This window comes from Triturus cristatus, chromosome 7, assembly GCF_964204655.1.
Source record: "Triturus cristatus chromosome 7, aTriCri1.1, whole genome shotgun sequence".
Classification (NCBI taxonomy): domain Eukaryota; kingdom Metazoa; phylum Chordata; class Amphibia; order Caudata; family Salamandridae; genus Triturus; species Triturus cristatus.
Genome location: NC_140590.1, coordinates 1,584,367,679 through 1,584,511,857, shown reverse-complemented (window position 1 = coordinate 1,584,511,857; position 144,179 = coordinate 1,584,367,679). Strand labels below are relative to the sequence as shown.

At 45.3% G+C, this 144,179-nt stretch overlaps 1 protein-coding gene across 1 annotated transcript; it reads left to right on the top strand.

Moving 5' to 3' along the window:
* Positions 1-44,399: 44,399 nt before the first annotated feature.
* On the top strand, positions 44,400-134,864 carry LOC146812429 (retinol dehydrogenase 10-A-like). Its single transcript, XM_085614596.1, has 5 exons — positions 44,400-44,849; positions 80,928-81,026; positions 93,811-93,956; positions 126,942-127,073; positions 134,677-134,864. The coding sequence occupies exons 1-5, from the start codon at positions 44,400-44,402 to the stop codon at positions 134,768-134,770; spliced, it is 921 nt and encodes a 306-aa protein (XP_085470722.1). The 3' UTR covers positions 134,771-134,864.
* Positions 134,865-144,179: the final 9,315 nt, after the last annotated feature.

The following is a 144,179-nucleotide window of genomic DNA, read 5'->3' as shown; positions in this document are numbered from 1 at the left end:
TTGACAAAGGATACGCCTATCCCAATCCCTTGGTCAGATGAGTGTGATACTGCTTTTCAACAACTACGACAGGCCCTTTGTTCAGCACCAGTGTTAGGGACCCCTGATTATGCAAAACCCTTTTCGTTGTATGTGCATGAGAAAGATGGATGTGCATTGTCAGTTTTAGTGCAGATGCATGGCGATAAGCAGCGCCCATGTGCATATTTTTCGGCTGTACTTGATCCTGTCGCCCGAGCATTACCAGGGTGTTTTCGCTCGGTTGCGGCGACAGCTGTGTCAATACGCCAAAGCGAGGGAATTGTGTTATCTCATAAGCTGTTGGTATTAGTCCCCCATGCTGTTGATGCCCTGCTTAATCAAACAAAGACGCAGCATTTGACCAGTGCCCGTTTAACGGGATATGAGTTGATGCTTTTGGCTCCTCATATTACGTTGAAAAGGTGCGTAACGCTAAACCCGGCAACATTGCTGCCATACCCCGAAACCCAGCCTGAGGCACGGAAAGCGCATGATTGTATTCTCGTGACTGAGGAACAAACAAAGGGTCGTATTGATCTCCAGGATACGCCCTTTCCAGATGTAGATGGAGAACTGTGGGTGGATGGATCCTGTCTGAAACTACCAGATGGTACGGCTTCAGCAGCATATGCAATTACCACATTACAAACGATAGTGAAGACAGCACGCATACCACAGAAATCAGCTCAAGCAGCGGAACTGATAGCATTAACACGAGCATGTGAGCTCAGTACAGGATTATGTGTGAATGTTTATACAGATAGCCGCTATGCCTTCGGAGTAGCGCATGACTTCGGCCTACTCTGGAAGGAGAGAGGGTTTTTAACGTCACATGGAGTACAGATAATGCATGGAGAGTTAGTTCATAATCTTTTAACTGCATTGACATACCCAAAGAAAATTGCCATTGTTAAGTGTAGCGCCCATAGGAAAGTGGTTGATAAAGTTGGAGAAGGGAATGCGTTAGCGGATCGAGTAGCACGGGAGACTGCGATGCAGCCCGGTACTACTGCCATGTATGTAGTGAAGTCACAAGTGGAGAGATGGCATGATACGAAGGAGGAAGTGCGAGAAATGCAAAGGACCGCTTCTGACAAAGAGCGGGAACAATGGGCTAGCGAGGGAGAACTGGATGACGAGGGTTGCTGGAGAAATAAGCAGATGGATAGATGGAAATTACCCACGGCCTTTGTACAACCTATGGTTCAGATGGCACATGGGCTAGCACATGTTGGAGCTTCCGCAATTGTGAAATTGCTTACCCAAGTCTGGGAGCATCCAGAGATTGCTAGCACGGCAAAGAGGGTGGTGCAGACCTGTATGATCTGCCTGAGGTACAACCCAGGAAAGGGGACTCGAACTCCAGCAGGAGGATTTGTGACACCCACTGCACCCTTTGAGGTTTTGCAGATGGATTACATCCAGCTTGAGCGCTGTAATAATTTGAAGTATGTTCTAGTAGTGGTCTGCGCTTTCAGCAAATGGGTTGAAGCGTACCCTACGAAAGACAATACTGCAATGACTACTGCGAAGTTGCTGCTGAAAGAGTTCTTCCCTCGATATGGCGTCTGTAGACTTCTGTGGAGTGATAACGGCCCTCACTTTGTAGCGGATGTTATAAAGTATGTCTTGAAGGGCCTAGGCATCACTCAGAAGTTCCACGCCGTGTTTCACCCTCAGTCTGCAGGCCTAGTTGAGAAGTATAATGGTACACTGAAGCTTAAGATCGCCAAAATTCAAGCTTCGACGTCTTTGACTTGGCCAGACGCTCTGCCACTGGCGTTATTGTCAATTAGATCAGTACCGCACTCTCGAACTGGCCTTACGCCATACGAGATCGTTTTTGGACGCCCAATGAATATTTGGGGTCCACTAAGACCTAAGGCTGTGTATGATGTACCTTGTGTAATGATGAGCGATTATCTGGCACAGTTAACGGATAACTTGGTTTCTATCCATCAACAGGTCCGAGAGGCGCTCCCTGATCGGTCTACCGGCGAAGGACATGGTCTCCGGCCTGGTGACCATGTCATGGTGAAAGTCTTCGACAGAACGAACAGCTTGGAGCCGAGATGGGTGGGCCCTGAGCAGGTCCTCCTCGCAACGAGGACGGCTGTGCGAGTCTCCAACAGAAAGAATTGGATCCACTCTCTGCACTGTAGGAAGGTGCCGCCCGGATTGGTGGAACCTGCCGTGCTGACCGATCAACGAGACATTTTGGCTGCAGAGACAGGCCGTGCTGCGGAGCCAAACGCCACTGAGGAGCTCTTTCCGGACCACGCGACTCCTGGAGGAAGGTGATATCATCTTCGACCAAGGAAGTGAGTTTTCCAGTAGCGGGACATACTGTCAGAACGGCCCTTGGGTTAGTGAAACGGAGAGCCGATGAGGCAAGGGGGGGGGATCAGCCCTGCATTAGTGTAGCGACACCCGTCTTGGCCCGCTGGTGAAGAAATCAACCGCTGCCCAAGGGGAAGAGTTCTGACAGACTTTTAGTTTCAGGAAGATATTGGGTTTTATTTTTACCTTGATATGGAGAAAAAGAAAATCCTTTGTGCATTAGGGTTCATGTTGACAGTAGCCATTGTTGGGATAACCACATGGTTCGTGGAGGATGTAACTCCCGCTCGGAAGATTCTTGTGTTGACAACTCCGGTGCCTGAGGAGCACTATTTTTATACATTACCGTATCAAGAGTTGAAGCATCGACAATCTTACCTGAATAACACTTTCATCCAGATGCTGCATCATACCCACGTTGCTACGAATGCTACGAACTGTTGGATATGTGGGATGATGCCAGCTCATCAGAAGAAAGGAGGAACGCCATTTATACCACTTCCTTTCTCTCATAACGGCTCTTGTAGAGCATGGTATACTTTGCTTTTTGCTACTCGGAAACCGACAGTGGGACGATTGCTTTTTAGACTTAATAAAGAATGCCATCAAGACAAGAATGGGTATCCACAAGCGAATGGGACAATTTGGGAGTGGGAAGAGTACCGACCAGACAATGAATCCATTCCCTACATCTTCACGAACACAAGAGACACTGTGGGAAGAGATAAATTTGTGATCCAAGTAGCACAAGCTCAAGCGGACCTGTGTGTCCAGAGTGTGGGTTTCATCCCTGTTGGTGTCAGTGATTGCATTACTGTTTTGAATATTGATGGGTTGAACAATAGTACCTTTTTAGCCTCCCATAATACGTACTTTGTGTGTGGAAATAAAGGTTATTACCGTCTGCCGGCTGGGTGGTCTGGGGTATGCTATGTATCATTTCTATTACCTCCTGTATTCTTAGCACCCGCATCTTATCATAAGGATTTGAAATTATTAAATAATGTGACTGTAAATAGGTATAAACGTACTTTATCAATTGATGATATAGATCAGACTGACACCAGTCTGCAACAGTATATTGATTTTAACTTAGGACTGTTTTTCTTTGTTGGAGCTGCCCTGAACAGTAGGAAGATCCGAAGATTAACAAGAGTGGTAGAAGCTGTGACAAATCAGACTGCTGCTGCTCTTGGGAATCTTACGGAGGAATTACAGATCACTAGAATTGTTGCATTGCAGAATCGTATGGTACTAGACGTTATGCTAGCTGACAGAGGAGGAGCATGTAAAATTATTGGAAGTAGCTGTTGTGTGTTTATTCCTGATCATACGCCATCAGTTTATAATGCCATCAATAAACTGCATAAAATTGCAGCTGAGATCCATACAGAAAACGGCACTTGGTCTTTTTCTGGATGGTTTTGGGCGTTAATTACCACCTGGGGATGGAAGGTTCTAACTGGTCTCTGCATTATTGTAGCGGTTCTGTTTTCATGCTGTATTTGTATCCAATGTGGTCCCTTGCTCTGCTCATTATGTGTATCATTCTGTATCCCTGATAAGAAAGCTATTGCCGATGTTGCCCACCAAAAACGTTTAGCTAAAGAAGTTGAAGGAATGATGACAATTGACATATATGACGATTATCCTAACAAGCCAGATGTCTTCAGTAAATGCTGAAAGGGTCGTCTGTTGTAAATTAAAACAACGATGTGATTAAGCATTTACTAAAGACATTAGTTCCTCTGTTATAGATCGTGTTTTCTCTGTTATGTTGACCGAAGCTTGGACTCCATTTTGTATTGTCATGCCTCCACGTGTTCCCCACGAGAAGAGTCCAACCTCTGTGTTAGTTGCTCTCGTAATCTGCCCAGTAACAGTCTGTAAATAGCTCCTTTGTCCATCTGGCGCATGCCCAGACTTGACCACATCTGTTATCAGTTAGCCTTGCTTGACCATGTTTTCGCGGGCTCAAGGAGTGCCTTAGCTCCGCCCACATATTGATTCAGTATCGAAAATGACCATAAATGGTAATGTTCTTCGTCTTCATGTTGTATCCACCCACTTATGAGCCCCTCTACTGTGTATAAAAGGGGACCATGTACGAAGGTTCTTTGTGCTACTCTATGCAATACTGAAGAGTGTTGTGTGGATTGTAGGACCACCCTTAAGGGTTAATAAATGCTGTCTTTGTACTTTGCAGTTTCCGTGCCAACTTCCTTATAGATTCCATTACAGGAGAGCGAACCCTTGTGTCCTGCGGGCCTAGCTGGGGCCTGTATTCATCACCCTGAGTGATGCTGTGGTGGCCCTGAGTAATGCTGTGGTGCTGCTGAGTGATGCTGTGGTGGCGCTGAGTGATGCTGTGGTGGCACTGAGTGATGTTGTGGAGGAGATGAGTGATGCTGTGGTGGTGCTGAGTGATGCTGTGGTGGTGCCGAGTGATGCTGTGGTGGCCCTGAATGATGCTGTGGTGGCGTAGAGTGATGCTGTGGTGGTGCTGAGTGATGCTGTGGTGGCGCTGAGTGATGCTGTGGTGGTGCTGAGTGATGCTGTGGTGGTGCTGAGTGATGCTGTGGTGGCGCTAAGTGATATTGTTGTGGCACTGAGTGATGCTGTGGTGGCGCTGAGTGATGCTGTGGTGTTGCTAAGTGATATTGTTGTGGCACTGAATGATTCGGTGGTGGCCCTGAGTGATGCTGTGGTGGTGCTGAGTGATGCTGTGGTGGTGCTGAGTGATGCTGTGGTGGCCCTGAATGATGCTGTGGTGGTGCTGAGTGATGCTGTGGTGTTGCTGAGTGATGCTGTGGTGGTGCTGAGTGATGCTGTGGGGTGCTGAGTGATGCTGTGGTGGGGACGGAACCTGAACCTCAGCCCACATTGCCACACAGCGCCACGCCACGCAGCAGTCTCCACTTGGCTTTTGGCTCGGGGGCAGAGTCCCTCTTACCTCCTTGAACTGCCGCTGGTAGTCTCCCTCGCCGCCTCTTGTCGCTCCGAGGCCGCTGTAGAGGTGGACTACAGCCCCCAGCAGCCATTCTCCGACCCGCCCACATCCAGCGGAAAGCGCGCCCGGATGCGCTACTTCAATCCAGGCTCCCCCGGTGGAGCGGGGGGACGGAACCTGAACCTCAGCCCACATTGCCACACAGCGCCACGCCACGCAGCAGTCTCCACTTGGCTTTTGGCTCGGGGGCAGAGTCCCTCTTACCTCCTTGAACTGCCGCTGGTAGTCTCCCTCGCCGCCTCTTGTCGCTCCGAGGCCGCTGTAGAGGTGGACTACAGCCCCCAGCAGCCATTCTCCGACCCGCCCACATCCGGCGGAAAGCGCGCCTGGAGGCGCTACTTCAATCCAGGCTCCCCCCGCGTCGCGGGACGCGCGCGGGCGGCGCCGGGCTGAGCCCAGGCAGAGGGCGGGCCGTCTGTGGCCGTCCGGGGCAGGAGGAGGCAGGGCTGGGCCCGGTCCCTTGCTGGCGAGTTGTAAGTATCCTGCTCTGAAGTTAATCTGCTGAAGTCTTCTGTTCGTTCACACCCCCTTGCCTGCATATGGAAGTGAGAGGTGCCAGGTGGACAACAGGAGTGGGATTGTTGTGAACTTGTACACCCCTAAGACATATAAGACACAAATACCTCCACCAAGTCACGAGAGCAAGCAAGTGGTGCAGACCTAATCATACCATGGTCAAACCCAAGATTCATCATACAAGGGCAGAGGGAGGGGTAAGAGGAACATTGGATGCCTTTATCACACGAGCGGAGTCACTCTTGACCCACAAGATTATGTTGACGGAGAAACGGCTCTCGCTGGACTCCTTAATAGCTAACAAACGGTCCTCACTGGGCAACATAGCCCTTTGCCCTACGCCTGGTGGAGGAACTTGTCCATCTCACCTGACGCAAGTACAACCACCTCAGCCTCAACCCCCTGACTTGCCGATAGTAGCAGACGGAAGTCCCCAGGGGGTCCCAGACTCAGCAGGCCTACTAACAACAGATTTGGATAATATAGGTAGGCCAAAGCCATTGCCCACCAGTAACAACATTCAGTTGGTAAATGATATCAACACCACGGGGGACGAAACATTAAGGGGGGCGACTAGCGCACAACTACTAACGCCTAATTCGGACCCTACACAGCCACCCAGTAGCGAAGTAATCACGCGCTCCAAAAGATCTCAACTTGGGATAGGGCAACTAGTGAGTGGCGGAAGCTGCGCCGCTAACCGTTCCAGCAAGCCTGGCCGCAGAGGGCAAACCAAGCCTAGCAAAGGAGGGAAGATAAACCCCGAGATTAAAGATTGCCCAGATTGCCAGAACATAAACAGGGCGGGCGAGCTGCAGGACATCATTTTAGCTTTTGGGGAAAAAATGGAACAGCTTATAGTTCAACACCTAGACCCAGTCTTGACTGCAATTTTAAATCTAGCGGAGAAGATAAGTAGGCTGGCAGACCCAGACAAAGGTCAGCCCTCTGGGGCTAACCCACTGAGGAGGAATATGGAGTCAGCAGTGGCAGACAGTGGGGAAAAGCTTGTAACGAACCCCGACGCCGAGGAGAGAGTTCATAGGAAAACACCACTGGACCAGGGGAATATAAGTAATAGACCCATTGGTGGCATGGTCCAGGACATCACACGAACCATTCCTAATGAGGTCTGTCGGGGACCAAACGAGCAAGCCTACGCGGAAAAAACCACCATGAATGCTGGCGTTCAGAGCACCCCAGGTCTCCAGACCCTGGATTTACCACCCGCTTCTAGCCCTTACTCGATTGTGCTGGTTGGAGTGCCTGGTCTTGGTAACGATAGAGAAGAAACGACCAACGCTCTGATTAACAAAGCTGCCCACTGGTTAATTAGTAATACATCTGCCAGAAGTTTGCAGCACAGGCACATCCTTATGGCTAGGAGGGTAGCATGGATTGGAAAGTCCGAGAAAAAATTTGCAGGTGACTGTGTGATCGTTAACTTTAGGCACCCTGAATTAGTTAGAGAACTGGTGGACAATCGACATAAGGAGGGAGGCACTGGGTCCTGCATTAGGTTGTTACCCCTACACTTTTTTTATAGAAACAAAGCTTCGGTTAGGGGCATGAATTGGCAGGGGCTAGGGGCAGCCCTGGTAAGAGGGGAGGAGGCGTATGGCCCTCTAAGGAATAGATTTGCCCCACTTACAAGCCTGTCTGCCCTGGATGAGCAAGATTGACTACCGACATGTGGAAATGGGGAGTACGAGATAGACTCAGACATCTCTAGCACTCATGTAGAAACATGACCTTTGGTGGTACCGGACCTGGTTTTGAGGGCCTCCGATCCTGACCAAGAAGCTGGGTTTGCAGGTGTGCTGGGAAGTGAAGAGGAAACCAGAACCCCTCCAGTTAATCGTATAACCAGGGGCACCACCTCAAGGTGCCTGCCCGGAGCACTCAAAGGTCTAGACCCAAACCATAATGAATTGAGGCTGATCTCCTGGAACACTGCAGGTCTGGCATCTAAGATTCAAAACCCGGACTGGCAAGACATTATCAAAAAATATCATGTTATTTGCCTACAGGAGACTTGGGAAACAAGTAATAATGCCTCATTTGTTGAAGGTTATAAATCATTTTTTGTTGCAGCCAGGAAATCAACTATGGGTCGTGCCATGGGGGGGTTAATTATGTATGTGGCACTGGCACTGAATGGGAGGTGGGTAGACCTGGGGTGGGACTCAAGTTGCCTACAAGGAGTGAAATTTAATTCTAAGGGATCAAAGATTATTTTTATAAATTTTTATAATGCAGGTCAATCTATGCTAAACTTGGTTGAGTTGGAAGAGAGGCTGACCAGTTTAAATGATTCAAGGGATGCAGTCTCTCAGTTAATTCTTATGGGGGATTTTAACTGTCATCAGTGCCCACACCTGAAATGGGAAGGCGGTACGTGGGATGCGTGTCCCTCCACGAAGGGCTGGCATCCGGAGCACTCCAGAGAGGGCCTGGCACTAAGCAGAATTCTGTGTAAGTTTGCCTTAACCCACACGATGGACTTGATGGGGCATGGGACATCTAATGTATTGACCCCGTCCTTTAAGGCGAGAGGAAGGGACTCAATTATAGATTTTATTTTTATATCCACCGTGTTAGAAAGTAGGGTAGCTCATTTTGAGATAATGCCAAGTGTGTTCAGCGACCATAACCCTTTGACTCTGTCAATAATGGACACACCTGGCTCCAAGAGGGCGGAGATTCCTACTGTGGGTGAATATAAGGCTGGGATCAGGGGAGAAGAATTAAATGGAGTAATATTGATGGTGTTGAACTCCATAGAGCCCTCCTAGACAACACCGACAATTACACCTGAAGGTGCCTAGATCCCAAGGTAGAGGGGTCTGAATTAATTGTAGCATTTGAGGGCACCGCCCAGCACATTGATAGTCTCCTGAGAAGCAAACACAAGCCTAAGGCTGACTCTTGTCCCAGGTGGTTCGACAAGAACTGCTCAAAGGCCCATAGGGACTTGAAGTTGGCACTAATCAAGGTCCCCAAGGACAAGGAGCATATAGCTGTATGCAGGAGTCGCTATAAAAAAGCGACCAAGCTGAGGAAAACAGCCTTACAAATTGAAGCCTGGGAATCCTTAAGAGAGGCTGCCGAGCTCAGAGATATGAGCAGCTTCTGGAGGATAATAAATGCCCCATGTTTTCAATCCCAAGATAAACCGCATATGGCGTCTCATATCCTACCAGAGGCGTGGGAAGCACACTATTCTAGTTTGTATAACCGTGGGGTTCCGGAGATGCAGCCCACATCAGTCAGTGGATGTCCCAGTTGTGACTGGATTCCCATTACAGTGGACGAGGTTCAATCGGGGATAGAAGGTCTAGTAATGAGGAAGGCGCCAGGACCAGACGGGATACCCCCGGATCTATTTAAAAGCCAGACAGACCTTTGGGCCCCCATTTTAACCAGGGTTTTCAACACAGCGATTGAAGTGGGCATGCCGAGATCTTGGTCTACGGCCGTTATTGTGCCCATATTCAAGAAGGGCAATAAAAATGACCCACAATGTTACCGCCCAATATCCCTAATAGATGTAACGGCGAAAGTTTTGGGAAGAGTCATTTTAAACCGCCTAATGATATGGGCTGACGAAAATAATATTATCACTGACGTCCAGTATGGCTTTCGAAAGGGGCGCTCCACAACTGATCAATGCCTCAATCTCTACCATCTGGTGGCAAAGTATACTGTGGCCAGGGAGGGGACAATGTATTTGGCATTCATGGATCTCTCCGCGGCCTTCGACTGTGTAAACAGAAGAAGGCTGTGGGAAATCCTGAGTGCCATGGGCGTGGATCCAGGATTGATCCATGCTCTGCGTATTCTCCACCAAAACACCACGGCGCGGGTCAGATACACAAATGAGGGTGACGTCACAGAGGATTTTCAGTGTAAGGGTGGGGTGAGGCAAGGATGCATCCTGGCGCCCTTCCTGTTTACGCTTTATATTAATGGATTAGATAAGGCGCTCGGAGCCCTGGAGGCAGATTGTCCATGCATTGGGAGAAGAGGAATACCCGTTCTCCTATATGCAGATGACGCGGTCCTCCTGGAGCGTACTGGAAGGAGCTTGCAGGCCCTCATTGGGGGATTTGTTAGCTTCATGGCAGACCTTGATCTGGTCCCTAACCTCACAAAATCCCACACAAGAACTGTGTTTTTACCATAGGCACCCACAAATTGGAGAAGGTAAAACAATTTAATTACCTGGGTATGGTTTTTGATAAAGACTTAAACTTTAAACCTCTTGTGAGTCATAAATGTACCCAACAACTTGGTGTGGAGGGCTCAATCATGAACTATGCACGCAGATTGGGCCGCTGGTCACCCCACGAAATAGTACAGTTATACAACCTAATCTGTTGTGCGAAAACCCTGTACGGAAGTGAGGTGTGGGGCTTTACATGTGACAGAAAAATTCAGCTGGAGGAAGATAAGTTTCTAAGAAGACTCTTGCAAGTCCCCCAAAGTATTCCCTCTTTCAGAGTCCATGAAGAGCTGGGGATCTCTTATATCAGCGAAAGGGCCTGCCTCAAACCCATCATTTGCTGGATCAAAATCTGGACAAACCCTGAGGCAAGCCTCAGCAGACAAATCCTGGAGGACTGCATGAATAGGGACAAGGGGATGCAAATACCCTGGCTCAAATACGTAAAGGATACACTAACCAGTTTGGGCCATGCTAATCTTTTCGACAAGCCTTCCACAATAGTTAATAGAGATAAGGGCACCATTAAGGCAGACTTCTTACGTCACTCAGCAAGTGTTAGAGAGGCAAGGGAAGGGCGGAAATGTACTGTAAAAGAACACCAGCTTTTAAAAACCTGTGTGGGTATGGAATTTTACCTGTCTAATATACATAACAGACAGGATAGATTCCTGATAACAAGATTTAGATTAAACCTCTTGCACCACATTTTATCAGTCCCAGCTGGTTACGTGAGTGGTGTTAGCAAAAAAGGGTGTTGCGGCTGCGATCAACGATCTCCGCAAGACACCATGCATTTTGTTCTTATATGTCCTTTTTATGCTCTCCCTAGAAAGCGTTTTCTAAAAAACATCTTGAAACGCTCAGAAATTAGACAAGCCAAAGTGGCCCTCTTATTTCTCAAACTCTCCGCTGATCCATTTGTATTATTTAGCACTGTGCACTTTTTGCGATTGGCAGTTAGTCTAAGAAACACTAGAGGTGAGAATTAACTTGTAGGATTGCTCCCTTGAATATATGATCTAAAAAGCTCCTGAAAGACTTAGTCATTACTAATTGTCAAGTGAAGATTTTAGATAATGAATTATAGCCTCTGATTGTCCTGTTTTTTTACTCTGTATATTTGATTGTGCTTTTTAAACAAAACAATTTTGATTTTAAGATGTGCATCTTTTATGGTTATTTTCAAATACCCGAATAAAGATATTTGAATTGAAAATTGAAATTGAGTGATGCTGTGCTGGTGCTGAGTGATGCTGTGGTGGCCCTGAATGATGCTGTGGTGGTGCTGAGTGATGCTGTGGTGGTGCTGAGTGATATTGTTGTGGCACTGAGTGATGCTGTAGTGACGCTGAGTGATGCTGTGGTGGCGCTGAGTGATGCTGTGGTGGCGCTGAGTGATATTGTTGTGGCACTGAGTGATGCAGTGATGGCCCTTAGTGATGCTGTGGTGGTGCTGAGTGATGCTGTGGTGGTGCTGAGTGATGCTGTGGTGGCCCTGAATGATGCTGTGGTGGTACTGAGTGATGCTGTGGTGGTGCTGAGTGATGCTGTGGTGGTGCTGAGTGATGCTGTGGTGGCCCTGAATGATGCTGTGGTGGTGCTGAGTGATGCTGTGGTGGTGCTGAGTGATATTGTTGTGGCACTGAGTGATGCAGTGGTGGCCCTGAGTGATGCTGTGGTGGTGCTGAGTGATGCTGTGGTGGTGCTGAGTGATATTGTTGTGGCACTGAGTGATACTGTGGTGATGCTGTGGTGGTGCTGAGTGATGCTGTGGTGGTGCTGAGTGATGCTGTGGTGGCCCTGAGTGATGCTGTGGTGGCCCTGAGTGATGCTGTGGTGCTGCTGAGTGATGCTGTGGTGGCGCTGAGTGATGCTGTGGTGGCACTGAGTGATGCTGTGGTGGTGCTAAGTGATATTGTTGTGGCACTGAGTGATGCTGTGGTGGCGCTGAGTGATGCTGTGGTGCTGCTGAGTGATGCTGTGGTGTTGCTAAGTGATATTGTTGTGGCACTGAATGATTCGGTGGTGGCCCTGAGTGATGCTGTAGTGGTGCTGAGTGATGCTGTGGTGGTGCTGAGTGATGCTGTGGTGGCCCTGAATGATGCTGTGGTGGTGCTGAGTGATGCTGTGGTGGTGCTGAGTGATGCTGTGGTGGTGCTGAGTGATGCTGTGGTGGTACTGAGTGATGCTGTGGTGGCGCTGAGCGATGCTGTGGTGGAGCTTGCGCGCTGCGTATGCGAGACCTAAAAAGGGACTTCCCTCACAAAGATAAGCAAACCAGCAAACATTTAGTGCTGCTCTACACTGAACACAAGCCTTTAAATATAATCAGAAAGGAAAAATAGTATCATCTTTCTTTTTTTTTTTTTAAACGGGACTCTCTCGCTAAAGTGATGTTGGGACGGAGTACATTCCACCTCAAAATCCTGCTTGCCAAGATGCTGGAGGTGATTAAAAGGTATGCGGCAGGGCAGCGCTGAAAGGACCACAATCACTGGACTCTGAAGACATTTGGAGCGCAGACAAAGCAAATACATCAGAGCCTCGGCTTGGAATGGCTGCTTTACGGGCTACATGCAGCCCACAGCCACATTGGTGCGGATGAACCCACTAGAAAGGGTGCAGAAGAAAGGGAAAATGATAAGCTGAAGAATGCAGGCGGCCCAGGGCCGAAACACACCATGCTACCAATTGTACACATAATGGGCTGCTTCACAAAGCGAATCCAGCCGTAAACATATGTTTATGAACATAAATGAATTCTTTACGCCTGGCAACATTCCACAAAACAATAACTACCAGGGCATATGATTGTACTACTGTTTAATTCACTGCCAGGAGTGAGTTGAATTGCGCTGTCAGGAACTCCACTGAAGAGTGGGGAATGAGCGATCAAGGACTGATGTGCCTTACAAGTTTATCATCTCCCACAAACCGGTGCATTTGAGGCCATTAACAGACTCCTCTACAACTCCTTCCCACCTTGGAAATGGTTGGAGTTTTACTCCAGCTCCAGGCTGGCGTAGATTTCTTTTGAAGATGTGCGGGGGAGCCGAGGACGAGGAAATGTTTTCCTCGTGGAGAAAAAAAAGCAATACGAAGAAATGTGCATTTTAACTTCGAGCTGCCTTTCCACAGTGTGCAATCGTACATTCTGTAAAATTACGCATTGGGGAAACAGCAGGCTTTAAAAAACAAGCATTGGCCGCGCGGAATGCATAGATGGGGGCTTCAGTGGGAGAGAGAGGCGGAGGGAGTTGTGTGCGCGGGCGCTGCGTGCTGCGCGCGAAAGCACTTAATGAGCCATGACGGCTCATAACTGTAAAACAAGGCTTAATGAAATACGAAAGGCAGATGGCGGCTGCGCGCGTTCACGCACACATGCATGCAAGCTTTAGGCCAGGAAAAGCTTGTGGGTAGCACTTTGAAAACCCCCTTACTAAAAGTCGAGCATGCAGCGCATGCGCTGTTCTAGGCTCGACCTAATGAGTCAACGATGACATACATGCAAATATACCCGATTCAGGTGGGAGACCTCCGATTTTTGAAGCAAAAATTGCTCCTTCCTGAAATTGCCTCTGCTTCCACAGAAGTCGAAAAAGGAAATCCATTCTCCCATGTTTTTTATTTTTTTAAATCTCACACTTTCTTCTAAAATGTTGGCATGTATGTGATGTGTTTGTTGTAAGGAAAATGTGTAAATTCTGCAAATATGAGATTGTGAATTAAACATGACAATGGTCTCTATCACTCCCCTATTTCCTTTGAGGCACGTTCCTCTGTATTCTCTCCATGAAAAACACTTGCATGCTTTTTCTTCCCAAATCTTTTTGAAAACCTCCATCTGCATATTTCACACCTCATCTCTTTCTTCTTTAGCACCCCATTTTCACTCACTCCTGCATGTACTTCCTTGCACCTATCACTTCTCCATCCCCATTACACACTTGGCATGTATGTTTTCACCCTGTCAATATTTAGATAGTGGCGCACCTCCTTCACACACTTTCCACAATTACAATGGGTACACATAGCTAATGCTCTGTGTGCTCTAGAGAGAGGCTAATGAATAGATGAGCATGTATTCTAAACTTGTTTATGACTAGTGCTCCCAGTTTTATGGTATTTTTTTTACATTTCCATCTGTATTTATCTCTCTGTATTTTGCTAATTGTTTCTATATATCCATATTTTTTTGGGGTTTGGTTAAAAAAAAAAAAGAATCTGAAGTTGGTATATTTCCACATTTAACCAATTAATATGCAGTCATGCTTGAATGGCTGCCAGGTTTTAGTGATATGAACACCCGCAGATGATAGATCAATGCACTTATATGAAAAAAAATGCAAATTTCAGTATCAACCTTGTGCATATCTGCTACTGTTTAACTCTCTTTACAAAAATGTCTATCTTTTTGAAACCCCTTACCTATTAATCCACACAGCTATTGGTCTGGCAGTCATTGCAGAGGGTATTTAGAATCACTCAATAAGCAGCCAATTTCCATTTTTGTCCACATTTACAAATAAATACAGACAAGAATATAAATATTTTACTGTCTGTATTTATTAGACCTGGCCCTTTTTGCAGGTTTATCTCCCAACCTTTTGCTCCCTATTTTTCTGACCCTGTTTTCGTTGGCTATAGGATTCTGGGTACTTTACCACTACTGATCACTGCTAAAGTGCATATGCACTCTGTGTAAATTGTGAATATGATTGGTTCTCCATGATTGGCCTATTTGATTCCCTAGTGAAGTGCACTGTGTTTGCCTAGGGCAGTGTTTCCCAAACTGGGGTCCGAGGACCCCCAGGGGTCCGTGGCACATTCCCAGGGGGTCCGCAGGCAGCAGTTCTAAAAGCACTGCAAAGTTCCTTGTAAAATTAGCAGTTTTCGAGCAACTATAAAAGTGTCAAGAAAATGCCAGTGATTAATGTACCTGCTGGAGAGAGATTAGAGTTTTTTCCAGTGGCAGCTTTGACTTATCTAATGTAACACAGAGGGTTAATATGCCTACTGCAAAGAACGTGTACAATGCATTTTAAAAAACAGTATTTTATGTGCATAGGTCAGTGGGTTACTGATTTTGTCACAGAGATTCTTTTGTCACTGTGCAATTCATAAGGGACAATCGTAATCTAGCACAGTGTCCTATAAACTGTCAAACAGCTGCTTGCAAACTGCATGGTAAAATTTAGCAACATATGTTTATTCCCAGTCTATTATTATACTGATACTGCTATGTTCCCACTTCCTGCACATGAACAATTTTGTAATGCCTTTTTGTCACTTCTATGTGTGCTGCCTAATGCAGCACACATGGAAGTTGCAAAACGTCATTTTTTATTAAAGATTGTTTATGTGCAGGAAGGGTCACCTTCCTCAACATAAACAATCAAAGGTGTTTTGCTTTTTCCGTTGGAAAAAGCAAAAACGAGGAAAAATATGGCATTTCTTCTTCTATCGCCAACTTAAGACCAGGTTTTTCATGGTCTTAATTTTGGTGCTGTCTCCTATTTAAGCTGACTTTGTAAATAGAGGGCAGCATCAAAATCAATTTGTGTTGGAGTGAAACTCCCACTGCCCACCTTTTTCATGCTAAGCATTGCGTGAAAGGGGGCCTTATTTACAAGGCAGGGTTAAGCCACAATAAGTGGCTTAACGCTGCCTTGTAAATAAGGCAAAGCCCCTATTGCCACAGGAACATCGCAAAATGTGACGTTCCCATGGCAATAGGGACTTGTAAATATGCCCCTAGAATCCTTAGTAATTTGAGTATTTGTTTTGTGTGCACACGTGCGTTTTTTTAATTCGAATTACTGTTTTAATGTTTGAAATTTAAATCCTACAAATTGCTTGGGGGTCCCCGGCTTCCAGTGGTGACTCAATGGGGGTCCTCAGAAGTCAAAAGTTTGGGAACCACTGGCCTAGGGCCTGTACATCAAATGCTACTAGTGGGATTGCAGCACTGGTTGTGCCACCCACATGAGTAGCCCTGTAAATGTGTCTAACACCTACCACTGTAGTGTGTGCGTGCAGTTGTTAACTGCCATGTTAACCTGACAAGTGCACCCACTTGCCAGGCCCCAACCTTACCTTTTCTTCCCGTTTTTTACATGTAAGGCACCCCTCAGGTAGGCCCAAGGTACCCCGTGGGCATGATGCAGTATATGTTAAAAGTGAGACATGTACTGGTGTGTTTTACATGTCCTGATAGTGAAATAAAAAGTGTATTTTGTTTTTCACCATTGAAAGTCTGTCTGTCCTATAGGTTAACATGGTAGCTGCACTGTAACATCTTACAAGTGTAACTTTCCATTGGGACAAGGTGGAGCAATGGAGTTTAGGCTCCCTGAACCCAGAATTTAATAACACATCTTTTAGTAAAGGTTTTTTTTAAAATTGTGTGTTGGAAAATTCCGCTTTTAGAAAGTGAGCATTTTCTTGTTAAACCATTCTGTGTGCCTCTGCCTGTTTGTATATTCACTGTCTAGTTTTGGAGTGACAGTAGTTTGGGATGTGCATTCACTCCAGACAGTCACAAGGGGGGTTGAAGTGTGTCCTGCCTTTCCTGGATGACTCATAGCTGTGCTGAATAGACCTGGTCTGCATTTAGAGGGGTGGGAGGAGTTTCACTAGCACCTGAATAGGCTGTGTCTCCTTTGCACAATGCTGTCCCCATCTCCTGTACTAAAACTGGGCCAGAGAAGTCACAGCTGGGTTTGACTGGACTCAGAGACCCTTGCCACAAAGAGAACAAAGAGACAATGGTGTATTTGTATTGGATCTTAAACACCAGATAATTAGATCACTTCTGGACTCAAGAGGAACCTCTACCAAGGAGAAGAGCTGGAAAGCTGTAAGGAGAAGTACTGCCCCTTTGCTGTGTTGGCCTGCAGTTGCTGCTTCTGCCAAAAGAAGACAAAGACTGGAACTTGCTGTGAACCTGCTTCAAGAAGAATCTACAAGGGCTTATGTGTGCTTGTCCTCTATTGTAAAGTCTCAAGGCCTCAAAGACTTCACCTGCAACCCACTGACCAGCACCTGGACTCCTCTGTGGACTCCTGTATTCAAAAGGGCAATTCCAGTTCCTGTACCCTGAGAAGTGCGTGGTTAGTGCTGCAAAGCAAGAAGAAGAACTCAGACGCTGTCAGTTATACCGTGACTGGCACCGAGGCCGGGGGCACAGCTTATGAAGTGCACGACGCATCGCCCCACCTGCACATGTAGTTATCGGCCTTCCTGACATCAAAGCTCGCACCGACGCCATCACCGCCAGCGCCAGTATCACATTATCGTGGAGCCGATAACCAATGAGGGTGACTTCACAAAAGAATTGACGTCGCATCTCCTCACAGGAACCGACTCCTCATCGCCGACGCCACCTAAATTACCCAGTCCTGGGTTCAACACCTCACCTCCTTATGGACTCGAAGCCTCGCCTACTCATGGACTCGACCCCTCGACTCCCCCCTGGTAAAAAGGAACCAGCTTTGCCTCAGCCCCAACATCTCACCTCCACGACGCCGTGCTTCGTTCGTTGACTTTGTTTCCAAGGTACTGTTGTTTGGAGGGGTTCATGTTACTCCGTGCTTGCGCACCTTGAGGTCGGCGTCGTACTTTGGATTTGTGTATGTCACAACATCATAATTGCCCCAGGTGGAGCTATTTTGTTACTACAGTTCTATTATTGAAGTAGCCATTTTAAAACTGATGTTTTGATATATGTATGTTGGATTTTTGTCGTATTGGTCGTATTTGCTGTAGAAAAAGACACTTTAATTTTTATAAAATGGTGTGGAGTCCATTTGTGGTGTTTTCACTGTGTTACTGTGTGTTTGGGTGCAAATACTTTACACATTGCCTTTAGGATACACCTGTCTGCTCAAAGCAAACTACCAAGGGGGTGAGCAGGGGGTATCTGAAGTGTCTGGTCACCTTAACCTGACAAGAAGGAAGGGTCCCTACTTGAACAAAGGTGCATACCTCTGCCAGTTAGAGACCCCCATTTCTAACAGTATGTATCTGTAAAAATCTGTGAAAATGGAAAACAGGGAGTCTTATTTATGACCCACTAACACATTGTGAGAAATTAACACTGCCTTCAGTCTCAGATCCAGAGCTTTTAATCGTGCCTCGTCATAAGCACCCACAACCTCAACTGACGCGGACACCTAGTGGCGGTTCAGTTCACAGAACGCACTATGCAAAAGTAATACATTATTTGAAAAACAACAACAGAAATACAACATCCTGGAAGGAGTACAAGATTAAATAAAACAAGCGAAATGTAACAGGGACTGCATTGCTGACCTGGATTAACTTAACGTCTTTTACTGTCATTGTTAAGAAATCAAGCAATGTTGATGCCTGTAAAATTAAGAACATGAAGATATGGCCTGATAGGGACCCATTTCAATGTCAGCTTTAAATTACTGCTGGGTCTGAGACCGGTATGTACTCCCTCCACTTAAAGGCCTGGCCCAAACTAGGGTAGTTTCGAAAATACAACAGTCGATGTCCCATATCGTCCTACCTGCCAATTAACCCTCATTTTACTCACAGTCACCGTTCCAGCAAACAAAATGCCTCCAGAGACTTCAATGTGGGTTCCCCTCTTTTCAAACTATAACATCCTGAAAAAAACATAATTTTCCATTAAGCTTGATGTATTATCCTCTTGAACATCTGATTTAACCCCAATTAGCACCTCAACACCTAGATAAATATATAAATCAAATGAAAGTAAAATACATGACCCTGTTGGGGCACACTAATACCACAACAATCAACAACTCAACATTTGGTTAGTTGGTTGTAGCTCATACATACTGCCTCATAATTCCCTTATACTGCTTGACACTCACATAAGACAGATCTGATGTGCGATTTGTTCATTGCCCGTTACTGTACCTACTCATAAATCAACCATGGCCAACTCATCTGTCTAGAAATAACTGAAGGGATCCACCACACACTGTCCATCTTCTCCTCCACCACCCACAGAGAAGATCAGATGGTGGAGCAGGCAGGCAGGAAGAAGGAAGGAAGGTTGCGAGCGGAGGTTGCCAGGCCTTGTGGCCTGGTGGAATCACCTACACTATTTCACTTTGGTTGTTTGGTGGGCAAGAAAATGTCCCTGACCACACTGGCTCTGGTGTGGAGTGGTGCGGTTGCCACACAGTATTGCTCACATCACATGCCCTATAGAAATGCAAAAGTATCTACCAAAATGATACAGCCCCTGAGTGTAGCTGGTAATTCTGGTTAAACCAACCAGAATAAAGGGATATAAAGCAATGCATTGGTTATTAGGCAATTATAGACAATAAAAGGATTTGGGCAAATGCAGCAAGCTCCAATATTAACACATTGAGTGTGAACAATGTTTGTGAGGTCTCTCTAGGAAGATACTTCATGACAAGAGGATTTTTGCAGTCTCTGGAGTTTAAATGTCTATTTTGGCAGATCACTGAAATAGCAATAATACAGTGTTCTACTGTTAATAACACCAATGCTCTGGTGAGGTCAATGCATCGAGACCACGTGTTAGACCTGTCAGCCTTAGGAAGGTCTTTCCCCAAACGTTTTTGCCTATTTACCTCCATCTTTCTGCTGAAAAACATTTTTGTTGGCCTTAGGACTATATGCTTGCTCACTCCCTAATCATGGTTAAACTAGTTTACACTTGACTGGCACATTTAATTTACCTATGAGTTCCTTGTAGAGTGGTATTCCATATACCCAGGGCCTGTAAATTAAATGCTACTAGGGGGGCTGCAGCACTTATTGTGCTAACCACTTAAGCAGCCCCTTAAAACATGTCCCAGGCCTGCCATTGCAGCCTGAATAGAGCTTTAAACTGCTAATTCAACCGGGCAATATAACCTCCTTGAGCCTTAAACTCCCATTTCATTGCATATGAGTCACCCCTAAGGTAGGCCCTAGGTAGCCCATGGGCTTGGTGCATTGTAATTAAAAGGTTGCACATGTACTTTTAAGTTTGATATGCTCTGGTAATGAAAAAGTCCTGAATTTGTTTTACACTACTGTGAGGCCTGAATGCCCCGTAGGATAACATTGCGTTGCCTTATTACATTTGATAAACGCTAAGATTTGTTTGCGACCAGGTAAGCATTTCATGTTTGGTATCTATGAACTTGTAATGAAAAATACTCTTTAATGGTAAAGTCGAATTATAAAGTACAATTTTGAAAATGTCACTTTTAGAAAGTGGGCATTTTCCTGCCCTTAGACAATTGGTGCCTTCAGCCTCCCCCGGGTTACATGGCTGGGTGTAACTGACAGTCAGACTTTACGAATCCCTCTCTGTCAGTCACACAATAGAGGGATAGGTATGCCTGAATGGGCCATCTGCTGGCAGGTTGAGCATAGGAGGACGGAGCTGGGCACAGCCCCACATGCAACATAATAGACTGTGCTCTGCATTCATACAAAGGGCTTATCACCTTCATATTGTCACAACAGCCAGCTTGGAGACAGGGCAGGGGAGTAAGGAAAGTACAAGCACTTTAAAAAGAAACCTCTAGAAACTTCTCCCATCTTCAAAGGAGGCATCAGATATAAAAATAAAGCCCCCAGATCCATTCTTCAGGTCACTTTCTGTACCTGCAGATGGACTCAGAGCAGACTGTCTGCTGCTGTGACCTGCTGTGTGCTCTGTAAGACTGCTTTGCTGTACCTGGAAGGACTGCTTTGCTGCCTGGAGCCTGACTTGAACCCTCAGAGGCCAGTTCTGTGGTTTGAGCCCTGCATCTTCACCTGAATCCAGGACTACCAGAGTAACTCCAAGGGCAAGTTTGCGGACCTCCTTTTCAGAGCCACAGGGGCATAAAAGGCTCCCACCATCTTGAACCCGCAACTGTACCCAGCCTGAGTGAATCCTGTACCAAGAAGAGGTGTTCCGTCAGTTCTGGACCCATGGTTGTTGTGCTAAAGGTGCCCTGATAGCCAAGATCCTAAACTTGAGACATAAAACATTTTTGGCTAAAATCTGCTCTGAGAACCGAGGAAAGAGTGAACAAAACTGAATGCCAATCCGTCCAAGGTGCAGGCCCGGTGGGCCTGACGTCTCAGTTGCTCCCACTATGTTCTTCGCTGCAACAGCAAATCCTGTTAATTGGTCCTTGATCAAAAAGGGTATCCAAACTCCTGAAATTGTCTTTGGCGACAGCCTCCTGCCTCGTCTCACTGGAAATTTTCAGCATCCCAAAAAGTCAGAACTTAGAAATCTTCACCGCGGCTCTGCCCAGAGGCTCCCCAATGATGACACTCCCTCCTTGGACACCGCCTGCAACCTTGCCCTGCTGAACTTTACCTTCTCAAGACATTTTTCTTGAAAATTCTTAGAATTCCGAACATAAGCACTCACTGGGCTTAATCCACCTCTTGTATCCAAACCATGCTCCATCGCGATAAGCTATATTTTTCAACTTTGGCCCAGTCTCATGTGACTAGATGTCTGCAGTTGGCACGTTGATCTTTTAGGCACTAGCATTTACTAAAACGTTTAAAAATTCATAACTTCGGTTCTACTAATTGGATTTTTGTAGTTTTAGTGTCAAATACTTTATTAAAATGTACTCTATTTTTCTAAAATGGTGAGAAAATGTTCTTGTGCTGTGTTTTTACTTTATTACTGTTTAAATATGGCCTGGATCTCCAGGTAGCTCTCAGAGCCTTTGAGGAGGTGCAGAGGGAGGAGCACTATCAGAGGATGAGGTGATGGTGGACCCAGTCCTGGGTCTTTATCTGCAAGAAAAGCCCAACTCAACCCCAGCAGATGACCAGGACTCCCGGGATGGAGCAGGGAGCCGCGTGTCTGCCAGGAGCCTGACCGCAGAGGAGCTGGAGTACAGAAAGGTAGAGTGAAAGCTTAGACTTCAGCTGGCCAAAATGAAACTGAAAGCAGAGGAGAGAAAGTCTGAGGCAGAAAGAGTCTAGGCTGAGGAAAAACGTTCGCTGGCACATGAGCTCTGGACTCATGGAGCTGGAGCTGAATCCAGGCAGATCCCAGAGTCCAACAACAATGGTGGCAGCACACCTGCAGTGTCTAATTGAGAGGTGAAGGTCCACAAACCAAATCATCTGGTGCCCAATTACGTGGTGATAGATGATACTGATAAATGATTTTCTGGCCATGAGGTAGCGCTGAGGGTGTACAAGACCCCAGAGGAGTCTTAGGGTAGTTTACAGAACTGCGCCAGCACCTAGTGGATAGCAAGCTGACTAACTCCAGGAAGCTTACTGAGAGGCCGACCTCTGGGACAGCACCAGCGTGTCCAAGAAGAAACCTGGGCTGAAAGAGTTCTCTCAAGACCTTGAAATAGTCCAAACAGGGCCCCCCAAAATATGTCTTGCTCGAGGCCCCCAAAATCTGACACTATGAAGAGAAATCTGGTTAGCTTAGATAGATAGATTAGTTCTTTATTTTGCGATTATTTAAAATCACTACAATGAAAGCCACTGATACATGTTTATATATAAACCAAATAACAAATACTTATGTTGGCCAAATGAGAGGCTTAAATCCTACACAAGTTGGAAATCACTAAATTGAAAAGAAGTGATTAAAAAACCCATAACACTTTTAGTAATGCAGAAATATAAAGTGTTAAATGTTAAAATACTTAAAAAGATCTAAAGTGAAATATTTGCCCCTAACTAGGCTTCAGAACTGGCCCCACGACAGAGCATATGATCTAGTCTAAAGGCACGTTTCCATGCTCAATACATGTGTACTGGATCCATAACGGAGCGTGTGATCTAGTCAAAAAGGCACTTATTCATGATCAATACATTTAAACAAGGCCTAAATTAAAGTGCAATTACTTCAGAAATTTCTCAAAACCATGGAGGGCAAATTTGGCGCAAACATTTTCGTTCTGTAGAGCAAAAACCTGTTGGGCCCATTAAAACAGTTGACCATTTAGAGTTTGTGGGGCTTTTAACAGACTATTGAGGGTACAGCATCTGGTGCACATGAGGGACATACCAGGGCCGCTTTCAGGATCTTGATTAATCGTGCTGCCAGCTGTGAGGACTCACTTCCAGGCGGCCGCGGGGAAAGTTCTAATGTGTAGACCATGACATATAGGGTGCAGACACAATATTCTTAGGTAGAGCAGCTTTTCACAAATGCAGAGGATATGGATTAGTGATTCCGCCTGCTTTGCGCAGAAGCGGCAACGTCTATCATGCTCATCAAAGTTCCTCCGGCCATACCAGTACAGTTTCAACTGAACTAGCCCCAATCAAAGCCTCAGTAGCTACTACTAAGCTGTAATGCAGGGAAAGATAAGTCGGCAGGGCCCCTGGCTCGTACAGCGAGGACGCCCATCTACCTTAGGCCAAGTTCTTGATGGTCAGAGTGTCCTTTTTTCCTTGAAATTATTTTTGCCCGCTTGGTTATTAGTCTGTTGACTATAGCGCTGGGAGACCACTCGACCAACTCTCTCGGGCCTATAGTGAATGCAATGCCAATTTAAGATACGTGTGCCAGTTAGTCAGGAGATTTCTTAATGTTTCCCAAATTATGCTTTTCAACGTGTTTTCTTATGCTTGTTTTGCTTTCACATAATAGATTTAAAACGTAGGCTTGAGTGACCAGTGCTGTGAGACCAAGCAAAACTCCTGTCGAATTTGGGCATGAGCCGGGCAATTGGAAAGAGAAAAGACTCTACGGTAACAGATGGATTGTGCCCTTTCTAGCCAATTTGCCATTCTTTCCCTAAATGTGTTTTGTTGGAAGCAGTTTGCAGCCCGTCACCTTTAGCAGGGGCTTAGATCAGGATTCTCCAGTGCCTTACGTGATTTGCGAAAGGCCATCCAGTGAGTTTAGAGCTGCCTGCAGCACGTGAATGTGAGGTGAAATGCGGCCCCTATGGTCCAGCCATACTCCCAGGTTTTTATATGCTTCCACGACTACAACAGTGCTCTCCTCAATGGTCCAAGTCCCTCTGATTTTTCAGTTTCGATGAAATTATCAGAACTTTTGTTTTTGTTACATTTATCTTCAAACTGTTGATTTTACAATAAGCTGAAAGTGCATTGACGAGTCTCTGCAACCCAATAGGCGTCATGTCGAGGAGCACAGTGTCATCTGTATATTATAACAACTGTACTCTGAGGCCTGCCAATTTTGGTGGAAAATTCCTCACCGTCTCCAGGTGGGTTGGCTGGTCGGTCAGATACAGGTCTAACAATAAAGGTGCCAATATACAGACTTGCTTTAGGTCCTTGTGTATCTTGATTTACGCCGTGGTGGCCCATCAGGCACTAACATTGATTTTGACCCAGACCCACGTGTCGGAATAGCACGCGGTGATGGCTTTTAGTGGGGTAGTCGGAATACCCCAGGCATTCAGATTTGACCAAAGCCTTGGTCTTAAAACGCTATTGTAGGTTGTTAGAAGTCTATAAAACCCAAAGTAGAGAGCCTTGCCCTTTGTGGCCACAGTTGCTTTGCTCAGGTGGGACAGGCAAATAAAATTGTCCCTTAATATGACAGCCCTTTTGAAATCCTGTTTGGCTGATCAGGATTAGATTAATGCCTTATGCACAGGATTGAAGCTCCCTGTTTAAAATGCTGGCAAAGCACTTCCCTTCTGTGACAAGGAGCCCAATTAGACAGTAATTCCTGGGGCATGACCGAGAGCCCTTTTGGTGTAACAGTACGAGTACTGAGCCCCTGCGTGACTCAGGGATAGTCGACCCCAATAGATACTGTTGAAATAGGGGGGCTAGAACCGTTGCCCATCTGGTTGGAGCCCATTTGTATCCTGCTGCCGTTATGCCACTTGGGTCTGGGGCGCCACTTGGGTGCAATGCCTTAATGGGCGTAGCTATTTGAACCAGGCTTATCAGTGTCAGGTCATCTATCACTGGGCTTGATGGCATTGGAAGCTGACCCATGATCTGGTCCGGTGCTTTGCTTGCATTTTTGTCCTCCACCTGTTCTCTGTACAGACTTGTGATATATGATTCCCACTCAGTGGAGACGACATTGCCACCCGTCACCTGGGGCTTTGGAGTTATGCTTTTGTTAATCCACCTCCAGAATTTACTTGGGTTCTTTGATTTGATGATCCTATGCGATTTGTAGCATTTTCTGGCAACCTCCTTCCTTCTTTGAGCGTGGAGGGCTTTTCTCTATTTTAGCCTTATCGTGGTGACATGGAGTCACAGCCATTGTTTTCTCTCTTGTTGTTGGTGAGGATCTTCAAGGCTTTGTTTAATTGTTGTTTATAAGGTGCCAATTTGGTTTTAACTACTTGTTGTGGTTGTGGGCAGGCCTGATTCCATGCTACTAGCTTTTTTTATTGGGATACCGTCTGCCTCCTTTAAATGGGTGGACAGGCACCCCCAAAGACTTGAATTGAGATGTTCATTGCCTGCATTCAGGATCATCTCTAAGGGCTTGTACACTTGAGTTCCATGCCTCTCTAGATTTTCCATATTCCACCTAACCCTATTACTGGGTTCAAGATCATCATGCTTTCCGATGAGACCCACGGTAGGAAAGTAGGATCTAATTTTATGGTTACCCCCACTTTTTGCCTGATGCTAAGCTGTTATTGACTAGTCTGACTGGGATCCTGCTAATCAGGACCCCAGTCTCTCTGCTTTCTCCCTTAAATTGTTGTGGTCAGTGCTTAGGTATATCCCATATTGGATACTGAGGTACCCTTCTCAGTCCCTAGTATATGGTACTAAGGTAACGAGGGCATAGGTACCCCAGCGGTCCCCCATGGGCTGAAGCATGCATTATGCCACCCATGGGAGACCATTCAAAATTCAACTACAGGCCTACCATTGCAGCCTGTGTAAGCTGGTGCTAGCACCACTTACGAAAGATATAGGTGTCCTATATCTACGTTCACTGCACTTAAAACCCACGTCACCCCTATAGCAGGCCTTATCAATCCTGAAGGCAGGGTGCTTGGTTCTAAGTGTGAGGGTGCCCCTGCATGAGCAGGGCACTCCTACAGCCTACGGAGTCCATTATCGCGGGCTGTAAGGGAAGCAGCCATATACACTACAGAGAGGCACTGTGTTACTACGCGATGACGATCTCAAAACTGTCTGCAACAAATTCTATTATGTTTGGTCTCAAACATGTTGGAATCATACCCCCACCCCATAAATGGTGTGGGAGGTATGATTCCAAGGCACGGAAGAGCCCTCCGTTAAGCTCTCAGTGCTCCAGGTACCAGTCTTCTAGACCCAGACCGCACAACATGGCTGCTGCCGACCAGAGACAAGATTCTGCCCTCCTGCTGCTGAGCCAAGCTCGAGCAGGGTAATGCAGAACAACAGGTACCCTGTCACAGGGAGGTGTGATCGCCTTCCAGACAGGATATAGGGTATTGGGGCCAGGTGGGTGTGCTTGCCAGCGCCCCTCAGTCTGCATGAGGGGCACATTTGGTGCCTCATTGCATAGTCCACTTCAAACCAGCCCTGGGAGTCGTTGGCTCCCGCTCTAGCGCAAAACTGGACAAAGGACATGGGCCATGGGAGAAACCTCCCCCCTGTCCCCGGAATCATCCCAACCCTTTCTTTAGGGTACTTAAGGGCGTAGGTCCCTAGATTTGCAGTGGGTCATGATTCAATACAGACACCACCTCAAGTCTACCATCTGGGCACTCTGGACTTCAATGGACTTCGTTTGGGCTCGACTTTGTCTCCCTTTCAGTCTGCTGCATCGTCTAGGACTGTGCACCATACAGCAACCTTCCAAGGCCTGTGGGCATCCAAGACACCGGAAGGAATCTCCCTTGAAGTGAAGGAGTCACTTTCCTGCATCTGCAGACACCACAACTAAGCTGACTGGTCTGCTGATGCTGAGCTCCTACGGACTCCGAAAGGTTCAACAACGCATGTGGTGGTTCTCCACAGCTCTTGAGGCCTACCCTGCCCTCTCACCAAGTTTGAGGCGAGTATCTTTCATGGGAGCCGCAGGAACTGAACCCTGTGCACTGCGTAGACTTGCCATTGCAAAGGATTGTTGGCTTCTGTCCACCAAGATCTTCGGGCTCCAAGTAGCCCCAACCTCATGCATCACCAATGACCAGAATCTTCATCCACATTGCATTGTTTGCACCGTGGCCTGCATCTTTGGGTGAGCTGCTCGAGGTCCTCTTACGACTACAGTGCCTCCAGCCTGTGGGTCCTGTTGAAGGTCACCTTTGTTTCTTTTGGGCTTCCCTGATTTCTCAGGGTCTGCCCCGACTCCCCTGCTTGTAGTGAGTCCCCTGGACTTTGCTGGTCCCGACATTGCACCTTGTTCGACTTGTACATTGTTTGCAGTTGCCAAGGCTTATTGATGCTCCAGACGGACACCGACCCCTCAACTCTCGACATGTGAGGTGGGACAGCTCATGCACAGCTCCTGGTCTTCCTCAGCATTGCCTGGTCTTCACAGCTGCAGAGTCAAGGTCACCATCAACTTTCCTGCAACTCCCAACATCGGTGGGCATTCATCTTCCAGGTCTCTGGTCCCTCCTGAGTGACATAGACTCTGTTCCCTCTGCTTGCAGGTGCTCTTCAACTTGCATCCAGCTTCGGATTCCACCGGAAACTTTCTCCTTCTCCATCAGCGGCATTTTCCTGAAGTCCTCCATTGGGTTAGATGGCGGTATCTGGCACCACTTCACACCTCTGCACCCGGCTTCCCTTGTGTAGGTAACGTGGGTACTAGGGTATCCACAGGTGGGGTGGCTCGCCAACCTTCTGTCTTCCGCTGGGTTTCTTCAGGGTCCACTGAGAAGGGTCCTTAATCTTTAGAATTGCAAACGCGACTAACATGTTGATTTGCACGAAGAACGTGGTTGTGTTCTCACACTGCACACGCCCTTGGGTGGTTCCTGGAGTCCCCAGCACTTCTACATCCTCTGAACATTGTCTTGACACAAGTCGTGGTTCTTATACCACTTTCTTAGTATATGGTTTGGTTCCCCCCCTGCGGTCCACTGTATATTCTGTGCTATTTGCTTGATTTCTATGCAAAGTATTGTGTGCATTGTGTATAACTCCAGGTAGGATATATTTGTTCATAATAGTGAGTGTTATATAATAAATACATATTTTTATAAGTACATTGTGTGGTTATTTTTAAATTAATTTATACCTATAAGATTGCATTCTGATACAACAAGCTGCTTTACAGTCCTTCTGGGCTAAACCTGAAGGCTGCTCTCCACAGCTAGCACTTAGAGAGCTTTCTAAGATTGTCTAAGACCTCTTAAATCACCATAAGGGTTGTCTGGACTGTTGCAGGGTGCCCACTTACATAAGTGGACATCATACACCAGGCCAGCCTCTCATACCCAGATCGATTGGGGTGGAATATTACGACTTCACAATTAGGAATGGCTTAGTCGCTAGCTGGGGTCATGGTGACTTCAAATTTGCCTATAAGTTGGAGGTTGACCAGAGACACCTACATATAGTCTACGATAGCCATCCTGAAACAAAATGTGAGTTTATAGGCAGCTGGAATATCCGGCACCACTCTGCCATTTATAATGCGGATGCCCAGTTGATATATTAACGCCGCAAGTAATTTGCCTTGCTTATCACACTTTTGATATTGCGCTTTGATTGGCTGTATGTCCCATATCTCACCGTTAAGGCCTGTCGAGCTGTTGTTCAAGTCATCATGCATTAGATTAGTGCTGAAATCCCCCATAATTATCCACACGTCATCCGGATTTGATAAGGTCCCACAAAAGTTGATTCTCTTCTTGACCTGGTAGGATGCAGATAAATCCTGCCTATGGCGAGAGATGGAATTGGCCATGTTTGCCCACTGCTGGTCAGATTAATTTTCAAAATGATGTAGTCCCACTTCCCTACATTGAGCACTATAGTTGTTGTCATTAAATCGTTCTTCACATAGATTGACACCCTACCGGAGACGTGCCTCCCAGCCTGTGAAGAGGTTGCAGGGGATTCATATACTGTGATATCTGGCCAGGGGGAAGAGTTAGGTTCCTGTGGTCTAACATTGTGGACACACGAGGACCCGTTAATGGCCGCGCCGTCTTGGCCATCGAGGAGTGGAGTGAGCAGTCTAGCGGTTGAAGCATACGTCACAAGGACGCCCGACTCCGGACCAATCCTGGACGGAGCTGCGCGGGCAAGTGCGACCTGTCGGGAAGAAGAGGACGTGGAGGAGAACGCTGGGGAGGGCGGAGACGGGTTGCTGAGACCCAGTTATGAGGGACAGCGTCTAGGAGGAAGAGAAGAAGACGGACCGGATCCTGGGGGCCCAAGAGAGGCAGAGAATGCCAAGACGACCCCCGCCACGACCCCAGAGGGCCATGGCTTCAGGCAAGTGCCGATCTTTCAGTATTTCTTTCGGCAGTGGTGGGAGGGAAAATCATGGGATACCCAAGTCCCCATTGACCCCCCAGCTTGACGTATTCCTGCTGCTGACATCCGAAAAACCAGATATCCTTCTGGTCACCGAAACATGGCTAACCGAGGACTCTGCCCCAGACATCTTGGCAGCACTCCCCTCTGACTATTACATCTTGCACGCTAACCGGTCCCCAGGAAAGAGTGGTGGTGGTGTAGCTGCTATCATACATAAAAACCTCCAGTTTATTACCCTCACTCTCCTTGTCCTCCCGGAAGTTGAGAACATTGTCCTCAAACTTGACACCAGCAATGGCTCTCTTGTCTTTGCGCTCATCTATCGCCCCCCTCAGGCAATGCCTACTTTCCCCCTATCACTGAGCGAACAAATGGCAAACCTCGTCACTAATTACCCTAATGTTTTACTCATAGGAGACCTGAATTACTGGTTTCAGGATGCCCGGGGCGGACCCCACGCCACAGAACTCTCTGAGTTGCTCTCAAACCTAAATATGATCCAACATGTACTAGCACCTACCCATGAAAAGGGACACATTCTGGACCAAATCTGGTCCTCCAAAATCATTCTATCAGTGCCCTCACTCTCACCATGCATCTGGTCAGACCATCATCTACTGAAATTCACGGCCTCCATAAACGCCAGGGTCAAAGTCCCCATGGCTGCAAGAGGGGTGACTAGAAAGTGAAGGACACTTAACGAATCAGATTTTGTTAACACGCTGGCCAACTCAGCTCCCACCTTCAACCCCGATGTCAACATCATGGAAAAGAACATATCGAATTGGCTACTGCTGGCCTCCAATACTCATGCTCCCCTCACCAAATTCTCCCGCGCCCGTCATTCGGACGCTCACAAATGGTTCTCTGTTGAGTTAAAAACACAAAAACTTAAGCTCCGCCAAAAAGAGAGGAAATGGAGGTCCAGATACTCTACAGAAGATACACTGCAGTTTGTACAGGCTCGAAAAGAGTATAAAAAAGTAATACTAGAAACTAAGGCGGCCTATTTCTCAGCCAGAATTCTCAGCTCTCAGAATAAGTCTAAAGAAATTTTCATGATAGTAAACGACCTCTGCAATGCTGAGAGAACACTTCCCAGTCAGTCTCCGACTCAAGAGCTATGTAACTCCCTGAATAATTACTTTCAGGATAAAATCTCCACCATCAAAGCTAGCATCTCTACTAGTACTCATATAGAACCCCTGACCAGCTGCCCTACTAACTCAGCAACTCTATCTCACTTTCCGATCATCTGCCCCCTGATATTTTCGGATCTAATGACCTGTGTCAAATCTGGGTCTCCAAACGACTGTTGCCCTCCCCACGTTATGAGGCTCACCCTTGCTAACCTCTCTCAGCATGTGCTTCCCTTCCTTAATCAATCTCTAGCGGAAGGCTCGGTCCCTACAGCCTTTAAGAACGCTATTGTGGTCCCTCTGTTGAAAAAGCCAGGGGCTGATCCTTTACATCTCTCGAGCTATCGCCCTATCTCTCTCCTGCCTTTCTTGGCTAAAATCTAAGAAACCCATGTGGCAGGCTGCCTTTCTGGCTTTATCGAACAAACGGACTCCCTAGAGCCTCGCCAAGCTGGCTTTCGGCCTGCTCACTCCACGGAGTCGGTGATCCTTGCAGCACTGGACACCGTGAGAGCTAACTCAGACAAGAACATCCCTCAGGCCCTTGTGCTCTTAGACCTGTCGACCGCTTTTGACATGGTCGATCACAAAATCTTGATTGACCGTGTCACGCAGGCCGGCATACAGGGCTCTGCATTCAATTGGATAAAGTCCTTTCTCGAAGACAGGACACAGGCGGTCCGCCTCGGTCCTTTTACGGCCCCCAATCTCTCCACCACTTGCAGGGTGCCACAGGGCTCGTCACTGTCTCCACTCCTCTTCAACCTCTATCTAAAACCTCTGATTCACTCACTAAAAGACAGAAAGGTAACGACTTTCAACTATGCTGACGATCTTCAGCTGGTGTTCACCTTGGACTCCGTCGACTTGTCCGCTGAATTTCAAGCCACCATGCTTCACATCCAGCGCTGGATGGACCTCAATCACCTCAAACAGAACCCGGGCAATACTGAACTAGTTCTGCCTGGGAAGAGTGAGACCCTGTGGGGCCACCATTATTGGCCTACCGAACTAGGCGCCCCCCCAACCCTTCACCCGCTGGGAAGAGTTTGGGGGTTACCATTAACTCTGACCTATCACTCAAAGGACAAGTCGGTGCAGTGGTCTCTTCTTGTTTCTTCCAACTGCGTAAAATTCGCAAGATCGCTCACCTGCTATCTCACTCAGCACTTATACAAGTGGTTATCGCCTTGGTCCTCTCACATCTCGACTTCTCTAACTCCATTTATCTTGGCCTGCCCCTGTTCCTACTTAACCGTCTCCAACTGGTGCAGAATCAGGCCGCAAGATTAATCTTTAAACAACCTAACTGGCAATCTGCTAGACCTTGGCTATCTAAACTTCACTGTCTCCCAATAGTCCAACGTACAGCATTTAAGACAGGCTGTCTGATCTTCAAAGCACTACATTGCAGGAGCCCTAAATTCATCAGCTGCATGATTTCTAAACATATCCCACGGCGTAACTTGCGCTCTGCCCATCTCCATCTACTAACTCTCCCCCTCTTCAAGCGCAAACGTCAAGGTGGCTGCAGGTTCTCCTACCTCGCCCCTAAATTCTGGAACACTCTGGGCCCGATTCACAGAACAAACTTAAGACAAAATCCTAAACTTAGTACCATTTTGGTATTCACAGAATGCACTTACTACTTCTGGTATTCACAGAATGAACTTACTACTTTTGCGATTCACAGAATAAACTTACTACTTTTGGTATTCACAGAATGGATTTACGACTACTAACTTTACGTCCGCACTCGGGCCGGAAATTCCGGCCCAGAGGCGGAGCTTCCGGCCCAGAGGTGGAGATTTTGGCCATGGCTAAATCTCCGCCACTGGCCGGAATCCCCACCTCCGGGCCGGAAGCTCCGCCTCCGGGCCGGAAGCCCCACCTCCGGGCCGGAAGCTCCGCCTCCGGGACGGAATTTCCGGCCCGAGTGCGGACGTAAAGTTAGTAGTCGTAAATCCATTCTGTGAATACCAAAAGTAGTAAGTGCCTTCTGTGAATACCAAAAGTAGTAAGTGCATTTTGTGAATACCAAAAGTAGTAAGTTTAGGATTTTGTCGTAAGTTAATTCTGTGAATCGGGCCCTCTACCTCTAGCAATCAGGAGTTGCGATAATCTGTTAGGTTTCAGAAAGGTACTCAAAACTTGGTTATTTAAGCAAGCTTATGCATAGTTCCTCACGCTGCCAACATTACTCAAGTCTAGCGCCATGAAACCTCTTGGTGTCCGTGCGCTCTTACAAGTTCCTTATAACATAACATAACATAACATAACATAACATAACAAGGGTAATGGAAAAGACTGCACGCTATAAAATCATAGACACAGCCCAAACTCCACTAAGCACCTGGGTGTGGTGACGGGATCAACTGAGGAACACAGCCACTGACAGAACATTATTTCTTTACCAAGGGCAAACGAACCAAGGAAAAGAAGCTGGGTGACTCCCGGAGGGAGAAGAAGCACAATAAAAGGGGGGAAGACTCGAGCAAGAAGACCTTACAGACTACCTCAAGCTTCAACTATTTAGTTTATCCTATATTATTTTATATGTACTGTGCTGCTATCCTGACTAAAGGGGCTACCTCGAATAAAGTAATCCTTTCGGCCATAAACGTTTGGTTGGGTGCTTTTAATTGCGTGATCGCAGTGCTCATGCTTCTTGGAGTGCGATAATGAAATGTCTCTGCAGCTCTTTAATGGTTTCGTTTTGGGCTGTTGAATCATTTAGACCTCTTATTTTCAGGCAGGGCCGCCTTTTCTGGATTGTAGTGTTCTGGGGCCCTGAGCTTGAAGCGGGAATTTAATGCACTTGGTAGACATGCCCAGTCCTTTAGTGCTGTTTCTTTGGCTATACAATGGTGACCACAGATGCACCACACAACAAAATTGGATCAGTAAGAACAATCATAAAGTCTATATCCAATAAAAAGATATTGCTTGTCGTTATTTATACTATAGATTTTGCCGGACGGGAAACAGCCTAAAGAACAGAGTTTTTCTATGTCCTCTTCAGCCCACAGAGGCTCTTGACTCCACCATTATTCAGTGGTGGGTACTCGTTTTATTGACTGTATCTTGCTGTGTCGCGTGTTGTGTGATATAATTGGGGGATTTTTCTGTCCAGATGAAGTGGTAACTTATTCGTCCAGATTGGCCATTCACATAATGTTCCCTAGCCCTCATGGGTAGATGCGTACTCTAATTTTGCTTCTGTGTCCTCTCTCCCTAGCTGCCTTTGTTCCTCCTGTAACCACTGCAAATGAATTATGTTTTTTATATCACGGGTAGCGAAGTGTGAAATATATGATTTCATTTGCGATAGACAATGATAAAAATGATAAAGATAAAAATGATGCTGGCCTTTGATAAACTGTGTCCCGGCTGGGACCTTTGGCCCTTTTTAGATTTTAACTAATGTTAAGGATTTATGTATTGCTTAAACAATGTAAAAAAATCATATCTGCCAAACTGTCTGTTGGTCTGTCTTTGTTGAGTATAATGTAAATAGGCATTGCTATTGTGATGTGACCTAGGGTTACTTTTTAGCTTTGTCGCTTTATGTATATGATGTCTTATATTTGTTGTAGGTGTTCTTATATATGTATGTTTATATGTTTGTTTCTAACAGCCCTGAAGAAGTCCTGTATTAGGACGAAACGCGTCGGCTGTACTGTATGTTTGAACTGGACTTTATTTTTTCTACGCAAAATGAAAATGGAATAAAGAGAAAAAACGGAGGAATCCCTTTTCTCTTTTTATTGGATATGGACTTTATGATTGTTCTTACTGATCCAATTTTGTTGTGTGGTGCACCTGTGCTTTTGGTTCAAACTATTGGGTTCCTGAGGGAACAAGCACTGTGACGGTGGGTGCTATTCGGTGTGCACACGGGCCCTTACAGGTACAGAAGGTATAATACTGTTGGAGTGATAATAGGTTAGGTGCTGGCAGTGAGAAGGTCCCACTGTTATTTCTAATTGTTTTTGTACTACTTGCCATAATTGTTAGTGACTCTTCCATAATTTCCAGGGGTTGCCTTCCACTTATGATGCCACTTTGAACTGAACCAGTGGGAGACGTGTTCCTATTTTTTCGTTTGATTTCATGGCCTATCACTTTGTTTGTGCATGCATCCGACTCCAGAAAGCAGGCAGTGTATTTGCTTACCAAAGGATCAACAAGCTTTCGGACCCATTTTTCAAGCTGCATCTTGCACTTTCTTACTACGTTTACAGGATTTGAGCTGTTAAAGATGATTTCAGTGTGCTCATTAGTCTTACCATTCCCTGGTGGCAGGTAGGCCACTCCATCCATATCAACAGAACAAATTTGTTCCAGGCCTGGGATATTAGCACAACATTTCAGGGAGTATCCTCTGTTGGGGATATCCCATGTTCCTTCTTGGTGGGGCTTACCCTGTGTTTCCCTTCAAGGATACTTAATGTGTTAGAAGTGGATGCCGGAGCTTTTGGGGGTTTGCGGTCCCCTCGGCTCTCTGTCATTCCTATCGGAGAGCCCTGTTTTACCGATGGTCCCGTTTGCGACATATGATGGTTAGGTGACTTTCCTGAGTCACCTGGACCTGCAGAAGGGGACTATGGGACTCCTTTACTTCAAATTGATTGGATGTACTGGATGGTGTGGAGGGTCCTTTTCCAGTGGCCACACTGATTCACTGGCTTTTTCTGGAGTCATGGCCTCATTTATTGTAGCTATGACCTCTGTGGCTCCCTTGGTAGCCTTCTTTTGGTTCTCTTCGGGGGCACCTGGATCACTGGCATCTGCATCTTGTCTGGTTTTGCACGCCTCTTTATCTTCTGTAATGGGTAGTTCAGCTTTCCCCTAATCCTCTTCTGATTCAGACAGTAGCCCTTGGTGTAAGGTTGATCTTCAATTATTGTTTCTTTTATGTAGTTTTTTCAGTCTTTTCTTATTTTGCCTTGACAGGGGCATGTTGAAATTGTCCAGGGACTTTGGATCATTGCTTGTGACTTTATTTTGTGGTTGCATAATCATCTGCGTGGGGCTGAGGCAGAGTTTTGCCTGTTGTGGGCTGATTTTTATTTTCGGTCGGTTTGTGGAAGTCAGAAAGAGAGTCTGTATGCACTTTTACTGCTCCCCATGTTTTCTGGGGTGCATCCTTATCCACCTGGATCGGCTCAACTTCTAGAGTAGTGGCATTCTTTGTGGGATCTTGTCTTCCTTGCCTTTGGTGACTCTGGTGTTGAGTCGGCCCATTTCTAATATCCTGGGTGATGGCTGACTTTTTCAGCTCATCGATCAAGGTAGTCATTGTTGCTGGCAATGTTGATAATTTTTCTATTACTGGCCTGCAAGCGCACAGATCTCGCTTTTGCTCCATTTGGACTGAATATTGAGCTCTGAAAATTAAATTATTTAAGAGATACAGTTTGCCATCAATCCTTGTGATTAAACTGGCAATCGTTTGCAGAATGGAGATTTGGACCTCAAGTTTGTCTGCATATAGTAGTGCAGCATTAGCCATGGCATCAAGTATTTTATTGATGCTTACAATTGCCGCCAATTGCAGCATGGTTGCTCTATCATGTTCCACCATGCTGGATGGTTGCACGGGCTCCTGATGGTAGATGAAGCATGAACTTGAGAAGTCAGAGCACCAACTGGACAGGGAGTACCTTTCTGGACCAGCCTCCTCTGGCAATGCCTCATGGGCTTGTGGTCTGGGCTACACTTCTAGTAATGCTAGCACTACTGACGGAGCACCAGCTTGGGACGCAAGTTTTGAGCTTTCCCTAGCGTTTTTTGGTTCATTGTTTGTAGATTGTTTTTTGCCCTGCAATCCTGCATTTACCCCACCCTATTCTCTTTTATCTTTTGTATTCATGACTTCTTCTGCACCTGCTATCCCTTTTTGTTGAACAGAGGGTGCAGAAGGGGGTTTTGGCTGAGGGTGCTTAAGAGTTCCACTCAAAACTCAGTGTGTGGGGGGGTTGGCTGGGTCCCCCATGGAGCTCCAGATTTCCTTCTCTGTGTTGAATTTTCCTTTTACCACTTGTATCTCAGGGCTATCGAGGTTGCTATTAGATTTACGATTGGGTATGTGGGCGGGTTGGATTTAGCACTTTTGACCCAGGTGTATTTGTTGGGACCATCGTTCGGCCCATAATAGCCAGTTTCCTGCTCCACAATTAGGTTTATCTGTACTAGGAAAGATAATTTAGGCTTGCTGTCCTGTAAAAAATATCAGCAAATGTAATTCTTGGGTTTTTCTTGGATAAAGTTGACCTTTTTGCTAGCTTCTTTGCTAGCCTGAGGGATGACCTCCTTACATATATCCAAACCCTGGTTCACTTCTTCCTTAGTCACTCCATGAGAATTTTTACACCCTCACTTACTAGAATACAGGAGTCTCTTTTTTGTGGCGGTTTGATGACTTGATGGACCTGGATTGAGGGCAACGTCACTGCATTTCCACATTTGTTGATATAGCTTGGCGCTTTATCCTCAGCAGCCAAGGGGTCCAGAGGACCAAGGGGGGCGTGGACCATAATACGCACCAAGTCCGGGCCCAGCACCTCCTCTGTGCACACGCTCACCTCTTACAGGGCCCCCCCTACTGGGGGGATCATGCTATGCATAAAACCAAATTCTCCCCCTCACCTCGCTTTTTCCGCTGGGGCCACCCTTTGCTGCCTTGAATCAGCCAGGCCTAGTCCCAGGAGACAGAAAGGCAGAAAGGAGGATGGGAAGATATTGGGGCCACCCCGGCAGAGTGGGTCTGGGAACTGGATGGCTGGTGGCAAGGAGCGGGGGGAAGGACCGTCGTCGATCGGCTGTTGAAGCTGCCCGGCCCGCTACCCACTCTGCACAAGGGGCTCAGAGGTCGAGACCCGACGCCGCTACTGCTGACAATCTGCTCCACTCCACCACACCACGCCACGCCACGTATATGCCAGAAACTCTAAAGCCAGAAACTTTGAAGCCAGATTCAAAGGAATTCTGTTAACTGCAATGTAGGCTCTTATTTATGCACCTGTTGGCTGAATGCACTGACTTCCACTAAAGACAAGATCACACTGGCTGCCTTCACACTGATTAAGCAACTTGTTAACTATGTTATCTATTGCTAAACAAAACGCTAAAGTGAATGATTAATGAATGGTGTCAAAGTTACCCATCAAGTTTTATTTACATTGTGTGTATCAATAAGCATTTTAGACCCAACTGTCAATAGTAAGTCCGAACTGGACACTTATTTTCCACTTCACCGTGAATAGGTATGGTATTTTCAGGAGACACTGTACATATTCTGGTAGGAACATGGCAGACCACCTGCCAACACACATGGTAGCACCATGTTTCACACGATATCAGCTCCATCCATGTGGTAACTTGATGAGGAGCCAAAAGCAGACAGTGGATCAAAAGGTGGGCTGGAAATACCTAAATAGAATGGTTTTCCAACTTGTGTGTGGAATCTCAGCACTGCCGATGTCCATTATGGGATTTAAAAACACTCCAGAACATTGGGGTCAGACTGAGAAGCTTTTGGTATTTGTTTTTTGGGGGTGGGGGGCGGTAGGGTAGACGTACATCACAAGCATTGCTTGGCACAAAGCCCCACTGTTCCAAAGTCACACCCTCCTCCTCCCACTTCGTGAAAAACCTTTATATATTGGAAGGTTTGACAAAGGCCCAGATTTACTTACATTTTGTGCTGATGTGGTGTCAGTCAAAATAGTACAAACTGGCCCAAAGTGTTGTTTTGGGATTTACTTTCCAGCACAAAATTTGACCTGCACTGCAAAGTAGCCCTAAAGTAAAGCAAAGTAGCACTTTTTGTATATAGGTTTTCCAATGCAGCCACCTATGGGTTGTGATGCAAATTCCTGTCTACTAACAATGGGAGACAAAGATTGCATTAATAAAATACACCTCCTCCATTGTTTAAATGTCTTCAAACTTCTCAAACTTTGGGTGTGTGCTGCTCTGTACAGCAGAGATACAGAGTTGAAAAAGTTGTAAAGTATGTCAAAGAATAGTCAGAATTCCAGATCCAGCACAACCCCAGAACGACTCTAAGCTGGACCCTCGCCTACAGACCTCCCGGACAACGCTTCCCATTCACAAACACCATCGCAGACAACATCGTGCCCCACACCCTCACCTCCATGGACACTGCTCGGAGACCTGGATTTCAACCTTGACAACATCAATGACCCCAAGTCCACTGCCCTCCTAGAGAACCTCGCCAACATTGGACTGAAGCAATTCGTCACCACCCCACGCACAAGGTGGGACATACTCTCGAACCCCATTTTCGCCAGAGGAAACAACATTCACTTCAGTCACACTACCCAACCTCTCTGGATGGACCAACTCTGCCTCCACTTCTCTTTCTCGAAACCCACCGCACACAAGCCAATGACACGCAGAAACTGGAGCAAGATCACTGAAGAGCACCACACCTTCTTCCTCAACCACACTCTATCCTCCACGACTGATGCCAACTCCGCAGCCAACGACCTCCAAAAATGGATCGCCGACTGCGCCAACACGCTTGCCCTCCTACGTAACTCCAACAGACCACAAAAGATGAAAGCCACCTGGTTCACCACTGACCTCCAAGACTCCAAGTGCTTGTGCCGATGACTGGAGAAAGCATGGAGGAACAGGAAATCCCTGGAAGCACACACGGCCTACAGGGCCACCATGACGGCACACCACCAACTCATCATGTCTACAAAGAGAAGCTTCATCCAGGACTGAATCCTCTCCAACTCCCACAACTCCAAGGAACTCTTCACCATCATACAAGAATTCACCAGCGAATCCTCTGACACCCTTCCCTCCCAGGGCCTTTGCAACAAACTAGGCTCCTTCTTCCACCACAAGATTAGAACACTCTACGACAACTTCAACTACCAAGACCAAGGGACCGACCCAACACCATCCACCACCAATGCCACCCAGCTGTCCCAGCCATCCCTCTTCACCTGGATCCCGGTCAGCACAGAAGACACTGCGAAGACTCTGATGAGCATCCACTCCGGAGCACCCACTGACTCCTGTCCGCCGCACCTCTACTACAGAGCTGCCTTCGCCATCGCACCAGAATTATGACGGACAATCAACTGCACCCTCAAAACAGGCACGTTCCCCGAAGACTGGAAAGGCGTCGAAGTCAAACCCCTCCTAAAGAAGCCCTCCACAGACCCTACAGACCTAAAGAACTACAGACTCATCTCTCTCCTACCCTTCCCCACCAAAGTCACAGAGAAAATCGTTTACACACAGCTAACGCACTTCATAGAATCCAACAACATCCTCAACTCATCTCAATCAGAATTCCACAGAAACCACAGCACTGAGACCGCCCTCCTAGCTGCCACAGACGACATCTGCACACTCCTCGATCAAGGCCACACTGCAGCCCTCATCCTACTAGATCGCTCAGCAGCCTTTGACACCATCTCCCACCGCACACTAGCTGCCAGACTCCACGACGCCGGCATTCAGGGAACTGCCCTGGACTGGATCCGCTCCTTCATCTCCGGTAGAACTCAGAGAATAAGACTTCCACCCTTCCTCTCCAAAGCCACAGAGATCAGATGGGGAGTCCCCAAGGATACTCCCTCTGCCCCACGCTCTTCAATATCTACATGGCCCCCCTCGCAACCATCGTCAGAAAACATAGACTCAGCTTAGTATCCTATGCCAACGGCACCCAGCCCATCCTCTCCATCACCAAGGAACCCAACATCCCCTGACACTTTTTCCAGGAAGGAAGGAAGGACGTCGCATCCTGGATAAGCAGCAGCTGCCTGAAGCTCAACTTGGAGAAAATGGAAGTCCTCATCCTCGGATCCACCCCCGTCACGTGGGACAACACCTGACCACTCCCGCAACCTCGGGATCATACTCGACTCCTTGCTCACCATGAACCGACAGATCAATGCCGTATCCTCCAAATGCTTCAACACCCTCCACATACTCCGCAATACCTTCAAATGGATCCCCCCCAATCCGGGAAGACCGTCACCCACGCACTCATCACCAGCAGACTGGACTACGGAAATGCCCTCTATGCAGGAATCAACAAATCTCTCCTTTCACAAACTCTAGACCATCCATAATGCCGCTGACAGACTTGTCCTCAGCATCCCACGACACAACTACATCACCCAGCACCCAACTGGCTCCCCGTTGAAAAAAGAGTGACCATCAAGCTGCTCACACACGCCTACAAAGCCCTCCACAAAACCGGACCCCAATACCACAACAAAAGCCCCCAAGAGAAACCTCCGCTCCGCTGACTTAGCCCTGGCTGAAAATCTCCCACATCCACAGAACCAGAACGGGAGGCAGATCCTTCTCCTACATCGTGGCCAAGACCTGGAACACACTCCCCCTCATTATCAGATGAAGCCCTACACTGCAAACCTTCAGGAAGGTCCTCAAGACCTGGCTCTTCGGATGACCTCGGAGCTGCCCGAAACCTCCCCCCCAGCGCTTTGAGGCCTTCACGGGTGAGTAGTGTGCTCTATAAACCCCTGATTGATTGATTGATTGATTGTATTTTGTATTGGAAGAGTACCTTGTAAACACAAAACTTATACTAAACATCAAGAAAACACCCTTGCCATACCTGCAAGTGTATGATTAGCGCAAAGCAGCCTAAAGTATGCCAGCGCTAGGAGACAGAGCAATAGCACCATATCTTAGTACATAGGATGCTGTCCTGCATGCTCCCTTCCACTCAACACAGCTCAGCAGAACCATATTGGTTGATATTCTGTGTGACATTTTAGTATGTTTTCCCATCACTTTGAAAAAAGACTTCCAAAAAAAGGCATCAAGATCTGAAATGCTACCTATCAAAGGGACAAAAGAGTAACAGACCTTCAGGAAGAAAACACCTATTTATAGTTTGGTCAATGCAGGACACCTGCCAGAAAGGGATTTGTGTCCCATTTGCCTTATTTACAGTGTAAAGAGTATCTCTCCATTCTAAATAGAGCAGATGGGACATCTACCACTTTCTGGCAGATGTTGTATCACTAGGCAGTGAAAGAAAAACAAATCATGAATTGGAATTAAACAGAACCTAGAATGTAAACATTCAAGGCTCCTAGACACTAATGATAATGATACAAGCACAAGATGACACTAAATGCCAAAGCAACAAGCACTGGCAAAGTCAATCAGCCTCGCATTTAAAAAAATAGTGCAGACCTGTTTGCTTTAACATTTCTTTTTGACTATGCTGTTCAGCATGAGCAAAAAGACTAAAATGCTTGGTTGTAGATGCTGAGCAATATTATACAAAAGTAAAGCTTGATGATGTCTATGCGCACATGCGTCATGCTGCTCCGTCAGTCCAGCAAAAGGGACAAGTGGGGTAGCAGCAATACCAACAAAAGACAGTGGGCGGCTCATCAACCCCCGACTGGTGGGGACACACTCCAGGGAGGACCCCCCCCTGCCCAATCACCGTACCTGGAGGGCCAGTCTTCACGAGCGGAGCAGCGCAGGCCCAAGGGAGTGCCCGGAAGCTTGGACTGGAGCTCCCAAGTCATGAGAGCATGGTGAGAGCCGCTTGTGCCTCTAACCATGCCAACAGTTGTGGGCTGTCCGACCAACGCGACTACTCCTGATCCACCATCTTGGCAGTAGCGGCTGGGGGTGGTGTGATCGAATAGAGAAAAAAAAAAAAAAATTACCTGAAACGGACGACAGCCGTCTCTCCTCCACCCTCTTCATCTTGCAGTTCCAGTACCGACCTGCAGCAGCAGTAGGAAGCACCTGGGCAGCAGGCTCTCCTAAGCCAATCACAATGCTGCAATGCAGCGTTGTGATTGGCTCCCAGTGAGTGGTCTGAGCGCCATGATTCAGCACTCAGACGGGTACAGGGAGGCTTTGCATGTTACTCACCAGGCTGTGTAATGCAGCCTGGTTGGGAACAGGCAAAGTGTGCAGGACTGCTTGGCCAGCCGGCCAAGCAGTCATGCAGACTTAGAGAGTGCGAACCACTCCTCCCCGCATTGGCGATGTGGAGAGCGCAAAGTAAGAGGTTTTATTTATTTCTTTAATATTACTTATCCTGTTGTCTGTCGAAATCCACCACCCCTACCCGCCCTGCCCCCGCCCCACACCACCGCCCCCACTGCTCTTACTTGTGCGAGCCTCTACTGATCATAGCAACGATGGAGTTGAGCTCAGGTTTATTTAGTGACTTTAGTGGTTCATCGTGACAAGAGATTTGATTATTACTTGAGCTGGGTACTTACCTCGCTCAACTAATAACCCAATTTATTACTCTTCTACCAAGACTGTTTTGCCCAAATGTTCTGCCAGAACTCTGCATTTGGAATGGATCGATGGTGCCACACTCTCCTCTCTTACTAGTACAAGGATCTCCTCCAGGACATTCCTGGTGCTTCTTGATGCCAAGTACACCAGCTTCTACATAAACAAATCATGATTTCATGTTTACGAGCAATGTGCCGCGCAAAACAGAAAAGTAAGCAGTAGCGGCTGGTGTTGTGGAAGAGTTCGGGGCGGGGGGGATAAAATAAATAATATAAATTTACCTGCAGCCTGCCGCGTTGCGCTCTTCTGCTCCTCTTCTCTCAGGCACATCTCCCAGACTCCACAGCGGCCAATCCTTACGCTGCTCTCCTATCATGAGAGCAGCATCAGTATTGGCTGCGCTCTGAATTTGTGCGCCCAGTGAGACTGGGAGCCTGTGCCTGCTAGACAGCTTCAGTGCACATGGCGGCTTGGCCAAACTGTCATGCGCACTGACAATAGTGCCCACCAGTCCTCTTGCAGCATGTCATCCCCATGACCCCACTCCCAAACTCTCAGCAGGAAAGGAAAAATAAAACAATAACAAAACTTGCTTATTGTCGTTTTATTTTTCCTTTTCATGCCGTTTTGAAGCAGATAGCAGGGAGGGAGCGTTGCTGTAAGTAAGGACATTTTCCTAATCATGGTTTGTACCACCTGATCGTCAGTCAATTGTGCACAGCCCTATGAATTCTCACAGCTTGAGCAAAGTCTAAGTCGAGTTTGTGGGCATGTTTATGGTTTGGGCAAATGATCTATTCACAATACCTGTTTAGTTCCCACAGTGTCCAAATCTGTCAACCGTCCTCCAAAAACAAAAGAAAATACATCAGATGGATCAGACAAGAATTCACCCACCTCGACTATATAAATAAAAAAGTGAAGTACCTTTACTAGCCAACAGACATATGTGAACAGGGACACAAAGGGTTAAAAAATTAGAAATGAGAGGAAAGACATAAAAACTTTCTGAAATGCACTAACAGTGGAAAATGAAGGAAAATAAGAAACTGTGGAACTTAAACAACTAGGCACCAGAAAAGTAAAGTAAATATAGAAACACTTGGAAAGAGAGTAGGAAAGAGAATGAGAGACAGAAAGAGTGTGAGAGCGAAAAGACAAAACGATCTAGTTAAGGCATTCCTGAATTGATGTGTTATTAAACAAGCACTTCTCTGTGCAAATGAACATTAGCCTGATCAACTGAATGCCTTGTGATCTAAGATAACACCCCGAGCTGCAACTCTAAAGCTTGTTTGTTCAACTGACCCCTCCTGCTTATTGGTGGTGCTTTTGGGAAGTGTAATCTTTTAATCCACTTTATATGGCTGCAGATGTACATGGGTTGAACTAACTTGTAATTTGCTCCCTTCCAACCTAGGAGTTTTGAGGAATATTCAATGCAATGAACGTCTTTTTAGATGCCCTGATACTTCTTGTTAGCGTTGTACGCCACATACTCTACTCTTTGTTCCAGTGGATTAGAAAACCTTCTGAGAAACTCGTAACCAATGAGATATGTTTGATAACTGGCACCGCCGGTGGGCTTGGGAGGCTCCTGGCTTTAGAATTTGCCAAGAGGGGAGCCACACTCGTCTTGTGGGACATCAACAGGGAAGGCAATGCCGCGACGGCCAAGCAAGCGAGACAGCTGGGCGTCAATGTACATGTTTATGCCTGCGACGTGAGCCGAAGGGAGACGGTCTACGAGACAGCAGAAAAAGTCAGGAGGGAGGTGGGAGATGTGACCATCCTCGTCAACAATGCCGGGGTGGTCGCGGGACAGCCGCTCCTTCAGTGTCCAGATGAACTGCTGGAGAGGACATTGAGGACCAACTGCCACGCGCACTTCTGGGTGAGTGCCACGCACCATGGGCAGCGGTCCGCGAGATATGCCCTTGGTTCTTTTTCCCACTTGAATCAACTTTAGCCATGTTGAAAATTTTCAGTGCATGTTTTTCCCAAACAAAATGGGTGTTTCAAATGTTGTTCATATTGAGAAGTGCATAGAACCAACATCTTAACTAACCTACCTTATGCAGTGCAATATTTTCTTATATCATGCCAGTGTATTCTAGCGGTGATCTGATGAGGAAACTCTAGTTATAAAAGGAATATTCAATATTAGTATTTATATTAAAATATGCATTTGTTGCTTTAGATTATTGAGGGCCAACCAGAAGATTCGTTTCCTGGATGGGTAGTTTAGGACTCCCAGAATACAGCTGTTGCTGTAGAGTGGCTGCTCGGAGGGTCCATGCGCCTTACAGTATATTTAGTTAATACATTCCATTATCTACCCACGGTGGTTTGTTTAATGTACTGTAGATAGGCTGCTGTAGTCAGCAGCCTAAATCAAAGGGTGTGAAAAGAGTCCAGTCCACTGAGCGAAAAATTGGCTCTAGCAGATGCACAGATGTATAAGTGGGTCAGTCGGGCAAGATCAACGAGCTGTTTATGAATCTATACCACGCGTCTCTGCAATGATGATGCTGGCATATTCAGTCAGGTATGCAAGATTACCAGGCCACTAGGCAGATTAAGGCTCCTGCATGTTGTGCTAACAGTTCTATGGAAAAATCCTTAAATGAGGAGGATATATCAGGATGATGGTGTGTGAAAAGAGGTAGAAATAACAGTGTGGCGTAGAAGGAACAGTATTCCATCTTAATATCGACTCTAGAATATCATGCTGGCAGAATATCACTTAGGGTACCAGCAACAAGGTGATGGATGGAATGCTTGAATTAATCTCACCCACTAACAATCGTAAGGGACCGCTTACCAATGCATCGTTTTTCACCCACCATGCCACCTCATTTCAGAGTGGGATGCAGCCTGAGTAATTACCAGTGTCTGAGATTTATTCAAGCATTACAACCATCACTTATTGTATACGTCACTCTGTTGCCCTAAGTGGGATGGGTATGCCCAGACATGGGTTCCATGCACACTGTGCCACTAGAATTAAACAATACCCTAATAAGGGCAAAACCGGTCCTGGATTGCTTGTGTTCCAGTTCATAGAGGCACCTGACCTGGCTGTTTAGGCTGGACTGTTATCATTGGAGCAGGGTCAAGACTGATTTGCATATGGTTGGGTCCAAGCTGAGGTGGCATGGTGTGCAGAATAACAATTGGCTGGGATGCAGCCAGAATAATTACCAGTGACAGGGATTCATTCAAGTGTTACATCTATCACTATTTACTATTTGTATACACCAGAATACCACTGGCAAAATATCGGGCAACAAAATATTGATACAGTTAGCATATGTAGGTAGGGATAGGCTTAATTTAGTTAAAAAAGGTACACACACGCACGCACGCGCACACACACACACTCACACACGTAGGTATGGATAGATTTACCCTTCCTAACTCCACATCTATCTACCATGAAAATATATATATATATTCATGGGAGGTAGATGTGGAGTTAAGAAGAGTTAATACTTACACATTATTAGAAAGCACAGAGGGGCATATTATCAAGAAACGGCGTTAAAATTATTGCTGCTTTAGCGACAAAAAACTGCTGCTAAAGCGGCGATAATGGGCTTGATAATATGCCGGTGAGAATTCCAATAGAAGTCCATGCTGACACCAGAACATGGGCTTCTATGGGAATTTTCTGCGGCATATTATTAAGCCCATTATTGCCGCTTTAGCTGCAGTTTTCTGCCGCCAAAGCGGCGATCATTTCAACGCCGTGCTTGATAATATGCCCCTCATTGTGGTTCTTACTAGCTGTATTTGTGTAGTTCCTATCTACCAACAGAATCAGTTCGAGTGACACCAGAGAGTTTCATGGTGAATGACATGCCAGTCATGAGCGATGAGCAAATCCGGGAGAAGAATGAAGCAAAATAAACTCTCCTGAAATAAAATACGTACGATTTAAAAGTTGTCTTTTGGAATTAAAAGGCCTTTAAACAAAATACTGCATTAAGGAAGCCTACAATAGATCTCATGAGCTTTATAAAATCATCCAGATGTTTATTATATTTTCCAGAATGCATTAGTGGCTCCTCCTTTCATCAGTAAACAGGCAGAGAGTAATAATTCACCGTAAAGCATGCACAACAACACAATGAATTTTATCTATGTACTTGAAATTTATTTGCATATTCCCAGATTGAACAGTAGTCGTTTTATCAGTCTAAGAGGGAAGATATTGAGCCAGCCTTGCTGTGGTTCAAACCTGCAGCCTTCAGCTTTTAGAGGGGGCGCCCAGCCCACTGAGCTATCTTGCCAGCTTTGCAATACAGGCTTTACCAAGGCACTGTGGAAAGTGGCAGCGTAGTACCCTCTCCCAAGGCAATTTGGAACCTGGCAATATCTGCTTTATGTGCTGAACTCCAACATCTTCGTTACAAAAAAGTGTTCAAACATGATCTTGCTTAAGTATTTTTGTAATGTAAATGGAAAAATGCAAATAAATACATTCCTAAAAAAAAAAAACATAATCTTGCTTAAACTAATGCCACAGGTTCCATGTGCCTTAAAATGTCCCATTTGCAACACATACTTGCACAAAATTCACTCAGAGAAAATGCTGTCCACCCACCTTTATATTTTAGTTTCTATCAGGTTTTGAACAATGTTCCCTGACCAAAGTGTCAAAGTTTGTACGACTGTCCAAGACAATTTAGGGGTTTATTTAAAAGCCCTTGCACCACCGGAGTGTCACTGTTATTGATGCACCGACAGCGCAATGGGCTTCCTCATATTTGCAAGGCCATATAGAGTCCCCCTAGGTGACTTTTTATGGGCTTGTAAATATGGTTCCCTTTCTTGCATAACTCTGCATGAAAGGGGCATTCCATGCATGTTGCTGCGGATTTTCCCACGCAACATCCATGGAACTAGACGCACTCCCAGATTTACAACAATAGCATCAGAATCCTACGCCTCCCCAGGGGAGGCATACTGAGACACAACGAGGAGAAATACTTATATTTCTCCTCATTTTTTCCTTTTTCTATGCGTGCTGCATTCTCCAGCACACATAGAAAGAGGAAAATGCCTTTAATTATTGTTTTTGTGCAGGAAGGTGTCCCTTCCTGCACAAAAACAAACATCCCCTCTGTGCAGGCACCCTTGTAAAATGGCGCAAGGCTGTCTGCGCTGGTGCACTGCTGCTCTTTGTGCGGATGCGCAAGGGTAGAAGGACAGGAATGCACTGTATCTTGTGGATATGGCGCATTCCTGCCCTTTTTATTTTGGCGCTGTAGTGAAGAAAGGGGTCTGCCTGCACACATTTCTATGTTAGCATAAACGTTTTAGAAGTTTAACGCAATCTTGCCACTTTGCCGCTTTTGCACACAATACTAAAGATAACTGTTATTATAAGTAAAACTGCTTGCTTGCATTTTCTTCACATGAGAAAGGTCTATTTTTCACATCCCTAGACTTACACCGCGACCTTAGTCTTAGCACTGTGTGCAGAAGCCTTCAATGTCAAGTAACAATGTATGCTGTTGAATTCAGGTTGATCGACCCACGCTCTAGACACAACAAGCACACAGCTGCAAATATCTGAAACTCGGGTGCCTTTAATATTGCATTGCATGCATGATACTGGCACTTGCAGAAAACCTTTCCAGACACAGAGAGCAGTGCTGATCCTGTGATATGATTCACCTAAGCTGATCTTGGAAGTATGGGGTTCCCCATTCAAACCTAGAGAACTTCTATTATTATAAAACTAGCTTCTAGCCAGGGGAGGGTGGTACACAAGGCGCTATAAGACCTGTTTCCACTATCAATATAATATGATTTCTCCCTTTGTGTTTTATGGAATTGTAACAATGCTGACTGTTTTATTTCTAATCATTTGCCAGTTTATGTTAGCCAAAATACTGCATCTTAGAGCACGTAGTTAAAATAAACATTTGAAACTTTTCCGTGTCTCTGATTACTCACTTTGTGGACTGATATGAGAATAAAAACGAAAGAGCGTTCTTGATTCCCACCATTCCTGAGAGTAACCTAAGTCGCTTGTTCTGGGTTGTCTAATCATTGGTAGCTTCGCTGCAGTACGGAGAATGAGTGAGACACTGATGCTAGTCGGATAGGGGTTCTGGGTACTGAGGTGAGTTTTTTGGTACACCACAATTCACTGAGGTCCTGGTTTCCTGCGCATAGTTCTGTGCATGAGCAGAATCCCTGCAACAGCGCACAGCAGCGCAGCAGGAAGGCTTGCTGCGCTATGCGTCAAAATATTATAAATGAGGCCCACAGTCCTTAAATCCTAAAAAGCTTATAAAAATGTAAGTGTCCATTGTGCAGACCTAATACTTTTCCCACATGTCTAGCTTTAAGAGACAAGGCCACACATCTGGCTGAGGTACAATAATGGAACTAGGCAGCAGTCCACCGAGATTATGCACAGCTAAGGATAAGGGGGGATATGTACAAGGAAGTGGAGGAGCGTGTCATTAGACTCCTTAGCTTAACGACACGCTCCGCCACTTCTGAAACGCAAGGCTGCACCATATTTGTGCAGCCTTGTGTTTCCCCCTGTGATGGCGCAAAGTTTAACAACTTTGAGCCAACGCAGACACCCTTGCACCAGAGTTCAAGGGTGTCTGTGTGCAGCGGAGGATTGGTTATGTGTAGGAAGGTGTCTCTCCATGTACATAAACAATTCTAAAATGACATTTTGTAGCTTCATGCAGCACACATGAAAGTTACAAAAAGGAATTTTTTTAACCCCTTCAGCGCGGCGCGGATTTCCGCGCCGTGCTGAAGGTTCTGTGCGCGGGCAGGGCCATGACGGAGCGGTTCCGTCATGCGCACAGCGCAACCGACGCTCATGACGGAACCGCTCCATCATGAGTGTCGAAGGGGTTAAAAGGTTTGTTTATGTACAGGAAGAGACACCTTCCTGTACATAAACAAACCATGACATTTTGCTTTTTCCATGTGTGCTGCACAAGGCAGCCCACATGGACAAAGCAAAAACAAGGAGAAATAATTAATTTCTCCTCATTTCGCCAACTTAAGACCAGGATTTTCCTGTTCTTTATTTTTGGCGCTGCCTCCTATGTACGCCACCCTTGTACATAGGAGGCAGCGTCAAATACTATTAGTGTATGGGTGGAACGCCCACCAGAACACTCACTGCACGCCACTTTCACGCTAACCATAGCGTGAAAGGGTGCCTTGTTCATAAGGCGCAGCCCGTATGGCCACCACAACATCCGTAAAAGTGACATTGTGGTGGCGATCGGGGCTTGTACATATGCCCCAAGGTGTCTTGGCTATCTCTGTGTGACTGTTAGCTTTCTTCTGTAGCGTCACATGATGGCCAGAATACACGGAAAAAGAGGCTGTAGAAAGTCCCATAGGCTCCATACGAAAAACAATGGGGCATATGTACAAGCCCCAATCGCCACCACAACGTCAACTATATTGATGTTGTGGTGGCGAAAGGGGCTGCACCTTATGTATAGGGCAGTGTTAAGCCACTTAACGTGGCTTAACGCTGCCTTGTACATAAGGCAACCTTTCTCACTATGGTTAGCGTGAAAGGGGCATGCAGTGGGTGTTGTGGTGGTCGTTCCACCGCAACACCCATTGTATTTGACGTTCCCCCCTATGAACAAGGGTGGCATACATAGGAGGCAGCGCTAAGATTAAGTCTTAAGTTGGCGAAATGAGGAGTAATTTATTATTTCTCCTCGTTTTTGCTTTTTCTATGTGTGCTGCCTTGTGCAGCACACATGGAAAAAGCAAAATGTCATGCTTTGTTTATCTGCAGGAAGGTGTCTCTTCCTGTAGATAAACAAACCTTTTAAAAAAATTCAATTTTGTAACTTTCATGTGTGCTGCATGAAGCAGCACACATGAAAGTTACAAAATGGCATTTTAGGATTGTTTATGTGTAGGAAGGGACACCCTCCTACACATAACCAATCCTCCCCTGCACACAGACACCCTTGCACTCTGGGGCAAGGGTGCCTGCGTTGGGGCTAAGTTGTTAAACTTAGCGCCATCGCAGGGGGAAACGCAAGGCTGCCCCTCAGTCTTGTAAATATGGTGCAGCCTTGCGTTTCAGAAGTGATGGAGCGTGTCGTTAAGCCAAGGAGGCCAATGGCATGCTTCGCCACTTCCTAGTACATATCCCCCAATGAGTCTGGGACTCAGAAAGCAACCCCCCTCACCCTACACTTCTCAGATTCCAATTTAAGCATTGCATTTATGATAAGATTTCGAACATTGATGGGACTTCAATATTACACATACACAAGATTGTTCTCAAACACTTAAACCATCACTCGGGATATTCCAGAAGGTTTATTAACCGCCCTTTCAGTGGACAATAGGTGGTATCAACAAGGGCACCTATTTGCCACACACCATTCTATTTTTGCACACACTTCCACCCATACACAATAAAGGGGGTGATGTCTTACCTGACTAAGAGGAAGAGGTGTGGTGCGGCGGCCAGGGCGGCTGACTCTGGAACTCAGGGGCTCACGGTTCAGTCCCTGGTGCCGGCGGCAGATCAGCCAAGCACCATGTGACTCTGGGCAGTAGCTCGCTTAATCTTACCGACAGCCCCCAGCGCCTTGACTCTCTCGGGTAATTGTTCACGCTTTACAAATACTGGACATTTACATTTACTACCTAGTAGGGTACTTTGTTGACAGCCAAGGCATGAAGTTGTATAAAAAAGCTGAAATCCAATCTTGGTAGTAAATAGCACAAGCGTTGTCAGGAATAACTATTAGCATCCCTCCCCGGCAATGGAGCGCCCCTGGCGGCGTGTCTACGTCAGGACCTAGGTGAGTGGTGTCTATGCATCAGGAATACAGTGCATACTGTGTCGATGTATGCTGATGACACTATCCTCTATTTGTTCAGGCCAAGGGGCTCTATCAGTGCTTAATTTGTAAAAACCAATAAGTGCCAAGGCTCTCGTCTGGAGGTCACTGCAGCTTGCTCAACAGATTGCCCCAGACATGCTGCCAATGATAGTAACAACACAACTACTAACTATCACATTCTGACAATTCGGACTATTTCTGGCCCCCAAAGCTAAAAGAATGGCTTGGGTGGCAGGTAATAGTTATTTTTTAATATATATTGAATTAATAATTAACCAATGTTGTGGTCATCTCTAAATCAGCCAGACAGCACCACCTTGTAGCAGACTGTCATAAGCTCCAGTATTGATAATTGAGTACCGGTGCTGAGCACCGGAAACCACTGGGTCAAATTAAGGAATTGGACTTTCCGGAGGAATCAGAGGAATCCCATACGCTTAACATCACACTGGATCCGGGCGCGAGCAGGGGTCTAATTTCTCGACTATAAGTGGCTCGGAAGGCTGACAGGTACATAAATATGGGGACTGCTCACAACGGTTGGCTTTGAGGACCTGGAAGCCACCCCCCCCCCCCCCCCCCCCCACACACAGATCCCGAGTGGAAGCGGGCCAGAGCTCAGGTGAAAGACACCGCTAATAACACACGGTTTAAACTCATGCAGTTTTATTACCTGCACTGAGAGTACCTCACACCACAACAGTTGGGTTGAATTGTCCCAATTCGTGCGGATACACGTCCTATATGTAGTGGATCCACGGCCCACTTTCTCCATATGACAAGGAGCTGATGGCAGTTGGAGGCAGCAGCCTACTTGGTTGAGGTAATGTGGACTCTCCAGGAAGTCATGGGTCACAAGTTGGAAAGAACGGTACTCCACTGCCTGTTTGGGTTTTTGCGGGGGGGAAATGAGATACAGATTTGCACTGCTGGGGCCAGTATTGGCCCGGAGACGCATAGCCATACACTGTATAAGTCCTATGCCCCCACCAAGGCATAAATGGTTGTCAGACCTAAGTGAGTGGTCTGTGGCAGAGGAATGTAGACTGAGAATTGAGAGTGCGGACAGATGAGAGTTTGGAGCGGGACCTGGAACTATGAGGGAGATGGAGGAGAGACTGGGGGAGATAGGTGAGTTGAACGATGCCGCCCAACGGTCGCACCCGGCGGTCGCAATGGAGACCCTTTAGTTAAGAGTGAGTTCGAGAACCGAACACAGACTCTCCTCCTACAGAACATGGGCTGGCTGACTGAGTCCAGGCTGGACCTACTGAAAATTGCAGGTTGTGGTACTTGAAATTGATATGGGGGTGAAGGGCCGCCACCTGGTGAAAGCTGATTGGACCACCTCATTGATGATGTGATTTTGATATGGGTATATATCTGATAATGGTGCAATGTTTCCTTGCGTTTGATGTTTTTGTATTGACATAGAAAATGCCAATAAACACAAGTTAAAAATATATATATTAGCATGCTTTACATCATAACAACTAGTGTTTAGTAGGCAGCACCATTGGTAACTCGGTTGAAAGGTTGAGAAAGAGGTGGAAAGGAGAGAATGCGATGAAAGAACAAACCCTGTACTGGCCAGTTGTAGCTTATCGGGGTAGGCATTCAACAAGACCAGAGCAAGTCAGTGCACATTTCAATAACATTTAGCAAAGAATATCATTAATGAGTATGAAATAAAGGAGAAATCAATTCAGATCCAAATTGAATAAATTCGCTTTCAAACCCTTTCTGAAGACCAGCAGGGAGGGCTGGGTCCTCGGTTCGATAGGGAAAGAGCACCAGATAGTGTCTGCTGTCCACAAGTAGGACTCTTTTAAAGCTTGGGATCTTCTGAATTTTGGCATTTAGAGCGGTGGTGACTTTTACTTCTCGAGGGTGACTTGTAGTTAGAGTTCGAAATTAGCGAAAATCCAATTTGCATGAATTTGAGAAAATTGTGCACACTGATTAGCAATATATTTTAGCGTGAAATCTTCCTCACATTCTTATTAGATGTGAGGATGCATTTCCAGCTAAAAGTTTTATGAAAACACAAGTACCACAAACAGCAGCCGCTTGAGGTCTGATTTTGTATGTTTTTTCCATGTGCTTGCGCTACATTTTTTGCCACGGCTAACCAACAATTCCACAATGTGGCATATTAGCAGAATTTCGGGGATTTTGCGTGACAAGCATAAAGCAAAATTAGGAAAATTATATCTGTGTGACATTTATTTCGCCCAGGTTTAGTAATTTGCCTCTGGGAATTGACAGTTGACAATATATTGAGGGGTATATGTACAAGGAAATGGCGGGGCGCAGCATTAGCTTCCTTGGCTTAACGCAGCGCTTCGCCACTTCTGAAATGCAAGGCTGCACAATATTTACAAGAATGTTGCATTTTCCCCCACAATGGCGCTAAGTTTAGCAACTTAGTGCCAACACAGGCACCCTTGCACGGGTGTCTGCGTGCAGGGGAGGATTGTTTATGTGTAGGAAAGTGTCCCTTCCTGCACATAAACAATTCTTTCACTTTCTTGTGTGCTGCTTCATGCAGCACACATGAAAGTGACAAAATGGCAATTTTTTTACAGGTTTGTTTATGTACAGGGAGGGACAACTTCCTGTACATAAACAAACCATGACATCTTGCTTTTTCCATGTGTGCTTAACAAGGCAGCACACGTGTAAAAAGCAAAAACGAGGAAAAATAATGCATTTCTCCTCGTTTCGCCAACTTAAGACCAGGATTTTCCTGGTCTTAATTTTGCTGCTGCCACCTATGTACGCCACCCTTGTACATACGGGGCAGCGTCAAAATGAATGGGTGTTGCAGTGGAATGCACACCGCAACACTCACTACCCACCTCTTTCACGCTAAGCATATCGTGAAAGGTCGCCTTATGTACAAGGCAGCATTAAGCCGCCACGTTAAGTGGCTTAACATTGCCCTGTACATAAGGCGCAGCCCCTATCGCCACCACAACGTCGGTAAAAGTGACGTTGTTGTGGCAATAGGGGCTTGTACATATGCCCCTGAGTTTTGTTTAGGAGGTTGGCTTTGATTTTGAATTTATTGCTGGCTTTTTGGAGTAACCAATGAAGAAGTTTCAAAATCGGAGATATATCAAATTTCCAGTTGTCAAATATTATCCTTCCCATAGAAGGTAGCATCACTTCTTACAGAATAAAGGCGGACATTCACGGTCATGGCTTCCGTTCCACACAATCTGGCTTTCATAAAAATTATGAACGCCTTACCTGGAAATCAATACTGCTATTTAGAAACAGCAAAACATTAAACTGAAAAAATGAGAACACTTCAGCAATGCATTCCTAATACCTTTAAGTGTAGTTGCCCTGGGTTACAGTCTTTTGCTTTCAGAAAATGCTCTCAGAAATCTATTCACTTGACATAGAGTGGAATAAACTCCACTCTGAAAGGACAAACGCCATACTTGTGCAATAGTCTTTATATAACGCAACGTGTTGCTTGTATAACCTCGGTTGGTTAGATTTCCACTTCTCTTGCCTTGCCTGCTAAATCTATTTTTTTAAGAGCTTTATTGTCATTTCTTACAGTGTGTGTTCATATATCAGGTGTATTTTGTCTACTTTTAGTCACAGTCCTTAAGTTGCCAAATGAATTGAAAAAAATATAAACATTGGGAGCACAGCGCCCCTCCTTCAGCCCTCTTCCTCACTTTCACACCTCTGTGACAGGCACTGGTAGACTTCTTTTTAGGTCTCCCCCACTAGACAGCACACGTGCTGTCAGTTGTGAGATGTATTGCTTTACTTCCTCTTCCTGTGTTTGTCCCTCCCCTGGAGCACAGCCACATACTTGTGTCCTTCCAATGCTCACTTTCAAAGAACTACTTTTTTCTTTTTGTTTAAGCACTCTCAAAAGAGGGCATGTGTTTTCCAACTATCTTCCTCTTGTACTTCTCTCCCTCCCTCTGCCATACTCTGTGTTCCTCTCTCTTACCTGTTTGCTTCTCCCCGCTAGCTCAACTTTTCCATACCTGTCAACTCACACGGTCCCACCAGGTGACACACGAGATAGGCTCCCATCACACCGTCTCCCGGTGAGGAGCCGATATCACACAGTGGCAGGTAAAACCAGCTGAAACCAATGTAAATAGTGGTTTTCGAGCTTGTTTTCCGAGGCTTTGTACTGCTAGGCCTATTAAGGAGTGTCAAAACACCCCAGGACATCGGCACCAGCCTCAGCAAGCTTTATTTTGAGGGGTGGCTTAGGGGCGGGGTAGGGTTCAAAAGGGCCTCGTAGGTAGTTCTCGCATGAGGCTCGGCCCTTCGTCAAGGCCCCCGCCCCTCCTCAAACTGTGCAATTGTTCTTCCAATTGGCAGGTATGTCATTTCTCTCTCTCGCCATTTGCTGGTCACTCAGCCGCACCCTCTGTTTTGTTTCCACCCCCACCCATGTCACTGTGTTGCTTCTGCCCCCACCCTCTGTGTTGCTTCCACCTAATGCTTTGTTTCCCCTACACGCTTTAGAAAAAATAATGCTTCAGCACGTTTTTTAACTTACTGATTCATCTTGGATCATTGACTATAAAGAAAAAAAAAATCTGAGTAATTTTGTAGGTATATATAAGCTATATTAAAGTTGCACCACTTTCCAATTGTATACAATCAAATCAATTTATATCCAGTCCATTTTGAAAAGGTGATTGAAATTCCTTCTTTATTGCTTTTTTTCTCTTTTTTTTAAATGAGCCACAGCCAACGCGTTTCATTCTGTAAACAGAACTTCTTCAGGGCATTTGTAAATTCCACCATATCATTTCGATGAATAGTGCCTGAGACAATAGTGTCCCTCTTCGGATTGTCTATTAGTAGTGTGCTCTTTTATCCTGCATATTGACCTTGTCGTCTTCATGCAAAAATATGTGTAATTGCCAGGGGTGGCGTCATGATAAAATAGTCACTCTCCAATCCGTATATGCATTGGGCCCAGCACACACCGTACCTTGCAGGGGGTCTGTACGCCCAACTTGACTTCTCGGCGTTTCAATTCCCGCATGTGGTAATTTTGTAGGTATGCACATGTGTGGTAGCCTCACCTACAAAATGACCTATCCTTTTTTAATTCTTTAATCATTTTGTACAGCATCGTGGACCCTGTGCAGCAAAGCCAATAGGTCCCAAACGCGAGACTGCGGAAATGCTACATTAGCATGAGTGCAGTGCCAAATAAAAAGTCAGGCTACCAGTTTCCGATACAGATACAGATGATTACCTCACAGAGGACATTCCTATCCCAACAGAGCTCACCAGCATTATGCTGGTTTGCTCGAATGTACAAAGAGGAGCTATAAAGCGCTCACACCCAGAACCTAACACTACAAGGGGAAATGTTAGTAAATGCAAAATGCTTATTTACGCAACCTGAGTCGGACAGGGCTTTTATTCCATCAGGCATCTCCCTGGCAGGGAATCCTTGAAGGCCTTATTTGAAAGCCCAGATCTCCTCCGGCAGGGGAGACTTCAAGAGAAAGAGAGGGATGGAGGGGGGAGGTGGAGGGAAAGCGGTCAGAGAGGGAGCCAGGTTGGAGAGCAGGAGAGAAAGAGAGAATGGATGGATGGGTGAACGGATGGATGGATGGATGGATGGATGGATGGATGGATGGATGGATGGATGGATGGATGGATGGATGGATGGATGGATGGATGGATGGAAGAGAGAGATGGAAGACTAAGGGAGTGTGGCTGATTTGAGCTTTTTCCAGGGCTGCTTTTGGTTCCCCAGTCCAGCCCAGTACACAACTACAAGTTTTATTGGGGTGAACTTAATTTGCGCCCGCTTTTGGCAAACTTCCCATTTAGGAACACCCAAAGAGCACAGTTCATAGGGGTACGAGAGAGAGAGAGAACATGTGAGCCCAGAAAAAAGATTTTCAAGAGCAAACGCGACAGCCCTCATTGTTATGCAGCCCACAGTAGCTTTCAATTTTGGATCAAGGCAATGCTGTAAATGTTTACTGCTCTGACTGCAAGACAAACGGTGCTTCCATTAGCCAATTAAAAGGTAACTTACCAGAGAAGAGGGAAGAATTGGAAGACGATGGAAAGTCAATAACAAATAACTTGGCTCAGAATGATGGGGCATTTCTGTAATACGGTTAGAGTAACTGGCCCGCTGAGCAGCTCAAGCGGCGCGAGGCGTTCCATCATGGACCGGTCTGCTCTGCACTTCCGGTCTTCGCAGACATTGCATGCTCTGCCATCTGTTTCTGGAAATTCACATAACAAACGGACTCGTTCGATGAATTCAAAAACACGATCGTCACCGCCTCAAAAATAAGAGTTGCTAAACGTATCAGGCTATACAAATTATTTCGGGCCACATATATGAACGTTTTTTGCATTCGCAAACGGTGCGATTCGGTATAATCAGCCGTTTGCGAATGCAAAATAGCCTTTAATGATGTATGAAAGACTTTGTAGCCGCAATTTTAGGCCATCGCAAAAATTGTGATTACCTAAAATTGCAACTACAAATTGCGATTCCCTTAGCACATGTATGAAGCATTTGTAAACCGCATAAGTGCCATGTAGCGCACATGTGCACATTCATTTTTTGGGGGGTTCTTCATGGGGGCCCTTAGGCCCCCGGGCACCCTTAGCTTTGCTTTACCTAATTTGCGATTACCAATTAGATAATCACAAATTAGCTAATGCAAAATCATTTGCTCATCTGGGCCTTTCGGCCCATAGGAACAAATGGAGTAATATTACCTAATAGAGATTCGCTATTCACCAAATCGCTATTAGGTAATATTAACGAATTGCTAAATCTTTGGCAATTCCTTACATACATAGCATTTTGATAATCGCAAAATGTTTATTTGATACACACGGCCCTTCATCTTTTTGAAATATACCTTTTAAAAATGGTAGTGCAAGATAGAACCTTTGGACATCTAACTCAAGGGACCTGCAGTTTCTGTTGCTTGTTAAATGTCCCCAAACAACTCAGGGCCAGATCTACGAATAGCTGGTCACAAAATACTGGTCCCAAATTTCAACCAGAATTTATGTGACCAGTAAAGATTTGCTGGAGCCAAGCTGTGTACTAATAGGTTGCTTCTTAAAATCCAAATCGTAGTAGGTCGCGATCTTATTTACCTCATGAATATTAATGAGGTAGGTTGCAACTCACCAGAGTTTGATGCTGTCACAAGGATAGTGTCTTGCCAGAGCCAGTAGACCCTCAGGTATGTGTTTGCATTTCAAGAAAGTAAAACATTTTTTTAACCAGCCCAATTTCCTTGAAGGAAACACGACTGTATTTAGAAGGAAAAGTTGACCTTTTTTTTGTTTGTTTAATAGTTGGCAGTGGTCTCGTGGGGCACTGAATACTCTTCAACAAATGTTTTCTTTACATTACAAAGGGGGAGGTGTCCCTGTAGGACCCCTTCTCATTCCCAAATGCATTATTACCTCTTGTGAGGTGTTGGTAAGATATCAATGTTTTGCGACCGGTTTTTAGTGACAAAACATTGATACACTAGAAACCGTTTTGGTTTTTAAAACAGATGCAGACAACAAACCTCTAGTCCAGATATCAGATCAGTAGCAATTCACATTCACATTTTTGGTGTGGAAAAACCTTTCCAACCCCTAAACAGATATTAATACATAGGAAAAAGCATCTCAATGGTCGCAAATGCACATTTGGAGCAGAATGTCTCTGAAAATAGGGAGGTGCCCTGAAGCCTTCGATAGGTAATTTCAAATCAATATAATTTACCGACAAGCATTAGCAAAGCTATTAGGTCTAGGGTTGATTGCCAGCCTTTTTTAATGCTTGTTTAGTTCTGGCATGTAGTTTTAAATCTTTATTGTTGGTGAGGCTGCCAAACCCTTGCCAATAAAAAAGAGAAAATGTTTAAAGCAAAAATATTTTTTGGTCTAAAAAAATCACACAATGCCATAGAAGTCCCAGGCACCGATGAGAAGTACCTTCTGTGCAGATGAGCTCCTGCTGAAAGGCAGAATGCTGCCAATCACAGAAAAGTTAGCCAATGAATTAAGTAGCCTGCCCAAAGCTGTTTTGTGTAATCGGCAAAAGAAAATGTGAATGATACAATAACAGACCAATGGATTAAAAGGGCTGGCTGAAAGACCCAATAAGCAATATATTTTATACATACTTTTAATGAAATCAAAAGGTCTTGGCTTACATCAAACCCAAACAAGCACTGGTAAAGCCAGTGTCTGGTGTTGGTTGCCAGCTTTCTCGCTTTGCCATTGCTTTTTAGGTCGAGTCTACCAGATAGCATAAGCTGTCAAGTTGCAAAAAACCTGTTGTGAGCCAACAGTGAGCTTACAGCCTGCACATTATTTACCAATGGTTGACTTTATGCTCACTCTTATTTGATTGTTTCTTATTCAATAGCTTGCCTTCCTCTTGTTGTTGTCTTTCCTCCCATGGAGCATAGCCTCTTTGAGATCCCCTGCATTGTTTGGCTAGTATACTTCCACTGTTTTCTTTTTTCCTTCAGCACTCCATGAGAGCGCATGTGTTTTCTAGTTCTCCCTTGTTTGCTGTTTCACTCCTCAAACATCTAATTTGCATTGTGTTGCTCCCCACGCCTTCCAAGTCGTTCTGTAAAAGCACAGCCATAGCAATCGTTTTTGCTAGGATATGGCAGAGAAGCAAGCTTTAAGCTGTGTCTGTTACTTTCAACACATTGAATGAAAACACACAATTTGGCACGTAAAGGCTTCTATAGGTGCTGGGGGATAACCATTAGCTGCACTCACTCAGCTGGCAACTGGGGCAGAAGGTTTACTTAGCATGACACTTCTGTTGGTGACCCAAAAAGCTTCTCTCCCTGGGCCACTGCAGAGGAGCAAATGGCTGAATTCTGTGAAAAGCAAATTAGGCCTGGACAAGTGTTTCCTTTTACATTCAGGCAATCCTTATTCTTTTTTAAATTATGTTGGGTGCTTCCTGAGTAAAAATATATTTGAAAAAGAAACCATGCCAGTTATAAAGATTAAAAATATATATATATATTTTTTTACGGAGTTTTATATAGCGCAAACTTGACCCAAAGGTATCGGGCATCAGAGCGCTTTACATAGCACCAGTTGTGTTACATGAGGACACATTCATTTTTGTTAGGCACAGGGAGATCAAGTGATTTCCCCAGAATCACAAGATGTTCAGCGTCATTGCCGAGACTCAAACCCAGTTCCCCAGATTCGAGGTCGACCGCCCTAGCCGTTAGGCCAACTCCTTTCCCCTCCTCTATTGAATTCAATGTACTGTTTTGAGATACCATAAGAGGTATTTGCTTTTCCTTGTACTTTTTTTAACAATGCTTTACGGTCAAATATTGGCAAAGCCAACAGCTCAACACTCAAATTATAAAGGTGAGACCTATTGACGCTTCAAGTGCTTGTTTGTATTGCCATGGATTTTGTTAATCTTTATTTGTGGAGAAAGCTACCAGGAGCCTAACAATATAAAACTCATTGGCAAAAAGCACAAATATTTTTTGGCCTCGAAAATCGCACAATGCCATAGTTACTAATTATTTACTTTATTTTATTTGTAAAGTATTTAATATATATTTATCCATAAAATGGCAACTAATTGTTGTTTTTGGAAACTGGTTAATTAAATTATGGATATTGTAATTGTTTTTATTATTTTCAGTAATTTTATATTAATGAATTGTATTTTATAGTTTGTTTTATATATTAATTAACATTTTAATAATATAGATTTTTTAATTAACGCATATAGGGCCATATGTAGGTAAATTACATTTACCGATTCTTAAATACCAAATTTTACCGATTCGGTATTTATGAATCGGTAAATGTAATGTAGGTAAACAATCGGTAATTATTACCGATTCGGTAAATATCGGTATTTAAGAATCGGTATTTACCGAATCGGTAATAATGCATCCCTTCCCATTCATTCCTATGGGCTTGGAGACCCATAGGGATGAATGGGAAGCCAGTTACCATTACCGATTCGGTAAATACCGAATCGGTAATAGGGGAGGCAATACATGGGTGGCAGGGTGTCACATTGACACCCTGTTGCACCCCTGATTCGTGCATGTGTGCACATGTGGCGCACATACATGCCCTAAGGACATGTATCTTTGCCACATGGCACTTTTCAAATGGCACGAAAGTGCTTTTTGAACGGTATTCGTCATTCACCATCAACTTGTAGTTGGTGGTAAATAACGAATCCAGACACCAATGATGCACTCACTTGAGTGCCCCCTACATAGCATTTCTGGATTCGGTATTTACCGAATCGGTATTTTACCGATTTCTTAAATTCCGATTCGGTAAATACCGAATCCAGAAATCAGCCACCTACATCGCAAATGCCTAAATACCGGTCGGTAACGGGATATTTACCGAATTTCGGCCGTTACCGACTGGTATTTGGCTACCTACATGAGGCCCATAATGTTTTACAAGTTTGATTATCATTGGTTTTTGTTGGATTTTTCGGATAGCAGATTGGAAGTGTCTGTTTACATATATATGTTTTGCGTTTATATCATGCTATAGGGTGTGTATTAATGCAAAGTCATATACATAATAGTATTTTTTTTATGTTTAGTGTTGCCTTAATGGGAAGGTCTATAAATACTTACATTTGCATGGCGCCAATTAGATTGATAAAGGCTTCTGCGAAGCCGAAACGCATCTCTCTTTAGCTGCGGGGTGGAGGGAGACCCGAGACAATAAAGAAGCCCTATTTCAGCATCCTCGAGTGCGTGCCTTCTTCGTGACTGGAGCTATATATATATATATATATATATATATATATAGAGAGAGAGAGAGAGAGAGAGAGAGAGAGAGAGAGAGAGAGAGAGAGAGAGATGTTTTAATTGTTAAATATGTTAAAAAAATAATATTGCTAATTGTTCATGTATTAATTTTAATCCATATTATTTGATACATTTTATAATTTAAACCAAACACAATTTAGATTTTTTATATATTTGTTAAAATACACGTTATGTTAATTCTTTATGTATTTCATTTTAATTTAGGACTGAAAATAGTGAATCTGAGCCTTCCGATGACCAACACTTTCCCTACCCCTGCCTACAATGGTATGGGAATAGTAAATATAACCCCTTCAAAGTCAAACCCTTTCTCGTCTGTTGCTTTCGTTGGAGTGGGAATAGTAAATCTAACCACTCCAAAAGTCACTTTCTCTATTGTTGCTCAGGTTAAAATGGGAATAGCAGATCTGACCCCTGCAAAGACCAACACTTTCCCTACTGTTGCTCTTGTTGGTGTGGGAATAGTAAATCAGACACCTCTATAGCCCACCACCCTTGCGTTGCTCATGTTAGAGTGGGAATAGTAAAGCTGATGATTCCAAAATCCAACACCTTCTCTATTTTTCGCGTAAATTGGAGTTGGAATAGTAAATCTCTCCCCCAAGGCCAATGCTTTCACTACTATTGCTTATTTTAGAGCAGGGATAGTAAATATTACAATCTCAAAGTCCAACCTGACCCCTTTCCAAAGTCCAACACTCTCCCCGCTGTTGCTTACTTTGGAGTGGGAATAACATATTTTACCCCTAAAAGTCTAATTTTATGTGATTTTTAAAGAAAATATTTTTATGATTGAAGTTTAAAAGTTATTTAAAGTATGTATTTTAATTTTAATTTTTCAGAGTCAAATTAGTTTGATTGAATTCATAACCTTTCTTGAAAGGAGCGCCTCAGTTCACAATGTTCACAAATCTATTATTCAAGTAATGGTTTTGTGCAAAAAAAAAGGTTCATAGGCAGTCTTTGATGAATTTCAAACTCTGTGATTTATTTAAAAAACCTTTCAAATTGTTAGATCCACAGCAATATAGAAACAAATCAATCAGCCAACGCTTTTCCTCCACACTTGGACATCATCAGGGCTGTAAATTAAAAGAAAACACAATACATCAATGAACAAATTACTGGTGTCCCCCTTTTTCAAAAACAAGAATTCATCAGTGTCCTCAAAATAATTACATTAACTCAATTCTTAAACAGTAATGCCTGCCTATATCCAGTCCTTGAATCCTCCCTGGTTACAACGGTACAAAATTCCTTTGTACCAACATAACAATAATTCTATACTGTGTACCTGGTGCCCATGACTGCCTCGTGAGAACATATCATGCTTTCACATCCCATCTTAATACAATTCATTATAATCACAGTTGATCAGAACACATACAAATATGTCTTAAAAGTCTTAATACAAATTTATTATAATTGCAGTTAGTCAGAACCCTTCAATTCCATCTCCCAAAGTCGAATATATTAATAGTCTCCCATCACTCCCCTCCTTAAATGTCAATGAGCCAGTCTGATCCAATTCACTAATCCACCTCCCAAGCGCCAGTAACCAGTACCCTTAAAATTACTGATACTGAAAACATACCTCCAAATTATGTATTGATAATCTGCTCCGAATTTCCTGTTCCACCCATCCCATTAATGAGGAAGTTTTCTACAAAACAATAAATATATATGTCTTTGTGTGCGATAGAAATTAACAGACACATTCATGTCCCAAGCCCATTTCAATTGGGTGAGTTGCCCCAAAGTAGCTGTCTACCCAGGTGGGCTAAACACAGTACCAGCACCCCTCCATAATGCAAAAAATATATATGCAAATGTGTAGTCAAGTTTGATTTATATATTAATATCCCACGCCACTACTCATCAAGCGCTATCTCCAATCATAGCTGTTAACATTATGTTTTTGTTTGAACCCCCCCTCCTAAAATCCTGTTACTAATCGCCCCCACCAGTTTGCTTCCCTTCTGAAAGATATATTAACCAAAACAATCGTACTTTGCCGTGTTTAAGGAATAAACCCGTCTCTCCCGTCAAGCAGTTCCAGCGCTGCCCCAAACACAGCAGACCTCCCGTTCTCTGTTCTCACCTGACTAGTAGCGCATTCAAATCCAGCGCGCCTTCTCTCCCAGCTGTTTCGATAAATCCCACCATGAGCCACGACCTCCTTCTATTTAAACCGCTTCTAGGCCAATCAAATCATCTCTTTTCCATGACACTGTTTAGCATATTCGAAGGATGTTCCGTCTCTGGTCCTCCATGGTGAAAGCCATTCACGAGCATGCAATGTCACAATGCCTGACCCGCCTGATCTTGGACGTGGCCAGCGTGCAAACTCAGTTAGTCCACTACTTTGAAAGCTTCCAAAGTGATCCCTCTCTGGTCCTACATACTACTAACCAATCACAATTCACCCAGCTTCAGCCAATACTTGATCCACCTGACTATATATATATATATATATATATATAGTGATTAAATGTAATTTTAAAATGTAATATATTTTTTAGAGTTGATATACTCTTTAATATTTCAAATTCAAAATACTTACCTATTTTGTGACAGTAGTTTGGCCTTCTGTATTTTATGTAGTCAATATTTTGTCTTTATCAATATTTCACACAAAGCAATGCAGCAAGCCCCCTTGTTGCGCTGTGCTACGTGAAAATTAGACGGCAGGAATGTGCCCCAGTTAAAATTATGCAGCGCATTCCTGCTCTCTGCCTGCTCTGGCTGGCGACAAAGCAGGCAGGATGTCCCTTCCTGCACAAAGCAATCCTAAGCGGAATTTTCATTTTTCTACATGTGTTTCACAATGCAGCACACATAGAAAGAGGAAAAAACTAGGAGAAATAAATATATTTCTCCTCTTTGCATCTCTTGTGGGGAGGCATAGAATTCCGACGCATTCCCAGGTCTACCAATGTTGGTAAATCTGCGATGGTTCATAAAGCGTTGGTGGATGCGTGGGAACACCCAAGCTTCACTCATTGCACACCTCCCTGCTGCAGTGTAATGCTTGTTACCCTAGATTTATCGAGCCATGCAGGGCACACAAGGTAGTCTTGTTTGGCTTGATAAATCTCATTTATGTTTTGTGTCATAATTGCATCCTTTTGTGTGGTGCAAGGGCGACGCAAAACCTTGATAAATATGGGCCAAAGCATGTACGTAGATATTGTCCTCGATATTGCTCTGGCAATATTTTTGGTCTAATATTTTATGAGACAACTCCTTACGAAGGCCGTTATTCATAGTGAACTTAGCCAATGCCTGAAGTGGGCTGACCCACTGCCCCATGCTCTATGCTGTAGTGGGTGGAAGTAAAATGTGAATGACACAATAACAAACCAAAGGGCGAAGAGGGCTGGCTGAAAGCCCTTATAAGTATGTATATTATACATTGGGTTTCTGATTTTCAATTACAACCAATTATAACCGATAAACCACCACTGTGAGGAATAGCAGATTTTTTGTAGAAACTGGAAAACAATGCATTGTGATTTATGTTTACTGCTTTGATGCCTTCTAGAATCAAAGCAGTATTTGGTGCAGGCCTAACCTCTAAGCACGCTGCTGTGATAGATCCTCCTGTTACAACGCACACCGCCCATGGTAAGTGACTTACTAGGCCCTTTTGATTACACTCAAGGTCCAAGAACACCTTAGAACTAGTTCCACCTCTATTTTGGAAGCATGGCTCTCCTTCTATGGATTCGCTCACTGTTCACTGGTGATTGTTGTGTAGTGCCTGGTGGGTTCTAAGCCAAACCATGAGCCTGGAAAGGAGAGCTTGAGTGCTGAGAAATGGGACAGGCAGGCAGGGGTGGGAAAGAATGAAAAGTTACTTGTAAAAACAAAGTCAAGGGAAAGGTAAAGAGAAGGGAATTAGGAACAGGAAAGAAAGAAGGAAGATTTGACAATGTGAATGAAAGAGGGAAGGAGGAAAATAAAAGCCTAATTCCTTACAAGCACTGGACAAATGTCCCCACCTGTATTTTTTTGCAGCACGAAATAAAATACACACTGATAACTACTTAAGTTTAAACTTGTTGAAAACATTGTAAAACACACACACAAAACACACTCGAAAACAGAAACTGGAAACAGGCTAATCCTATAAAGTTTAACATTATACGTAAAATTTAAGTAAAATCAAAAGGCCTTGGCTAACACCAGACCTAAAAAGAGGCCTGTGGTGAATGTGCTCTTTAAAAGCACAAGTTATGTTACAGAGCCCTGTTCCAGAGCCAAGTCTCATTTTTCCAGTGCCACTCACCTGTCACCACTCCCACTAAGTAGAAAGAGATATTATCTACTCAACATTTTCTGCTGTACCTTTCAAAACCTATCTTGTAAAAACTTTCCATGTCCGGGCATGGCTAGGGTGGAGGCACCTTAATGTTGACTCAACATGGTGTGAGCAAAACTGTCAAGCTCAAGAACTGTTAGCTGCAGTGCACTGTAAGTACTCGTGTTATCCTCTGGAAGATAGTAGTGCTGCACACACATTAAAAAAAGATGAATTGTCAGTAGATTATGTCTGCGCCTTCAGGTCATCTTCGTGTTCTGCTGCAACCCAGGAGGCATGCAGCACGTTATAAGTACATTTATTCACTAACCCATTCATCTTCAATTCAATGAACCCTACATCTGCCCCTCTCCAACCTCTGCTCCCTAACAATAGAACCCAAACTCCAGAATCCAAAGAACTTCTCCCTGCCCCTTCTCCCAAGGCTCAGGCCTCATATTTACTAATTTGTAAAACATTGTAGCACGAAATATAAATGTGCTGCTCTGCTTTTTACAAGGGGGCAAGCATAACCAACTGTCATATCTGCTCAGACTGGACTGTTGCAGGTGGCATTCCCCACGCTGGCCTTCAAAAAAGGCTACCTTGTATGACATGGGACAGAAGTGAGCGTGCTCTGTCTAGCATAGGGTTTGTACTGGAGGTTTACCTTTATAGTAGCAAATTACTGAGTAGAAAAACTGAAAATATACCCAGGCATTGCATGTGTGCTATGCACAGCACCACACATGCAAAGTATCAGTATTTTAGAGAAATTAACTCATCCTCCCCTTGTTTGTGCCTGCTACAAGTAGTTATTTTTTTACGCAAATCCGGGTCTGTCTATTATAGTTGGTCAGATTTTGCATTCAAGCCTATTGGTGTTTGTATTTATATGCGCCAGTACCGCCCTCGTAGCACAAATGGGGGCCTCATTTACAACTTTTGGGCATGGGGAAGCGCCACAAGCTTTCCTGTTGCGTTGCCCTACATCAAAAGAAAAGGGCAGGAATGTGCTGTATCTATACGATACGGTACATTCCTGTCAGTTCTCCCTGCGCTGGTGCTCAAAGGGCTGCCTTGCACCAACGGGTATGCCTAGACGTAGGTCCCGGGCTCACTGTGCCACTGGATTCAAGCTATCCTGGTTGAAGAGGGGTGAAATCCCGTAACCGGTCCTAGGATGCTTGTTTCCTGTCCAGGGAGGTCCTGGCTTGACAGTTCGGGCTGGACTGTTCCCATGAGGCACAGGGTCAAGACTGATTTTCACATGGCCATGTCTGAACTGGGGTGGCGTGGTGAGCAAAATAACGATGGATTAAACCCAGATCTCTTCACTGGGGGAGAATGTTTTGATTTGTTATGCATTCCGTCCATCAGTTGTGTGTCTTTTGCTTGCACCAACGCAGGCACTCTTGCACCATGATGCAAGAGTTTCTGTGTTGTCAAGATGACTGTTTTTGTGCAAAAAGGGACACCTTCCTTCATAAAAACAATCAATGGAGGCAATTTCCTCATTCTATGTGTGCAGCTGAATGCAGCACACATAGAAAGAAAAATAAACGAGGAGAAATAATGTTATTTCTCCTCGCTGTGCATCCCCTACACCTCCCCTGTGAAGGTGTGAGCTTTTGACGCATTCCCAGGCTTACAGAAGGTTGTTAATTTGGGAATGTGTCAAATGCCATGGGTGGTACGTGGGAACACCCACCGCAATGCCCATGTAATGCCTCCCCATCATAGTGTGAGGCAACACAGCGACTTGTGATGCATTGCCTCACTCACTCCATATCTACAAGACCATGAAAAGCCGACCAGGGTGGCTTTACGTGGCCTTGTAGATATGGCTAAACCCTGTGCGCAACCGTAACATCACAAAAAGTGACATCCCGGTGGCGCACAAGGCTTGTAAATGAGCCCCTGGGTTCTGCGCCATGAAAGCTTCACCTTTCTAGAACAAAACACCTTTTGCTCAGTATAGTAAACAGCATGCACCACTTATAGTGGGGCAGATATACAAGGCCCTTGTGCCACCAGTACGTCACTTTTCGTGACACACCGGTGGAATATTTCACTGCCCCATATTTACAAGGACAGGAAAAGCCACCCTGAGGGACTTTTCCTGTCCTTGTAAATACGGCCCCTTTACACGCAACACTTTGCGTGAAAGGGAAGTTCCATGGGGGTTGCTGTGTGTGTTCCCACGCAACACCCAAACACCCATGGAACCAGACACATTTCCTGATTTATGAGGAATCGTAAACCTGGAAATGTGTCAGAATGCCATGCCACCCTAGGGGTGGCGTAGCAAGGAGAAATGCTTTCATTTGTCCTTGTTTTATTCCTCTTTCAATGCGTGCTGCATTCGACAGCACGCATTGAAAGAGGAAAATGCCTGTAGTGATTGTTTTTGTGCAGGAAGGTGCCCCTTCCTGCACAAAAACAATCTCCCCATGACTCAGACATCCTTGCACCATGGTGCAAGGGTGCCGGCGCATGACAGCTGTTTGTGCGCCAGCGCATGGGAGAGCACAGGAATGTGACATATTATTGTAAATATGTCGCATTCCTGTGCTTTGAAAGTGCCGCAGCGTGGCGCAGCCAAAGGGCTTGCGGTGCCACGCTGCAGCACTTTCTTGTAAATCTGCCCCAGTAAATCCGGGTCCATGTACAGGTAACGTATTGGAAACAATAGGTCACCAACACACCGTTGCCGCTGCCTGTTGGCCAGACCTAAAACCCCATGTTTAGCTAATGAGACAGCGAAGCTCTCCATGCCTGTGGGCATTGTTCCAAGGGTTGTCATGAAGGCGGGATTGAACCAAGAAGAACAAACAGTTCTATAAAATGAACGCATGTGACTCACACACCAGCCTTGACTAGTGCAGAAATACACAAGAAACTGAAGGGAAAGGTTGTTTATGCATCTCATACAGGGTTCATAAACCAGCTTTAATTTTAAGCTAATTATCCGGAGGGAATTCCTTTATATAAGCCTGTCTGCAAGAAAGACTTAGTTCAACAGGGTTAAAATCTGGGTAATTCTGATTTCAGCACATGGATAAAGGAAAACGCAGTTAAAAACCGAGCAAATTAAGAGGATTGGGAATCAATGTAATCCTGTTATGTAGCAGACCCGGGCACATGTTAAACCACAAATTCTAGATTTTAAAATAAATGCCAAAGCCGCTCTTTGTGACCAGCGCTTACAGTGGCGGATGGTCCATTAGGGGCGTTGGGGCAGCGCCCTACAAGCAGTTCGGCGCCCTACAGCAGTTCGGCCAACAGGAATGTAAGCAGACGAATTGACAGCTTTTACAATTCGTCTGTTTACATTTCCGGGCCGGCCTGTGCTTCAGGGGTGAAAGTGCGCATGTGTCAAGGCAGTGGCACTGCGCACGCAGCCGATAGCAGGAGTCTAGAAGATGGACTGTCTGCGCATGTGAGAGAGGAGCAAAGCCCCTCACTCACATTAACAAAGCATTAGGCATGCTGCGCATGCCTAGTGTAGTGCAGGAGTCTGGAGATAGGCTCCTGCTCGGGCGGTGACGTGTTTTTCGTAAAGTCGCCCCATGGCCTATCAAATGCCAGCCGCCCAGCCCCCCGTCGCATCCAGTCTCCTGATTGGTATTTCCTGTTGAGCGGCAAAAGAAAGAGCTGGGAGAAGTTTCGTCCACGGCGGTCCACCACGTTGCAGAGGGTATGTGATGCAACTCGGGACTGGAGGAGATGCCTGGTAAGTTTTATCATTTTAAACCCCCACCCACCCCCCTCCTCGGCTATCATAATGCACTGAGGCGGGAAAGTAAACATACAGTTCTTTCTACTCTTGCATCGGTTGGGATTTGACTAGTAGTAACCATTGCGCCTTCATGATTCGAGTATGTGATTATTATCCAGACACAGTGCTATTTTCTCCAGTCATTAGCTTATCGCAATGCGGGAGAGGCGTTTCGGGGAGTGTAATGCCAGTTGGGCAGATGAGCATAAAATAGACATACCATGACTAATTTGGGTTTATACTGTATTATATATGGACTGTAAAGTAAATATTCAACATGTGAAACGATGAGTTATCCTTATACAATTTTGTATATGTGTCTGTATTTTCATTATGCACGGTGTAAGAATGCCTTAGTATGTTTTTACACTCTCGTACATAATTTTGTTTTAAGACACAGCGATTGGATGTGTAAATCATGTGATCAAGGCAAGTGATGGGCGAAACGTATCTTGCTATGGAGTAAAGCTTCTTGTTGATATCACACGTATTCCTGACTGAGTGAGCGTTGTCTCCCTTATGGAGTGAGAAGCAATTGGTGATTTTTTGATGCCGAGAAGACGGTGATCTCATCTGGGTTGGTGCCAGATGGGCCTTGCAAGGATTCTATGAGCACTTGTATATGTTGGCATATTGTGGTGGGTGTACTATAGTATGATGATAGGTGTATAGACATAAGATTCTGGGCGTGTTCATGTACGATGTGATTTGTGTGGTACTGGATAAGACAGGAGAGATGCTGCTAGTACTTTATTTCGTTTTTCTCTTTCATTTAATTTTCGTTTTTTATGCCATAATTGTTTTGCAATTAATTTGTTCTGTTTCAGCTAAACTCCTGCCCTCTTCCTCCCTACCACCCCGGCAAAGGTACTTTGTCACCCGAAATGCATCCGGATGTAAGCTAGGAAATTCACTAAGAAAACAACAGCACCGCTAGTTTGTTTTTTACAAATAGTAAAGAAATCGTTTGAAAAACATAGTTTTGCACGTGATTATTAACTCATAAGCCGGCTTCGGCTTCATCAACAGACAGTGCACAGGGAGACTAGATTCAGGCCTCTGGCGATAGATTTTGCCACATAATAAAACAGACAAGACATGGTTTCCTCAGACCATCACAATGTTCAGATATGAGTGTATTGTACCAGAAACATATTAGTGGGAATCTAAAGAGCAATACAGTTACATTAAACTATAATGAATACCCTAATGAAATCCAAAGTCGAAAGTCATTTTTGCAGATTAAAATGCACTACATGTATGGTTCACCTGTCCAAGAATAAACGCCGATTGTTACGAGCTTTAATCAATCTGCAACTGCTGGCACCGTAGGAAAATTTTGCATTGTATACCTGCATTATTCATTATGTTTAAAGCATTTATATAGCCGCTCTGGAAGGATCGGTGTGAGTGATTTAGTTTGAGACATTTCAAAGAACAAAGGATGCATCGAGATGGGAAGTGGATTTAAAAAACAAAGAGATTTCATTTCATTCCTAGAGGTACTGTACTGCAATACCTGGTTGATGGGTGGATTGGAAAACAAAATGTGTACCGCACCTATGTGTTCATGGAAGTGGTCTTTTTAAACCATACTTCTTACGTTTTGTAAGGATATACGCAATGGACACAAACTGGTACCTTCTAGGCCCTGTAGCCATGTCCTTGACTTTTCAGGCAAAATCACTCAGTGATTTCTGAATGAGTGTAAAAGCTTTAAGGTAACCATGTTGTTTATTGTACCTGCTTGCATTTCACATACTTTACCTAATTTTGCATTCCCTTTTGAGTGTTTGCTTTTTCCAGGATGTTGTTACTTTTTTTTCCCGGTACCATATTACTGTCGTCTAGTGCATAATTTGAATTGAGTCGCATCCAGGTGTTTATAGCGGGGCACAATTGGGTTGTAGCTGAGCTGAAGGAAGTGTAAGTTTTTCTCAGTGGGGCAGTAACGTGTTCAGTGTGGGAGAGGATGTGGCACTACTGCCAGAGCTGCTTAATTTGGAACTGGCGAACCAGTTTCAGCCTTCATGACCAGTCCACCAGACCACTCTCCTGAGGGAGCACATTCCCATGCTATAAGGCCTTGCTAGACCTTAGAAGCCCTGGTGTCTTAGCACCTGCAGGTGGATCCTAGACCCTAGCGGAGGCAAGTGTGGGTTAACCTTGAAGGCCTGTCCACCACAATCCATTCCGAAGTTCGCCTCCTGTCTTGCGGGCAGGCCTATTAAGCAGCACATCCTAGAGCGGCAGTGACTCCGTCACTGAGGTCACAGGACCATTGAGGCCAGTCCACCTCACCCTTTGGGACCTCTATTGGCCTTGTTTCAGCAGTAGTGTGCTACCTGCTTTGGGCCCTGGAATTATGCAGCAGTGGAGGAAAAAATTACGCCGCAATGTTAACGAAATTATGGAGCAAAAAAAAGTCTGCAGCGTAATGAAGTATATTATCTAATACTTTATTCTTTTGACATTTTTACATACTAACAGTCTCTGCAAAGATGTTGCCTTATTGGTACCAGTTTAACATACAAATGCATTGGTTAGATAATGTAATAAGCTGGGTGTATTGCATTATTAACCTTCCTGCTTCCTCATATTTGCTTAAAAATGCTACATTTATTCACAATCTTTTCAAAATTTTCTCGGGGGAGGACCCCTGAACCCCCCGTAGGTTGTTTAGGCTCGCTCGCTACGCTCGCTTGCCTCGGTGCAGTACTGTGATAATTTTACGCCTCACCACTTTCAAATGTCACCAGCCGCCACTGCTTTAGGAGACATTGTAAATACGTGCACAAATTATACAATATAACTGTCATCATATATACGAGTTAGACGACACAAAATAAGCCAAAGCAGCTGCATAAAAGTGAAAAAAAGGAAAATAGAAGCATTGTTGTAAGTCAAGATGTTAATTCTCTGAGCTGGCGGTGCCACTGGCTCTGGAGGCAAGACGCCTGCTCATCTATCTATACATGAGGGGCTTGTATATGTCAGTCGTTTATGGTAACACAACAAATAATAACGGTGTCTGTTCAGTATAGCAGTCCTTCACTAACTAACACATATATCATGGAAGTTTTCAGGGGCTCATTTATGAGCTCTTGCGTCACTTTTGCGCCGCTGGTGCGTCACTTTTTGTGACGCACCAGCGGCGTAAAAATTGGACCTTGTTGCACCATATTTACAAAGTGTCGCATCTAGGTAGATGCATCACTTTGTAAACCCCTGCGCCACATTATACCTGCGTCGGGTATAATGTATGCAGGGGGGCGTTCCCACGTAAGTAAGCATCGTAGAAGTGATGCAGTGAAATCTACGAGATTTTACTGCGCAACTTCTAGGGTGCAAATGCGTCAATATCTTAAGCCTGCCTCCCAGCAGGCGTAAGACTGACGCAGGCCCTTTCACATGGGGCTTGCCCCATGTGAAAGGACACATTGCTGGAGCTACGTCACTTTTGTGACACACTCCAGCAATGCATCACTTTTGTGCCTACAGATACGTCAGAAATACTGACGTAACTGTAACTCCTTGCGACATGATGCGTCATACAGTAAATATGACGCATCCATCATGTCGCAAGGAGGGTGCACTGAGAAGTGACGCATCGCTGCTTTCACGCAGCGATGCGTCACTTCTCATACATGAGGCCCTCAGTTTCTAGCAATGGCGCTCTCCATCAAACGCTGAGATTGAAGCAGCCAATCAGAATATTTAAAATTATGATATAAGGATTCGAAATGTTACGCTGCGTCACATGGACGCGCACAACCAGCACGTATCTACTGAACAAAACACGGATAAGTAATCAACTCACTTTCTCAAACTGCTAACTAGACGCCAGATAGGGTCAGAAGTAAATGCTTCCATTGTATTGCCCAAAAACAACCTACAGGTGAATCATTTAAGCTTTCCAACTTGTCTTGTGGTACTTATTATTTCAGCACACCACAATATTAACGCAATTCTCGTTCAACAGAAACGTGGCCCTGTCTCCACGGTCACACCCAAACTTTCTGCCTTCACCCCTCCTGTTTTCTGAATTAATTTTTGTTGGTTTAGTTCTCTGTACACTTTACTATTGCTAATCAGTGATAAAGTGCTTGTGCTGGCTCCCTAACATATGGTAAAATTGGCGGACACCTGATTGGCACATTCAATTTACTTATAAGTCCATAGCATATGACACTACATGTACCCAGGGTCAGTGCATTAAATGCTACTAGTGGGCCTGCAGCACTCATTAGGCCACCCACTATAGTAGCCCTTTAAAACATGTCTCAGGGCTGCTATTGACGCCTACAGTGCAGTTTTAAACTGCATATTTGGCCTGGCAAAATAAACCTTTCACCAGGCGGAATTTTTCCTTTTTAATACATATATGCCACTCCTGAAGGTAGGCCCAAAAGGCCCATAGGTAGGGTGCATTGTATTTAAAAAGTGGGGCATGTGGGCTTAATTTTTACATGTCCTGGTAGCGAAAAACACCTAAATGCATATTACATATAAGAAGTGCTAACTTTTGATTTGGAGCAGATGGAAATGTCATGTTTGGACTCAATTGAATTGTAATTTAAAATACCCGTTAATTGTTAAGTCGGATTTTAGATTACAATTTTGAAAATGCCACTTTAAGAAAGTTCACATTTTCCTGACCAAACGTTTCTAAGGCCTTGTAGGAGTTTCCAGCTGCCTGGGCCTGTTAATGGCTCCCCCATTTTGAATGTGTATTGGGCCCAGACAGTGACCAATACGGGACTAGATGAGGGCAGGGTGGGCCATCTTGCCAGTACGGTTTGGGGCAGAGGTGTTCCCTGCTCCACTTATATTTCAAAGTGCTTGCCTCCAGCACGCACAAAGTAACCTGACACTACCCTTTTCTCAATCCAGACTTCTTCGGGACGTCTTGGAGCCTTGGCAGGGGAAGGGAGGAACTTTCTAGAATCAGATGTGGGGGTAGCCTAGAAAATCCCTTCATCTCTAAGAATGGCACCAGCTAAAAATATTGGACTCCCTGAGCCCCTCTTCAGCACACTCCTGGATCTGCAGAAAAGAAAGAAGGACTGACTTGATTCCCAGAGGGCTGCCCTGCTGCTTGATGCCTGCCTTTTTGCTCAGAGGACTGCCCTGATGCTGCCAGAGGACTGCCCCGCTGCTTGTTGCTTGCCTTGTTTCCCAGAGGGCTGCTGCGCTGCTTGATGCCTGCCTTTTTGCTCAGAGGACTGCCCTGATGCTGCCAGAGGACTGCCCCGCTGCTTGTTGCTTGCCTTGTTTCCCAGAGGGCTGCCCTGCTGCTTGATGCCTGCCTTTTTGCTCAGAGGACTGCCCTGATGCTGCCAGAGGACTGCCCCGCTGCTTGTTGCTTGCCTTGTTTCCCAGAGGGCTGCTGCGCTGCTTGAGGCCTGCCTTTTTACCCTGCTTTTTTTTATACTCTAACACCATAGGCCCTGAGAGTCACAACTTGGGTGTTAGGACTCATTCCAACAATGGACAGCACCAAAGTCCAGGGTGAATCTAGTTAGAACTGGTCAGCTGGGCAGTTGCAGGAAAAGGCATCTGGAAACGTGCTGTGTCTCTGTAGCTCACACAGGAGGTCAGCCAACTGACCCTTGGAGTCAATTCTGGGGGTCAAGGCAAACAGGTCCAGGCTTTCTTTAGGATTTAGACAGCAGGGCAGTCCTTCTTTTGATTCTTCATAGGTCCAGGAGTGTTCTGAGGAGAGGTCTCTGGGGTCCATTTTTATACCAAATGCCAGCCTTGGGGAGGAGGACAGCCTTCTAACCCAGTTGGGGCAGCCCCCTTTTCAACTGGGGTTGGAGCCAGCCTGAGTAGGAAGACAAACGGAGGCAGGCCCAGGTGTGAGCTACATCTGCCAGTTACAGGGTAGGCATCCTTACAATCTCAAAAAGGGACTGGGCACAGTCCCTAGGCCACCCTGCCCAAGGAATGAAATACCTCCCAACACCCAATGCCCTTTGTCCACTGTCTGGGAGCAGTCCGCATCTCACTACCGGGGACCCATCAGCAGTCATGTGACACTGGACACTGGCGGAAAGGCATTTTGGTTTGCGAAGAAACAAAAAACTTTCTAAAAGTATTCTTTCCCTAATACTGATATAAATTTGAATTTACCATTAAGTTGGATCTTATATTACTATTAAAAGGATCCCTTAAATCAGTTTTATTAGCTGCACCAAACTGAAATTAAGCATTAAAAGCTGTTACAATATAATCCAGTGTTTACCTGTGGGTGAGCCAATTTTGCAACAGAGAAAATTACTTTGGTCATTCTTCACTGTGCCAGGACATGTAAAACATTAATTTCTACATGTTCCACTTTTACATACCATGCACCCTGCCTTGGGCAATGACCAATACCTAAGGACTGATTTATAGATATTAAAACGGAAGGATTGGGCCTGTCAAAAGGATGATTTTGACAGGTCAAATTTGGAGTTTATAAACTGCAGTGGCAGGTCTGGAGACATGCTTCACAGGGCTATTGCAGTGGGTGGCACAATCAGTGCTGCAGCCCACTAGTAGCATTTAACATGCAGGCCCTCAGGACAGGTAGCACAATATACTAGGAACTTATAAGTAAATTAAATGCGCCAATTTAGTGTATGCCAATTTTACCATATTTAAAAAGGAGAGCAAAAGCCCTTCACCTCTGGTTAACAGGGATAAAGCACACAGAGTTCTATGGCCAACAAAAACAAGATCTGCAACAGAAGGAAAAAATCTGAGGTAATATCATGCAAAGGTTTTTCATTTCCAACCCTCCTCCACTGTTAAAGCTAAATTAACAATAATTCCCATACGGGCATGAACCAGAGTAATACCCTTCTTCCAGACACATAGCACTTATTTGTGTGCAAAAACTGTCACCAAATGCAAAACAACAAGATTAGAAGCTGTCCTTCTATACTTTGTAAATCCAAACAAAGTAGAATTTGTTCAGAATAGGCAGGGCAGTGATAACACTAGGAAATGTCTGCATCTTATATATATAAAGCTGGTCTTCTGGAGGACTAGTAGTGCCACTCTTGCTAATTGCCAAACTGTTTTTTGATCCCACATAGAAACAAAGTGCTTAATAAAGCACTAATTAAATAAAGGACAAATTGTAATATGTGTCAAAGGATCTTTTTGTTTTTGTAAATCTTTTTATTAAACAGACATCGGTTTAGAATACAGAGGACCTGACAGCTTATACATTACAATATATATGGATGGAAGTATATACAGTCATTACACAAGAGAGGAACATTACGGGGAAATAGGGTTGTCATGTTCGATACTCCGAGGTGGTGTACAGATCTCTCCTCTATAAGTATTCCACGGGCTCCAAATGCGAGACCACTTCTTAGGGCAACCCCTTGCCAAATATACTGTTTTTTCCCTAAACATGCACCAATCAAGGTGTCTTTCCTAGGCTTCTAATGTGGGTGAGTGTGCTGCTCCCCAGAGTTGGGCAATGTTTCTTTTTACCAACATGAACCCTAGAGTGGCCCATTGCGTCTGGGAAGTGTTTAAGTCTGTGGGCTCCCAGATATTTAGGAGGCATCGCCTCACCTCCAGATGGAGGCAAACACGCAATACCTCGTTGATTGTATCGTGTATCGGGAGCCAGTAAGAGCTGATATGTGTGCATTCCCAAATAGTGTGTATGAACGTTCCGGTAAGGCCACAGCGCCTTCTACATTCTCCGGTGTCAAACCACCCCATACGCATTAACCTGGGCCCCGTTATGTAGATTCTATGAAGGATCTTAAGCTGAACCAGTTGCAGGCGTGCTGGGATAGCCACCTCTTTAGGGGAGGACACTGCTACTCGCCAATCCTCATTGTCCAGCTCTATCCCATCATGCACCCCCTTATCCCGCAGTGTCAGGAGGGGGTCTGTCATATGTGTGGCAAAGGATCTTGGCAAGCTACGCCTCTTATAGGGACCTTGTTGCAGAATGGCGAATAGCAAATTAACTGAGGAGACACACCGAAGGGGCATGAAGTAGGGATATTGCCTCTTTATATTGGTGATGGACTCTCTGTAGGCCTGTAGAAAGGCTAACAAGGGCATACAAGACATAGCGGTTGAAGGGGAGGATCATTAAGTGAGCTTATTTATTGATGATGTAATATTCTTCCTAAATGAGTCCAAGGCCTCACTTCTGATAATTCTCCAAGAGCATGAGAGTTTCCAAAGTTTCCAGACTGAACATTACCATAAGTAAATTGATGCTGTTAGACCTCTATTTTTCCTTCAGTATGATTTAATGATTTACCTAAATAGGTTTTTTAAAAACTTTAAACTGCTTCCTGTTGAGGTTTCCGAATAAAACACGTGCCTACATTAACAAATATTCCTTTTATGGGAAGTGGGACTAGGGCGTTTAGAGTTCGAGGGAGATGTACTCAGTAGGCATTTGGGATATTAACAACAATATTAAATTAACAACAATAAATATGTGATAGAAAGAACATCATCTGGTGGAAATTATGTGGCTAGCTAAAGTATGGACCATGCTCCCACTGGATAACACGACTCACTGGAAGGGGGAGTGGGGTTTTACAGATTTGGGGCCCTTGCTTATTCTTTATGAGAAACGAAAATTGAGATTTACTGCCTGCCACATTTGCAAATACTCAAGCTATTTGTAAAGATCTGCACTGCACTATCCCTGCATACCCAACAGGCAATATACTGAAGACATATATTGGTAGAAGGCAATCGTTTTCTTTCATTTCTGTTGATTTGTCGAAGGATCCACAAGGTGAGAGATTGGGACGCAGGAAAGGTAGGCGGTGGGAAGACGTTTTTTTTCTTAAAACAAGATGTACTAAAATTGTGTAAGTGTCTGGTTTTATATAGTGCAATCAGAGCTACATAGCAAAAGAGCACAATCTTATAAGAGGTAGAGGCATGGCAGAGAAGGAGGGGGAAAAAGTGGTGGTAGAGATGGTGGAAGAAAGCGAGGAGATCATTCTCTTCTAGATCATTAAGTGGAAGGATGGGTTATCAGTTGTTACGAAATAAGTCTTTCCTGCGTGGATGAGAGATAGTGCTTGCAGATTTAGACAGATATGCAATTTCATACCTTTGCTGAATAGCATGAGATTACCTGGATCAAGTTTTCTCTTTTCTGAATGTGAGTCTGGAAGTGCTTCTGCAACTTCTCTTGTGTAGCATTGGTTAGTCATCTGGTGATATTGATTTTTGATGTCTGGTACAATGGCTGCCATGGTGTACTGCTTTGTATGTTATGCAACAGATCTTAAATGTGATGTGGGCAGAAGGGGAAGTCATAGAGGTTTCTGAGTATTGGGGGTACGCTGTCTTTTGATGAGGTGTGATGCTGCATGTAGAACAATCTTCAAATTAGTCAGATAGGTCTCTGGGATCACAGCGAGTAGCGCATTGCCACCTTCAAAGTGGGACAATACGGAGCTTGGATGACTGTTCAGAAATTGCCCTCCCAGGGAATGCCTTCACTTTGGAAATCAGGGCCAGTTGATGGCAGACAGTTTTACTCTTATGCCAAGTATGAATTGCGAAGCTGAGGTTGAAATCAATGTGCAAGGCCAATGATTTGATACAGTAGACAAGTAGTATAGATCATCCAGGTTCATATCACCAAGCTATTTCTGTATTTGGAATTGCTAGCTAGTGTCAACAATGACAACAAGCACCATCAGTTGGAGTTCAGCTTGCAGTAAGCCATACATATTGAGGCTTAAATGGTCTTACGTCAATTCTTCAGTCGAGTTATATCCCAGCATTGTGTCATTGCCGGGCTTATGAATATTGACTTTCTTAAGGGGTAGGGCGGTTACCAGATGCTGCTACATCTCTAGGTTGAAGATCATTGGAGGGAGGATAGAGTCTTGAGGGACACGGAATGTCACAGAGATTAGGTAAGTGCTGGAGGTCCAGACCTCCAGAACCAGCCTCAGCAATGATTTGACTCACTGGTGGATGGAGCAGTCAATTCCCATTTAGAAAGCCAGGGTGTTGAGCTGAGCATGATAGTCGAACAGGAAGTAGATTTTGACTGGTTTGTTTACTCAACAAAATGCTTTTTTTTTAAATGGCAAGTTTATTTTTGCTGTCCAAAGTTCAACATTTCAGTATGATGTACCCATTTCTTTTGCAGACTGTCAAGGCATTCCTTCCAAAAATGATAGAGATGAACCACGGGCACATTGTGACCATTGCCAGTTATCTTGGATTAATTGCTGCGGCTGGAGTAGAGGTCAGTACCAACCATGAATAAATCATTAAATGCATATTGCCTGATTCACAGGGGTATTTGCACAAGTTAAAAGACTAGAGTGCTCCTCAGAAATTAACAGTAGCACATGATGCGCAGCAAAAATGGGCCGCCATCTTGTGTTATTTTTCATAACTTTATATTAAGAAACAAACACACATTTATTTTCTCCTCACGTATTTATTTGACATATACTGAGAAACCATCTCGCTCAACTCAGCAGCCATTTTGTTTTTAATTGAATTAAAGGCATACCAAAATCTGTGAGATCCATTGCAAACACAAGGAGATGATGGACGGAGCACTGAAACTTTTCAGACATTCACCCCCAGTCACAGATCTGGTTTGAATCCATCATCATTCTTTAGCTCACTTTGCCACCCCAGTTTAGACACATGTCATCCCTGGACCGGAAACAAGCATCCTGGGACCCGTTGTGATATCCATGCCAAGTGATTACCAGCTACGCTGTTTAAAAAAACCTAACAAAGAACCTTTCTGTGCATACCGAACATCAACCAGGCTCATAATAGGGTTCTAATGTCACATATTACCATATTTATACTTATATATCATTCTACTAGCCTACTCCCAATTTTTCTTTACATGTCACACTTGGTTCCGCCCGACCTGTAGGCAATTACTTTTGAATTTTTAGCATATGCTAACTCTTAAGGATTTCTCAGACCTTTAACAACCCTTCCTATTAAGACAGATCTGAGCATTACCTCCATCCATGCAGGGAGTCTCTGTCTTTGCCTCACCCAGGTTGGAGGGTGCGATGTCTCCACGGGTTTGGCCTGGAGTTAGGGATTTGAATGTGTGGAAAATGTTACCTTCACTTGTAGAGGTATTCAATAGTTGGCTCATGTACCTAGGGGACTCCACAAAGTCAGAGAAGCTAAGGGAGTGTTTACAGAGAAAAAAGTGGGAATGCATCAGAGGGAAACACCTATGTCAACTGAAAAATCTTAAAGAGGGCGTCTCTCTACCAAAACAAAAAATACCTTGTCAGATACCTACGGTGGCCAGTGGTTTAAAGCCTCCTGGATCTCTTCATTGGGTGGCAGTCACTGGCTGTGGCGGAAGGGCTTAACTGGTCATGGATCAGCTTTACAGCAGTCTTCAGTAGACCAGAGCTAGAGAGGAAAAGCTGATATCAGGCCATAGTGCAAGTATTATTCCAAGAAGTCACACTATCCAACAGATCTACTCTAAAGCTTTATGTCGATTGAGTTCTGCAGAGATGGAAATGCAGTTTAGTAGATTATTGTATCCTGCAAAACTAGTACTAGAACAGTCTTTGACACCACGCTTACATGTTTTCCTTTGACATACAGCCAGGGCCAACAGATATGTGTCACTGCTACACCTCTCAAATGTCAGATGGAAAAAGGGGTTTGAGCTGCTTTCAGCCTCAAGATGTTTCCTGTTAGATCTTCAGATTCTCACTTGTCTTTTCTGGGACTCCACAGCTTCCAAACATAGTGCTCTGATCTTAAGGCTACAAGCAGCAGCTGGATAGGCACCAACAGCAGGCAAGGAACCCTCTGCTGGGCAGTGGCGGTACATTAGAAAGATGATCTGCTAGTACTGATGGGCAAGTTTACAGTCCGGGTAGGACACTGAGGCAAGTAGCGCCACCTCTTCTTCTTCCTAAAGAATGAGTCAGGGATTACTTCTCCTCAAACTTGGCACTGCCTGGCACAGCTATAAGGAAAAATCTCTAAGTTGATTAGGTCCTTTTTCAAGGTTTAAAGTCACTGACCCTAAATCTCACATAAACTGACCTACTCCCAAGTTTCTCAGCACCTTGACATTCCTTAGAGATTTAGTTTGGAGCTGACTGCAAAGGAGTCCTAACTGCTTCATTTGAGGGCTCCTTCTCACTTGCTCTGGACACTGAAAGCAAGGTTCATTTATGAGTCTGAGGAATAAGATAGGAGTTCCAACTGTTCTGGTGCCAACTGTGTGTGCTGGTGCAACAGTGTTGTACCATAAGACATTGCAGTAATGTATGAAGTGCGCAGTAACTTTAAGAACCTTTCATGAGCTAGTGAGCTCCTGCTTTGCAGAGCGAGCTCAGATTTAAAAAACAAATGCATTCTGGTTGCTATGCTTTCTTTTAAGTTATTGCTTTATGGCCCGTGCTAGCGTCTTGCATCCGATGCTCATTTGTCGTTGGGCGTCCTATGCATGAGGACAGGCTGCTTCTGGGCTCCTTATTTATTACCTTGACCTTCACAAAATCTCTGCTTGGCTCTCAAAGTCTCTATGTAACATTTGGTGACGATTTATCAAGAACTTTTAGGGCCATATGTACAATGAAGTGGCGGAGGGAGGCGTTAACGCCTCTCTCCGCCACTTCTGAAACACTAGGCTGCACCATATTTACAAGAATGTTGTGCAGCCTTGCATTTGCCCACACGATGGTGCTTAGTTTAAGATATTAGCGTCAAAGCAGGCACCCTTGCACCATAGTGCAAGGGTGTTTGCGTGCAGGGGAGGATTGTGTATGTGTAGGAAGGTGTCCCTTCCTACACATAAACAATCCAAAAATGCGATTCTGTCACTGTCATGTGTGCTGCTTCATGCAGCACACATGAAAGTCACAAAGTGGCATTTATTTTAAAGGTTTGTTTATGTTCAGGAATGGACACCTTCCTGTACATAAACAAACTATGGCATTTTGCTTTTTCCATGTGTGCTGCACAAGGCAGCACATGGAAAAAACAAAAATGAGAAAAAATAATGCATTTCTCCTCGTTTCGTCAACTTAAGACCATGTTTGACCTGGTCTTAATTTTGGCGCTGCCTCCTATGTACGCCACCCTTGCACATTGGGGGCAGCGTCAAACTGAATGAGTGTTGTGGTGGAACACCCACTGCAACACCCACTGCCCACCCCTTTCACGCTAACCATAGCGTGAAAGGGGGACTTATTTACAAGGCAGCGTTAAGCCACGTTAAGTCGATATAAGTGATGTGGTGGTGGCGATAGGGGCTTGTACCTTGCCCCAGGACTTTTGAGAATTCGGAAACTACAGCGTACTCTGGATAACCCACACTATCATTGGTATCATTTCAGTCATCAAAGCCACTCCCCGGTGAGTGCTTCTCCTGTACTTTCACATCCCAAAGCTACTTTTGGGCTATTTCGAGCGCAACTCCACCCACTTCCTAATTTCGGCTCTGTGTGCTCCACTTCCTCATCAACAGGGGTGAGCCACCGAGCCAGCACGCTCATGTATGCACTTGATATAATTACAGTTTACATGCCTGTCCTACATGCATGTCCTACAAGTAAATATTTAGCTGCATGTGCATCTGTCCTCCTGGCATTAACTTTGCTTGTCAGATCTATTTCCACTTTAATTATCGTTGTTGTGCCAATACGCTCATATTTTAATGTCAGTGCTGAATTGCTTTGGATAGGTCAAGTTTACAGCAACCTTTCTTTATAACTTGAGAGCTTTTGTTTGAATTTGCTCAAGTGAACTTGGACATACTTATTCACCACAGCTAGACAATCCGCAAATTCTAATGAGTACGCAGAAGCAATTACAAGAAGTAGAGTCAAATTATCATAACAACCTAGAGTTCTATTGGAGAGATTAATATTTTTCAAGAAGAAACACAGAATTCATATCAACATTAAGGGAATTAGCTGCTACATGCAATTTGGAGTGTCGATTGACATATACATTTGAGATCAGTTTGTGTACAGCTACTTTAAAAAAAATAAACAAGAAAGGCTACTCAGTTGCAGAGACCCTTCATTGTAAGAGGTTGTTGATCTGGTGTTGGAACTGGGATTCCTGGTTGGCTGAGGTATACAGCCAGGCCAGACAGGAACCACCATTCTAGGCAGGGTAAGCTGAGTACACACTATGAAGTAGCCTGTGCTCACCCTCTGGTAGCTTCACACAGAACAGCCATGCTTATCTAAAGACGTAGTATGTAAAGAATTTGTGCAACGCACAGTAACACAATGAATACACCAACAAAGATTCCACATAGATTTAGAAAAATAGATTATTATATTCTGAACAAAACATGATCAAAACAACAAGAATCCAAGTAGAAGTCAAGATATGAATTTTTAAAGAATAAAAAGAGTTCTAGCGCTTAGAAGCAATAAACGCCAATGGGATTTATCTGGTCACGCCGGACTGGGACAAAGTCACAAGTTCAGGCTGACCACAACTGAGCACGGACTGGCTACAGGGACCCACTTCGACCCATTAAATACAGTACCTTGGATCCTGGGGCGCAGTATGTGCTTTGTGTCGTCCGGCAAGGGTTCCAAGCGGTGGTGCGGCAAGGCTTTGCGTCGTCCACAATTGGGTCCAAGAGATTGCGCTGTGAGGCTTTGCAAGGCTTAACATCATCCAGCGTCAGTTTAGTATCTTGTTCCACTTCCAGTGAACCAGGCACAGGAGCAGGGGTGGAGACTTTGGTATCCCTGAGTCTCAAGCAACAGGATGCAAGACAGCAAGCCCTTGGAGAAAGAAGGCAAAGTCCAGCTGTCTTTCAGCAAAGTCAGAGAGCTGCAGAGCAACTAACGTAAAAGCAAGCCTTCCAGATCAGCAGTCCAGTTGAGTCCTTTATCAGCACAGCAGTTCCTCTGGCAGAGCTTCAGTTACAAGTCCAGTAGTGTCTGATTTTTGTGGATCAGAGACCAGTACTCATACCTAAAAGTGCATTTGATGTGGAGGTGAGTTCAAAGCAACTCTCTGAAGTGCACAAGTATCCCTTTCAACCCATCTGGCTGTCTGTGGGGGGTAATCACCCTTCGCGTGGGGACTGTACACTGCCTATTCATGTGAAGTGTTAGCACCTCCTTTTCATCCTGGCCAGGTACGACCTTCAGAATGCAGATGTATGTAGATGGGCACTCAGGCACACCTATTCTTCATGTGTTGTGGTTGTCTAGTGGGAATATACAAAGTGTAGCTGTCACCCACCTCAGACGGGTATTGGAGACAGGCTGTCAGGCACACAGAGCAGTAAGTGTAGAGAAATGTCCACTTTCTAAAAGTTCCATTTCTAAAACAGTAATGTTAAATCCAACTTCACCACAGAGGAGGATTTATCATTACCACTCCAAAGATATGAAACATGAAAGATCTACTCCTCTCTAATCCGGAATTGCAACTTATAAATGTATTAAGGAATTTCCAATGCTAATGTATGAATGGGGTAGGCCTCACAGTAATGAAAAATGAATTTGTGGGGGTTGTTACTACCAGGACATGTAGAGATTAAACACACATGTCCTACCTTTTAATTACATGCCACTCTGCCCATAGGGTTACTTAGGGCCTACCTTAGGGGTGACTTATATACAATAAAAGGGGGGTTTAAGGCTTGGCAAGTAGGTTTAATTGGTGGAAAACCGTATACACAGGCCCTGCAACGGCAGGCCTGAGACAGGTTTGAAAGGCTACTTATGTGGGTGGCACAATCAGTGCCTGTGTATATGCTATAACACTTTACAAGGGACTTACTAGTAAATCATACATGCCAAACAGATATACACCAATGTCACCATGTTTAAGGAAGAGAGTACATGCACTTTAGCACGGGTTATCAGTGGTAAAGTGCTCAGAGTCCTAAAGCCAGCAAAAAGAATCACCAAAAACAGGAGGTAAAAGGCAAAATGTTTGGGTTGACCCTTCAAAGAGGGGCATTTTCCAACATCTTGCCAAAAGTATCGCAACTCCAGTCGCATGATGGCTCAGGAATCTACTCAGACATCTTCTCCAATTTTAAATGCTGTGGGGTATTCTGGACATGTTGATTCTGTACAATTTAAGGGCAAAGTCTTAAAGAATGTTCAACATAATACTAACACTTTTTGTTTCAGGTGCGGATATAAATCCCATTTAAGCGATTATATGCACTGTCCAGCAATAGGTAAACGATGAAATAAGTGCAAGAAATTAGGTCACTTTCACAGTGTATGCAAATCTGGTAAACATCACGTTAAAGTACACAGTGTTGTCTTAAATGAAAGGGACTGTCCTGTGCATCTAACAAATATGGTTCTGAATCTGAATATTGACTCCTTGTCTACAAACAAAATTAAGGAACCTTTATGTCAGGTAGCTCTAGGTTCCAAAATAACTCTTAACATGATGTGTGACTCAGGTGTACCTATTACTTTCATACTTTATTTTACCAACAGTGGGGGGGGGGGGCTAATGTTATCCTCAGCACAACAGAAATGCATCCTGAAGCTTATGGTAATCAGGATATCATTATGGTTGGGTTCTTCATAGACACTGTGTCTTGTCCTGGCAGGTTAATGTCAACTAAAATCTATGTTGCAGTCCAGGGTAGAAATATAGTTGGTTGGCAGGATCTTGCAAAACTTAGTCTTATGCTTGTGCCTGGTGCTGATTCACAAGTCAGGGTAGCAAATGTATCTTCACTTATTACTGATGATTTGAATCCCACTGAAGATTTTGTTAAAAGATTTCCTGGATTTTGTTCTGGTAAGATTGGGCTCATTCGGAAATATGTGCACACAGTTAAGTTGAAGGGGCATGCTATACTTGTTACACACAAAACCAGATCTGTCCCCTCAAGTGTTAGAGTTTAATTGAATAAGCTATTAGAGAAGTTAATTGGTGATGACATTACCAAACCCGCTGACTCATAGGAATGGGCAAATCCCATTGTAATTGTGCATAAAAAGAATGGTGAGATTCAGTTGTGTGGCGATCAGCGCAGTCTCAACAGGATTGATTGCCATCCTCTGCCCAAGGTTCAAGACTTACTTGCCAATATTGAAAACTCTAAGGGGCATATTTACAAACCCCTATTGCCACATGAATGTCACTTTTATTGATGTTCTTGTGACGAAAGGGGCTTAGCCTTATTTACAAGTCTGCATTAAGCCACTTAACGTCGCTTAACGCCGCCTTGTAAATAAGGCACCCTTTCATGCTATACTTAGCATGAAAGGGGTGGGCAATAGGTGGTGCGGTGTGAGTACCACTGCAAAACCCATTGATTTGGATGCTGCCCCATATTTACAAGGGTGGCATAAATATGGGGCAGCGCCAAAATTAAGACCAAGGATAACCCAGTCTAACATAGCAAAACGAGGAGAAATCTTTTTGCTGTTTTTATGCGTGCTGCATTGTGCAGCACATATAGAAATAACAAATTGCCATGTATGATTGTTTATGTGCAGGAAGGTATCCCTTTCTGCACATAAACAATCAGCAAAATAATGACTTGCAACTTCTATGTGTGCTGCACAATACAGCACACATAGAAGTTACAAATCGCCATTGATGATTGTTTATGTGCTGGAAGAGACAACTTCCTGCACATAAACAATTGTTCCCTCAACGCAGGCACCCTTGCACTAGGGTGCAAGAGTGTCTGCATTGGTACTAGGCAGCTAAATTTGGCACCAGCGTAGATAGAAATGCAGGGGTGTGCCGCATTCTTGTGAATACGGCATATCCCTGCATTTCAAAAGTGACGAAGCGCAGGGTTAGCCTTCTTGGCTTAACGCTGCACTTCACCACTTTCATTGTAAATATGCCCCTAAATATTTCACAATTTTGGACCTCAAATAAGCTCACCACCAGATCCCATTATATGAAAGGTCCCAAGAGTTAATCACCTTTGTAAATCCCTTTTGGATTGGCTTCAGCAGCTAGTGTATTTCAGCTCCTCATGCATAACATATTGAAGGGTGTGAGTGGGATAGGAGCATTTCAAGATGATGTGCTGATTTTTGCAAAATCTTTACCTAAACATAATCACACTCTTGAAACAGTTTTCAGTAAATTTAAAGAGTGTGGTTGGATTGGGGACTGTGTTTTCACAGTTATATCAGGACAAAGAAAACACAATTGCCTTTGTCTCTCGCTGTCTCAGTAGTGCAGAAGCCAATTACCGCACCATTGAGCGAGAGGCATTGGCATGCTGTTGGGCGGTGGAAAGGTTCAAGAATTTCATTTGGGGTTCCCATTTTGATCCATACACAGATCACAAACCATTGCTGCACCTGTTGACCAGAATGGCTCAGGGAAAGCATGATCACGATTGGTCGTGATTGTTAAGGCCTCTTTGAGACCATTTGTCAGATTTCAGAGGACCTATCAGTTGTTGAAGAGATCCTTGAATGTAATGATGTGTGCGCCTCAGTTTTATGATGCAACTACAATGCGATTACTTCGCATGACTCGACAACGTAGCCTTTACCACAACTGCGTCTTCACCATGCATGCCTTTACCACACATGCCTTTACAACGAATTTCGTTGCTACGGCATGATTAGTAAAGGTAAATGAGTGGTAATGGTTACACCCAAGACCCCCGCCCTGAGCCCTAAAACCCAGCCCTTAAAACTACCCTGACCTCAGCCCCCGACCCTGAGCCCAAAAACCTGACCCAGCCCTAAAAACTACCCCAAACCCTAAAAACAACCCAGCCTTCCAACCTAAGCCATACACCCGGCCCCCAGCCCTAAAAACTACCCCAAGCCCCCCAGTCCTGAGACCTAAAACCCGGCCTCCCGCCCTGAAAACTACCCCAACCCCAACCCTGCCAAAGGAACTAAGCAGGAAGTCTCCAACACATCCCACCCCCTGCCCATTTGCTCTAAGTCTAGATGGCTGACTTCCTTTACCACATATAAGCCTTTACCACCTTTACAATGGAAATCATTTAAAAGGCATGTGTGGTAAAGATATATGCGTGGTAAAGGCATATGTGTGGTAAAGGCATATGCGTGGTAAAGGCAAGCGTAGTAACGCTTGCATTTTTATGGCACGTGTGGTTCAGACCGCGCTGTTAATGTAATTTTGCTGTGTCTTCTGTGATTATCAGAGATTATATTATTTAGGAGACACCAAGGGCCATTTAGGGGTCAGTAGCACAGGCAGATATATAGAACAATGTTAATGGTGGCCTTCATTGGAAGCTCAAGTTTCTAAGTTTATTGATAATTGCACCACCTGCTTGGTATATGATTAGCACTGGAAAGTACATGAGTCACCTATTCATAGGGTCCCTCTACCAGAAGAAGCTAGGCAAAAAGTGGCACTTGATTTTGCGGGTCCATTTGAGTTATTGACTATTAACATAAGACACATGATGGTTTTAATTGATTATTTTTCAAAATGGGTGTATTTTGGTTTTTACTCCTGTTCACAACACTGATGCTATAATCACATTTTTAAAAAGAAATTGTTATGTAAAAGGAGCACCCAAAGAAATTGTTCCAGACAACGGCACCCACTTCACATCAGAGCGCATGAAGGAGATAATTGAGAGGTTTCACATTTTTCATCTCAGAGTTGCACTTAACTCACCTTCTGGCAATACATTGAACGCATGAATACGTTCCTAAAAGAGGGTGTGCAAACAGCCTTGACCATGGGTCTTGAGGTCAAAACCTTTCTCCAGGAGAAAGTTTGGCCATATCTAGTAACTCAGCACAGAACAAAAGGTATGTCCCCATTTTTGGTGTTATGCAAAAGATTTCCAAGGGCCTCAGTTTATCCTGACTGGGTGAGAGAGGTAAGCAAAAAGAGCTCACCTGACTTGCAGATTACTGCATCCAGAGTTGAAGCAATGCAAAGTCAGTTTTACAAAACACACCATGTCAAAGAATGAACATTGAAAGCAGGGGCTTGGGTTTTGATCCGAAATCAGATGAAGGTCAAGAAAGGTTTATCGAAATTTATCAAAATTTTGAAAATCAGTCTGTGTTGAAAGAGCTTCTAAAAGGCTCAGTACTTATACAAGACAAAGGCTGGTGGAATAAGAGAGATCTGGTCAAGACCACCCAGGTGCAGGCAGCCAAACTTCAAGCTGTGCGAGGCTATGATGGCAACAATTCCTTTCTTGAAAGCACTTGATTGAAAAGAAACTCAAGAGCATTCGACTGACAGTCAAGGGTCATCTCAGATTGGTAATGCAAATGATTTGTTACTTACACAAAGGAAACCTGGTACAGTCATTGATCTTGAACAATTGAATGATTGCATTATGTCCAGTAACACCAGAGCAGTACGCAATACCTGCCTTCAAAATTTAAGGATTAATATCTTCCCAAAATAATAATAGCTGTAGAGCTGTTAATATTGTGTAGTAATACTTATTTTAGATATTTCTATTTTACATCTTTTTCATATGAATTATTAAGCTTTGTTTCTTCAAAAAAGGGATAGTGTTGTACCATAAGACACTGCAGTAATGTATGGCTTGCGTGGTACCTTTAAGAAATTGTTATGAGCGAGCGAGCTCCTGCTCTGCGGAGAGAGCTCACTTGTCAAAAGTAAATACATTCCATTTGCTATGTTTCCTTTTAAGTTACTTGTGTCCCGCATCAGTTGCTCAATCATCGTTGGGCATCTGATGCATGAGGAAAGGCTGCGTATGGACTACTTATTTATTACCTTGTTCTTCACGAACTAAGGGGCATATCAACAAAGAATAGCGATAAACATCGCTGAACGGGTTTAGCGCGGATTAGCATAACGCAGGCTATCGCCGGATTTAATCGGCGGGATATCACGTTATTTACAACGCATATCTCCACGGCGTTATTAAATCCGGCGATAGCGGTGAAATCCACGCACATCGCTGGAAATCCGGCAATACAACGGAAGCGATAAGGCAGACCTTGCTAATAGGGAGATGTGGATTCAGCCATAGAATCCACCTCCCATGATATGTATAGCTAAGTCTGCTTTTTAGCAGACGTTAGCTACCGGCGTTATCCGTGGTTAGCGCGCATTCTAACGTAGGTATTGGTGTCCTGGGCCAGCATGTTGATAGGGAGTAGTGCTGTACCTCCTTGATTCCCGTGTTGTTAGTGGGAAACGCCCACTTTGCATCTCATTAGAGATGCAAAGCGAGGCGTCGGTAAAAAGGCTGCTAACATGCGCTAATGCATGTTAGCACTGCCTTGTAAATAGGGTGAAAACATTATCTCCGCTTTTTTGGATTTTTAAGCCAAAAAAGCGGACATTAGACCCTTGATAATATGACCCTAAACCCTGTACTTATCTCCACTTGGTTCCTGAAGTCTCTAGGTAACAAACAGGGAACAGATAACTGTGCTGTCTGGAGTGGTTAGCACCTTGAGGACCAATCCTGATCAACTGACATCTATTATGTTTATCTATCCAATGAAATAGGTTCCCAGGAGCTTTAAATAGCGCTTATATTATGCTGTGAACATGTTTACTGTGGGTGGCTCGAGAAAGGTGGCATCTTTTATTTCCTTGCTAAATTAATTGCTGAAATAAATGTAAAAAATACCATTTCAAATTTAGAGGTTTCCCCTGATGTCTTCACTTTTCGAAAGGAGTGGAAATGCGGTCCAACACAAAAAAAGATAATTAAATATATTTTATTTCTCTTTCGAGGCTAAAGTGATATAAATTGGAGTCAACACAACAAAATACTAAAATTTTCTTTTTTTAAATTAACTTTAAAGGCAAAACAGGCAATGGCCAGCAGTGCACTGTGAACAGTGTTTTACCAGTGACATCATGAGACCAGTTCAGGTAACGAGAACGAACATAACCATATTTCCTCTCGTGCACTTGGAAAATTGCTGACGGGCAGTGTTTGCTTCAGATGTGAACACATGGCGGCCATTTTGAGTGTCAAAGTTTAATGCAAATATTACCAGAGTGGAACACCAACAGGCCTAACCCAGCAAGTCACAATCATGACAGAAGTGCAAGTATAACAGGATAGAAACTGTATGCCCATTGCAACTGCAGCACATGAAGATTAAGCAACACAGCATCACAGGCTCCAGACCTTCGAAGAGGTAAAAAACAAAGAAGCACTTATACAACTTATGCAACGAATCTAGCCATTCACACTAAACACGTGAAATTCTTCACACTGTGAAAATGAGGATTCAAGTAATGGCTGGGTAGCTTAACAGCATCTGGAAACCGAACAAATCAGTGTTTGTGGTAATTGTACTACATCCCAAATAAATAATAATCACTGAAAAAAGCCAGTAGGTCTAACTTTTTCAAGTCTGTTTAAACAAAATATATATATAAATCACTAGCCATTAAAACTGTAAAATGCAGCCCTATAAAGGTGGTGTGCACATGTTTGCAAAAAAGAGTGAATAAAAAATTACCCATGACAAAAATAAATATTAAAAAAATTAAATGCAGGCAAATGAATGGCGAGCTCAGCTCAGGATCAGCCTTCAAGATATAAAGGGCTACTTTTTAGGAAGATGTACACATATGCACGAGCAAATGCTGAATAGAACCAATGGTTGAAGTGTGCTTACCCTTTGCCCCATGCTGTGGTGGTGGAAGCAAGATGTGACGGACATTACAAGAGACTAGTGGAATAAAGGGGCTGACAGAGAGCCCATGTAGGTATATCTTTATATATGCATATTATGTATTTTTTATATGTATTTTTTGGAAAACATGAAACTGCTGTGACACTAAAGCTTCCACTAGGCCAGACCTAAAAATACATTATTCCCCCAATAACGTAATTTGGGCTCTAGCTGTATTCTTTGGGACTTGCCTTAGCTTAGTTTAAGGACATAATTCATTTCAATTAAAAGACCACTTTTATCAAGCAAACATTTATTTCACAGTTGATGGATATACACCCTGAATAGTCCACGGCTCCTGAACAATTGGGCAAGGCCCAGGTCTTCACATCAGGCACCCCACATTGACGCTTTTCTCAGTCACACTTTCTGGCAACCAGCTAAATCTTTGTTTTTTTTATGCAGGATTATTGTGCCAGTAAATTTGCCACAGTTGGATTTCATGAATCTCTCAGTCATCAGCTGAAAGCGAAAAGAGTGGATGGAGTCAAGACGACCCTTGTGTGCCCTTACAATGTAAATAGAAGCATGGTCAGTGGATTAAGAATCAGGTAAATGTACACACTCCCATTAAGGAATTATGGACATTTCTTTAACTTTTATCTTATAATTATTGCATTTTCTTAACAATTAAGATCTCTCTTTCTCTTCTTTTAAAACATTTTTTAATTAATGAAATGTGTATCTAATATGAACTTTTGTAATGGTTTTAATTAATCAGAAACAATAAACTTTTACTTACTTACTTACCACACTCCCATGATTATTTTAGTAACTCAAAACTCTCCTACAATCAAAACATGGCTGGGAAGAATTTTAAATGATTTACTGAAATAGCCATCATATATATGTATGTTGTATTTTTGATCCCATGCTCAAATAAAGTTTATTGTCTTTGTGGTGGCAGCCTTTCATTAGGTCTCTGCTACCAATAACTTTAGCTGTCAGTTGGCCAGACTAATTGTTTCCAGTTTACATAGAGTGGGCTTAGTATCAGCCCATTGCTGATGATTTGATGGTTTTGGTGTCAATCTCAGTTGTCTCCTCTTCAATCAATGGCTTCCCTCCCATCCATGTGTTTGCCACGCCCAGGGCTATTTAGGTCTCACAGTGTTCAGATTGGTTGGCTTGTAGCCATCCAATGCTAACATTGCTTCTAGTCACATAACTACTTTTTTTGTTACTTTAGATACTCCGATGGAGAGCATGGATTTTCTTTCTCTCTACCCCTTATCCTGGTTCCACCTTCATTTTACTCAGCCCCCCTTGTTTTCCATGTTGCCCCTTCCCACCCCTGCTCATCCATCACTTATCATACCCCCACCCATCCAGCAAATTAAAAAAAATATTCATAAGTGTTCTCCGCTTTTCCGCATGTGCTGTATGTACAAGAATACGGTGCACCCCTGTGGTCTCCCCTGCATCAGCACATAAACAGGAGCCGTGCACCACCGCAGGCACCCCTGCACCATCATTCAAGGGTGCCTGTGTTGCAGGGATGAGTGTGTTTGAAGGAACACCTTCCTGAACAAAAACAATCATTAATGGTGTTTTGCTCCTTCTATGTGTGCAGCAATGCCTCCCCTGAAAAGGCGTTACTTTTTGGCATTACCTCAGATTCTTTAATCCTTGCAAATCTGGGGCAGTGGGTGTTGCGGGGGAACACCCACAGCAACACCCATGACGTAGAGTACTGCATGAAATAGAGCCATATTTACAAGGCCGTGTAAAGCAACGCAAAGTGGCTTTGCATGGCCTTGTAAATATGGGCCCGCACCCAGTGCCACCGGAGCCTCAAAAAAAGACGTTCTGGAGGTGCTAGGGGAATGTAAATATGCCCCCCAGAGGCTTATTTACAAGCCCCTTATGCTGTTAGTGCGTCACTTTTTATCACATAAAAAGTGATGCACCGGAGGCGAAAGGGCTTGTAAATATGCCCTCCAGTATTTGATTTTCTGACTGCGCCACATTTTTCTCTTTACTCACTACAACTCTCAGAATGCTAATACGTGGTTGTTTGCAAAGCAGTAAATGGATGTACTCACAACTGTTTGTACTACGCGTCTTAAGCCCTGTCCTCTTTGTCTTTTATCTCCTGGAGTTTGGTGTCATCCCTGGACCACAAAGCATATCACACAGTAGCCACCGCGCGTGGGCGGGAGCTCAGAACTGAAAAGGCCCGTGTCATTCCTAACGTGTAGGCAGCGCAGAGTCGCTGAGAGGATCAGCCACGACTTCTCTCTGAGCACAGCTGCTAACAATCTTCCCTCTAAAGTTATTTTTAGTGCCGTAAGGAAGCATATCAACATTTTCTCTCAAATGCTAATTGCAAATGCAAATTTAAAAATATGCGATTTTTTTACCATTTAATTAAGCCCTTGAGCGTGAGTACTACTCTGTGACGTAACTGAAATGAAAATGCATATATTTTTTGGTCGTAAATCACAGTTTATGTTATTGAAATGATTACAATTTATAGGTGTATTTGCCAGGAGTGGCTGGTGACATTTCGAAGTGGTGAGGCGAGCAAAGTGCCCAACTACCTCCAAAAAAAACAAAAACACATTTTCCCTCCATACAAAAACCTATTGTAAAAAAAAAACCTCCATTAACCACATCCATGCTCAGGACGGCTCTGGCCGTCATGAGTCACGGTAGTCGTGTGCTCATGACGGCCGGAAGCCGTCCGACCGTTGCCGCTCCACCCGCGCGCGGCTAATTCCCCACCTGTGCGGGCAAATTAATTAGTGGGCGGAGTTCAACATTCCTTGGCAGTAATGACTACCTTGGAAATGGAACCATATCTGCCTTACGTCGAGACACAATTTGAGCGCTTCTTGTTGGCACGATTCAGATTGAATATTTTCCATAGGCTTGTAGCCTTCCCTAAAAGTCATAATTGGGATGAGCGTTTAACGGTGTGCCCCTGTGACGAAACGTCCGAACAATCAACGATGCACACCGTTTTGTTTTGTAAATATTATACTGCACATCGCAAATTATGGCTAATTCCCTTGCTGAGAACTCTTGGCCTTAGAAGATGTCGTCCTGCTATGCTGCACTTGCAATTTTTGAACACTGTATTGATTTCGAAAAATGTTAGTACCTTTTTAAGTGTATTTTTAAACACAGACCAAATCTTGGTTGAAGCAAATTTTGTTAATTTAAGGTAAAGGGCAGTCCAAAAGCGATCCATAAAGAATAATGTTCAAATTGGCATTGCAACGTAATGCATTTGAGTCAGAACAAGTTTTGGAAAATCGCCCCAGCTGTTGCTCACTTTCATGTGTATATTGTGTTTAATATGTGTTTTATGTACTTTTATGGTTATTAATGCTTTATAACCGAATAAAGATTTACTTACTTACTTACTTACTTACTAGTGGGCGGAGTTCGGACGGCTCCCGGCCGTCATTAGCACACACCCACCGTGTTTTATGACGGCCGGGAGCCGTCCTGGGTACCTGAGCGCCACGCCCAGCCCCGCCCGCCTCGCATCGCGGCGGAATTTGCCACCCGTGGAAGGGGTTAAAAGCCTAACTAAAAACAACCCCTCCCTCCAAAATATAATACACGGTAAAGCTTAGTTTACACATTATATTAATTAAATAAAATTAATTGTACTCACCACGGGCTCCGCATCCTCCTCGCTGTCCTTACGAAGCTAGTGGAATGAAGAACCCCCCCTAACCAATCGAAAGAGCAGCACCAGGATTGGATGGAGAGGGTTGGCCTAACGCTCCTTCAGGCCTTAGAGACCTGTGCTCGGTCTCCACCCGTCTGTCTAAGAATGCTGGTTGGAGAGCTTCAAAGTGCGCATGTCACTGTGGCCGGCACAAGACCGCCGGCTCAAGTGACATGTGCACTTTGAAGTGCGTGGCCACCACTACTCCAGTCCTTCTGCTGCCAATCGTCAGCAGAGTACAGTCAGGACACACCCTCCTGGCTCAGAGGCAGGCTGGCAGCGTGCATTGGTTAAAAATAAAATGGCAATGAAATCATTTCATTGCCATTTTATTTTTAACACCGTGTGGCTCGCAGCCGGCAGGGGGATCACGCTCTCCCACCCTCATAGAGAAACAGCCACTAGTATTTGCATGGAATGTATCCCGTTTGCAGAGTTTTGCAGAGTTTTAGATTATGTTTTTGCTTTATATACTGCTTTTTCTATGTTCCGATTAATTGTAGTGCTTGTTCAATGACAACAGTGAGTTGAATAATTAATTTGATGTGTGTTTATATTATTTTTGCATGTGTTGTACATATAATATTGAATCTGTACTATTTTATGAGCAATATTTATAATATTTTGGTGTGTTTACATATAATACTGTATGAGTGCATGTTTTTATACATACACACAAGTACAACTATTTTATGCATTTTTTTCGTTGCATACATGATATAGCGCTTTATTACGATATTTATGTTTCCATAGTATAGTATTTACAGTTCCTATACAATATCATATACGCAGGTATGTTATTTATCTTCTGAGAGTGCAGCCTCTTGACTCTTGCATGTGAAGCGGGGATTGCCTTTCATCGCTGCTCGGTCATCTCACCCTGAGATGCATTCAGGAAACCAGTTGGAAATGTCTTTAAGAAAACAAGCATTGGCAAAGCAATTATTTTTCTTTACTTTCAGCCACGTTGCACTGTTCTCGCGTAGGTACTTAATGGGCCATATTCTCAAGAAGCTATCGCAGAGTTATTGGCACCTTAACGCAGCCAAATTTGCGATAAACTTACCACCCCATTCACAAGCTGGTGCCAACAGCCGATAACACCAGTTTTCCTGCGATACAATCCTCAAAAAACATCGCCACAGATGACCCCGGCAACTATCGCTAATGAGATGCAGAGTAGGCATTCCCTAGCAAAAAGCCGCGACAACACCACTCCACAACATTCTCAACGACCAGCCAGTTCGGTGATAAGATCACAAAACATGCGATTAGGCGCATTAGCACCAGGAAACTAACACCTGCTCTGACCTGGTGTAAAGTCTGACGGCAGCCTGCACCACAAAAGCGAGCCCAGCCCAGAGCCACACCTGAAGAACAGCAGATGCCATGGAGCCACTGAACATGCGTGCCAGACACCCAACAGGGCCACAACACCCACAGCCACCACCCCCAGGAGCCCACCCCCAAAAGCCCCCCCCCCCGAACCACCACAGAGGCAGCACAGATAAAGACAGTGGACCCTCAGGAAACGCACCAGCCTCACAGACCCAACACCTGACAATCTCATTGCCCACTACAGGCCCAAAAGGACAACCATCCTAGGCATCCTGACCATCATCGCCCAACAGGCTGACGGCACCAACACAGCGGACAACCAACATCTCACCCCACGCAAAGCTGTTGGCTGTGCTGCACCTGTTGGCCACTGGCACCCCCCAACCAACACCCGCTAGAGTCGGAGGAGTCTTACAGCCAGCTACATCCAAGTCCCTCACACCTGTGCTGGACATCAGCCTGGTACCCCAGTCCCTATACGTCCTACACAATGCGCAGGATCCGCTGGAGACCAAGCAAGGACCATACGCCATAACTGGATGCACGCACGTGTTGGGGGCAATCCACAGCACACATGTCATACCTGTGCCCCCTGGTGACATAGCACACAATCACCGCAACAGAAAGCACACGTCTCACATCAATGTGCATGCAACATATGAACACCGTGGAATCTCCACCAATGTCGTCGCCAACTACCCAGCCAGTGTGCATGATTCCATCATCCTTCGACAATCCAACTTCAACCTGCGCTCCCAGGATGGCACAAAGGGAAATGCACAGCCCCTTGGCAAGACCCAAATGAACACCCCACACACCTCAACTCCACAACCATGCAACTCACAACTCTGGCAATGCACACATCACAAAATCACATATAACATGCAAAACAACATGCCCACCCACAAGACACGACAGAACAACTTACTATGGTAACCTGAGCAAGCCGTGAACATGAGCCATCAACGGCATGGCACCTCAGCAACACAATAGCGAAATGAGGGGAGAGGTGGGAACCAGGCATGTGTGAAGGAGGCAGGAGAACCATGATTGGGAAAGCACACAATGCCAAGAGTGGCGGAGATGTGCTGGACAGATCGCAGTATGCAGAACGCACCCATATCCATGGCGACATACTATGCCGGTGTATGGAGTGTAGTGGACAGTGGACGCAACCATGTCACCCCAGCCAGTGGGGGAGTTCGCGGAAATGTTGCCTGTTACGTCCCCCCCGTAAGCGTGAGTGGAGTGGGATGGCCTGGCGTATGCCAGGCCAGTGTAGGGGTGTGAATAAAAAGCACGTAGCCCTGGGCGGGTCCTCTTCCGAAATGTCTAACGTCTCTGCCAGGGTGGCGCATCTCACCCCGCCACGAGGCCGATGTCGTCCTCATGAGCGGATTTGCCTGCGATCCTGTGCGCCTGCTGTACCCCTGTCTGCTGGACCCCGAACACGTCAGGTCCTCCCCTGCGCAGCAAGGCCACACTGATCACCTGCCGACACCGGCGTGTTGCAAGGAGGGCCCACCACGTGCCGGCGCAAGCTCCAAGCCCGAGGTCCGCAACCTTGGCAGCCTCCTCAGACCATCACGGCCTCCACGACACAGGCCCGCTTTAGTCCTTTCTCGTTGACTTACTCTACTGCTGCCTCCGGCCTACACTACGGTCAAGTAGGTCACACATTTGGAACTGAGTCTTGATTACACGATGTCAGAGTACATATGTTCATTGCAGATTTTACATCAGTGTACTCCCTTCGACGTGGGGCCACCAACTCTGTGCATGGCATGCTCACGACACATGTCTGTTGTCCCCTGCTGACTACTGCTTCCGGCCTACACTACGACAAGTAGGTCACACATTTGGAACTCAGTCTTAATCATACATTGTCCGTGTACGCACAACAATGAAGAATCTACTTCACTGTACTCCCTCCGATCAGGTGGCAGCAACTATGTGCATAGCATCCAAACGACACGTGGCTGTGGGCCCTTGCTGACCGCTGCCTCCGGCCCACGCTGCAGGCGAGTAGGTCACACATTTGGGACTGAGTCTTGATCATACATAATCCGAGTACGCACATTAACGAAGCAGTTATATCACTGTACTCCCTTCGATGTGGTAACACCAAGTATGTGCCTGGCCTCCCAACCACACGTGTTTGTGGGCCCAATATGACTACGCCGTCGGCCTACACTGCGGTCCAGCAGGCCTCACACCAATCCACTCCAGTACATACCAGGCAGGACACGTCATCGCCGCTGACTGAACACCCACCTGGTGCTTTTGCCTCCGTTTTGCCTCCGTTAACCACAAGTCACCCCCAAATGTCATCTCAACGTCATGTGTTAGAGTTCCAGGAGGGGCTTGCTGAAACGCGCTTGGCCCTTGCTGACCGCTGCCTCCGGCCTACACTGCGGTCGAGTAGGTCACACACGATTTTGAATTCAGCCTTGTTTTATTTATGGCTGACTTGATGTCATTGTACATGCCTCACCGCAGACTGCATCCCCTTTCAGCCCCGGTGCCACTAAGTCTGTTCCCCGAGACCCATGGACACTTTCTGGTTGGCCTTTGGTGGCGACTGAGTCCATGGACTTGGGGTTGTCGTCACCAGCATGTCGGTGATACTGAATTTGTGGCAAAAATGATCCTGCGGAGTCCACTCCTCCATTTGCTGCTTCCGGACAGCTTCCACCCTCTGCATCATGCCCTGGAGGACAGCTTCCACTGTCCCCCCGCAACCCTACACAACATACGCATGGGACAATGATGAGGACCCGCTCAGGTCGCATGGCCCATCTGACTGCACCGCAAGCCATTGTCCGTTACTGATTGTGTTTTGTGCTGTGGAGAGCAATGTCATCTCAAGCAGTGTGGGAGACCTGGGACATTGATGAGGAAGATGATGCAGGTCTAACACGCCACACTGCATCAGGAATATCTCGAAGGCACACAATCCGAGACTTTTTCTTCACATGAGAGCGCTCATCTCTAGTGTCCCAACCACAGTGGAATACAACTCACTGACACTTCTGTTTGCATGTTGGGTGTCCTCTGGACTTTCTCCAGCTCCCTCCATGTTGCTCAGCAGTTGACTCTATTATGCAGGTGTTTTCAGTTTCCGTTGCACTGGTGTCCACTGTTCAAGTGGATGTCAGCACCAAGCATTCCGTGCGTGCTGGCTTACAATCACCCCACACACATCCAGCACAGGCGTCACTGTACATGTGGCCCTGCCAATAAAGGGGCCGGGCATACGTGCCCGCAGCCATTTCAACATGATATGTGCGAGTGTCCCTGTGGTCTTGTTGTATGCATGAGGGCCCTAGGACCTACGACATTGCATTGTGCTGTGTACAGCGGACGCTGACATGTCACCGCAGGCAGAGGGTTAGAGCTTGGACATGTAGCTTTGTCGTCACCCACTCAATTCGTAAGGGGAGTGGCCTGGGCCATCGTACTGTGAATGTGCATCTGCATGTGTCTATGGCAGTGTGGGTCTCCTTTGTGGGGTGTAGGTGGTCCCTGAAGAGTAGTAGACACCAACGTATGTGATCTAGTTTGCCTTCCATGGGTTCTGAACCCACCCACACCTATTCGGCCACCTCCTTTTGGCGTGCTGAAATATGGCATTGGGGTGCCATGGGTCGGTGGGTGAAGTGTCGTGAGCCATCTGTGCTTGTGGGTGCTTCCTGCTGTGTGGTCTGTTGCAGGCTCTGTGTTTTCCTCTGAGTAGCTTGGCTGCCCGGGTCCTGGTGGTGGGTTGCGTGGGATGCCCATGAGCTGTTGTAGGACGTCGGTGCCGAAGGTGTGGTGGTCCTCTCCGGCATGACAGATGTGCTGTCTTCTGTGCTCTGCTGGAGGTGTTGTGTGCCCCTCTGCAATGTGAAGGAGAGATGCATGTTGACATTGGTTTGATATGTATGTTGGCGCATTGTTCTGGTTTACATGCAGACTGTTTGACAATGTACATTGTGACTGTTTGGCAGGTGCTGAGTACTGCTGCGGGACAGTGTACATTTGGACTACATGACGGATGTGAGGTCGTACGCGTACTTTTCCATTGCACAGTTTCCTGCTCTGTCAGATGTAGTAGGCATGTTTCTGTGCGTGTGCGGAGCCAGTTGTGTCCTCTGTTCTGCAGTGTCGGCTTTGAGCATTGTACCACGTTGTCGTCAATGTGGGTGTGCTGTTCTTGCTATGTGTGTGTGCTGCAGTGTGCCAAGGGGATCAGGGACATGATCCCGGGTAATTGTGGGTGTGCAGTGTGCTACTCCTCGTTGTCCATGTGTGCCATTGTACCCATCTCCCCCTGTCCCCTCAGTCCCTGGTCGTTACTCACCCTGTTGATGTTGTGTCTGGTCCTCTTGGGCTGTGTCCGTACTCCCTACTCCTTGCACCATTTCCACACTGATGACTGTGGCGTCGGTTTCCTCCAGCACCTCCTGTGGCGCAGGACTGCCACCTCCTGTCGCCGTTGCAGCATTCCTGTTTGCGGCGGGTTTGTGCCAGATTTTGGTTGTCACATCATGCCAGCGCCTCTTGGCCTCCTTGGCACTCCGACTGCATTCCAGGTGCTCTACTTGTGGGTCAGTTGATGGCTGTGTTCTGTCACCTCCGTGATGCTGATCTGGTTTTGCTGTGGACTTCACCCCGTCTTCCTCTCCCTCTTCTCCCTGGTCTTCCCCGACCCCGTTGTACCTTGCTGGTGGTCTGTGGGGGTTGTGGGGTTCACGTGGGCCTCTCCGATGGGTCAGGGTGCATCCATGGTGCTACGCACTTTGGATTGTTTCTGGTGTGTTTTTCTTGTTCTGCTTTTATAGTGCATTTTCCCGCCAGACGCGTGGAATTTGCAGGCCTGTAGCTGGTTTTCGGTGCTTTCTGAATCGCGCTTGGCCTCATCTCAGCTTTTTTTGCATTCGCGTTTTGCATTTTTCCAGCGTGTCATTGATTTTAACGTGGCCATTTGACGCATTATCTGGAGACGATCGCATGGTACCACCGTGTTGTGAATGCATGGTTAACATGGCGTAAATTTCCCGCAATAGACTGCGATGTTGTAGGTTGCGTTAAGTTACTTTTGCAATGATTATCACACGTTCTTGATAATATGCCCCAATGAGTTTTAACAAACGCAGCAATGGAAACAAGGGGCATTCATGGGGATCCCAAATCTGGATGCAAGTATTCAACCAGATCTGGCATCTGGCTTCGTCCTGGTGTAGTTTGCCGTCACCGGGACACATTCCGCAGCCCCCATCCACTTACCTGCTTTGTGCTCAGAAGAGCAACCTGCTGGAGATCAAGGAGTAGATCTACTTTCAATTTCAGCTAAACCCTATACAAATGCAGTAATTTAAGAGCTGTCAGCACTCCTTTTGCTCGAATCTTATCCTTGCTGTGGCTAGCTACAGCTTAACACCTTGCTTCACTGAGGAAACAAAGACATTTAGCTTGTCACTTCAAAAGTGATTGTACTAAACTATGATTTGGAGGCAGGGCTTTTAGTTTGCAAGGTCTGTCTGTATGTAGATAAGCATGCACCGTAAGAAGGTCAGATATGAGTAATTACATTACTAACCATTTATAAAGCATTTTCTTATAATTCTTTATTACTACTCAAAAGAACCATTTCAGCAACCTTAGATTAAAGTAAAATTGAGAAAACATAGTGAGGTTCTACACTTATGTCTTGCATTTTGCATTCAGCTCCTTAATACCAGTTCATAGCTCATAAATGAGCTCTATTAAAATAATTATAATCTATAATATGCAGGTAACACAAGAATATCTGTAGCAAAAGCAGAAGTCCACTGTGCTCCTCCATAAAATATTATTCTGTGACCTTCATGATAGCTATTGTGCTCAACAGCAAGCACATTAAATCTCTATTGTATTTCACAATGAGTCAAACCTTTGTCTAGACTGTACACAGATTTCTCCAGCAAGTGCAACAGCCACCAATGAAATCTTACTGTTTTTATAGAAGGGAAATTGCTGGGTGCACGAAGATCCTCGCAGTATTTGCCTTAACCCATATGATATTTTAAAATGCAGTCTTTTATCAAATAAGTAAGCCAGAACAGAAATATACTAGTACTTTTGTCCTTGTTACTAAGTTATTTAGGACAGAGTTTTTTTTTAAATGTGCGAGATGACAGTCAGAATTTGTTCATCAATCAATCAATCAGGGGAATCCTAAGCGCACTACTCACCTGGGAGGGTCTCAAGGCGCTGGGGGAGGGGGGTGAGCAAATCCGCTCAGTCGAAGAGCCAGGTCTTGAATGTCTTCTTGAAGGTGTTCAGGGAGGGGGCGCGTCTGATGTCGATCAGGAGATCTTTCCAGGTCTTGGCTGCGATGTAGGAGAATGCTCTTCCACCTGGACAAAAACGTAGACAGTGGAACCCTACAAATTACTAGCACCTAACCTGCTATCCCCTATTTGCTGTAAAAATGGGAAATACCCAAATGGTGTGTGCACACAGATAACGCACCCACTGTCAAGGTGCGGTCTACCACTGGACTTAACAATGTCTAAAAACACAAGAACGAATAGTGCACCACTTTATGAACAACAACACAGAATTTATGAGATCTGTGTCCAAGATTGTTTCTTCAAATCATCCTTTATTTAATTAGCTTTTAGCACATCAAGTTGAGTCGAACAGGAACTTCCACCTGCTCAAGCTCTGCAGATGCGTGGGATTTCGGCGAGGGCGAGGTCGGCAGATTGGAGGATCCTCTTGGGTTGGTGGAAGGAGATTCTTTCAATGAGTTATTGGGATCTGGTGTTGTGGAGGCATTCGTAGGTGTGGGTGAGTATCTTGAAAGTAACTCTCTTCTCGACGGGGCGCCAGTGGGGTGTCCACAGATGTTGGGTGATGTGTTTGTGTCGGGGGATGCTGAGTACGAGTCTGGCTGCAGTGTTTAATATGTTCTGGAGCTTGCGGAGTAAAGATTTGTTGATACCGGCTTAGAGGGCGTTTCCATAGTCGAGTCTGCTGGTTATGAGTGCGTGGGTGATGGTCCTTCATGCTTCGGGGGGATCCATTTGAAGGTCTTTCGGAGGATGTGGAGGGTGTTGAAGCAGCTGGAGGTGACGGCATTGACCTGTCGGGTCATGGAGAGGGAGGAGTCGAGTACGATGCCGAGGATCCGGGCTTGGTCAGTGGGGGTGGGAGGGCTGCAGAGGGCGGTGGGCCACAAGGTGTTGTCCCATGCAGAGGGGGAGGGTCCGAGGACGTCTGTCTTCTCTGAGTTGAGCTTCAGGCAGCTGCTGTTCATCCAGGATGCAATGTCCTGCATTCCTTCCTGGAAATGGAGTCTGGTAGTGGTGGGGTCCTTGGTGAGGGAGAGGATGAGCTGGGTGTCGTTGGCGTAGGAAACTATGTTGAGTCCATGCTGTCTGACGATGGCGGTGAGGGGTCCATGTATATGTTGAAGAGTGTGGGGCTGAGCGACTATCCTTGGGGAACTCCGCAGTTGGTTTCCATGGGTTCGGAGAGGATGGGTGGTAGTCTGATTATTTGGGTTCTACCGGTGAGGAACGAGCGGATCCAGTTAAGGGTGGTTCCTTGTATGCCCGTGTCATGGAGTCTGGCAGTGAGTGTGCGGTGGGAGACGGTCTTGAATGCTACAGAGAGGTCAAGTAGGTTCAGTGCAGTGGTGTGTCTTTGGTCGAGGAGGGTGGGGATGTCGTCTGTGGCAGTGAGTAGAGTGGTCTCGGTGCTGTGGTTGCTGCGGAATCCGGATTGGGAAGGGTCGAGGATGGAGTTTTCTTCTATGAATTTTGTTAGTTCTGCGTTGACGGTCTTTATTTATTTATGTATTTTACAGTTTTATAGAGCGCGAACCAGACCCGTTAGGGTATTAGAGCACTTTACAGGATTGAAGGGGGGGAAATAAAACATAAGGATGGGAGGTTTCACATTGGGAGAGAAAGGGATACAGGAGGAGCACGCAGTTTAAAGTCCAAGCTACATGAGGGAGAAAAATTGAAGCATGCAGAATAAAAATAAAAAGGTTTCCAATCCACGAGGTGCAACATAGCTGAGGTTGACGCTACATTTGGGATCACAAACAATTAGACCAGGTATTTATAAGGTACAAGAGGCAAGTCAATGAGATGATTGTAAAGAGTTCGCTAGATGCAGTATTTTCCCATTAAGAAAGTTTTGGTCTCCTTCTTAAAGTGTGCCAAGGACGGGAGTCTTCTAATGGAGAGTGGGCGAGAGTTCCAGATTCTTGGAGCGGCTCCAGAGAAGGCTAGATTGTAAGTTTTTTTCTACCGGAAGTGTGCTGGCTGCAACAGCAGGTTTTTGGCAGATCGGGAATTTTTGGCCTGTCCGGATAGCACCAGTTTTTGTGCAAGAAATGTCAGTGATTTCGCGTACAGAGCTTTGTGAGTTATGCAAGCCAGTTTAAATTGTATTCTGGCCTCCAGGGAAAGCCAGTTCAGAGCTTTGAGGTGGGGAGAGATGTGGTCAAATTTGTTTGAGCCCGTTATGAGTCTGGCAGCGGTGTTGAGGCAGGCTTTCAGTGGGGCCAGAGAGTTCTTGGGTAGCCCTGCGAGAGTAGAGCATCCATATTCAAGTCTGGAGATGACTAGGGCCTGGGTTGCCATTTTAAGGTCGGACCTATCGAGGAAGGGTTTTAGATTTCTTGGGTAGCTCAGGTGGAATCTAGCCGTTTTGGCCATCGCGTTTATATGGCTGTGCATATTCAAGCTGCCGTCAAGGGTTATTCCCAGGGATTTTGCCGAGTCGACAATGGTAGGAGGACAGTTTAGTGCCGTGATTGTCTTGAACCATTCCTGGATGTCTGGATTTGGTTTGGGTGGGGAGATCAGAAAGAATTCGGTTTTGTTTGCGTTGAGTTTAGGCTGGTTGGCGGTGAGCCAGTGGACTGTTAGCTTCAGTGCCTTGATTAGGGAGCAAATGTCCCGAGGGGAAGAGATTTTTATGTAGACCTGTGTATCATCGGCGTACATAAGGTAGGAGATGTTGGCGGCACGCAGCACCTCGGTGAGAGGTTCAAGATAAAGGTTGAAAAGGGTAGGGGAGATGGTTGTTCCTTGGTGGACTCCCACAGAAACTGGAGAGGGGGCGGATAGATTACCATTGATGAGGACTCTTTGTGAGCGGTTTTGGAGGAAGGATCTAAACCATTCAAGGACAGTGCCCTCCAACCCCATCCTGAATTTGAGGCGTTCAAGGAGAATTTCGTGGTTCACCGTATCAAAGGCGGAAGAAAGGTCTAGAAGGATTAGGAGACAGGTTTTGCCTCGGTCTAGGGCTTGGAGATCGTCATCAACAATGTGGAGGAGGGTGGTTTCTGTGCTGCGTCCCAGTCTGAAGCCTGACTGAAAGTCATCTAGCAGGTGAAAGTTGTTGATGTGAAGGCTTAGCTGCTGTTGCACACATTTTTCCAGAACTTTGGCAAGGAATGGGATGTTGGAAATGGGTCTATAGTTCTCGGCGGAGGCAGGGTCCAGCGTAGGTTTTTTTTAGGATGGGGACAACTTGACCCGCCTTGAGCGAGTCAGGAATTGAGCCCTGTAGGAGGGAGGCGTTGATTATTGAGGTCCAGGAAGGTATGATAGCCTTGGAGGCGGCAGCTAGGCAGTTAGAGGGGAGAGGATCGATAAAGTGATTGTTCGGTTTTAGGGAGGCAAGAATTTTCGAGATAGATTGATCGTCATATAGATTAAAATTGGACCAGTGTGCTAGGTTTTTGGGTGAGGTTTGGGAGGACAACACGGAGAGAAGAGGTGGAGCTGGCTGATTTTGATTTTGGTGGTGGGTTGCAGATTTAAGCTAATTTCTTAGGGCCGAGATTTTGTCACAGAAGAAGGAAGAGAATTCCTCGCTTGATATTATGGGTTTCTGTGTTTCTTTGGCAGTTTTCACTAGTTTGTTGGATTGGTGTTTGACCAAGTCGAACAGCTTGCGAGGCTGATTTTTCGCATTTTCCAGTTCAGTTCTGAAGAATTCTTTTTTTGTGTTGAGTATTTTCTTGTTGTAGGCATTTCTGGCCTGTCGGAGGAGATTTAGATGTGCTGCAGATGGGTGTTTTTTCCAGATTCGTGCAGACTGTCGCAGGGATCTCCTCTCCTTGTTGAGGGATCCACTGAACCAGGGATTTCTGTCTTTGATCTGTGTTCTTTTTAGTTTTAGCGGTGCCGGGTCATCAAGAATGTCGGATATGGTGGAAGAGTAGTGGTCCGCCAGGTTTGTGACCGCTGTGCACTGTGGAGGGGGTGAAGGTCAGACTCACAACGAGCTGCCAATTTCTCGTGGTCGAGGTTCTTGGTGTCCCTGACCCATCGTTTGGGAATCACAGGTTGGGGGGCCCATGATTTGCGAGTGCTGGGCAGGAGGAAGGTGATGGCGTGGTGGTCAGACCAATCACAAGGATCAATGGAGATAAGTTTGACCGCTGATTTCTTAGCAATGATCCTGTCGAGGGTGGCACCTTTCGCGTGAGTAGGGAGGGAGCAGGCTTGGGTAAGGGCTAGATCGGCCAAGAGGTCTCTGATTGCATTGACCTGAGGATCTTTAGGATCGTTCCAATGTAAGTTAAAGTCACCAAGAAAAATGTCGTTAGAGCTTGGGGACACCTTAGCAGTGATGATTTCCATGAGGAGGTCCGTAAAGCTGTCATTTTTGCCGGGGGGGGGGTTGGTAAAAGATGTGCAGTTTGCACAGCTGTGAGGTGTTGTTGGAGATGGCGAGTGCGAGGTATTCGCAAGAGTCCGTGGGGTCCACCAGCAGTTCCGTAACAAGGAGGTTGGAGCGGTAGATACAGGCAATGCCACCCCCCTGTTTCTTTGAGTGCCTGACCAACCTTACGATGCTATAGTTGGGCGGGACTAAGAGGTCAAGGTAGGGTGATGAGGAATCCTTGAGCCAAGATTCAGTCAGGATCTGTGACTTTGGCCGCGATGGGGAGGAGGGAGATGGGACGGTAGTTCTTGAGGTCTGTGGGATCTGTGGAGGGCTTCTTGAGCAAGGGTCTGACTTCTGCACGTTTCCAGTCATAGGGAAAGATGTCGGTCTTGAAGGTGGCATTGATGGTGCATTGTAGTTCTGGAGCGATGGTGGTGGAGGTTCTGTGGAAGATGTGCGGAGGGCAGGGGTCCATGGGGGTTCCTGAGTGGATGCCTTTCATGGTCGAAGTAGTGTCTTCGGTGTTGATTGGGGTCCAGGCGGAGATGGTGGGCTGGTTGGCATTGTGGGAGAGGGAAGTAGTTTCGGAGTCGGGTGTTTGGTCGTTGAAGTTGTCTTAGGGCCTCTTGATTTTCAGATGGAAGTAGGATCCAAGCTTGTTGCAGAGATCCTGGGAGGGGGTGATGTCCTTGGTGTTGCTGGCGGGCTTGGTGAATTCCTGGATGATGCTGAAGAGTTCCTTGGAGCTGCTGGAATTGGTGAGGATCTTGTTTTAAATGAAGGCCCTTTTGGTGGATCTGATGCGTTGGTGGTATTCTGTTATGGCGTTCTTGTGGGTGATGCGGTCTTCTGATGTTTCGCTGTCCCTCCAGTTCTTCTCGAGGCGTCTGCAGGTGCGTCTGGACTCTTGGAGGTCGGGGTGAACCAGGAGGTTTACCTGGGGCACTGTCTGTCAGGGTTAATTAGGGGTGCAAGCTTGTCCACGCAGTTGGAGATCCATCTGTGGAGTTCTTTGGCTGTGAGGTTGGCATCGGTCGAGGTGTTGGGGGAGTCGTGTTTGAGGACGGAGTTTAGCTGCTCCTCAGTGACTTTGCTCCAGTTCCTTCATGGAGGGCATTGTGCAGGTGTGGGCAGCGTGGGTTTGTCGATGTGGAAGTGTACGCAGTGGTGGTCCATCCATGAGGGTTGCGTGGTGTGGCTGAAATGGATGTTGTTACTTCCTGCGAATATGGGGTTGAGGGTGTGTCCTGCTGTGTGGGTAGGCATGGTGACGAGCTGTTTCAGTCCAATGTTGGCGAGGTTGTTGAGGAGGGTGGTGGAGTTGGGGTCATTGGGGTTGTCAAGGTGGAAGTTCAGGTCTCCGACGAGTATGTAGTCCATGGTCAGCGATGGCAGTGGCGAATGAGGCACAGGTTCCAGGGGGGTCTTTAGACAAGGCTGCCGCAAAGTGTGGTTCTAGGGCTGGTCTGGACCTGGAAGTGAAGGTGTTCGGCGGTGGAGAAGGATTTGCTCGTGGTGGGGGTGGAGAGTCGGAGGGAGCTCTTGTGTGCGATGGCCAGTCCTCCTCCTGGGCGGTTCGGGCAGTCCTTCATCTGTATCTTGTATCCATCGCTGATGAAGAAGGCGACGTCTGGGAAGAGGGTGTCGAGGAGGTCCCAGATCTCTATGGCGTGTCTGTGCAAGGAGCACACGTTGAGGAGGATGCAGTTTAGGGCTCCGGAGGTGTTGGTGTCCGTCGCGGGGAGGCGTCCGCAGGGGCAGGGTCGGAGGTGAAGGTCTGGTGGCAGTTGCGGCAGGAGAACTAGCCGTGGGTGGTGTTCCGCATGGACCGCTGTAAAAACAACAGTTGATGGACAGAATGCAGAACAATGTCATACATTCACCCCAGTACAGAGATCTGGGCCGAAATCCAATGTTTTTTTGCTTACCATGCCATTCCACTTTGAACCCAGCCAAAGGCAAATCAGTCTTGACCCTGTGCCTCATGGGAACAGTCCAGCCCTAACTGCCAAGCCAGGTCTTCCCTGGACTGGAAACAAGCATCCTAGGACCAGGATGTGCACACAGGGCGGGGACGCACAGCGGACCTACCACTGGTGTGCCAAAGGCAAACCTGTCTGCACCCGTCCATACCCAGAACACGACCAGTGTCAGCCACACTGCTCTTTTTGCTCCAGCTCTGTATCATAGATTGCCTTATGGTAAAGACTCAGGGCCTCATTTACAACAAAGTGCTGCAGCATGGCACCGCAAGCCCTTTGGCTGCGCCACGCTGCGGCACTTTCAAAGCACAGGGATGCAACATATTTACAATAATATGTCGCCTTCCTATGCTCTACCCTGCGCTGGCGCACAATCGGCTGCCATGCACCGACGCAGGCTCCCTTGCACCAGGGTGCAAGGATGCCTGTGTCACAGGAATGATTGTTTATGTGTGGGAAGGGTTCCCTTCCTGCACATAAACAATCTGGCGTTTTTCAACTTCCGTGCATTAGCACACATAGAACTTGCAAAACGTCATTTTTTAAATTGTTTATGTTCAGGAAGGGACATCTTCCTGTACATAAACAATCACCAGAGGTGATTTCCTACTTCTCTGTGCGCTGCAGAATGTAGCACGCATAAAATGAGGAAAAAACGAGGAGAAATGAATACATTTCTCCTCGTTGCGCCTCCCTACACCTCCCCTGGGGAGGAGGAGCATCCAGGCGCATTTCCCGGTTTATGATTTCTCGTAAATCTGGAAATGTGTCTTGTTCCATGGGTGTTGCGTGGGAACACCCACAGCAACACCCATGGAACGCCCCTTTCACACAAAGTGCTAAGTGTAAAGGGGCCAGATTTACAAGGATAGAAAAAGCCACGGAGGCTGGCTTTTTTTGTCCTTGTAAATATGGGGCAGTAAAATGTGCCACTGGTGCATCACAAAAAGTTTAAATGAGCCCCTCACTAGTTTCTCTTTGCATGACGCTAAGAGGCGTAACCCTGTCTGGTTTTACTGCAGATAGCAATGGCTCGCCCTGCTCTAAATGTAACTTCAAGTAGTTTACCTTGTCTGACTCCCCATGTTCAGTTCTTGTAAATACGAACCACCTCCCTCTAGGTTATTCAAGGGTACTCAACCACCTGGCCATAAGGAACTAAAAGCTTGTTTAATCAACGTTAGATCATAAAACCCAAATTTGGGACTACTTGATGATAATCTGTGAGATATTATGATTCTAACCAAAACTTGGCTCACTACTAATTCTGGTGCTGATATCATCCAGTCATAGCAACACGCTTTCCTTTTCTCATGTTTATCGATCAGTAGGTCCTAGTGGTGGGACTGCTGTTATCTATCGCTCATTATTTTCACAAACCTCTACTAAACTGGAGGGTCTGGGATTAATTGAGGGGATGATTTTTTCTTTAAAGATTTTGGAAAACTACTCCCTATCAGGTGCCCACATTTATCGACCTCCTAAAGCTTCCTCATGGTCTGTGAATGCACTTATCAATGCAATCACTTCTTTTTACTTACAATGCGCACATTTTGTGGCACTGGGGGACATATAGATGATCCCAACAACAGATTAGCAGAGCAACTCAAGCAGTCTATTGGCGATCTAAGGAGCATATTATCAAGAAACGGCATTAAAATTATCGCCGCTTTAGCAGCAGAAAACTGCCACTAAAGCGGTGATAATGAGCTTGATAATATGCTGCTGAGAATTCCCATAGAAGCCCATGTTCTGGTGTCAACACGGGCTTCTATTGCACCGGGACACTCCACGGAGTAGCTGTGCGCGCTATAAAATAAAATAACATAAGATACCACAACGGGCATTTTGAACTCTCTAGAGGGTGGAGAACATGGCGGCCAGCGCTTAGCAGGTCGCGGAGGAGCCGCCGGAGCGTAACGAGGATAGCTATGTTTCCCATGTCGTAGTAGGTTAAAATAGCAAGCAGAGCGATGCAGAGACCCATATATACCATCTTCTGGCTCTAATCCTTTGGATTTAGTTAAAAGATATCTCGTACTTTTCTCCGTTTTTTTTTTTCCAAACTCTCACCGGGTCTCGTTTGTGCAGCGAGGTCTCCTAAGTCCCGGTGTTTGGCGCTTCGATATCGGGGTGGAAGGGGCAGTGAAGGCATCGGAGCGGCCGTGGAGGAGGGCGGCCCTGGAGCTCCGGAGGGGAAGAGGAGCGGCAGCTAGAATCTCCTTCCGGGGGAAGGGGGGTCACGGAGCCAGTGGGCTGGAGGGTCTGCCGGGGAGAGGTGCTGCAAAGAATGCAAAGAATGCCGAGGCGGTTTTGGATACAATCGACGGTAATTCGGGTGAGTTGGCTGATGTGTATAAAGGCCAGCTGCAAGAGGCACTTTGTGAAAGTGGGATTCCATGTAATTTTAGCCCTGTACTAAGTAATCTACGTGAGATATCTCCTCCTATCCCGCCCATATGCTTACATTCACAGCCACGATATCTCTTAAGAAAGATTAAGAGGGAGAGAGGGGGTAAGGGAGACGAAGAAAAATCAACACCGGGAGGTGAAAAAGTGGAGAGGGAGGAGGGCAAAAATAAAACGAAGAAAAATATAAAAGAAAGGAAGATTACCACCCAAAAGGGAAAATCTAGGCAGGATTTAAGGGTTGCTCCCTCCTTAAAGGCTTTTTTTAAAACTATACCTCAAACAGTTTTTCTAGCAGAGAGCAGAATGGAGGGAGAGAAGGGAGATAGAGGTGAAAAGACAGTAGGAAAGAAGAAGAGCTCAGAAAATAATAAATTGCCTATAGAGATCAGCGACTGGAGTGAAAATATCTCCCCTAACAGATACCAAATCCTGGCAGAGTCTCCTCTTGAGGAGGATACAACTATGAGCGCCCAGAAGTCCCTTGTGCCTCAAAATAAGATACAGCAACCATTAACTCCCAAAGATCAGGTTCAGGACCTAGAAGCCCTAGGAGCGTCAGGAGGGGCATTAAGTGAGGAGTCGACGCTGAGTGGGCTGTTAAAAGCCCTCACAGCGGAGATGAGATCTAGATTCAAGACGTCAGAAGAGAACCAGAAAGAGATAAGACAAGCTTGCGATAACTTGGAAAAAAAGATAGACGATCTCAGCAGCAGAACGACCCAGTTGGAGGGGGAAGTAAAGGAGATGAGGGAGCAAGTAGGCTTAAATGCAACTGAGATTATGAAGTTAAAATCCTCTGAGGGTGAGTACTTGGAGAGGGTTGAGAGGTTGGAAAACTTTCAGAGGAGAAATAACATAAAACTTCTAAAGGTCCCTGAAGGTAGAGAGGGGGAGGATATAAAAACCTTTGTAGTACGCTTGATCAAGAAAGAACTACAGCTGGATGAGTCTGAAGACGAAATAAGTAAGGATATCCAGCGTGTACATAGAGACCCGTTCAGGTTAAACACAAATAGGACAAAACCTAGGAAAATTTTGATCAACTTTTTAACATTCTCCCTAAAGGAGAAAATACTTTCTAAAGCACTGAGCGTGAAATCAGTAGAAGTAAACGGAGAAAAGTATGAATTCCGTTCGGATGTTTCAGCTGCTACCTCAAACAGGCAATGGGAGTTAGGTAAAAGGATGGATCAATTGAGACGTCTGGGAGCGGTGGTTCAGTTAAGATTCCCTGCTTATTTAAAAGTGATGATCAATAATAAAATGCTTATCTTCCACTCTGCTGAAAAAGTAGACGAGTTCTTAAATGACTTTCAAGTGTCTAAAAAATAAAAATAAAAATTAAAAAAAACGTTTTTTTTTTCCATGGTTAGGCCAGTAAATATATACACAAGTCATAAGGGAAAGAATGGTGATGAAAAGATGAAAAGAGAGGGAGAGTAGGAAAGGAAGGGAAGGTAATAGTTTTTTTTCTCAAGGGTGGAGCTGTAAAACAATGAGGGAGGTAAAAAAAAAAATATATAAATAAATAAAAAAAGCACTATAAGAATCTGGAGCTTCCTCCTTCTCTCTCTTCATAAGGGTCTTCCTATGACATGGAAAATACTCTTTTTCAAATTTGGGTAATACACGCTCTGGGGGAAAATCCAGATGACCAACTGGTCGTTGTGGATATGGGGTGGGGGTTCTCTATGGGAGGGGAATACACAGGGTGGGGGGCAGGGGGAAAAAATTCAAAAAAATAAGTCCTTTACAACCTCTTTTAAATGTTTCATAAAATTGGAATATTGGATTGCACTAGAAGATGGGTAGTAAGAAAGCTGGTAACATAAAAATAATGTCCTGGAATGTAAATGGTCTAAGGGTAAGAAGTAGGAGGACGAGAATACTTCAGTATCTGAAAGATTCACCAGCCCATATTATTATACTTCAGGAAACGCACCTAACCGAGAAAGAGGCAGTAGAGTTGTTTAAGACTGTGAAATGGGTGGCACAGTTTGCATGTACAGCACAAACAGCAGTGACCAAAGGGGTGGTGATTCTTTTGAAGCAAGGGGCTCAACTCAGTTTAGACTCCTTCTTATCGGATAAAGCAGGCAGATGGGTAGTAGCTAGAGTTAAGATCTTAACTAGACTATATACAATAGCAGGATATTATGGGCCAAACCATGATGATGTGATACCCTTGCAAGATCTTTGGGAGAGGCTTCTAGACTCATCTGATCCAATTATTCTGGCTGGCGACTTTAATGTAGTGTTGAACAAAATATTAGATAGGTCTATATGTAGTAAAGCTTTGACCAACCCTAATATGTTTAGATTAATCAAACAAATTATGGAACATCTAGGTTTGCTTGATATTTGGAGATGGAAAGCGGGTGAGAAAAAGGACTTCACTTTCTTTAACAAAAAGTATAGACACCAGTCCAGAATAGATTTCTTTTTGGTGGATTGTAAGATCAAAGATGAGGTACAGCAGATTGAGCATATAGGTGCCCATTTGTCAGACCACTCAGCAGTAATGCTCACACTAGAGATCAGGGAGGTTATGGTTCAATCTAGATGGACCTTAGACCGCACAATTTTACTGGAGGAGGAGGTGATACAAACTTTAAAAAAAGAAACAGAAGAGTTTTTTGAGATCAACTGGGGATCAGCGGCCCCTGGTATTACTTGGGATGCTTATAAGGCGTTTTTGAGGGGGAGGCTAGGGGCCTTGGGGGCTGAGAAAAGGAGAAATTATTATAAAGAAGTAACAACGCAGGAGAAAAAGATCCGTTCTCTAGAAAAAGAATTAAGAAACCCTGGCATAGACGAGCAGATGAGAATTAGTATGCTCCAAGAACTGCTACAACAGAAGGCTAATGTGTCCATGATAATTCAAGAAAGGGTAAGAAAGAGATGGGAAGCTAGTCAAATGGCACATTTTGAATATAGTGAAGGGTGTGGGAAACTCCTAGCTTGGAAAGCAAAGAAAGAACAACTGAGAAATAGGGTTGAGGGAATCATTTGTGTACAAACAGGCAGGCTAGTTGAGGACAGTGAAGGGATTAAGCAAGCTTTCCATAATCACTTCAATAAAGTATATCAGGAAGACCTTAAGCCATCTAAAGATACCCTTAGTAAATGGGTAAGATCAGGTATGGATAATTCCTTGCCAAGGGAAAAAGCGGATCTTCTAAATGGTAAAATAAAAGTTCAGGAAGTGGGGAATATAATGGCACATTTAAAGAAGGGGAAGGCTCCAGGGCCAGATGGCATCCCACAAGAGGTGTATAAAATCTTGGCGGATACCTTAGCTCCCATCTTAACTAAAATGTTTAATGATCTGTACATTGAACATAAGGTCATGCCAGCCTCCTGGATGGAAGCCACGATAGCCCTAATATTGAAACCCGGAAAATGTTCAAAAAAATGTGACTCGTATCGTCCCATCTCCCTATTGAACAGTGACTATAAGATATATACGAAGATTCTGGCGGATAGGTTAAACGGGCTGATGGTGGATTTAACTCATGATGATCAAAAAGGCTTTACTCGGGGGAGGTTTTTGAAAGACTTGACCTTCTCACTCATTGCCACGATCGACCTAGCATCTACGTACAATCTGCCTTTAGCCCTGGTGGCCTTAGATGCTACCAAAGCTTTCGACAGGGTAAATTGGATATATCTGATGGAAGTGACTACATCCCTGAACTTAGGTATACATTTTAGCAACGCTTTGGCTGGTCTATATCAAGCTCCTCAGGCTCGAATTCTAATTAATGGCTCCTTGTCTCAACCAGTAAAGATCTCAAGAGGAACGAGGCAGGGGTGCCCTCTATCGCCCTTGCTTTTCAACTTATATATAGAGCCTCTGGCAAGGAAGATCAGAGATGATCTAGAAATTCAGCCTTTTAGGTGTGCTGGTTGGGAGAAAAAACTGGGGCTTTATGCAGATGATGTAGTGATCCTCTCTTCAAACACTAGGGAAACCTGGCCGCGTTTAATGGCCTTAACAACGGATTTTGGGAAGGCCTCAGGTTATGAGGTTAATGAAGAAAAATCCGAAGTTATGACCTGGAATATAGAGGAGACACATGGGAAGGACGAGATAAGATATTTGGGAGTAATGATACCACAAGACATTGATAAGATAGCAAAGCTTAATTTTGACAAAGTTCGGAAGGAAATTGTTAAACTTTTAAAATCTTGGTCCCACCTTCAATTAACAATCTTCGGAAGATGTAACTTGATCAAAATGGTAATTCTCCCAAAGCTTACTTTTCTATTTGATGCAATACCTCTACCTTTTAAAACGCTTTGGCTCAAGAATCTACAAGGAGACTTAGGCTCTTTTATATGGGCAAGTAAAGGACCAAGAATAGCTTGGAAGAAGCTACGAAGAAGGCTGGAGAAAGGAGGAATTGCTTTACCAGATCTCCTCTTTTACTCTTGGGCTTTTCTCTTGAAGAATGGCAAGTATCTCTTTAACGTACCTAATCCCTTAATTGCAGGTGGTTTGTGGTATACCATAGCAAACCTAGAACCAGGTGGGAAGGAAGGTTTCATCTTTAAATATGCCGACCCCAAATTCTTTAAAAAGGTTAGGTTGAAGATCTTGAGAGGGCTTGCAGAGACTTGGTACAACGTGAGAAGAACCTTGAAAATTCCTTACTACAGTCTTTTAGCCCCTATTTGGGACAGTCCCGGCTCCCCAGAGTGGACTAAAGATAGCTTGGCCAAGCCCCTATCACAAGGTGGTCTTAGACAATGGGACCAGCTAATAATGGATGGAAGACTTATCTCTTGGGAGAGTTGTAGTCAGATTACAAATTATAGTCTCTCCAGATTTAAATACATGCAAATTCAGAGTTGGTTCGCTGATCCACGAACAAAAATAGGGGAACAGAATGAGTTAGAGTTTCAACTTAAGCTGCAACTACGTCGAAAAAAGGAGGTGGCGTTGATCTACTGGTTACTGGTGGAAGCTGAAGATGGAGATTTTACGCTTCCAATGGAGTTGTGGGGAAAATACTTGCCGGAATCATCGCTGGAAAAATACTGGCAAGTATCTATGGCTATGCTTTTTAAATCAGTTAAGCCTGCGCACCTGAGAAGAAACCATCTCTTTTCCATCCATAGAGCATATTGGTCACCTTTGAAGTTGTCAAAGTTTGGGGGAAGAGGAGAAGTTCCTTGTCCAAAATGTGATAAAACGAAGGCAGATGACGTCCACATGTTTTTAGAATGTGTAGAGCTGCAAACCTATTGGAATGAAGTGACTGAGATGTTATCCATAATGCTTAAGCTGCAAGTTAAGGTAAGCGTCTTATTTGTCATATTTGGGCAATTGGAGCCTGAAGTAAAATCTACTAAAGATCAGGCGAGACTTATTTTTTACATTGCACTGCTTGCCCGAAGAGAAATCTGTAAATTATGGGTGTCCCCTCTCTCCCCAAATATGGATAACCTGCTACAGTCTATTAAGTATATAGTTACTCTAGATGGAAAGAGCACAAGAAATGTACATTTTTGGCTCCCCTTTACTGAATGGTGTAATAACTTAAATAATAAGAGATAATTCTTTCAAATGGTCCTATGATTACGCCTACCAGCCTCGCTAAGCATTCGGGATTATGGTATATGTGTCTTTTTTTTTTTTTTTTTTTTTTTTACACATACATACCCGTTTTGCGTAATGCAAAAAGCATAAAAAGGGCAGAGGCGTCAGTTACCCATCGAAATGTGCAAAAGAGGAAGATCGTTTGCTTTATCTTCCCAATAAAGAGGCTTATGAGGACTAAAAAAATTTAAAAAAAAAAAAAATAAAAAAAAATAAGATACCACAACAGAATCCTGCACAAAATCAATACCTTTCTCTGTCTATTATGTTACAGTTCTGATTGCTAGTGACAGGCCTTGGCATTCTATCTCTGAATCGAGTTTAGCCAAGTTATACTCTCATGTAAAGCTGGGTCTGGTGGCTCAGTGGACTAATGCCTCCACTGCAGGGGCCTGTGTTTGACCTCATGGTCACCGGTTCAAATCCTGGTGGGTCCACTCAGCCTTTCATCCATCTGAGGTCGATAAAATGAGTGCCATTGAGTTTGGTAACAACAAACATCTGTTATTCAGCAGCCAAGATACCCGTAGTGGTGAACGTGTGCTTTACAAATACACATACTATGTTATAAAGGTTAAAACGTCTATGAGAACTGATATTGTAGTTAGACCCCTTAATGATGCCTTATTGTTTGGCTTCGACACCTTGGTGCCCCAAAACATCTGAATTAGGAAGAGATCTACACCTTCGGTGGGTTGGTTTTCACCCACCTTCAGAGTGAAAACGTAAATCTAAACAGTTGGATAGAAAATGGAGGCTAAGTTGTAATACTGAGAAGAAGTGTCTCACTGTCGTACCTTTCAGCAGTCCGGAAAAGATATCAAGAAAGCCAAAATAGCCGACTTCGCAAAACAAATAGACGTATCTGAAAATACCCCCTGAGCAGTATTTAAAATTGATAAAGCCTTCCAAAGGCCTGAGGCATGCAAACAGACCATCCGAAACCTCAAAGTTGATTGTAGACTACTTATCTTTATTTTCCCACACTGAAGTGGAAACAAATGTGTGGGAACTTCAACCGGCTGCTGTTCCTCCATTGCTGCAGCCCAGGGCCGGACTGGGAACAGCAACCAGCCCTGGCAGATTGCTGCTCGGACCGGGAGCAGTGGGGTTGGGGGGCGTAGTGAGAAGCACCGCTCCTGCTTTTGTTACAGGGGCCTATATTGCAGCCCTGCTGCAAAGCCACCCCCCGCCCCCCAGTAACAGAATCGGCCCCCACGGGTACAAAACTGGCCCCTACCCCTCCGGCCCATTGGGGAAACGCCAGAGCCCGCTACGGCCTGTCCGGCCCTCCTGCTGGCTCTTTCCCACTCCTTGCAAGACCATGAATGCCAAATGCTTGATTCTTTGAAAGAAAGTTTGTTAGCAGAATCAAAATCTATCAAAATCTTCACAAAGTGAAGTCTGCCGTGCCCTTCTTTCATATTATCCAAGGCAGCTATTGCAAATAACCCCCAGATAAACACTCTTTAATCTCTCTTTGGAACAGCATAAAGTGTCTGCTATTTGGGGAAAGTGCCCCCTTTAAAAAAAACTAACGCTGATCCACTCATTCTGAGTAATTAAAGATCAATATCCATCCTCCTGATCTCAGTGCATATTTTGGAGTCCTTGGTGAATTGCAAATTAACTAATCATGTTGAGCAGAGCAATACTCATCATCACTCTCAATCTGGCTTTCGTGCAGGGTACAGCATGGAATCCAACTTTTCAGAGGTCACCTAATACATCAGAATGAACATAGACCTAGGCCGAAAGGCAGTGGTCATTTTTCTTGATCTCTCCCCTGCATTTAATATGGTATCTCATAAAATCCTAATACAGAGATTAGAGAAGGTAAGAATAAGGGGCAGGGCCATAGAATGGCTGTATTTCTATTTATCTGGAAGCCAACAAGAAGTTTTTTTTATCTCTGTTCCCATCTCACTTTAAACCTATAGGTTGTGGCATCTCCCAGGGCTCAGCTCTGAGCCATACTCTCTTTACTATCTATATGGCCTCATTGGCTTACATTGTGCAACGTTGCGATCTGAACATTGTGGACCTCATTTATGAGGTTTTAGCGCAGGTCAGGGTCACAAGGAATCATGCTGCGCTTCCCTGCGCCAAAAGAAAAGGGCAGAAATGCGTGGTATTGATAACATATGGTACATTCCTGCTCTTTTCCCCTTCACTGGCGCACAATGGGCTACCATGCACAAATGCAGGCACCCTTGCATCATGGTGCAAGGGTGCCTGCGTTGCGGGGCTGATTAATTTTGTGCAGGAAGAGACAACTTATCGCCCAGGTTCCCCACTTCAAACGTCAAAGGTTGGGTGGCAGCTCTCTTGCCCTGAAAGCCGCCTTGGCCTGGAACGCACTGACACTTGCGTTATGCAACACCCAAGACCCCAGGGCTTTTTAAAAAAAACTAAAAACTTTTCTCTTTGTTTAGTTCAACCTGTCTTACCCCTCTTGGCTTGCACCGGGACACTCCATGGAGTAGCTGTGCGTGCTATAAAATAAAATAACATAACATACCATACCATAACAGCATCCTGCACAAAATCAATGAATTCAGGCGATTTCCTCTTTCTATGTGTGCTGCAGAAAAAGGAAAAAATTAGGAAAACATTTCTCCTCGTTGCGCCACCCTAATGCCACCGCTGGGGTGGCATTAGGTTCTGACCATTCCCAGGTTTACGATTTCTCGTAAATCTGGGAATGCTTCAGATTACATGGGTGTTGCATGGGAACACCCACAGCAACACCCATGAAACGCCTCTTTCACACAATTTTCTGCGTGAAAGGGGCACATATTTACAAGGCCATGAAAAGCCATTTAAAGTGGCTTTACGTGGCCTTGTAAATATGCTTCGACACATTGAGCCACCGGAGAGCAAATAAATTGACGTTCTGCGGTGCAAAAGTGCCGCAGGGGCCTCATAAATGAGGACCTTATCTTATGCAGACACACAACCTATGTTGCCGACTCTGGTTTATGATTTTCAGGGCTGTCTTACTGCTGTTGCCAACTGGATGTACAACAGCTGTTTACAACTTAACTCTGACACTAACAAAATGTTGGTATTTGGTACTCCCTCCCTAGTCAATGCCACTTGACTTTGGCCCACCAAATTGGGGCAAGAACCGACCCCTTCAACAGTCGCCATGAATCGTGGGGTGTCATTGCACATGGCTTTACCCTTTAAACCCTCAAGTCAATGCCACAACTTCCACCTGTTTTGTACTCCTGAAATCACTGAAAAAGTTTGTAAAAACATCTCCTTCTGGTCACCCGGAAAGGGATTATTCATGCATTGATTGCCTGCAGATTAGACTATGCTACTGACCTCTACCTGGGAGCCTCTCAGCGCGTTGAATTGGCTGCCAATCAAGTCTAGAATTAAGTTCCAAACACTTTTGATTATCTACAGAGCATTTCATCAGACTGGTCCGCTGTACATCCAGAACAGGTTGACAAAATACTCCCCTGCGAGGGCACTGCAGGGCATATTATCAAGAAACGGCGTTAATGTTATCGCCACTCTGCCGCTAAAGCGGCGATAATGGGCTTGATAATATGCCCTTGAGAATTCCCATAGAAGCCCATGTTCTGGTGTCAACATGGGCTTCTATTGGAAGTCTCTGCGGCATATTATAAAGCCCATTATCGCCGCTTTAGCGGCAGTTTTCTGCCGCTAAAGCGGCGATAATTTTAACGCCGTGATTGATAATATGCCCCCACGTTCTGCAAATCACAGCCTGCTTCCACTTACTAAAGTGCAGACAGCCAAATCTGGCAAAAAATATTTTTACTTCCTTGCAACTCTTTACCATTGCATCTCCTTACTTCTCCCAGTGAAAGCCTGGTCACGGTCATTTGTAGTCGTTCCTGCTTCGGGATTTCTAGATTCGGTTCTTACTCTCTTGCTCTTTCCAGCCCAAGGATGCTTCTTATGAGTGGCAGTTGAGCTTTATAAATTCCATTTAATTCATTCATTCATACAGTCAGTTACATTTCACTAAAATGAAGGAGCTAAGGGTCTGATTTATATATCGGCAGAGAAGGTACTCTAGTGCAATGGCGATGGAGTTTCCTCCCCGCCATTATAGTGGTCCGCACATTGCATTTACACGCAAGTGGACCTTAGGGTTAATCACGATGGAGGCTACTCTTTCTCCACTGCGACTAATCCACTCTGACAGCCCTGGGGAGTACGGGCCATCAGAGTGGCTTTATGTCCACCCACCCAATTTAGATGGGCAGACATGTAGTCATTTTAACCTGGCGGTAAGAAACAGTAAAACCATCCGAATGCTCCTCCACCATAAGAGAAGCCTCGCATGGTGAGGAGAGAATTACTGCAAGAAAAAAAATCCCATCTCAGGATTTTATTTTTGGAAAGAAAAAGCAATACTGTTTACTGCAGGGTTGCGTCCTTCTGACACAACCCTGCAGCAAACAGTAAAATTCATTGGCAGGAACTGTTGTGACAGCGAATCTGCCAACACCTTTATAAATTACCACCAGGTAGGCGATCATTTATAAATCTGGCGGAATCTGCTCTAAATATAGCATTTCCTACATACATTTCAATATTTTTGGTTACTACCCAACTGTAAATCAGGCTTTAAGTCTTTTATTTCTCTCTCACACAGCACATTGTTGATTGTGGATCAGGTATAAAGAAAGTGTGAGATAAATGCAATGAATTACAGGTTCCGCATAAAAAGTAAAAATAGGGCAGAAGGTCTCTTATTATACATTAAATGGTAGGTACTTGTTAATCAATATTTCACAGGACATAGATGTTTTACAAAACGTGCCCTGTGCTTCCTCAAGAAGAGTGTCCCATATCAAATTATTTTTCTTGATGTCATTGCATCTTATATCAATCCATGGAAACGAGAGAATCAAATTTAAACTAGATCACAGAGTCTGCAAAAGTAAAATGACTAAGGGGCTGATGTAAGGCTGAAGCATAGGATGGTGATTTAGAAGTGGTCAGACCCCACTATAAGGTGGATACACTTCCTGTGGAGCTGCAGGAATGGCACATGAATCTATGCATTCTGCTGGGCTAGGGATACCATCCAGTCTTCGAAATCCAAGGCCAGCAGAAGTTGATCAAGTGTTTTAAATTAGAATTTCTCCTTCTTTAGTAACAAGTTCAAGACATTGAGGTTCAAAATAGGTCTGAGGTCCACATGGCTCTATGGGTCCAGGGAGTATTTGAAATAGCAATCCAGGCCTGTCACTGCCTTGCTCCCTTGGCAAGAAGCATCATCACCTCTTGACACAGAATAGCAGCTTGAGGAAGGCTGGCCAAACATTGGGGGAACGTGTGGTGGAGTGCGCAAAAAGGGAAAGGCATATCTCTATCTCAAACAATCTGAATGACCCATTGATCTGATTTTATATGATTCTGGTGGGCTAGGCGACACTGGATATGGCCTCCTATTGGCCACAAATGGCTGATGGAGGAGAAACTAAAGGGGTTTGCAGCAGCTTCACCAGACGAGGTGGAGAAGGAGTACTGCTGTTGCTGTTGAACACCTCTTCTCCTACCACTGCCACTGCACCTTGAGCCAGGAGAAGGCCGCACAGGTTATGAGGGATGACCCTGGCAACAGATAAGGCCCCTCGAGTATCCCCTGGAATGTACAAAACAGGTGGTGAAACTAGTGAGTTGTGGAAAGCAACCCCAAGTAACAAGTGTAGCTGTGCTGTCCTCAAGATGTTCAAGTGTCCTTGCCAAACAATTGAGCCCTGGAAAAGGGCATGTCCTAAATGGAGTCTCAGAATCCCCTGGAAAATCTGGTGCACACTTCCAAGCATGGCGTTTAATGGCTGCAATGGTACGCATAACCCAGACAACACAATCAGTGGGATCCATGCCAGCATTCAGAAGATATGTAGTTGCATCCTGGCCATCCTGTACTGGTTGAACAAATGAAAATCAGAAGTTCTAAGGAAAAGCTGCCAGTATCTCCCTCGCCATGTCCCTGAGGGCCTGGGTTTGGCGACCAAATCAAGAATTGCAGCACTAGACTAGTCGATGAAAAGACTGTTTGGCCTAGTGTCTATTTTCTTTGATTCTCTGGTGGAGCAGTGGGAAAATAATTTGAATGTGCTTTACTCATAGAGGCCTTCACAATTAAGTTCTCAGCAGTGGAATGAGGTGTCAGGAAAGTTGGCGAGGTTGAGCAAGGCTTGGGCCAGGCTTTCATAACAGCAATATAGGTATATGGGTCCAGAAGTGAAAAGACCAGGCTGGAAGATTTCAGACATCAGGTGAGCCATAGTCGTCACTGTAGGGAGTTGCAAATCTAGCACCTCCACAGCTCTGCATATCACCACCAGAAATGGAAGCACTCTCTCCTGTAGAGGGCCCCAAGGGTGAATTTCATTCTGTCTCTGGTAAAGTGTCCAAATCACTGGCATTTTGGAGATCAAGGTTTAAGCCAGCATTAGTGTAATGGGGTGCGAGCAGGTAGTCCACCTCCTCATTACCTTCTTTGCTGTGGGGAACATGCTCAATGCCTTGAAGAGCATCAGAGTCAAACAAAGAGGGCCTTCAGCCTCATGAAATACTGCCTCTGGGAGAAAGGTGCAGGAGAAGTCTTCCTTATAGTGAAGTTGAGGCTTGTTAATGGCAAGGCACAACATGGGGGCTCTCTAGCCAAAGCCTGTTCTGGGTCTGCAATTGGCACCAAAGCAGAATCCATTACTGGTGCCTCTAAAGCCAGGGGTTGCACCAACAAAGGAACAGCTTGTAGATCTTGCAGCAAAGGAGTTGAGGCTGGCCCGGCGGCAGGGACGGAATTGACCGAGACGGCTTGGGGTCAGTTGGCACAGTGAGAGGACCTGTTATGGAGATTCAACTAGTGGCCTCGACAGACCCATGGAGCCTGAATTCAGTTATGGGTCACTTTGTTGGTGATAAGAGAGGGCATGAAACATTTTGTTGCTTGAATTGGGCAGATTAACTTACCGACTACTATGAACAAGTCAGTTTTTTAGAACAGCCAACAAATATGCTAATATTTACTAAACAAATGTGTCATATGTAAATTTGATTTGCACACATAAACTGTGAACATCATGAAAACATGACTTGATTTTAGTATGTAGTGTTTTCCCTAAAGTAAATATTCTCTGCAAATTATTTCTATAGTTTTAAACCACACTGATAACCAAAACAAAGTTGTACCCTCTGGACCTTTACGTACAGAGGGGCAGATTTACAAGCCCCTTGCGTGACATTTGCGCTGCAGCTGCGTCACTTTTTTGACGCAATAGCAGCGCAAACAATGTGGCCTATTTACAACGTGACGCATCTAGGGAGATGCATCACGTTATAAAACCCTGCGTCACATTATACCTGCGTCAGGTAGAATGTATGCAGGGTGGACGTTTCGACACAGGAAGGCCTCGTAAAAGTGACTCCGTGAAATCTACAAGATTTCACTGCGCCACTTTTAGGACGCCACTGCGTCAAAACCTTACGCCTGCTTCAAGCAGGCGTAAGTAGTGACGCAATGTAGTGGGAATAGGCCTCAACACGCATTGCTGAAGTTGCGTCATGCTTGCGAATTTCTGATGCATCTGTCAATCCTTGCACCATAGTGCTCTGTATTGTAAATACGGCGCATCTATGGTGGCGCAAGGGTTTCGAAGGGTGGCGCAGGGAAAGTGACGCATCTGTACAGATGCGTCACTTTCTTGTAAATCTTCCCCAGAGAGTCTTAGGGATACTATACATTGCAGATTATTTAGGTCTCCAGCACCAGGTTGAAGCTGATCTTGAAAAATACTAAACAATTTTCACAAGAAACTTTTTACTGTGTTTTATGTTGTAGGAAGGAGCTGGAAACACTGGTGTGCCGTCTGAAGCCAGAAGATTATGTGAAAGCAGCCATGAGTGCAATCCTAATAAACCAGCCTATGGTGTGCATCCCTAGTGTGATGTACCTTGCAGCCTTCTCCAAGCAGTGAGTATGCTCACCTAGCAGGTCTTTGTTCTTATGTTTGCCATGTACTGAGGACATGGTGCTCTTTTTGTTTTTCCTATATGCCCTTCTTTACAATGGATTATTTGGCTATATCACCAGGTCCTTTATTTCTGCAGGCCTCTGTCTCTTCCAGTTTGTCAATCTGGATAACAAGTTCCTGCACCCTGCTCTTTTTATTAAGGGGAGATCAAGGCAACACTTATGCAGAACTCCAACATAAATCCAACATCACATATTGCACAACCATCACGCCTGGCTGCTTCATTCATGTTCAGGTGTATTGTGCCTGCCTTTGCCAAAATGGATACATTATTATAAAGTCATTATGTATATAACAATGCATAAACGATAAAAACTAGACCATTTTACAAATACATGCACAGCTAAAATTATGCATAAACCCTTTCACTGTTGCACATTTATGTATTCTATGAAAGTGGAACCAAGTGTCCCTTTCAACACAGTACACTTTTTGCATCACATAGAGCAGTGTTTCCCATTGTATGTGAAGTTCAATGGGAACTTCTAGTTTCACAAAGAAAAATATCTTTCTCCCTATGCTTCTTCCAGCACATTCAGTTCAAAAAGACATCAGCATTGGTCCTCCACACATATTTAGGCAATGGCGTAGCAAGGGGGCGGGGGGAGGCCTCCATGCTCGTTCATTCATGCGGCCGCCAGGCAGCAAATGCAGTGACCACCATGGGCGGTACAAGGGCTAGCTACGCCAATGTATTTAGGATGTGTCAGCAAAAGGTTTCAGCGTCGTACACTTCCCAAAAAAAAAGGCTGGCAGCCATGGAAGTCATAGAGCCATAGAGTTTATTTTGAATGGGCGGGACTGGCAACAGCACAGCAGGAAGGCATGGGCTGAGTGGTGGTGCAGGGCCAGTGTCCGTTTCCGCCGAAGGCAAATGAAAGTTGGAAGTTTGAACTCAAAAGCATTCACAATATGTTCTCTCAAAACAGATTGAGGAAGGGGACTCCGGTAACCCATGACCAAAGATGGCCACCAGGGTATGAGCTGTGAATCGGCAGCTCTTCAGACACTCATGTTACTGAATATTAGGGAGAGGCGGTCACGTGTTCAAGGAAGAGGCGGTGTTTGGTGCCTTCAAATTTTATTTAAAGAAGTTGTTAGAACTATTTTATGTGTTATTGTCAAACGACTACTCCTGAATGAACGTTAACACCACCATCCTGTGATCATGCTCTTGCTTTTATTAAAACCCAATCTGGGTATTAATGCGTTTTATTGTATGTTTTTACGTTTTTTGATCTAGTCCTCTATGGCTCCTTAATTGCATTAACTTGTGATCTCGCTCCTTAATTGCATTAACTCGCGATCTTGCCCTTACTTTTGTTAACATTTCCATGATTCGTATTGCACTTCTCTGGTGCGTGTTATTTTGTGATGTTTTGCTCTTCGCGTTCTAGGGCACAGTTTATACCCCCAACTCGTAACCTGAACGTTTTCCATTATGTTGTAACGTCACCTTCTTTCACATTGCATTTGTACCCTTGTATGAGCCAACTCTGTACAGCACTCTGATACCCCTATGGGTCTTGTTTGCGCTTTATAAAACTATTCAAATAAATAAATAAAAATTGTCTTTAAAAAAAACTGTTACGCGTTTTAGGCTGTGTACTGAAGCGTATGTCATATTTTACAGGAAAGTGTTACCAGCAGTGTTACAATCTTAAATCTAAAACTATAGAGTCACAGGAAATGTTGCTTGATAAAAACACTAGGGGCCATATTATGTATGCGGCCCATTTTCCTGGATTGCACTGGGCGCACCTTTCAGAAGGTGCGCCCAGCGCACTCCAATTAAAAGCACCGCATTATGGTTAGGGCATTTGCGAACTCAGGCTACCCTGGGGGCAGCGCATTCAGGTGAAAAAAGGAGCAGCTGCTTTGAAGCCACTCCTTGTTTTCACAGTGCAGGCGGGATTAGAGATCCCCTTGCAGGCAGGTGCAGTGAGTGACTGCACCCGCCTTCAAGGGGATGTCCGGGCGGTCCGTGGGGCCCCTTTTCCCCCTGCCAGAGTGCTGCAAACAGGGGGCGCACTGACAATGTGCCACCTGTTAGGTGGCGCACTGTCAGTGCACCACCTGAGAGCTTCTTTGCCTCTGCTCCCGCAACTGTAATACGGCGCAGGCACAGAGGCAAAGGGATTCCCTCATTTGCATGAGGCCACATCTCATGCAAATGAAGGAATGTACTTTTGAGGAATCGCTGGCGCTGTTTGTACACCAGTGCTTTCCGTATTACAGAAGGGGAAGCACAAGAGTCTGCAGCCCTTTCTGTAACACCAAAGTGTCCCGGGAGCACACATGGCAGGTGCTAACACCCGTAGCGTCCCCGTGGCACCTTGTGTAATACGGCCCCTGGTTTATGCTACACACATAAAAACAACATCATTTGTGCTGACATTAAATGTACACAAACAGACAATGGGCTGTCTATGAAGGTGTCTGATAATGAAATTAAAACGAGACACCAACTGATTGCTTATTGCCTGTAGTTAACCAAATGTGCCCAATGAAAAGGCTTATTGATTTAAAAAAAAGAAAAAAACAATATAACTTATGCACTTTTAATTTGCTCGAGAGTATAGAGAATTAAAGCTGCAGAATGTACCCAGAAAATCTGTTGACTTCAAAGATTAAGATAACATTTCCTGTAAAATTCGAAGCTGATAAAGCACATTGGGATGACTTCACATTTGATGTCTAATCAATCCAAACCAAGATAAGTTGTATTTGAAGTTCTGTGACACCATCATCTAATACTCATCAGGAAAGCAGCAAGAGTAGTTCCCCCCCTTAATGGCAAAGGGTATTAAAATCTTCCTTTATCAGGAGTTTGTGAAAAACTGTACGTACACCTTTGCAAACAATTTTCATACATAGGATTTAGTCTAAAGGAAGCTAGATACTAATATGATCTCTTCAATCTATCAAAAATGAGGATGTGGGAAATGGTGTCTGCAAAATGTACTGCTCATGTATATTTAATTGCTTACTTAGACCAACATGATCCTATTTCAATGGATTTTAAGGCTTTTGTAGACCTTGGTTAACAATTGCAAGTTATTGCAGTGTGTTCTAACTTGGGCTGAGCCTCAGTTCTTCAGAGTTCTGTCCCATGTGGTTGCTACTTAACCCCTTGAGTGCCCCGCCCTTTCCCCGCCCTGTGCCGGCCCTTTCATTAGCGGGCGGGGTTCATGATGAGATAGTCTCGTCATGGGCACAGCGCAACCGCGGCCCATGACGAGACCATCTCGTCATGGGCACTCAAGAGGTTAAGCGCTTCCTGTGTTGTGTTTTCCTTGTTTGTTTATTTGCATAGGCTATCCTTTTCTGTTCTTCGTAATTGTTATTTGTGTCTAATTTCTTTACTCCTATTTAATATACATGATAGTGTCACGTCTGATAAGTATAATTTAAGAATTGCTGCATTGAATGTTAAAGGTATATAATATCCTTTCAAAAGGTGTAACATTGCAGAATTTTTTAAAATATATGTATGTAAGGTTGATATATGTTTTCTTTCGAAAACATATCTTGAAATTAATACTTCAAATTTTATGTCTAAAGGATGAGTTTGCTGATTTATTTCCTCATCTTTAAAAGTACATAACATTGCTGTTGCTATTTTTTTTTCTCACAATGTTCATTTCAATTTCCTAAATCATCATACTGATTTGGAAGGAAGATTTGTTTGTGCTCAACTTCAATAGACTAATCTATGGTCTTACACAGAATGATCTTATATTTTGGAGAGAAATGTCCTCGGAAATTATTATAAAACTTTAAACGTCAATAAATAAGGTGGTGGTATATTTATTCCAGATATTAAAAAATTCATATTGCTTTTCTGGTGGCATAAGGTCCACTATGGTTTCAAACTATTGATTCATCCCTAGCTCCTAAATCAGCCCTAATAGAGTATAGCTTAGTTAATCCTTTTCCTTTGCCCACTATCCGCAATGCATGAACTTGGTAGATAAGTGAGTCGCAGTGAAAATCAACATTCACTATTTCCACAGGCAGAGCAAAACCACCATCCAGCTGATTCCGCTCAATCTCCGTGCATTGAGTTGTAGATTGTGGAGTATCAAATAAACCAGATTAGCACTTAGAACATCCATGGAAAAACTGGCAGGTGTATTGGACATTCCAATGAGGGTTCCAACAGCATGGGGCACCTCCATAAGGACACCACCACACTTGCTAGTATTCTACGTATTTGCACCTGATTTCTGGCCATCACACAAAGGAAGGGACAGTATAATGCACCCAGACCAATCTTGGAGAAATGCATCTGTTGCTAAGGACTCCAGTACCGGTAACCAACTGAATAATTTCCACAACTGAGTTGTCAGCCTGGACACAAAGAGATCTATACAAAAGGGTCCCCATACTTTCTATAGGGTTTTGAACAACTGCAAATCCAAACTCCAACTGTTGCTGTCTAATATCTTTCTTAAATACAAATCTGCCACCATATTTGTGGACCTCGGAATGTATTCCACCACCATCAATATCTTCTGCTTTAGACAAAATCCCCATAGCGCTTTCGCTAACTCTGCCAGAGGTCTCGATCTTGTGCTTCCTAATTTGTTGATATAACTGGCGCCCGTCAGATTGTCTATATGGAGCAGAACTGCAAACCTTAGTCTGCCCTTTACCTGACTTTGAATTGCAAAGGAACCTGCAAGAAGCTCTTAACAATTTATGTGCATTGATGACTCCTTCCTGGACCATCTTCCCACAGTTCAAAAGGTGCCACACCTTGCACCCCATCCCCATATGCTCGCATCTGACTCTAATACAAGATCTGGGTATAAGGGAAACATCGCTCACCGATTCCAGTTGTTCCCATGTGCCAGCCACAAGACACATCTGCCCTTGCCTTCTCATCTAAAGAAACCATTTGAGAGTACCCCTGACCTCTGTGTACATGCCTTTTCTTTAGCCTCTCAAGCGCACTGTAATAAAGTTGGCCCGGGAATATTGCCTGGATGGATGATGACAATAGGCCTACCATTCTTGCCAAGTGTCTGAAAGATGTGTTGGTTCTTTCTAAGAGACCTCTCAACTCCTTCCTGTTCAGCTTTAGGTTTGTCTCCCGCAATATCATCATACCTTTCTCTGAATCTACCGAAACCCATCTTTTTTGAAGGAATGAGATCCAATTTCTCTATACTCATTATAATCCCCAGCCTTTGAATGAGGTCCACTGCCTGCTGGACCTGATCCAACAAAAGATCTTTCTCTTGGCCCAGGAGGATCATGTCATCTAGATACACTACCCTCCTCAGCTGTTTGGATCTGAGACCTGCGGACACCAGCTTCAGCAGTTTGGTGAGACAGCAAGGTGCTGAGGACAGACCAAAATGGAAGGAATCTGAACTGTATATATTTCCTTGCCAAAAGAATTGTAGATACTCCCTGCGACTGGGACAGATGGAAACTGTACGGAGAGCATCATTCAATTCCAAATGCACTATCCAATCCACTTTACGCAAAATATCTCTTACACAAATTCCCCATTTTGAAATGGCGGTAGAGCGCAAACTGATTCAGCTCTTTCAGGTTTATCACAGGTCTGAATTTCTCGTTTTTCTTTTGTACTAGAAAAATATTGCTGGCAAATCCTTTGGGGTACCTGGAAGAGTGCTCTGTCCCCCTTTTTAGGAGAAGCTCCTTTACTCTCCTTTTTCCTGAGTGAAAACCATTGGACTTGGGTACTATATTGAAAAGGTACTATAAGAATGTCAATTGTAGAGCGCTAGTCTTTCTCTTACTTTTCTTACTTTTGGAAAAGGGAGAGAGCGAACCCTTACTTTGCACTTTCCCCTCCCCTTGCTTGACTGCCAGCGTATCCAAAGTGACCACATCTTCTCCTCTGCAGAAAGAATACCAACCTGGAGTACTTAAACTGGCAATTAAAGTAGGTCTGGATAGTAGAGTCCGGATAGGAATTGGTAGCCAGCAAATCAACCTTGGAATGTGCTGGCACGGAGAGAAATCCATCCAAAACTCTCATTAGTGAAGTGTGCACCTTGTCTAGAGAGGAATAAGCTTGATTCCAGGGCCCTTTGTCTTTAGTGAAATTGCCCCCAAACAAGATACCTTGTATATTTACCGAGGTCTCAGAACTAGCCAAATCCCCCAATTTTGGATCAATCCTTAATAGTAAACCTTTTCTTCTCTCAAAGGAGAGGCCAACGTTGGCAATCCCCAGAAAGCAAATAGCCCACTGGACTCTCCAGTGGGTTTGCTCTCTCTGCTGAGCATAATATCCAGGAAAGTGGACCTAAAAGATCCAAAACCGTATCCTGACAAGAGGCCCAGGCCTTGTCCACTCCTTTCCTAGGGTCCCTACCACCTTTACTAAGAAATGTAACTATTTTCTCATCTATTAATGGAGTCAATGTCATCTTGTCAGTGATTGTAGACCTGGGGCTTTCAACCCGATCCACTGGGCTTTTAATTCTAGATCTAATGTAACCCTTTATGAATGAAACCATTCCACCGAGTTTGGATGCTGTAACAGGGTGGGTTCAAACTTAGGGTTCCCTTCAGAATCCAAAATGACCTCCTAAGGTTTATCCATTCTTGGCTGCTTAATAACATTAGAAGCATCCACATCAACATATCCGATGTCAGTAATACAGACCATCGCAACATAAGACATCAACATTATCATTTGGTCTCTTATAATGGCCCACATCAGAACCCGTGAATACTTCACAACATCCGGATCCAAAATCTATTATGCCTTGCTGAACTGAACTACCTCTAATAACCTCATCATTTAAAACTACCAGGTGCCTACTTTTTGACACTCCAAAATTGTATTGCAAGACTGGAGGCTCATAGTATGCAGTCTCTTTTCTTACTTTATTTTATACAGCATTTTAAAAAGCTGCAAGAAATAAAGCAATAAAAGAGACTGCATAATATGAACCTCCGGTCTTGTATTAAAATTTGGAGTTTCTAAAGAGCTTAGGTAGTTTTACCCTCCATATTTGTCAAGCATATGAGACCCCCATCTCCTGCTGTACCATTACAGGGTCAATAGGTAAAGGAATGGACAGGATTATCTTCCAGCTGCATCTAGCTGTGAGGGTCTACAAAGTTGGGTCAAAAGAACTGGCAAAGGCATGGAGCCTGCCACCATGACAACAATGTTTTTACCCACAGTGCAACTGTGGTGAAAACAGAAGTGTTGCAGAGGTTTTGCTGGATCATGATCACAAGCATTCAATATATGGTCAACTGGCCTTTTATTTGCATTATAGACCCTACACTTAAATGTGTGGATTTTTCTGTGCCGAGGACGACACATAACTTCATTAAGTACAAAAATGAAACTACTAAGTGCATCCACCTCCTGTCTGTGCATACATGTGACAACACCCAGGGCGTAGATGTTGAATTGTGGCAGCGCTTATCAACTTGTGATTCGGAATCTTTTATATTACGTCTCACATGACCATCAAATAAGAGTCATTTAATTTTAGTTATTTATGTAACCAATAATACTTATATCTTTTCTTTCTTCAGTGTTATGCCATGGGAAGCTCAAGTTCTTTCGCACAATTTTATGAGAGTGGAGAATGGACAGCAACAAAGAAATGCACATCACCACCAGAAGTGAGAAACATATGGCAAACAAATGGAAAAGGAGAATAGATACACAAGATGTACTGCTGTTTTGTGTTCTGAAGTTGCTCAGATGTATTTTTAAGGGGGGTTGGCATTTTGTTATCATAGTTTTAATCTGTAAAAATATGAAACTGATTTAAATAAATTGAACGATGGATCCAAGGAAACGAAATCGAGATTATGTTATGTTATGTTACTTTTATTTGTAGCGCGCACAGATACTCAAGAGTGTCCCGGCAGATCACATTTACGAATCATGAGGGCTCGTAAAATGCTTCTACTTCCTGTTTATTCAGTGTTTCAATTGTGGACATTGTCTAATTGAAGTAGATTTGACTGTGTTTTTAATGTATTAGTTTTGTGTGATCAGCATGAATGCAAGCATGGTGCAATAATTTGGTAGAAGCAGCATAGTGAAAAGCCCAATAAAGTATATGCATTGGCTCTTGGAGATTATGTCATTCCACAGAATGAGATTATGGGCCCGAATACGATGTCGGTCCGTCCGACATCTGATATTGCGGTTCACCTGCCACATTATGATGCAGCAGGAAGAGGCACTCAAGGAGCCCATCGGTGCATCGGAAAACAGCATAATCCCCTAATGACCGTGGAGCCAGGCTCGGCTCCGCCGTCGGGATTATGATGACAGTTTCCGACAGCCCTTTCATGTCGTCCTTTCCTACATGTCGTAAAGTGTTTTGGGGGGGGCCCTAGCAGGGCCCCCTTCCCCACTGGCCCTCTGCTATGGGGGCTGGTGCCCCCCTAATCATCTCTGCACTGTGTGGTAGGCACTGTGAGGTGCAGGGATGGTTCCAAAAATGCATTTTACAATGGAAGCTTGTGCTGCGGGCGGCTTGTGCTGCAGGCCTTTTCTGCCCGCTGCACAAGCTTCCATTGTAAAATGCATGTTGCGGTTGCATCGTAATACCAAGGTCGGAACTGCCGACCTAAGATCGGGCGGTTCCAGACCGCTAAGGTGTGTTCGCCTAACATTGTAATCGGGCCTTACGTTTTTTCCCAATGCTCACAGTTTTCAAGAATCACACGATTTTCAGACACCTGAGAGGAATTTGGGCCCCAAGATAGATTCTCTTCATTTGTTAGATCACACACTTGCAATCTTATCCCCCCAAAAAGACGGAAAATGGGATCATATCTATGTGTGGAAACTAGATTATTTTATACTGCGCAGAACTTTTTATGAGAAAGTGGGGTAAGAGAATAGTAGCTTTCTGAAAGCAAATATGAGGAGTGGAGACAATCCAGGTAGCATCTGGAAATGCCTTAAGACTTTTGTGAGGGGTCTTTTCATATCCTAATCTTCCAGAAACCTCAGTCTTCTTTAGACACCTTGAGGTATGAATTACCAGACTTTAAAATAAAATAAAGAATAAAAGAGAATCTGACAAGAAACACCAGTTATTTCATGCAAAAAAAATAGTTAAATAAGATTTACCCTCCGGAGGCAGAATTTTCTCTTTTGGGGATGAAATTTAGATACTAGCAATGGAAAACCATAACCACGAGCTATTGATATATAGAATTTTTTTAAATAGAATATTTCATTAAGTGTTTTCGGTACCTTGCCTTTTGCACCAAGAATTTGAAATAAAAAACATTCAGTACACATCAGTTAAATAGGAATAACATTTTTGGATCAGTAGAAGGGTTCATGTTCCTCTACAATAAAAGTGCAAAGTGTCGGTTTCGTTTTCTGCTGGGATGGCATTCAGTATGTCTGACTTGTTCTTTAATGGGGCACACAAGCCTCTCCTCCACTGTAAGTGCCACTCTGCCAGCAGAGGGATTTCCCTTATTAGCCATCTCTCTGTCAGGTATAGCTACTTACCAGGGTTATAATCTTTTCTTTTCTGTGAGGTAGTGCGGGCACAGCAAAACGAGGTATAAGAGATCTTCTTTCGACCCATACACACATATTCCAGAACAGGGCAAATTTCGCATTTATAAGCCTGGGTCCAACCAGAAGTTGCCACTTCTGGCCAATGCGAAGAGCCTCCTTCTACGAGGGTCTGTCAGTTACATCAGGCAGACTGAGGGTGATGCGGAGCATGCGTAATGTTTGATCCTGCCCTTAGTGTCTTTCTAGGGCTTGCCATCCCATCTCCTGGTGCCAGACCATAAATTTTCTCTTAGCTTCGGTGTGCAAACTTCCAAACTAAGGGGGTCATTATGATGGCGGAAAAACCGTTACCGCCGGGCCGGTCCTTCTGCCATCCCCAAACGTTTTACCCGTCGCCAAATTAGGATCGCGGTGGTTACCGCGGCAGACGCAAAGTCAGTCTGCCGCTTCACCACCAAAGGAAATTGCACCGATTGCCTGGCGGACGGTGCAGGACCATTAAAATGGTGGCGGTGCCTAGCAGGCACCGTCCACCAAATTAGGATGGGGGTGGGAAAAGGCCTTTTCCATGGTGGCGATGCCGCTGTGGAAAGGCTGGCAGGGATTAGGTTTGGTGGCCCGTTGCGGGCCCCCTTGTTTGGGGTGGGTGTCGCTGTACTGGGGGGTACCCATGGTACCCCCCTGCATTTCCATGCACCAAGTGGCTGGCACCGCGTGGTGCCTGCCACGTAGTGCAGGGAAATGCAGTGCAAGCACTTTTGACATTGCGTACGGTGCTGCAGCCAGCAGCACCGCCCGCAATGTTAACAACCCTGGATGCGCCCACCAGTATTGCGGGCGCATCCTAATCGCAGTGGTGGGACCGCAGCATGTCTGGCGGGCGGTCCCAAACACTGCTACAATGGCGGGCACCGTAATCAGCCCCTAAGTTTGGTCCCCAAAACACCATGCTCCAAATCTAACTTAATGGTTCTGCACTCCACTAATGCATATACATAAATCCACACACAGAGTAGTTTTACATGTCTTTATTCTGCTGCGTGTAAGTCAGAAATCAACATTCTCAGCCTACCTTCAACTCATCCTTCCACGCTTACGTCACAGGCCTACAGTGTAAAGTGGGAACCAAAAGAGCTCCAGCATTTTTTATTTACAAGACACTACATCTGCCACTTTGTTGAATAAAAAGTTAAACTTTTTCAAAATAGATAAATAAATACAAGAATAAATACATAAATAAACAAACAGATGATCATAGATATACAGGAAATTATAATTCTTCAATTAATCATCATGGCGCCTGAACCCCATGTCCTGATTGGGTCTGCACAGGTAAGGTGGTATCATCAACAGACATAAAGTCATCAACAGTCTGTCGGGACCCAGTCTCTACAGTGACATTAATGATTGGTTAGTGATGGGCCACATGTCGAAAATGAGAGGAATCTCTTGTAAGGGACTTCCCAGGATGCTGGGCAGTCACCATGTGTCCTTTGGCGTTGGTCATGGTAAATGGTTCAGCCTCAAAAGGAGCACTAGACTTTCTTTTTCTGGGTTGTCTGACAAGCACTCGATCTCCTCTTGTATAGGTGACATCTTTCACATGACGTCGTCTTTCAGCATATGTTTTCATTTTCTGTGTGTGGCCAAAGTCTGTAGTATGAATGTCTTTCCTATTCTTGGATATGAAGTTGGTGCATTGGGGCAGCTTGGTCATCATGGAAGTTCCAAACATGAGAGCTGCAGGGCATTCCCCTGTCGTTGAGTTAGGGGTCGAACAGTAAACAACTTTGAGGTCAAGCTTCTCCAATGCAGCACACTGAACAGCTTTCTTTAGAGTACTCATGAACCGTTCTACCAGGTCATTGGCCTGGCACCAAAGAGGAGTACTTTTCTGATTTAAAAAAAAAAAAGACTTTATTTGATTTTCATGAAATTACACATTCAATCCCTCCGCCCACTGACTGGTCAACAGAGGAAACCAGGATGAAGTATAACGGACAACACGCCAATCTGATTACAAAGTCACACCCATAAGGCGTCCGTGATATAGCGCAGTCCGTCCACATGGTTGATCCAGATCAATGGTGTGATGCAATAAGAAGACCCCTCATCCCTCCACCCCTCTCCCTTTTGAAACTCCCCCAACAGAACTCCCCACCCCAACCACCCTCCCAAGCATGTCGCCAGCTTCTAAGTTGTTCAAGAGGGCAAAGATGCCTCCCGTACCCCCCGTCAGACTCCCCATCCCGCAGGGTGCAGCAGTGAGTGGATCAAAAGCACAGGGGGAAGCTGCCTATCATGGTCCCAGTGTTCTCCCCTCGCCCTATACTCCCACAGGCGGAAAGGGTCTCTCAAGGGCCCCGTGCCATGTCCCTCTCCTCAAGAGCCTCTTCGTTTTTTACAGTCGGATGTTTGAACACCTCCAGGAGTGCCACCCATGCCCAGGCCATTTCTTGTGATTTCTCACTTCCATTACGCTGAGCCAAACGTAATCTATAGTTCCCTTCACTTTCTGCCCATTTCACCATCACCCTATTCCAGCGCAGTAGACTAGGCCCCTGCCTCGCCTTCCAGTGGGAAGTCATTACTCGCTTAGCCAAGACCAACCCCAGGTCAATGAACCGGCTGGTGACCTTAATCTTGGCAGTGTGTGGGAACCAATGCAACAAGCAGACCCCTGGTGTCACCGTTAGCTCCCTCTCCGTCACAGTTATCAGAGCAGTCGTCACCTCCCTCCAGAAGCCTCCCACCTGCGGGCAGTCCCAGAACATGTGGAGAAAATTCGCCCCATCTTGGTCACAACGGGGGCAAGGGGCTGACCCCCAAAATACTCTGCAATTTTACTAGGCGTGAGGTATGCCCTATGGAATAAATAAAATTGGATGAGCTGGAAGCGCGCGTTTCAAGAACAGTTCCATGGCCGCTCTACGATTGCCTCCCAAGGTTTTTCTGCAATGGGTTCCCCCAGATCCGCCTCCCACTTGAGTCGCAACGCCGTCAGGGGTTGGCGCATGTCGCAAGTGATCCGTCGGTAAAGACAGGTCACCGCTTTAAAAGTACCCGCCGCCATCACTACATATTGACAAGCGAGAGACGTATCCGGTTCCAACAGTCCCTTCCGCCAGTGCTTCCTGATAGCCGCAGTCAGAGCAGCATGCAAGAGGAAGTCCCCCTGCGAGAGATCGTGGTGCTCCCTGAGGTCGTTAAAAGGGAGATGATTACCATCCTCATAAAGATCACCTATTGCCATAACTCCCGCCTCTTCCCAGGCCAACCATTGAAGCTGCGCGGCATGGTAATAGGCCTCCAGGTCTGGCAACGCAAGGCCCCCCTCTGCCCTGTGCCTCTGCAGGGTGGTTAACGCCACGCTCCATCTCCCAGCTCCCCAGATGAATCCTGCAATCAAAGCGTTCAGCTGTGCGAAGAGCTTACCCGGGATCCAAACGGGTAGGGTCCCAAAATAATTGAGAGATCTGGGCAAAATGACCATCTTCACCAAGGTGACCCTGCCGGCCACCGATAATGGAAGAGTCCCCCAGAAATCAAAACAGGTTTTCGCTCCGCGCACTGCCCGCCCCACGTTGCCCTCCAAAAGATCGTCGGAAGCATGATAGATCTGAGTCCCCAAGTATGGCAAGCACCGGCATTCCCATGGGACATCCCCTGGACAAACCATCCCGTCCGGCCGGGTAGGAAATAGACATGACTTGGTCCAATTCACATGGAGGCCCGCCACCTTCCCCAAGGTCTCCAGCAAGTCCCTCGCTCCTCGTAGGGCTTCTCCAGCATCCGGCAAGAACATGAGGAGATCATCCGCATACAATGCTATGTGTTGCACTCGTCCCTCCGCTAATAGCCCTGGAAAATACCGTCCTGACCTGGCGTGAGCAGCCATGGGCGCCATCGCCATGGAAAATAATAAAGGGGACAACGGGCACCCCAGCCTCGTCCCACGAGCGACCGCACAGGCAGCCGAAATCAAACCCCTTGTCCTCACCCTAGCAGTAGAAGTGCTGTATAGCAGCGCCGTCCACTGTACAAAGCATTTCCCCAGTCCGAACTCTTACAATACATTAAAAAGGTAAGGCCACTCCAGACTATCGAAGGCCTTTTCGATATCGACCGCAAAAAATGCAGGCCTCCTCCTTGTCATAGGAGTCAGACCCCAAGATCCGCATAAGTCTGCGTACATTCATCGCAGTATTGCGGGACGGAATGAATCCGGTTTGGTCCGCATGTATCAGTTTCGTCATATGGGGCATTAAACGACTGCTTAAGATCTTGTAGTCAAGCTTGAGCATCGCTAAGGGTCTATACGAGGAACGGTCCCAAGCAGGTTTGCCCGGCTTTAGAAGGGGAACTATGAGGGCTTCACGCGTGGAGGGCACCCTGCCAATACGCCGTGTTATAAAGCGCCACCAAACAGGGAGATAGAACATCCGTGTAGGCTGCGTAAAGTGCCCGGCGTTTTGTTCTTGACCATGTGTTTTATGGCGCTGCATACCTCGCCCGCTTCAATATCCCGACCCAGAGCCTCATCGTCTTCAGCCTCAAGCTGTGGCAACTCCGCCTTTGGCAGAAATTCCTCATCCCCCTGGGATCCCGGAACCCACCCTGCTCCGGTACAACTCTGTATAATACTGTAAGAAATCATCATTAATATGCTTTTGGGTGCGAAATTCCTCATCACCTTGCCCCCTCAGTTCCATTATCAGGGTCCCCCTACGCGCCGGATTGGCCAGCCAAGCTAGCAATGCCCCCACCTTATCACGTTCCACGTGTGCCTTATCTATGAAGGCTTTGTAGTCAAAGCAGCGCAATCTCTCGATTTGAACTGCTAGCGCCTCCCGAGCCTCAAGCAACCCTGCTCCTTCTCCGAATCGCGCAACTGCTGTTCTGCCTTCTGTACATCTTGCAGCAACACTCTCCGCACTCCCACTACCTCGCCTATACAGCGCCCCCGAGCTACCGACTTAAAAGCGCCCCATTCGACCACCAGAGACGATGCCGTGTTGGCGTTAAGCCGAAAATATTCGTCAATGGACCCAATAGTAGCACGAAACACTGGATCCTCTAATGTGTCAGGTCGGAGTTGCCATGTGGAAATGGCAGGGCGATCCTGCAGCCAATGTAAGATTGTCAGCAGTGGGTTATGATCAGATGATGTACTAGCTAAGTACTCACTATGTACCATCGCCCCATGAACATGGGGAGCTAAGGATCGAGTCCAGCCGAACATGGAGGTCGTGTAACAATGAGAAATAGGAATAGTCCCTGTCAACCGGGTGGTGCGCCCTCCAGGTATCAGTCAACCCCCACTGTCGCTGCCAGTCTCGCCGCAACCTAGCCAGTCGATGTATCGGGGAATCCACGAGAGGGGGATGAGAGCGATCTAGGGAGACATCTGTGATGCAATTAAAGTCGCCACCCAGGAGTACCGAGCCAGTCAACAAGGGAGCCAATTTCCTAGGAAGGTGTGCAAAAAAGGAAGCCTGATCCGTGTTTGGGGCATAGACACTCCCTAGAACAATGTCCCTGCCATCCAGTCGCCCTGTCACCACAACATATCTACCGTCAGGGTCAATCACCTGTCCAGTACTCTGAAACGGAACCCCCGCCCGAACCCAAACCAACGCGCCCCGTGCATATGCCAAATATGTTGCACAGAACACCTGTCCCCGCCACCTCCGTTGTAGTGCCAGCCCTTCCTGCTTATTTAAGTGTGTTTTCTGCAACATTGCTATCTGCACCCCACGCCGTCGAAGATAAGCTTGAATCTTGTGACGTAAAGCCACAGTGTTCATCCCCCTAATGTTCCAAGATAGACATTTAATACCTACGGCGGTAGCCATGACATGGTAAAGAAAATGCTGTGCGTCCTACCTCCCACTGCGAAAAGCTTGGCCCCACCCCACCCTCCCCTCCGCCTACCCCAGCACCCCAACTCCCCCGCCTCAGGATAGGTTCCCTGAAACTAGCCCCCATCCAAACTAGAAGAACCATCAACCTTGCCAACATGTATAGTGAGATGTGTGCCGACCCAAAGGGACCCAAACCCCCCCCCCAGCACTCCCCCCGCCAAGTGTGAAAGAGCCAGCAACAGCCCTCTGGGAGCCCCAATAATGACGTTCAAGTAAGGGCAACTCCCCTTTGCGCACTGGACAAATCCCCTCCAACAGTCAAACCTGGGCTGCAGTACAAGTGCGTCCTTCCCCGCCATCCAAACCCAGCTCAGCCAAACAAGTCCACCGTATGCGGAGTTACCACTGGAAGTTCAGGTTCGGAATCCCCATTCGTGCTGCCAGCCGAAGAAGACCCAGAGCCCTCCAGCACTCAGTTAGAAGAAGCAGAAGCTGGGCTGGTACCACCCTGACTGATCGCTACAACCGCTTGCGCAGCTCAGTCTCGTTCAAGTCGACGGTCCGGCAATGGACTTGCAGCATCAGGGGATCGTCTCTCCTCAGCGCTGGCTGCGAACTCCGCTCCGACCTTGCCTGCCATGTTGCCAGCCAGCGCCACGCGTCCTGTGGGGTGGTGAAAAAGAGGGTGCTGGGGCCGTCCACCACCCGCAGGCGCGCTGGGAAGAGCATCGCATAGGGAATATGGAGTTGACTCAATTTCCGCTTGAGAGCAATGAAGGAGGCGCGCTGTTTCTGAACCTCCCGGGTTTAATCCGGAAAGAGCCATCACCCAGGAGTTATCGATTTGTAGATGTTGCTCCTCTCGAGCTTGCTGCAGGAGGTGGTCTCTGTCCCGGTAGTGCAGCAATCTCGCCACCATCGGTCTCGGGGGTGCTCCCGGCTTAGGAGGCCTAGCTGGGACCCTGTGGGCTCTCTCAAGGGCAAAACATGGGGACAGCCCCTCCGGAGCAACCTCCGACCGGAGCCAACCTTCCAAGTACCGGACTGCATCATTCCCTTCTGCACGTTCTGGAACTCCCACTATGCAGAGGTTATTCCTGCGAGAGTGCCCTTCGCTGTCCTCTGCTCTCAACTCCAGTATACGCACCCTGTTCTCCATCTGCATCAAGGAATGCTGCAAGTTGGTCACCTTGTCCGGGACCTCCTCTAATGTCCTCTTGGTCGCTTTCACCCGCTCCTTCAACTTCCTATGATCATCCTTTAGCAAAGCAAGGTCCACTCCAATAGTGTCTATCTTTGTTTCAAGGGCCTCCCGGGAAGCCGTGATGGCCTGAATTATATCTGCCAAAGTAGGGCCTCTCGGAGTCTCCACACCAGGGGTGCGCGTTGCGACTTCCTCGTCCTCAAACCGGTGCTCCCCATCTTCGTCCTGGAGGACAGCGAACCCCCGTCTCCTTGATGTTTGGCCCATCTCGGGCGCTCACCCAGGTCCACACCAGTCACCACCAGCCGCGAAATGCTGTCTGCTCCAGCAGTGCCGAAGCTTTGCAGCCAACCCAGTCGGCAAAGCAGATGCAGCATAGTAAGCCCAAGGAAAAGCACGGATGAGCAGGGCAGCTACACTGGTGTCAAACAGGTTTGAGTCCAGGAACCTGCCCCCGCACCTCCCTGGT

Bases quoted from the DNA above. Each gene is read 5' to 3' on its own strand.
- LOC146812429 (XM_085614596.1), top strand. From the start codon at position 44,400: ATGAACGTCTTTTTAGATGCCCTGATACTTCTTGTTAGCGTTGTACGC. The intron at 44,850-80,927 runs GTGAGTGCCACG...TTTCTTTTGCAG, and splicing joins ACTGCCACGCGCACTTCTGG to ACTGTCAAGGCATTCCTTCC. The intron at 81,027-93,810 runs GTCAGTACCAAC...TTTTTTATGCAG, and splicing joins TTGCTGCGGCTGGAGTAGAG to GATTATTGTGCCAGTAAATT.